Source organism: Pogona vitticeps, chromosome 5 (assembly GCF_051106095.1).
Source record: "Pogona vitticeps strain Pit_001003342236 chromosome 5, PviZW2.1, whole genome shotgun sequence".
NCBI lineage: Eukaryota > Metazoa > Chordata > Lepidosauria > Squamata > Agamidae > Pogona > Pogona vitticeps.
The window spans coordinates 173,684,932-173,793,801 of record NC_135787.1 but is presented as its reverse complement, the minus strand read 5'-3'; the positions used below and the strand labels follow the sequence as shown (position 1 = coordinate 173,793,801).

At 42.9% G+C, this 108,870-nt stretch overlaps 2 protein-coding genes and 1 long non-coding RNA gene across 6 annotated transcripts; 1 reads left to right on the top strand and 2 right to left on the bottom strand.

Annotated features, from left to right (window-relative positions):
• Window positions 1-5,470: 5,470 nt before the first annotated feature.
• LOC110082681 (protein mono-ADP-ribosyltransferase PARP12) lies at window positions 5,471-19,612 on the top strand. 4 transcript variants are annotated; one of them, XM_072999980.2, is made up of 8 exons: window positions 5,471-6,302; window positions 9,997-10,196; window positions 11,765-11,885; window positions 13,260-13,356; window positions 15,361-15,442; window positions 16,680-16,799; window positions 18,153-18,300; window positions 19,161-19,612. In XM_072999980.2, the coding sequence occupies exons 2-8, from the start codon at window positions 10,101-10,103 to the stop codon at window positions 19,439-19,441; spliced, it is 945 nt and encodes a 314-aa protein (XP_072856081.2). In that variant the 5' UTR covers window positions 5,471-6,302; window positions 9,997-10,100; the 3' UTR covers window positions 19,442-19,612. The 4 variants fall into 4 exon arrangements, with proteins under 4 accessions (XP_072856081.2, XP_020656085.3, XP_020656084.3 ...); XM_020800426.3 differs by having other exon boundaries at window positions 16,680-16,810; window positions 18,149-18,294; XM_020800425.3 differs by having other exon boundaries at window positions 16,680-16,810; window positions 18,149-18,300.
• A 5,392-nt stretch (window positions 19,613-25,004) lies between these two features.
• Window positions 25,005-94,257, bottom strand: AKR1D1 (aldo-keto reductase family 1 member D1). Its single transcript, XM_020800512.3, has 10 exons — window positions 93,917-94,257; window positions 93,060-93,637; window positions 51,876-52,043; window positions 44,471-44,587; window positions 41,483-41,560; window positions 38,342-38,464; window positions 34,660-34,769; window positions 33,011-33,176; window positions 30,033-30,115; window positions 25,005-26,063 (listed from the first exon to the last, which is right to left on the bottom strand). Exons 2-10 carry the CDS (start codon window positions 93,153-93,155, stop codon window positions 26,021-26,023), a joined length of 984 nt encoding a protein of 327 aa, XP_020656171.2. The 5' UTR covers window positions 93,156-93,637; window positions 93,917-94,257; the 3' UTR covers window positions 25,005-26,020.
• A 3,095-nt stretch (window positions 94,258-97,352) lies between these two features.
• On the bottom strand, window positions 97,353-107,085 carry LOC140707294 (uncharacterized). The gene is made up of 3 exons (XR_012087235.2): window positions 106,949-107,085; window positions 104,204-104,321; window positions 97,353-98,741 (listed from the first exon to the last, which is right to left on the bottom strand). It is a non-coding gene; the product is annotated as an uncharacterized LOC140707294 (long non-coding RNA).
• Between the last annotated feature and the right edge of the window lie 1,785 nt (window positions 107,086-108,870).

Genomic DNA, 108,870 nt, shown 5'->3' with positions numbered 1-108,870 from the left:
TATATATAAGCAGAGCTGAAGATGATAAGGATGGCTATCAAGTTGATGCTGGATTCTGGCAACCTTCCCTGGGGTTTCTAGGTGTAAAGTACACAGAAGTAGTTCACCAGTTCCTCATCTGGTGGTGGTCAGTGGCCTTGCAGCTTGTCCAAGGCCACACAAGTGGCAGGGCACACTTCATGTGCCACACATGTTCCAGGTGATCTTCATTGCTTTCTCTTTCCATGGGCACAGTGAGTGATTGGCACTCCCTCCCCCTGTCTCTTCAACCAGATGCTTCAACCCACTGAACTATACAGTTATATATAGAACCAGGATGTTTTTATGACTAATTCCCAGAATCCCCCATGGCTAGTAGCCATATCCTGGGGATTTTGTCAGAGGTGAATGGAAACAAGACAATGTTTTCAAGCTCTGCTTATGAGTGAAACTCATTAAACTTACTCCTGGCAGTTATGCATGAGATCACTGCTGTGGAATTTTAAATTTCTGGTCAGATTCCTTTTGCTATGCAGTAGAAATACAAAGACTTACAAAGGAGAATAGCCACAAGCTCCTCAGAGTTCATTCCTTTCTCATTAACTGACACTTAGTTTCAGTAACTCACTCTGAGACATTTGTAGGAGAAAGAATAAAAAGTGTTACTTACAATTGCTTGACTCGTACATACTGTTTTCTTTACTGTACATATACTGACAACAAACCAAACAGATCAACAGCAAGCAAACAACTGCCTCCAACCAAGGAAAAAGATGGAACTGGGGGAAAATCCAGAAAAAAGACTGATTAAAGAAAATATGTTTAGGAAAAAATAAATCAAATTGCAAACAGAACAGTTTGAGAATAAACTGCAGCAGGAAAAATAACAAAGCTATCTAGCTTATACTAATTTTCACAGGAATGTCATGGTAATAATAATAGACAAACTCTTGAGCATGTAATTCTTTTTTTTTAAAATTAACTCAGTTTATTTGGTTTCAAACAGTATAAGTAATATATATATAAAAAAGAGGAAAGGGGAAAAAACATAAAACAAAAAACAGGCTAAAAAGAAAAAAATGAAAATAAAAATAAAATATTTGAGGTACAGTGTTAACCAGACACTATATTTGCTATTATTATATTCTTTTTTCTTTTTTTCTTTATCGATCTGTTTATCATCAGCATATATATATATATAAAATTATATATAAAATTATCCATATATATATTTCAACTTTCTTTATCACTTTCTTTATCACTTTTATGAGTCATTTTACATATTCTATATTTTATGTATTTGCCTGGAGCCACACATAAAATATTTATATATTTATTTATTTATTTAATTTATACCCCGCCGATCTGGCCCACCGGACCACTCTAGGCGGCTTCCAAATATAAAATCAAATAATAAAACATAGACAAATACATAATAATCAAACAAGAACAGCAGTAAAGATAAAAAGGAAACGTAAGAAAAAAAATCAAGAGTTGGCTGGAGGGAAGGCCTGAATAAACAGCCATGTTTTTAATTGGGTTTTAAAGGTGCCCAGCGTGGGGGCCGTGCGAATCGCCGGAGGGAGATTGTTCCAGAGGCGAGGAGCCACCGCCGAGAAGGCCCGGTTTCGTGTCTTCTCCTTCCGGGCCTCTCTCGGCGTCAGGCTCCTCAGCCTCACCTCCTGACTCGCGCGGGTGATCCGGGTAGACCTTGGTGGGAGGAGGCGTTCCGCCAAATATCGAGGTCCTAATCCGTTTAGGGCCTTATAAGTAAGCATTAAAACTTTGAAGTTGACACGGAAACAGATGGGCAGCCAATGCAATGCGGCCAGCATGGGAGAGATGTGTTGATATTTTCTCACTCCTGTAAGGAGCCTGGCCGCCGCATTCTGCACCACCTGAAGTTTCCGTGTCAGCCTCAAAGGCAGCCCCACGTAGAGCGCGTTACAGTAATCTAATCTTGAGATTACGAGCACATGCACCAAGGTAGTGAGCGCCCCCATGTCGAGATAGGGTCGCAGCCGGGCAATCCGCCAAAGATGGAAAAATGCGGTGTGGACTACCGACGCCACCTGAGTTTCCATGGTGAGCGTCGGGTCCAAATATATGCCGAGGCTGCGGACCCCACTCTTCGCGGCCAAGGTGGTCCCCCCAAATGTGAGAGAGCCACCCAAGCCACCTACCACGGGGGCACCCACCCTCAGAACTTCCGTCTTATCCGGATTCAGCCTCAGTCCGTTCTCCTGCATCCATTGCAGTACGGCCCCCAGGCAACGCTGAAGGGAAAGGACAGCATCACCTGCAGTTGGTGAAAAGGAGATGTAGAGCTGGGTGTCATCGGCATATTGATGACACGAAGCCCCACATCCCCTAATGACCCCACCCAGCGGCCTCATATAGATGTTAAACAGCATTGGGGAGATAATCGACCCCTGTGGAACCCCACAATTGAGACTCCACGGGGCCAAGATGCTCTCCCCAAGCTGAACTCTCTGGGGACGGTCCCCCAAGAAGGAACGGAGCCAGGCAAGTGCCGAGCCACCAATTCCCAACTCAGAGAGCCTCCCCAGGAGGATACCGTGGTCGACGGTATCAAAGGCCACCGAGATGTCGAGGAGGACCAGCAGGGAGATTTTGCCCCTGTCGGCCTCCCTCAACAGGTCATCGTACAGGGCGACCAATGCCGTCTCAGTACCGTGGTGCAGCCTGAAGCCCGACTGAAATGGATCCAGGGCATCCGTTTCGTCCAGGTGAGCCTGGAGCTGACCACCCTCTCAACCACTTTGCTCATGAAAGAAACATTGGCGACGGGCCTAAAATTGCCAATTTCGTCCGCCGCCAAACTAGGTTTCTTTCTTATGGGCCTAATGAGTGTCTCCTTGAGGACGGATGGAAATCTACCCTCAAGGAAAGACTTATTTATAATTACAGTGGCCCATTCTGTTGTTATCGGCCTGGCTGCTTTGATTAACCAGGCCGGGCAAGGGTCCAAGGAGGAGGAGGTGGCTCGGCAGCGGTCAAGCACCCTGGAGACGGAATCAGGCGTTACAGGCTGAAAAGAATCGAAAGTCACTGGGTAAGACGGAGTGCTGGACATCTCTGCTTGACTCACTGTTTTTAAAAACGGAGAGAGCTCCCGGCGGATGGCCTCCACTTTAGATTTTAAAAAGGCTGCAAACCGGTCAGGGGAAAAACTAGGGGGAGGCCTATCACCTGAACCAGTTCCAGATAGGTCGCGCACTATACGGAATAACTCCGCCTGCTGGTTGGACGCTTCGCTTATCCGGTTAGCGAAGAATGATCTACATGCAGCCTTTACCTTAGTCAGGTAAAGGTTAGTTGCGACCCTGACAGCTGTCCAATTGTAATCCGTCGGGTTCTTCCTCCACCTACGCTCTAGCCTTCTCCTATGTCTCCTATTTCTCATTTTGTGTTTGTTTTGTGTTTTGTTCTAGAAGTCTGAGAATTTATCTATATCTACCATGCTCATTATTTTTTCCATCAATTCTTCTTTTGTTGGAATCTCAAAGTCTTCCCAATATTTGGCATAGAGAATTCTGGATGCTGTTAGTATCATAATTACTAAATAGCTATTTTCCCTCATCTATAACATCTAGTGTAATACTAAGTAAAAATAATTCTCAAGGCATGTAATTCTCAAGGGTTTATGAATCTGCTAACATTCCAAAACACAAAGCCCATCTTTCCCTTGCTCTGCTCCGCTTATTTACGTTGACCCTCAGTGAAGACACCCATCAGCCAATCCCAACCCAGTTTTCTCAGAACCTTCTGGGACAGTGGTTCCCAGCCTTGGGGTAACCCAGGTGTTCTTGGACTGCAATTCCCAGAAGTCTTCACCACCAGCTGTGCTGGATGGAATTTCTGGGAGTTGCAGTCTAAGAAAACCTGGGCTACCCAAAGTTGGGAACCACTGCTCTAGAATGCAAGCAGTCTTGCATGGCTCCAAGAAAGAGAGCGGTTGAAGCTAATTAGCCGTTTGGATCTGGTCAAAGTGACCCTGGCCAGTTTCATCTTGAGATATGGCGGGTGCACTCCTCACAGCTGGCACCAATCCCCTCAGCTGTGCCTCCAAACTCAAGAGGGAAAGAGTGTTTTAGACCTTAGTATTTGCATTTCTTCACAGGAACAATTACCTCCCACTCCTTCACTAATGGTTCTTTAACTTATTCTTTAGATGGCAGGGTTGGGACTAACGAGGCTGGTCTTCCTGCTTTAAATCATCTCTCCCTCCCCACCCAGTTCCATGGCCCCCAACGGCGGGAATCTCCCAAAGGCAGGAATCTCCAAGGATTCCTGAAAGCTGAGGGGCTCCAATAAGTTTTTCATTGCCCCGAGATGGCTGCAGCGTGGCTTGCAGCTGATGACATCATCCTTGCTGCACAGGCCAGGTCCACCAGGAAGATCTCAGCCAGTGGATGACTTCTCCTTTTTTTGGAAGGAAAGTGACTCTGAAAAAACCAAGGGCCAAAGGAAATCATTATGTAGGGTGTCGTAGTATGTTAGGCCTTGAGCGTTGCATTACAGAGCATGGTCCTGTATTTGAAGGCCTCCTCTGTTCAAAGGGCTGTCCACTCCACATCCAATTTAAAGATAACAACCCACAGATGCTGGAGACCATGTCTATGTCGCTGTGCCCAGTAGGGAGAGAATGAGAGAGAATGATCAAGATCACTTCTCAAGGTGGAGATCAGGGGTCTTGAACTTGTCCATTCACTTTTGTACCTGGACATCAGACTCAGAGGCCACAGAAGTCTCTGGCCCAGTCTTCCCCACTATGGTGAGATGAACTGTATAGAGGTGTCCAGAACTGTGTTTATGGACTAAAGCTCCCAGAATTCCTCAAAAAGGACAGCTTTGCACATCTCCAAATTATATCCCCTTCTCTTTTGGCATTCTGTGTTCATTGCACATGCTCTGTCCTCATGAGGCTGTTTTTCGGAACCTCTCCTTAATTTTTCCACAAAGCTCGAGGTGGGGAATCTTCTATACACCCTTGGATTTCCTCAAGTTTCCTCAAGCTTGCAGGAAGGAACTGCTGTTTTGACTCTCTAAAGCTCAGAACTGGAGAAGTGAGTCTTTGTAGGTGCACTTGCTTATACCAGGATGTTTTACTGTTGTCATCATAGTGGCTTCTTTTGGGCCAGAGACTGTGGATTGGGGAGGGTATTAGAGTAGCCTCCCACAAACGTCATGGCCTCCAGAGGTATCAGACTACAACTTCCATGCTCTCACAACAGACTGTGCTGCTTTTAGTCTAATTCACAGATCTGTGGGGGCCAACAGTGATCTGTTGGAGAACACTGCTGTGTAGAATTCTCTGTTAAACAGCATGGTGCTGGCCCTGCCATTAGTCAGAGTGAGGCAACTATCTCAGACACTAGATGCCAGGGGGCTGCTGTGTCCTGCCCTTGCCAATGATCATACATAGGTATCAGGGCAGGGAGGTGCTTCCCCATAGTTTGGCTACCAGCTACTCTACTTGCTGCTCCCAGGTGTGGTAGGGGACCCTTCCTTATTGCCAAAGCTGAAGCAATTTCCATTAGCAAGTCCAATTGTCTTCTGTGCATTGGCTGGAAGGGACACCATTGTGTTTACCTCAGGTGTCAAAATGTCTCAGGATGGCCTCGATTATTGTTTTTCCTCCAGCTCTGAACTACAGTTTCCCGGACACTCCTTTCCAAGGAAGGAGTGTTGATACATTTTTAAATCTGAAGTGTCAATATGGAAGTAAAGAAAATGCAACTGAAAGAAATAGCAGTCCTCCCTCGTGGGACTAACTCATATATTCAGGTTGGCCAAGTTCAGGGAAAGGTGTTGGAAAGAGTTAACATGTGTAGCTTTGACTCAGAGACAGGTGACTCCCAAGTTAATTGCTCAGCCAGAACAGACCCAAGGTTGGAAGGTGGGGCTTTTGTCAGCTGGGGTCCAGCACTTAGATACAGAGGAGTTCAGGGGGAAGTCAAGGTCTGAGTGGTTTGTTTTCTTTCCCCCCCTGACATTTCCAACTCTAGGAAAGGAAAACGTAGGTTTTGGGCTGCCTGCATCGCGAAAACATCTGTTGGGGCTTACACCTGCTAGCAAAGGTTCACACATTCAATAACTAGTTTGGTCTCTTTTTGTATTTCTTTTTAACCAGTACTTTTAATCACTCCCTGTCTCAGATATTTACTCAGCTGGGTAGGCTGTTGGACTTTGAATGCTGTTTGACAGTAAAGAGGATTCTTTTACATGAGTGAAATCATTTCTCCCGTGTTGCTTTTGTATGTGAATTATGACAGGACTTCTCTAGAGACCACTAAAAGGTAAGTGAAGAAATGAAAGCCCCACCATGAGCTTTGTTTACGTTATGGGGCTTTGCTAAGGAAATGAATTTGGGGGGAAATATAGGGTTGAGTGGGGTTTCTCGTTTTTTTGTTTTTCAGTCATGTGTTATTGAGACAGTTGTGCCCTTAGGGTCCAAACAGGATAACCTCCTAGTTTTTCAGAGGTTAGTGTCAAGTGTGCAAGAGGTAGGGATGAGAAAATCTGTCAGGTTCACTTTCTCCTACTTTCCATTCCCCAGTCCTCAAGTTTTTTTCCATTCCTGAAAATGAAGACAATCATGAATGTTGATTTAAGTGTTTCTGCCAGTTAAGCATGGCGGCTAGGTGTGCCACCTGTTTTCAGTTTGGAATAAAGATTGTGTAATGGCAGCTGACATCACAAAAGAGTGTATGGTTCTTCAGAGTGCAGAAATGGAGTAATTTCTCTTTGAGGGGGCAAGAAAGTATGTGGGTGAGGGGAGAGAAGTGCTACCAGAAGAGACGAAGTGGGTTTTTAAACAAAGGCAATCCTCTTCTCAGGCTTTCAGGTGGTACCTTTTCTGCTGGAACCCATGAAGGGAAACAAACAGATTTCCACAATTTGGGGATATTTTAATATACAGTCACTATAGAAAGCAAGAAGATTCTGACTGAGGTTCTAGTCCATGACTAGCTTTTAATTTGAGGCCTTTCTCTGTCTGACTACATGTGTTTGCTGTCCTGTGGCCCCTTTAAGATGTTTCTTTGCTCTCTATCAGGTGTTCACAACTTCTAGTCTTCCCAATTTGTTGGATTACAACTCCCGTCAAGCTTCACCATTGTTTTTCGTGGATAGAGCTAATAGGAGGCGTAATCCTGAAATGTCTGAAGGACCACAAGTGGTCTATTTGTGCTCTCTAGCATCCTTAAATTCTTTTCAGATAATCTCTGCTGCTCCAAGTGAGACCCGTGACAAAATCTTGCACTGTGGAGTGCTGTTTGTTCAAGATTCCAGCCACATACTTCCATTTAGTGAGTCCCCTTCCCCCTTTCATGAAGTCATCAACATTCTGTGCCCATTTAATATAGCAAGACTTCTTAGGGCTCTTCCGGAGTTTCCCACTTCAAGAGTTTTTGTCCTGATGGTTGTTGTGGTTTTTTTCAGGCTCTTTGGCCGTGTTCTGAAGGTTGTTCTTCCTGATGTTTCGCCAGTCTCTGTGGCCGGCATCTTCAGAGGACTGGAGTAGGAACTCTGTTCATGCTCTGGTGCTGTTTGTTGGATAGTTGAGTATTTATAGCTGTGGGAACACCTTTTGTCTTTTCAGGAGATAGGGTGATGATGGCGATCAGCCTGTTTTTGTTGTGGATGTATTGTGATAAGGGGGGAGAGATTATCTGTCGCTGTGATTGATGGGTGTCTTTAGCTGATCTTTTTTGTGCAATGATCCCTGGTCCTTGTGGCTGGGTTTTTGTCCTATTTGGTTTTTGTTTGTTTGTTTGTTCCTATTCTGCAGACTCTGGAGTTCCTATTAATAGCTCCCTGTTATGTGTGAGTGGACCCATTCCGGCTGCACACACAATGGAATGCTGAATCTTAACTGGGAAATGGAGGGAATGAGAGAGAAAGAGAGAGCGAGAGACCTATATTCATATATTGTCTGAAGAAAAATCTTGTTCAGTATTCATTCTTAGTTTTCTTGTTGTTGAGAGGAAAGTAGGGAATGAGGTAGTTTACAAAGGGGGGCTGCTTCCAATGTTTGAGAAGCACTGCGGAAAGTAAGAATTTCATAGAAACAGAAACTGCTTGAAAAAGAGGCAAAGTCTACACACATTTGCAACAGATTAAAGGTCTTAATCCAAAACTGGATAGCTCATTTTCCTAAAATAGGTGTAATTTCCTGGGTGTCCTGTATTTATTAGAACTTTGTAGTATGGTATAGTTCACTGGGTTAGAACACCAGGGACTAGGAGCTCAAAACCCCACTGTGTCTCTTTGGAGAGGGGCCAGGTGGGATTCTCCAGACTACATGTTGGTGGTGGGGGCCTCATGGTTGCAGAGTTCTACCAGATGGAGAGGATTGGTAAACCATTTTTGAATATGTTATATCTAGAAGATCCTAGGAGGGTTGCCTTAAGTTGGCATTGGCTTGAGGACAAATTACTGTTGTTATAAATATGTACATAATGAGAACTTTTAAAAATGCAATTAAAAAGCAATTGATGTTTGCTCAGTGTCCTATCAAATCCCTAGGTTGAATCCAGATGAAGTCATACTTGAAGCAGACCCATAAAAATAAACGAGACTACAGTTAGTCATGATTGGCTTGTGTCCTATTGATGTCAACAGATCTTTTCCAAAATTGACTCTGTCTTCTACTGATCCCTGGTGTCATGAATCTGATTGCTTGGTTTTGGCTGTACCAAATCCTATTGTTCCACCTGGCACTGCCTTGATGAAATTGGACTTGTAATGAAGGGGATATGTCCCAGTTCTCATCCTCCTGCCTGGAGTCCAATTAATTTTCATCTTAAATAAGATGAAAATTAATTGGACTCAATCATTTTTGTGGTATTTTCTGACCCCATGAGAATTCGAGTGTATTAAATGTTATCAAGAGGGTTCAGGTTGGGGCTAATGTTACAGATTAATCTACACATCTTGCATTTTCTGAACCCAATAGGAATTCTAGTGTCTTCCCTGAATGGGGGCGGTCTTCTGATAATCACAGCTTGTCATATCTGCTTCTTGTAATCATGTTTCACTGAAAAATGGCATGGAGCATTTTTTTAAAAAATTCAGTACATTTCATTGGCTACAACAGTGAAAAGTAGCCCAAAGGCAAAAAGCAATAGATTTGTTAGAACAATTTCTGTCTGCTAAAAAGAAGAAGAAAAGAACTATAGGGCAAGTGGCTGAAACTTGCAGGCGGTGTTTGCAGCTCTTCAGGAGATAATGTCATAAAATACCTTCCTATTTCTGCATGAATTCTGCAACACAGTGTGATACTGGGAAACTCCATAGTTAGCCTGCAAAAATGTTGTTATTCTGTGTCTTCTGATCTATGCAATGCTTCTTTCCCAAGATATTCCCTCACCTAAACTGGAGGGGGAGACCCATGCTTTTTGGACTCCAAAAAGCAGCAAGAGATTGAAGAAACAATAATCTGACATCTTAGAGATCTCTCAGTTGTGATGGCCTCTCAGTGAAGAAGTTATGACCTTCCAGATCAATGGTTCCCAACCTTGGGTCCCCACATGTTCTTGGACCAAAACTCATAGAAGCATTCTCCAACAGCTGTGCTGGACAGGATTTCTAGAAGTTTTAATCCAAGAACATCTGGGGACCCAAGGTTGGAAAGCTCTGCTCCAGATGTTGCTGAATTGTCCTAGTTCCAAACATACTAGTTGAAGATAATTAGTGGGGGTAGAATGGGAAGGTAAAGTCATCAGTGGCCTTCCAGTACTTTAGAACAGTGGTGGACAACAGTTGTCCTCCAACACATGCAACTTCTATCTTCCTTCATCACTGGCAAGGCTGACTAGGACCGATGGGAGCTGCAAAGCAACAACATCTGGAGGACCATAAGTTGTTCATCCCCAGACGAGAGAGTACGGGTTGAGATGAAGAAAGAGTATAAATGGGTGTGTAAGACAGTTGTCTAAGTAAGAGAATTGCTTAGTTAGAGGAGAATCAATGTCTAATTTGTCACTTCAGGTTGACTCATTGTTTCCTGGGTTCTCCTCCGCCAAACACTTTCTGAAGTTCAAGAAATCTTCCAAAGATGACTGGGGCTAGAATGGACATCTGACCATCGCTCTATGTCCGTGGTCATGCTCTTGGACTCCATTGTCAGAGTAGAGTTTGTCTGGTATTGGTTGGATGAAAAAGGAAAGTGGATTGAATATGGCAAAAAGGTAAGCGATCCTTGCTGTTATTCAATCATCAGCTGTGAGCGGTCAAAACCACAATACAATCAACAAAAGCTGAACTACCTGATGCATTATATAAACAGCACACAGCTAAATTTGTCTTTGTTTGTGTCTTCAAAGTAAGCATATGTAGGTCTGATCTAGGCAAGAGAAGTTCAATTTCCCCCCATGTCCATTACCCCCAACCCATGAAATTCATCTTGCCATGGGAAGACCAAAAAGCAGGGGGGATGTTCTTTGCTATCGGGTTGGTGGAATCGTTTTTGCCTTATGCATTGGAGGAAGGGTTTAAGTGAGAAAAGGAAGGTTTAAACTTTTTCTATCCATGTGTGGAGGGCTTGATGGGTGTAGTCATAGATAGTTTTTAGAGATGGACATGACTTAAGTTGTGCCACATTGCACGACCTGCATTGCATGGCACCACAGCTGGTGTGCATTCCCTCTGCCAACCCTTGACTGGCTGCCCAACTCACAAGCCTTTGTGCACCATCCAGGTCAACTTCCTTCACCAGCTGCCCATTGTAGGCAGCAGCCTAAACTTCCCTTCCTCACTTCTTCTGGCAGCTGACCACTGAATGGCTGCACAGGGTGAATCCCTGCCCCGCCTCCCCATCTGAGTGGTTGGCTGCTGGAGGAGGTGGGAAAGGGCAGCCCAAGCTCCTGCCTGGACTGAGCAGTGGAGAAGGAGGACAACCTGGGAGGTGTTCAGAGGCTTGTGAGTGGGATAACCAGCTTGGGGAGGGGGAGGGAATGTGAAGCAGCTGTGGTCATACAATGCAGCATGACTTAAGTCATGCCCATCTCTAGCAGCATTATTCTACAACAAGTAGAACAACAGGAGATGTTTAGGAGTCTTTTCCTATTTGTTTTCTATCTTTTCAAGTGTAAGCATATGAGCAGGGCTAAATCTGCCCTGGTCCTTGTTTCCAGTCCCCTAGTAATCCTTGCTGCCCTCCTCTGAACTTGTTAGCCACAAGTTTTGTTAATCACAAAACAAAGAATGCTAAATGCAAGATATGCAAGTGGTGAAAAACGTGTTGTGAGAAACAGACAAAAACAAAAGGGGAGGCAATGCATTTTGTCTAGTTTGACCCCCTTTTAAAAATAAAACGTATGTAAGCCTGTTACCTGCCTCCAGGACCTGCTCCTTTTACTATGTGAGAAGCAGAGCGAAGGACAAGCCCAAAGCCACCTTTGATTCAGGTGGACAGGTAGCATTCTTGTTAGCAAAAACTTCCAAACAAGCTGCAGTACTCAGAACTACATGGGGCTCGTCAGCTAGGAAGGTAAAACACTGACCTGCTGAGGGAGAGAAAGGTGGAGAAAGGAAGGGAAGATGAGAAAGGTGGAAAGGCTGGTAGGCCAGCCCACTTGCAAACAGAGATGGAACAGACAGAAGAGCAGAGCTACATTGATAGATTTTGTCTGTTGTAAAAACTATGATTCTAGAAGAAATTAAAAGACATGGGTAGCTGTTCTGAAACTCTGCAGAAGCCAAAATACCAGACACACCCCTTTTATTGTTGTCCTCCCTCCCCATGGCATTTCTGCAGAACTCACAGCATGTTGCTGCTATGATATCCTCCTCAGAGTTGGAGGCTGCTTTCCTGGCTGACCAAAAAGGCATCGTATTCTTCCACGCTGGCACTCAGCTGTATGAACTAAACTTCCAAGGTAATTTTTGTTATTCCTCCAAAGGGATTGACAATAAAGAACAACTCTTCATCAACAGTCTGCCTGCCACCCACATCAGGAAGCAAAAAGCGTTACAAAATAGGCCAATGGGAAGCTTTTACTTTAAAGACTAGAGTAGCCCTGGAAGACTTCAATCATTCCCAGGCTTTTACACGCTTCAGAAACTAGCCTTAAATCCAACAGCAGCATTAAAATGCCTCAAATCATATCTTGAAGAGAACGGCACAAAAAGCAATGACTGGGGAGTGTCATTTACAACTCTCTGTGTGAAACGTAATCCATGAAAACCAGTTTTGTAGTTATTTTCTTACCCACTATGGAAACCAGCTTTGTCAAGAGTAAATATTTGGCCCTTATTTCCTTCGTTTGAGAACAAGCTAGTGGGCAAAATGAAAACTATGGGTTTTTAAAAGGAGGCCTTGACCCTATGTAGATCTGTATGGTGTGAGGGATGGAGCCATCAGTGGAACTCCATCATCTGCAGGATCAGTATCCACTGGTTCGCTTATCTACTGTCTGAAAAAATTAAAAAGTATTAAAAGAAAAATGCTAGAAACATATATATTTCTAAAGATGAAGTTAGTAGAACTGGCCACTAGAAGGTACCACTAACCAAGCTATGTATAGCATTCACTATTAAACTACTATTTGCTTTTATGTGTTGGTGACACATTTGGCATATCTCAGATATTTCTGATGCTTGTTTCTATGGCTATTTTACAAGTATATGAATAAAATTAGGAGAACTGTTCTATTAAAAGCAGAACAGATTGCATGAACACTCTGTAATTTTCCGTGGTGTTCTGTATCTGAATTTCCAGCATCCCCAAAGCCAGGATAATAACTGGTCAATAGGCTGTGTGATTATTGGAGTTAAAAAGGTAAAGGTTCTCCTTGACATTTTAGTCAGTCGTGTTCGACTCTAGGGGGCAGTGCTCATCCCCGTTTCCAAGCCATATAGCCAGCGTTTGTCCGCAGACAGTTTCTGTTGTCACGTGGCCAGCACAGCTATACACGGAATGCTGTTCACCTTCCCACCCAGGTGGTACCTATTTATCTACTCGTATTTACATGCTTTCGAACTGCTAGGTTGGCGAGGAGCTGGGACAGGCAACGGGAGCTCACTCCGTCGCGTGGACTCGATCTTACGACTGCTGGTCTTCTAACCCTGCAGCACACAAAGGCTTCCGCGGTTTAGGCCACAGCGCCACCACGTCCCACACTGGAGTTAAAAATGTTCAAAAAAGCAATTGGTCCATTCTCTGCTCTGTGTCTAAGTTGAGGTGATGCCTAATTTGTTGCCAACTGATGTTGATGAACCATTTAACCCTGAGCGTTGCTGTTTTCCTCTAGAGATGGTTCAGAGAAATGTCTACTACCAGACGAAAAGAAGAGTCTGCAGGTGGCCCAGACTTGTGTTCTTTGGAGGTAGCCAGCAAAATGACAAGTGGTATTGGACATTTTTTCTGCTCTAAATGTTCTTGTGCTGTTCTGACCCTGGTTTGGTTATCTGCAGTATTATTGTGGGTAGGTGGCCATTGAGTGGTCAACTGCTGGAGGAGGTGTGGGTATCTATATGTAGGCATATAGATATCTTCTTTAATTTTGTTATTTTTGTACTTGGTTTTATTTTTTGTTTTAAGGAGCCTTGAGTACTCTATACTGAAACCAAAAGGTGGAAAGAATTTGTGTTAAAGTGAACAGAGGAACCCAAACCCAAATCCATGTATGCACATGATGTATGGAAAAGAAATGGACCATTTTGCTACTATTCAGGGAACTACGTATATTGTTTCCATAGCAAGCCTGAATGCAGAGGCTGCATTGGCACAGGCACACAGCACTGGCCATGCTGATGAGTGGATGGTGGGATCTGTAGTATAAAAGGAGAAATTTCAAATGTTGCATTTGTAGGGATATTCCAGTCCTTTCTTTGAGCTAGTATGTCTGGAGGCATCTTTTTATATTCCAAATCTTAAGATAGTTGTATTTTTCAAAGTTTTCCTCTTGTACAAGGATTCAGGGCTCAGAGAAGGTTCTGGAGACAAGATCTACAAGGCTCTAAAACAAAATACAGGGAAAGGTACAAACAGAGAGTAGCACTGCAAGGATGCAGACAAATTAGAACAGGTTCAGAGGAGAGCAACAAGGATGATCAGGGGACTGGAAACCAAGCCCTATAAGGAAATACTAAAAGAACTTCACATGTTTAGCCTTGAGAAATGAAAACTGAGGTGAGATATGATAACACTTTTCAAATATTTGAAAGGCTGTCATACAGAGGAAGGGCAAGATCTGTTCTCGATCATCCCAGAGTGCAGGACACGCAACAATGGGTTCAAGTTACAGGAAGTCAGATTTTGGTTGAATATCAGGAAAAACTTCCTAACTGATAGAGCAGTACAGCAATGGAACCAATTACCTCGAGAGGTGGTGAGTGCTCCAACACTGGAGGCCTTCGAGAGAAATTTAGACAACCACCTGGCAAATATCCTTTGATTTGTATTCCTGCACTGAGTAGGGCATTGGACTGAAGGGCCTTATAGGCCCCTTCCAACATTGTAATTCTATGATTCTAAGATTTGCCTTCCTGTGCACGTGTTGACATTTATCACATGTGTTGACATAAATCAAAGCGAGAAGAGTTTAATTCTTGTTCCAAGGGAAGGAGAAGCTCCCGTCTTGCCAACTGCTCTGTTTGTCAACTTAAACCTCAACCACAGCTCCTTGTTGAGGATTTCCTTGGCCCCCGATCAGAACCAAATAAAACATAAGGTTTCCACTTGCATTGGAGAAACATTGTCCTGCCCCTTCCTCTCTTACACCTACCTGAAATACAGAAGAAACAAAACACAGGTTCAGCACTGGACTGTGGAGATTAAGCTGCTCACCCATGCCATTTAAATCTGAGAACCATACAGTGTATTAGAGATAACCCATCATTAGAAGGTGGAGTTTTTCAAGTGCTGATTGTGAATGATTGTTATGGTAGGAGGCTTTCTCATCTCCATTATTTCCAAATTATCTTTGTTTTGTAATTAGAGGAGATATCATAATAATTTTCTTCTTCAAATCTGATTTTTCAGACAAAAAATGCAGACTAAGATGATTTCCAGTCTAAGTTTCTAATATTATTTAAAATATTTTAACCTGCCTTTCTCCTTAAAAAAAGGCTTACAACAATTAGCATCTCAGAGTGATCTTTGAGATGACTTGATAGGATGGAAAGAACTAACATATATGATAGAATTAAATGGTTACCTTTTACATAAGCAGCTTGTGGTCTAAAACTCTGGGGTGAGGTACCTTTATCCTCTTAGACCACAGGCTGCTCCAGCTTCTTCACAACCTTGATTGGAATCAACATATTCTTTAGTAAACTTCGGGTGTTTTGAGAATAAGCTTTGTACGTATGAGCCACTGGGTTACTGTGGTTTTTGTCTTCTGTTTTCAGCAGACCCTTTGAATCTTCTTTCCCCTTCCATGAGTTTCCTTCAAACTGGGACCAAACAGCATTGCCTGATATAGGCTATAAGGTATTCGGTGTTCCCTTTCAGCTTAACATGTGCAAAGGAGCTGCTTCCCCTGGCAACTCAAATTCATGTTCCCAAACACAAGCGGAAAGGTTGCCATTCAACTACTGGTGCAGGCAGAGGAGCAGGAACCTGGTAGTGAGAACCAAAGGGTTTCCATTGATGGGAGATGGCTTCAGCGCAGGTGGAGGAAATCCCGCTGGGAGTCCGATTGAACACTACTTAGAGCCCATTATCGGGCCTATTTCGTGGCAATACGGCTGGCGAAATGGCAATATAACCCCTCCATAGTAGTGAGCACCATTCTCAATCAGCATGCAGAATTGAATTTCCTACAGTAGTGCCACTAGACCTGGACACACTCATTAGTTGCCTGGACAGGCCCGATTCTGGGTTCCTGGGTGTGTTGGAATACGTAGTATCTGGCTGTGGAGCTAGAGATTGGTAGTCAATTCTCCACTGTGCCTCCTGTGAGTAGAACCAGCCTGTGTAGCCTTGGGCAAGCTCAACAGTCCCAGGGTGCCTCCAGAAGAAAGGAATGGAAAACCACTTCTGATTATTCTCTACCTGGAAAACCTTGAAGGAGGTTGCCAGAAGTCAGAATTGATTTGACAGCACATGATGATGATAATGATATGCTGCCTGGTTGCTTCCAGCTAAAAGCAGGCATGGATGAGGGTTCAAGGCATTTGAAATGTTCAAGGAGTGCTTTGTCATTGCTACCACCCATGAGCTTCCTTGGCATGGTAGGGGTTTGAATCGAGGTCTCCTGAATCCTAGTCTAACACTCTATCCACTACACTACACTGGCTGTCTGTGCAGGAATGACGTTTTGGCAGTCCCCAATGTGCAGGGAAATGTAAAGTAAATAACACAAGAATAAACCCATTGAATCAATAGGGATTTGGTGAATCAACTCCTCCATAAACTATTGAATCAATTTATTGAAATGGTCCTACTCTAACTGCAACTTACAATGCTAATTGATTCCATGGGCCTACTTTAGAGTAATTTACTCTACTAAGCAACAGGATTTGGCCCATTCTGTTATGCTGCTGACTTGTCCTTTTAAAAAAAACACCCTATTCTCTTCCTGGTTTGTTTTGTTTTATATGGATTTCATTGTAATTCCACTTCCAATTCTGTTTTAGTCAGAAAAGTGGCATATCAATGAAAGAAAATAAAAGATAACCATAGACTGAAAACCAAGCATTCACAACAGCTCTTGATTCATGTCTAGTTGGTGAAGGTCTCAGAGTCTGCTGAGGATCATCATGAAATCAAGGAGGTATTTGAGTTGACGATGGAAGGTTATGTGATCAGTACTATCCAAAGGATTCAGAACCCATCTCTCTGGCAAGTTTTTCAATGGTTTGTGTTTGGTTTTTAACTTTCTCTCTTGGGGATGGGAAGAGTGGTATTAGAACTGAGTCCTGTTAGAAGTGCCTGGAGCACATGCACTCTCTCTCATTTTCTCCACTTTTGACTGCTATTGAAGTTGGGAATTAGTGAAATAACTGGACCAGATTTTCAAGGCTGAAGACCCAGGACTCTTTCATTGACGGGGATGATGACATCCCCTGCCACCCACCCAGCCTTCCCCCTGAGCTTACCTGCAATTTTCACAGTAAAGAAAAAGGAAGATGGATTATCTTAGTACCTATGTCCTGTTGTGAATTATCCTTGCTGTAATGCAAAGTATTTAGAGAATAGCTGTGTCTTGAAAGAACAAGTTATATGTTACCCATCAATAGAAGAGGGAGTTGCATAAGTAAGTGTAAATTATATGTGGCTATCATAGCAGGTGGTTTTCTCACCTCCTGTCATTTCAAATAGCTTGCTTAGTTTTTAGTTCTACAAAAAATGTAAAAGCTTGTACATAAGTCAAAGGGGAGGGTGGGTCATACCTTTATTAAAAAATTACAAACAGAAGCTAGCTTTTGATCCATACAGATCTTCATCAGGTGATGTGTGGTGCAGAAGAAATATAAAAATTCTAAAAATCTTCGTCGCACATCCAGGTCAGAATTCCTTGCCTGCCCTAGAGCATGTTTTTAAAGTGGAGACTGTAGCCTCAGCTCAAAAGGTGATGATTTCTGATTGCTCGTCTAGTGGTGTGAATTGGAACGCTTGGGAGAGACGAATGGCCAAAAATGTTGGAGCTTTCTTCTTGCACCATGAGTAGCTCTGTGGTGTCCAGCCTGAGGAACATCTGTATGGATTGGAAGCTAGCTTCTTTTGTAATTTTTAGTGGTCTAATAAACAGATCACCCATCCTCATTTCTTCTTAGTTTTGTGACTAGTCTTCAAGCCATAAACATGCTGTTCCCTTACCGGTTGGATTTCACAGACACAAATGACCATCTCAGTCTCATCTTTCAAGTCTTCCAGACCAAAAGCTTTCTGAACTCCATGTGTAATGGGTTGAGCATGAGACCCTCTGCATGCAAAGCTGTTGCCCTAGTTGATTTTGGCCCAAACTAGAAAAAGTTGTATGGATCCTTGCCTTGAGCAGAGGGTTGGACTTGATGTATTTATAGGCTCCTTCCAACTCAGTTAGTCTATGATTCTATGAAAGCAGGCCAGCAGGTGTCTAAATAGACTATGTCCTGGATCCTTGTCCAAAAGCTGGAAAAGGATGGTGAAGTAAATTATCTCACTTTCATTGAGTCTGAACTTCTTTTTTTATGGTGTTGCTTCTGTTTATAGGCAGAGAGACCAGATGAAAAAGTTGAATGGAGGGAAAGAGGTGGCTGAAAGGCTCTTGTTCCATGGCACAAGCACATCCCATCTGCATGAGATCTGTGAGCAGAACTTTGATTGGCGAATCTGCGGAACTCATGGAACGCTATATGGTAAAGGTATGGGGATGTGTGTGTGCAGAATGATGTACAAGTTGTGATGCACTCTTTATCTTGTACAGTGGGCATGACAGCATTAAGTCACTCCTGCATGTTGCAGAAAACACAAATATTTGGGGTTTCAAATAACTTAAGCACAATCTTGTACGAAACTGTTCATGTTGCTTGTGTGTTCCTAACCCAAAAAGAGGTCCCCATTGGGATTTAATCTTGTAAACACCAATCAAGCCCCAGAAGACACTTTCCTACCAAACTCTGGCAATGAAACTGACCTTTCAAAACGGGCAAAGGAGTGAGTGAGCAGAAGTGTTGTGTGCTCACAAATGGTTTCTGACTCATGGCATCCCTAACTGGGGTTTCAGTTAGAGATGAGAGATGTTAAAGGTGTTCCTGTGAGATGTTTATCATTCCCCCCCCCGCATCTCATGGTGCCTTGTGGTGCAGTGGTTAAACTGATGTACTGCAGACAAAACTCTGTTCATGACCTTGGTTCATTCCCAGGTAGCCGGCTCAAGGTTCACTCAGTCTTCCATCCTTCTGAGGTCAGTAAATTGAGTGCCCAGCTTGCTTGGGGGAGGAAGGGCAATATGTAGCCTGCATAATTAAATTGTAAACTGCTCAGAGAATGCTTTAAGAGCTATAGGGGAGGTATATAAAGAGCACACTTTGCTTTGGCTTTGAGCTTCCACAGCGAAGCAGAGATTTGAAACCCTGTGTCCTGGTCGAACTCTCTGTCCCAATGTGACATGCTGGCTCGACATATGAAAGGAACAAATAAGGTATAGGCCAAATTCATATTAGCTGTCTTAATCCCCCTTCCTTCATTATTTCAAAGGTCTTACTAACCTCTTTTCTTTTAGGAAGCTATTTTGCAAGGGACGCCAGTTACTCCCATGCATATTGCCACTCGAACACCCGCACCAAGACCATGATTGTAGCTCGAGTTTTGGTTGGAGATTATGTTCCAGGAAAAGCTACTTACCTTCGACCTCCTTGTAGACCTAACCAGGGAAACCGCTTTTATGACAGCTGTGTGGACAATACTCTGAACCCTTCCATTTTCGTCATCTTTGAGAAACATCAGATTTACCCAGCATATATAATTGAATATGAACCTGTGTCCTATTGCGTGATCATGTGAAGGCAACAATCTTCCCTGGTTTTTTTTTTTTCATATCTTTTTAAAATGATACTTGAAATATTTGTTATTTAAAAGACTGCTGTGACTGTTTTTATACATTTGGAACTTATAGACATGAAATACTACAGAGTGGACAGCCCAAATCCTTACTGGATAGCAGTTATTGTTTTATCATCTGTTTCAGCTGAAATTCACTGCATTCCCCCCTCCCCCCAAAATAAACTTTACAATAAATACCTCGTTTAGCTTTCATTATTCAGTCGTATACATGAAATCTTGAGCAATGTCTGTGAGTATGCATGCTTGCGTTGGAGCAGTTTTCTGATGGAATATATAGTCATCATGACGAACAGCCATTGATAGAATTATTCTCCATCAGCTTCTATAGTTCCCCCTGAAGAGCCTGGGGTAGCGTTGGAATTCAGTTGCTTGCAGTATTCTTAACTATAAGATCAGCTGTTGGCTGCATAGTTGCACGTACAGTATAACGGTTACTCAGTGGTAGGCAAATAGATATAGTTAAATTGGTATAGAACATTGCAAGGCTGACCAGCTTCCAGGTGTTTGAAGCCCACAATGGAATCTCCCACCACATGAAACTTGGTAGCTACTGCCAAGATTTTTGCCACTGTAACTTCCACAATTTGGCAGCAATAGCGGGAGCTGTCTATGGTGCTGAAAAGTGCCATTGCCAGTTTAATTCCTCGGCTTTTGTAGCAACTGCAGAGTTGTCTATGATGCTGGAGGGTGCCAGTGAGCCCACCTGTACCTTAGAGCCCTGTAGACGAGCAGGTCACAGGGTATCCTACCCTTCCCATAAGGCAAGAAGGAAGTGTTCTTTTTTTGGTGGCATGACAGGAAGAACAAATTGGGATTGGTAGGAGCTACAAAACCTGGGTGCACATTACCCACCCTCTCATATAGTCTGAATGAATAGGAAAGAGTCCCCTTGCTGCTGCACAGTGAGTGTTCATCTGGCCAGAATCTGAATGCGAGACTTCCTCAGCATAGTGAGGAGGGGGGAAAACATTTTTTAAAAAACTTTCAGATTCTGAAAGCCATAGTTCAATGGGGGGAGGGGGGAGGAACTCTTCCTCATCACTACAACTGGGAAATTCATATGTGCTCCCTTTAATCAATGGCTAGAAAGGTACATGCACTTGTAATCTCAAGATTAGACCACTGTAATGCGCTCTACGTGGGGCTCCCTTTGAGGCTGCTGCGGAAACTACAGGTGGTGCAGAATGCAGCAGCCAGACTTCTTAGTGGTGTGAAAAAATACCAACATATTTCACCCACTCTGGCCGCATTGCATTGGCTGCCCATACGATTCCGCATCGACTTCAAAGTGCTGTCGCTTACGTACAAAGCCCTAAACGGTTTAGGGCCTCGATATCTGGCGGAACGCCTACTCCCACCAAGTTCTACCCGTGTCACTTGTGCGAGCCAGGAGGTGAGGTTGAGGAGCCTAACGCTGAGGGAGGCCCGGAAGGAGAAGACAAGAAATCGGGCCTTCTCGGTGGTGGCTCCTCGCCTCTGGAACAATCTCCCTCCTGAGATTCGCGGGTCTCCCTCGCTGGGTATCTTTAAGAAACAATTGAAGACATGGATGTTTGGGCAGGCCTTTCCATCATATTCCTCTTGACCTCCTTCTTCCCTCTTTACTGTTTCTGTTTTGCACTCTATGTAATGTATTGTAGTGTTTTTATTAATTAGAATTGCTTATTTATATTGTTACTGTATTTTATTGTTGTTAGCCGCCCAGAGTGGTCCTCACCCACCAGATAGGCGGGGTATAAATTAATTAATTAATTAATTAATTAATTAACAACAACAACAACAACAACAACAACAACAACAACAACAACCTACCAAGACTAAATTAAATTAAAACTGATATTAAAAACTCACTAAATATTCAAGCTCCTGCTATATCAGCCCCAACCGCCCTTCTGAAATACAGGGGGAAATAGTGTAATGGTCAAATTTTAAGCGCAGATGTCCATTTTGGCAACCCATATAGATGTGGTTCCAGGGAAGGTCTGTGGCTGTTTTGATTGCATCAACAAACCCATTTGGGCAGTTTTCATTGACACTAGAAGCAGGTGCTTTATGCAGCTTTAGATTTTTAATTAGCTCTTCAAGGACAAATCACCCACACTGACTTGCACTCAACCTGCTATGAGGGTTGCCTCTAAACTCACAGGAGGACAGGGAAGCTCGAAGCTAGTAGCAAATGGACTTTACCATCCCTGCTTAAATAAGAGTTATGGGGCTTTGTCCGGAAAGCCTTGGGACCAGTATGCCGCTGTGGATAATCATACTGGCCTATCCTATCAGCTGTCTGTTGGATCACAGGATATTCTCAGTCCAGAAGGAATCGTGCTGAAGTCCACTGATCTAAACAAAACGGAATGGTGTGACTCATTTTCTCTTGGTTGGCTCCAGCATATCTGTCAAAAGCAGTCTTTACAACAGTTGAAACATGTCATGTAAGTGTTTAAGTAGTTTTAAAACGTAATTTATGTTACTAAGCTAGCATAGCTATTGAAGGAGTTATTTGGAGCATGTATGTGCTGGCTTGTGACGTCTTGGACGAAGTCACCAAAACAATAGCAATTTCCAACTCTATAAATTGCAACACTGACAACACGTAATTGGTCTAGACTTTTTCATGTTTCTAAAATACTATCAAGCTTTACCGAATTATGTCCAGGATATTTTTGGAATTGAGGGAAGTTAACAGACTTCATTCAGTTTGTACACTTCTAGAGAGACATATTTTTTTTTCCAAATAAAAGCATCCAAGCACATCTTTATTTTTTTAAAGTACAACACTAATTTTAAGCAGTTCACTGTGCTATGCCACAATTAACACATGCACGTATTCCCCTGCCTGCCCTTGTAGTTAATGGCTAAGATGCAAACAATGAGTATTTCTACCTTGCTTTGAAAATGTTCCTTTAAGTGAAGCTCCAGCAATACCTTTGCAAGGCTGGTCGAATGGAAGACAAAACCAAGGCCTCTGAGTAGAACTGATGCCCTTTTTGTATTGATAAATATGGAATAGGCCACAAGACTTGTGAACTGTTCTGCATGTCATCAAGAGCCATTAAATGTAGGTCTACTGGAAAGAGCATTGCAGACAACTGCAGCTGTCTCCTGTACCACTCTATCAGGTCAACGTTTTGACATCTGTTTCACTCACCTATTTTTCAGCTATACAGAGTATGAAATTGGTCCTCAAAAAGGGTCTGAGTTTTTCACTTCAAGGGGCCAGCCCCGTGATCTATTTACAGCACTGTTTTGAAATGTGCTTTGAAAAGTTTGCAGCATTGTAATCTGTGCTTCTGTTGTGTATTTTCTATGGCTACCTGACATGTAGCTTATTATTTGAGTTTTCCTTGATGCCAGCGACAACATTTAAAACATGAATAAATCTGTAAACGGTACAGCAACAGGCATTGCAAATGCATTGGGAGCAGAAGGCACTGTTGGAGTTTTGATGGCACTGACCAGAATGTGCATCAACTGGAATCTGGGCCATTTAATTTATTAATTTATTAATTTATTTATTTTGGGACCACTATTCCTAAAATCACTGGCCAGGCTGACTGGGGAGATGGTAGGGGTGATAGTCCAGAAAAGTAGCATTTCCAAACTCTTACAAAAATCTGTCAGGGTTTGAATGTAAAAGTGTCAAAGCAAACCAGCTTGTTGGAGGCTTAGACTGTGGTCCTGGGAAATATGCAGCAGCCATTAATTAATTTCTTCAATTTATACACTGCCCATCTGGCCTGCAGCCACATTAAGTCTAGCTATGTTTGCCATAGCTGGCTTTACTGGTCATCTCTCTTAGAAGAATGAATGGCTGACAAGCTATCTGCACTTGGCTTCCTTTTGGCTTAAACATTTTTGATCCAATTTTAGTTTCCATTCAGATTTTGCCTCTTGCACCTCACTGTAAGTTTGCATTTGAATGCCTGTATTTCTGAATGCCAACAGCTAGAAGGTCATTGTACTGAAGTGAATCCCAGGCAAATGGAAAATTCTTCCCAGACCACCCTATAATTTCCAACAGTGGTTTCAGCATTTGAAAAAAAACATGAAATAAAATCCAGGGTTCTAAAAAGAAACTAACATCTTCCATTGCTTTAAATGGGACTTAGTCACAGCCAACTTTGGCTGGATGGTGCTGAAACAGAATTCAAGAATTCACTGTTCTCTGAATGTTTTTGGAGTTTGAATGTTAAAAGCTAAATAGCAGGGCTTTTTGTAATATCAAGAGGGCATGACATACCAAGTCCCTTTGATTTTAGTGGACCTGGATTAAAACCTATGCCCAAGTTAAAAAGGAATGCATAGAATCCATACACCTGGGTGTGGGATTGTGAGCGGTACTTTCTACAAGAGGAGTAGGTAAAGTATAGACCTCTGGAATTTGCTGGACTGCAACACCCAGCAGCCCTCACTAGCACCACCGATGGTAAGGAATGTGTTTGAGATGGACACCTGAATAGGGCCAAGGTTTCTCCTCCACCCCACCCCCCCGGTACCTGGCATGCTGCGCTGTTATGTCCTAAGCCAAGAGATCCTGCTGTAGAACCTGGAATATGCCATTTAAAAAAAGGGCTACCAGAGTGTCAGAGGAAGAGGGGAAAGGTCACCAAAGCAGTACCAGTGCTCATCAAGGTCACTGGATGGGAGAGTTATGGCAGCCGAGCTTATTTCCTAAGCCAAACTGGTTTAGAATCAAGTCAAACTATTTCCCAGCTTGGGGACCTGAGATAGGTTGTGGCAGTTATTTTGAAGCCAACCTGACATGAGCTGGGTTGATATTGTCCATTTTTAGATCTGTGGGCAGAAACATATTGAGGCATATAGAGCGGATGTCCGTGTCGATTGTAACAGTTCACTAGGCTAGGATGCTAGAAGGATTTGCGTAACTCCACTCTTAATGCCCATTGCATTGAGGAGGACACTAAATAATAAGTAATCAGTTGCACGTGGCAAGAAATAACTCCAGGATTACCATATGCTACAGTGGTAATCTTACACAACCAATTGTTGAAGTTATTCTAAAGCAAAACTTTGTGGTACAATGGTTAAACTGCAGGACTTCAGTGAAGACTCACAACATGAGGCTCAGGTAGCAGACGTGAGGTTGACTCAACCTTCTATCCTTCCAAGCTTGGTAAACTGAGTACACAGCTCATGATGGGGGTGGGTGAGTAATATATAGCCTGCATAATTAAATTGTTAACCGCCCAGAGACATCTTTAAGCACTATGGAGTGGTATATAAGCAGCACACTGCTTTTGCTTTGCTTTGCAGTGGTTTCCAACCTTGGGTAACCCAGGTGTTCTTGGACTGCAACGTGCAGAAGCCTTCACCACTACCTGTGCTGGACTGGGGTTTCTGGGAGTTGTAGTCCAAGAACACCTGGGTTGCCCAAGGTTGGGAATCACTTTTCTAAAGCCAGGGTGTGGGAACTTATTTTATCCTGAGACCAAATTCAATTTCAGAGAAGTTTTTAGTGGTGGGCAGGGAGAAATACAAAATAATGGGACCGAACATAGCAATATATATTATGCTGAAGTTCTCACTGCTATTACTAAGCAGTAGGAGTGGCTTTCTTAACCTTTAAGAATGGGGAAAGTCTCAAAGGAAAGCAAGGAAACCACACCATGATGGTACCATGAGGGAGGAGTCTAGGGCCAGATTGAAGCCCCTGGAAGGGTAGATTCTTCTGGAAGGTCTGAGGTTCCCCATTTTTATTCTAAAATGGACAAGAGAGACAGCATTCTCTGTCTCGAACAGCCTAAATTTGGCACAGGTACCAAGGAAGCATAACATGAGGGAACATTCTGAACTAGAAAAAAAAATCTGCTGCCAAAATCCATATCCAGATTTCCTTTGAAATTTTGCCATCCTCAATTATTTGTTTCTTGATTTTGCATCCAAGTGTTGAGGTTCATCAGCAGTTTAACAAAAAAATAATAAAAATAAAATATATTTTTAAAAAACCATGTTTGTTATGGATGGCAAGTTTTGGGTAGGGCAATGACAGATCCTCTGCTCTCAGCATAAAAATCAGCTTGGATCTCATCTATTCCAAAATTTAAATCACAGGCCAAAATCCTGTTGGTAGTGGGCAGCATAAAACTGGACATCGTGCCAGCAGTGAGTGTGATCTTCCTCCCTACCTGTTGTATGTCTGGACATGCCCAGGGTATGCAGTTGGTTGCACATCCAGTTGTGAGCCCAAGCACATGACAGACAGCTGTCAAAACATGATAACTACTTATTGTGGTTGCCCTTATATAACACGATATTTTGTAAAAGGATTTTGGTCGCTATCTTCAGAATTCAGCTGTATTTAAAGACAATTAAAAATGCATTTCTGAAATTGGCCTTGTTTTCCACATTCAGTGTGAAACACATTTGAGATCTGGGGCAAGGCTGGGGTCATATAACCTACAGAAAGATTATAATGTTGCTGCTGATACTAGATACCGTATTAAAAGATAACAAATAATAACTACTAAGATTGAATACTGTCTTAGATAACCCTTATCTTCAGTATTCCTCGTGGAAGGGGTATTCAGGATGGTCCTTCCACCTGTAAGGAATCAGAATTCACAATTAATATTGATAATTAATACAAGAAGTAACACATACCTACACATGTTGACAATGTACTAAATTCTGTTTGTACAAATTGTTAATTGAAATGAATGAGAGTTGTGCAGGGTGTGGACAACAGGTTATGGGGGAAGAAAGACAAAATCAAAAGCTTAGGTGAGTTACCATAGAAACCGTTGAGGTCTGCAGTCAAGATGTCAGGGGCATCTGTACTACACAACTATAAAAGTTTGATACCACTGTAATTGCCATCTCCCTCTCCTCCAGAATCCTGGAATGAATACTTTGGTGAGAGGCTTAGAATTCTGTGATGCGGTTCATGGGAATACACCAGAGCTAGGTAGCAAAGAATTCTAAAGCATCTCAGCAAACTACAGATCCCAGGATTTCATAGGAGCCACCGCAATTGGAAATGGCATTAAAATTCATAAGCTCGTATGTGAAGTGCAGATGCACCTTCCGTCTCAGACATTTGGTTTTATCTGCTGAATGGATTAGTTCACTGGTAGGTGTGGCTGGTATCGCATTACACAAAGCAATGCATCCTGGGACAGAAGAAACAATGGTCATTCATTTATAAAAATATAAATGCCATCACCCAAAGCTTTGAGCCCCATATTTGGGATTTTTCCATCTCTCCTCTTATTTTCCTGTTTTCGGTACCACACCTCTGAAGATATAAGTGCCAAGTCGTCAAGTTCTTCAGAACTGTTCCAGTTCAGTTTGCAAGTGCATGGATTTGACTTCAGTTTCTTGAGCAGGCAAAGAAGACTGAGCTTTTCCACCTTTATTTTTTTATCTCCTCCTTTGGCTGTAGTTTTTGCTGTCTCTTCTTCCACCCCCCACTGGATGGCCAGGCATCCAATTTATAGCTGGCTGCTCTTTCTAATTAAACTGCTGGGTCTCAACCTAGATCTTGGATGCCTTTTTGGTTACATAAGGGTATTAATGACCCAAGTAGCTTCCAGGGGCTAAGGAAACAAAGTTGTTTAAAAGGAACATTGGCATCTATTTGTGCAATTGCTTTCAAGTTCATTTCACGGGAGACCTGACAACAGCAATATTAGTGTGAATTCCTGGGAAAATTTAGCCTCATGTAATTTGGTGTGTTCCTAATTCTTTATGGTGAGTGAATATAAATTTTTCCACATCTCCCAGAAATAATTAAGGATATTTTCAAGGTTCAACAGAAGTGTCACACTGAAGTGTCACATTACTACAGTGCCACAATTGGGTGGGTGTGTTTGACTTATTTAAGTTAATTCTGCACCATGTCTTTTGTATGAGATTGATGCTTTACAGCAGTGGCTCTTAACCTTTGTTAATCCTGACGTTTTGGAGTTCAAGTTCCAGAAGCCACAAGCAGCATGGCTGATGGGAAGGGATTATGGGAGCTGAAGTTGTTCAAAGGGGTGAACAACTTCTTTATCGTATATGGCACACATAATAAAGGGAATGTACCAACCACATTTTGCTGCCTGAGATAAAAGTCTCCCCATTCATTCAGCTGGACTGGCCCTTGAATATTAATTCAACCTTGACTGTGAGATGCTCTCCTCCATTCCACAACAGGTGAGTGGATTGTTTTATGGGAATGCAGAACAGCTCAGGTAGCACAGTTTTGTCCTCTAACAGGAGGTGGTGACCAGGACACGTGAGAAATGACTCAGCATTGGTCACTTGAGGTGGTTGGCTCACTCTGTCTCATAACAGGACAGTTTCTTCAACAATCACTGCAAGTGAAGATAAACCAATAGGAACAGAGCTACCTATTCCTCATTGCCTGATGAATGGGTTATAGCTAAACTGGACAATGTGTAATCCATAGACCATCTGGTGCATCCTTCCAGCTATTTTTATGCACACCCGAGGCCCAGGGAAGACCCAGATGCTTTCCTAAGACAAAATGTATTTTTTAAAAAGGAACATTTTTGTCAAAATTCTTGCTCTTAGGAGTGGCCATTTTTGCATTGATAATGTATTGGGGTTCCACAGTACTAAATAATCAATAATGTATTGGGGCTCCCAACACTAAACAAAAACATGAAGTAGAAGAAATAATGCCACCCCAACTCACAACCATACAGACACTTGACCACTTCTGATTTTCATTTTCTTTCGGTCTTTCAGGGCTTTGGTGGCCCTTGGGGAGAAAGTGCTGAGGGCAAACATTGAGCCTCCTGTCTGATCAAAGGTGGCTACCCTTGGCAGCTGAAATGAGACAAATGAGTGGTCAGGTGATGTTTCTAGGGTTGTGGCAGAGAAAGAACAGAACTGACAGGTATTTGAAGTTGTCTACGAAAGATCATCGATTATTTAACTTATATGCAGAATACATCATGCGAAAGGCCAGACTGGATGAATCCCAAGCCGGAATTAAGATTGCCGCAAGAAATATCAACAACCTCAGATATGCAGATGATACCACTGACGGCAGAAAGTGAGGAGGAATTAAAGAACCTCTTAATGAGGGTGAAAGAGGAGACTGCAAAAACTGGTCTGAAGCTCAACATTAAAAAAAACTAAGATCATGGCCACTGGTCCCATCACCTCCTGGGAAATAGAAGGGGAAGATATGGAGGCAGTGACAGATTTTACTTTCTTGGGCTCCATGAACACTGCAAATGGGGACAGCAGCCCCAAAATTAAAAGACACCTGATTCTTGGGAGGAAAGTGATGACAAACCTCAACAGCATCTTAAAAAGCAGAGACATCACCTTGCCGACAAAGGTCTACATAGTCAAAGCTATGGTTTTTCCAGTAGCGATGAATGGAAGTGAGAGCTGGACCATAAAGAAGGCTGACCACCGAAGAAGTGATGCTTTTGAATTGTGGTGCTGGAGGAAACTCTTGAAAGTTCTCTGGACTGCAAGGAGATCAAACCTATCCATTTTGAAGGAAATCAACCCTGAGTGCTCACTGGAAGGACAGATCCTGAAGCTGAGGCGCCAATATTTTGGCCATCTCATGGGAAGAGAACACTCACTGGAAAAGACCCTGATGTTGGGAAAGTGTGAGGGCAAGAGGAGAAGGGGACAACAGAGGACGAGATGGTTGGACAGTGTCATCAAAGCTACCAACACGAATTTGACCCAACTCTGGGAGGCAGTGGAAGACAGGAGGGCCTGGTGTGCTCTGGTCCATGGGGTCACGAAGAGTCGGGCATGATTTAATGACTAAACAACAACAAATGAAAGATCAGGGATTATGTTACATTTCTACAGTAGTTGCAACTACTCTTAGTCTTCCTTTTTCACGTCTTGTCAGAAGGATAGTAATGAAAAAAACTTGATTCGACATAAATTAATGCATTTTATACCAGTGGAAACGGATGACCCCAGTGTCACAAAGACAGTGAATCTCTTCCAGGTTAAGCCCAGACATTGGGGGAGTTTCCAAAGATGGTGTACCTCACCCCCAAAATTCATTCAGCATCTTCAGTAGCTCCTTTGCAGTGCTGCAGACTAAAAGTTTGAGCAGATTCACTGCCCCCTCAATATTAGCCATTAGCAAAGATGCACAGATTTGTGTTTTTGGACTACAGCTCCTGGAGTTCTGGGACCTGTAGTCCAAAAAGCCACAAATTTGCATACCTCTAGTCATCCATCTCTGCTGTTCTTTAGCCAAGCTGGTGCCCCCCAATTACTCCATGGTGTGAAGCATCAAGTTGAGTCTAAAGCTGACAGAGGCCCATCCTTCTTTCTTGGGTGGGTCTTTTGTATCTTCAGTTCTGAACATCAGGTAAGACTCTAACACCTGGTTTGGAAAAGTTCTTTTTCTGGACTGCAACTCCCACCGTCTCTCACCTCGCACAGCCGGGGTCAATGGCAGATGGGTAGTAAGTAGGAATTGTCATTATAAAAAAATAAGGCAGTAGAGCAGCAAATGTATTGTTAAAAATCATTCACCCACACACCCCATGTCTAGGATTATGTTGGTACTTACATTAATAACTCCACGTAGCGAATATTTTTATTCAGCGCTTCAATTGATTTCATTTCTTTGTCAGTGAGGGCAAAATCAAAGATCTTGGCAAGAAAGAACAAAGAATTAATTTTTTTTTTAAAAAGCTGTAATTTAAGACCTAGTAACATAAGGGATTGCTATAAAGGCACCTTAGTTTTTTTGTGTGTGTTTTTTTTTTTTTTTTTGTTATCTGAATCCAATCTGATGATGAATGGAAGCCAATGAGAACCTTTATTGTCGCCATTTACTTAGAAAAAAGACAGAGAAGCAGCTTACAATGAGAGGATGGCTGAAATCTGGTTGCACTATGTAAAAGCCATACATTTGGGAGTGAACTGCCTTAAGAAATCTCCGTAGGTATTGTCTGTTGCACACTGAGCCATGCATCTTGGTGTGCAATAGATAACGTCTACGGTGATTTCTTAGCTTGAGGCAATCCACCTCCAAAGCTTACACCTTCCATTTAATAGCACAACAGCATTTCAGCCAGTATGTGGTAAGAAGGGGCTGCATAACTCAGTGGGTCCCAGTTTCATCCCCAGCATCATCAAGCACGGCTGGCAAATCTCCTCCCTGAAATCTCCAACAGTTGTCTCCAGTCATTGTCAGCAACACTGGACTGCTGAGAATGAAATTTGAAAAATGGGATGTCTTCTTTGCGCTCCTATGTTGTCTCCTCCAGATATGGTTGGAATATAGCTCCTGCCATCTTTCTACATTATATGCCATGATGGGGCTGATGAGAGTTGCAACCCAACAGCTGAAAGATCACACATTTCACCATTCTTGTTTTAAGATGCTCATAGAAATTATTCCATTGCATGCTACTCTGTGAAACAGGTTAAAGGGGAAAGGCTGTGACTGGCCCAGCTTCACTCAGCCTCTTGCTCAATAAAGATCTAACAATCAGACCTAGAGATGGGCACGAAATGGTTCATCCCAGTTCATATAGGGGGCAGCACAGGTGGAGCTGCTCTCCTCCTCTGGCTCAGCCACTCGCCAGGACCAACTTCCATGATCTCCAACTGATCTCCTGGTCCCATCAACAGCTCAGGATTCTCTGCCTTGCCCTCTTGGCTGATCTCCCACTTAGCCAAAAGGGCAGGGCAGAGAAATCTGTGTTCTTGCTTGTGACTGGGAGATTTAGCATATGAAGTGGGAAAAGCAAGCAAGCCAGCTGGGTCTGGGGAGTGGCTTGATCAGCAGGGGAGGGGAGCAGCAGCACCAATAGTGCCACCTTGACAAACTGGGACGAACTGGTTTGTGCCCATCTCTACTCATTGCAATGGTAAAAATGGCTTTATCCTGGTTTAAGGGAGGAACCTCTACTGTCCCTACCAGGAGACATCTTTTTGGACTTCAGTACCCAGAATTCTCCAAGAATTTTTCAAACTCTAGCCCACAAACGCTGGTCTTCATGCCCCCATCTTCTCAAGAAGGGTTTTTGTGTTATTTATGTGCACCATTGGCTTCATGGAGTCAAATTTCTTTGGGAGGTGCCCCCTACGGAACCTAATTGCCAGGAAACTCCCAGGGAAGCCACTGCAAGAAGACACTCGTACTGAGGAGGTTTAAATGCAAAGCAGATGCTCTATTAATGAGCTATGGCCGACACCCACTTTTGTCAACACATCACACCAACTTGGTATTCTTTTAGGGCCCCATGTGAGCTTTGATCTATTTCAGGCATCCCAAGGATTAATCTGAGAGGATCTCTGCATTGTTGAGGCTGGTTCTGGGATTCTAGGGGTTTTTAAATCCCCCCCCCCCAAAAGTAATTTTTCCAAGTCCTGGTCAAACTAAAAGTATTGTCAACACAAATATAAGTGGTAAAAAGAAGTAGGTCCAGTACTGGGTTGGCCTAAACACAGGACCTGGTTCTAAAGAGGCTGAAGGCACAAGCCCTACCTAGGCATTATACCTGAAACCACGGAGGGCTAAATGGATAGTAGGATCATACACTTCTCATTCACAACCCCCTTTTAGCTCTCTGTGGTTTCAACTACAGTAGGAGCCCTTATCCGTGGGATCAGTATCTGCTGATTCATTTATCTATGGTCTGAAAATACTGTATTAAAATATTAAAAGAAAAGTCCTAGAAATATTTATTTCTAAAGGTGAAGTTACCAGAACTGGCCACTAGAGGGAGGCAGAGACCATGATACATATAGTGTTGGCTAGAGTAATATACAGTGGTGCCTCGCTTAATGATTGCTTCATTAAATGACGAAACCACTATACGATGACTGTTTTGTGATTGCTTTTGTGATCACAAAACGATGTTTTAAGAGGCAAAATTCGCTTTGCGACGATTGCTTCCCTGCATCGGGAACAGATTTTTCGCATTACGACGATTTTAAAACAACTGATCGGCGGCTTCAAAATGGACACCAGCTGTGCAAATTGGCTCCCCGTTGTGTTTTTGGATGGATTCCTCACTATACAGGCACCGAAAATGGCTGCCCCTATGGAGGATCTTCGCTGGACGGTGAGTTTTCAGCCCACTGGAATGCATTGAACGGGTTTTCAATGCGTTTCAGTGGGATTTTTTTATTTCGCTTAACGAGGATTTCGCTGTACAGCAATTTTGCTGGAACGGATAATCCTTGTTAAGCGAGGCACCACTGTATTCCCAAGATCTCATTACCAGAACTGGACACTAGAGGGAACCAGAGACCATACTATGTATAATGTCCACTATAATCCACATTTTTCAGCATCTGCGGGGGTGGTGGCTTGAACTGATCCCCACAGATACAGGGATCCTACTGTATAACACCTGACTCAGGATCTGGGTTCATACAGTGAGGTCTTCACTGTTTCTCACAGACAGAAAGCTTATATAACCAAGAACTTGTGTAACTGAGACCAGCGCATGTTGTTACTTTCTCCATGGAGGCAAGGGGAAAGAATGGTTGATGTATTGTAATATAGCTCGTGCAGGTTTGAACCTTTACCTGAAAGTTTTCTCTAATCCGCTCTGGGTTGAAGCTCTTGGGAATGACCACCACCCCTCGTTGGATGCTGAAGCGGAGTGCCACCTGAGCTGCCGTCTTGTTGTATTTTTCTCCAATGGAATTCAGTACAGGGTCATCCAGCAGAGGAGGGGAAGACACGTTGACCCTTGTGGTAAGGGGGTGAGTGGGGAAATGGGACAAATAAATTTTCTTCTATGCAGAATTTAAAGGCAAATTGCCTAGAATGGAAAAGTATGGAAGCAAGACCAACGCTATTATTAGGTTTTGCAAACCTTTGTGCTAAATGTATCCATTGTGAAGATGGGTGCATAGTATTTGGGGGTGCTTCATGCATTGATCAAACTGGGTCCTGCTATTGAGGCATGTTATATTAGGGTACCAGGGGACTTTACCAGCATGCTCACAGTCTGGGAAAAGTTATTTTTTTAAAATCATTTCTCAGAATTGTAATTTCCTAAGTTCTGGTGTGGTATCTCATATAACAACAATGTGCATCCAAACTCAGCACAAAAAGAAGTATCATATTTAAATCATGTCTGAAACGTTCTGGTCCGGCTATTAGGGCCCCAGGCAACTTCATCTGCCTAAGGCTATAACGTTCACCAGATCAATTGATTAAAAACCTTTGACTTGATTAAGAATATGCACCTCATTAAATCATACACTGGGATTTAAAATCACAGTTAATTCTATCTTTAATTCACAATCTTAAAAGGTTGGCCATAGGCACAGTCTCCTAAGAGGCACTTCTCTCTCTCTCTCTCTCTCTCTCTCTCTCTCTCTCTCACACACACACACACACACACACACACACACAAGGGGAGGAGGGAAAGAGAGAGAGAGAGAGAGCTTGTCTAAGGGGAAATAGCTCTTCTACAATGTTGCATACCAAGGATAGCATGCCTCTCCCAAGTACTATGTTTTTTCATATTCAAATAAATATTAATAGGAAAAGAACATAAATATTCATAAGGAAGATTTTTAGTGGATGGGGTCCGAATGTGATTCTGGGCCTGATTTGGACAGATGTCTGGAGGGCTCTGGGGAGACCAAGAAACCACTACTTCATCTGCCTTTGCTCTATGTCCTGAATGCAGAATTTGATGTCAAGATCATTTCAGTGTTAGCAATTGTTTGGGCACACCTCATTCTTTCAGTCTTTAATTTGCTATTTTTGTTTCCTTAAACCAGTCAAGATTTAATCACCCTCTACTTCATCCATAGCCACGTCATCAAGGAAACTCACAGTACCTGGTGAAACTCTGACAATGGAAGTGCTTAAGAACCCAAAGCCCCTTGAGCTTATTCCAGCAAACAGGAAGTGAGAGAGATTTTTTAAAAAAACTCTTCATGGTCTTTTTCACCTGAGGGAATTCATGTATGCCAGCTGCAGGCATATTAAGCTGGAGAGAATATCAAGATCTACAGGCCTTCCTGCCTCCCCCTCTCCCCCGCAATTAACCTCAGCATTTTCAGGAGTGGTCACAATAAATTTCTGAGGATCAGATCTCCTCCCCTCCAAGAGTGGGTCCTTTTTTTCCCCTCTTCCAAAGTAATCTATGGCCCTTTAAATGGTTGTCCAGGGACCTGTAAGATTCAACTCAGTTTTCCTGAATGCAAAAGCTTACCAGCTTTCATCTCTTGATGTTCCAAGAGGGCTGTACCCAACAAGAACAATGTCATGCTGTCTGCAGAATTCCAGAAGTTTGGGTTGGGTAAAATATGGGTGGCATTCAATCTACAGAGACAAAGTGGAAAGGACAGGATTAAGAACAAAATAAACCACAAGGAAAGTTGGGTTTCATACAGAAAGCTAAAGAGACTGTATCTTTCCTCCAGCAAGAATAAAAGCAACTGGGGTTATACTTTGCAGTAGACAAAGCAGCAGATGGAAAATGTTCCTCGGCCTAAGGTTTCAAGTTCAGATTGAAGTTTCCATGGCTACAATTTGCAGAAATACATCAACAGACACACCTGCAGTAACCAGGGGAAAGCCTCCTCTGAGTTTCAATGCCTACAGGCGAAGCATCCATTTTTCCTCACATCAAGGAGAAGGTGCTCCCTTCCACCTTCAGGAGGCCAAGACATAGGCCACCAAAACATAGCCCTGATATATCACTGGATGGACAAAATACAAGTTTATCTACAAAGAGGTGAGCCGCATCATTTTATAAAGATCAGGTTAAAATGCAACCGCATGTTTCTGATTTCCCACATGCTGACTTGGGCAGCCCATATAGAATATCAGGATGAAAACTCCCCCACAACTGTTCACATTTAGTGAGTCAATGATCAACCTTTTCCCATGTCCAGATCTTTCATTGATGACAATTGCTGGCATTACTCTGCTTTCATTCTGTGAACCAGTGAGGACAATACCCTTTGTGTGCAAAATGAAGAAACGGACCCTCAACTCAAAGATGACAGGCATGTCCATTCTGATCATATCCAAGGATCAATCCACACAACCAGTTTGACTCACTCACAGTATGGCCCCATGACTAGTACTCATTGGAACACATGGCAAAACTATCTTCCCTTATCTTCAATATGGACACCATTCTCCTGAAAAGCCATGATAGATCTAGAACAATTTGGATGGGCTGAAGGCTTGGGGAAAAAAAGGAAGAGAAACCTCATTTCTTCCAGACCTGCAAAAAACTTTGCTGATTTGTTATTATTATAATCAGCAGAGGTCAAGGTTTCATTAATACAGTGCCTGTTTTGTGGAGCTAGCCCGGTTTTATCACAGGACTGATGGAGGGAATGTGACATTTATTACAAAGTTAATCCCAGTGGAAACAGAAGTCCCAGTCCATGTTAACCCCACTTTGTTCAAACTGGAGATTCTGAGGCAAGTGAGGAAAAAGGCTTCAAATGTATTAGTCCGTGTATTTCGGGGAAGACCGTTTTGCCACATATTCTAACGAGCTCCAGCATTTCAGATACAAATTTATGCTGATGGAACACACTGATCTTTTCTGGTTGCCAAGAAAACTAGGTTCCAGCATTCTCACAGTAGGTTTTGTCTAAAAAAATGCTTAGCAGTTTATTGTCCCCCAGATCATTCTTTCATAATCAGGTCTGCAATTAATTTTTGATGACACAGCTTCCTGAGTTTCTGAGCATCTCGTCACTAATCAAGAAATGGGGCCAAACATGGACAATAAAAATTATGAGTGTAAGAAGAGTAAGGATCAGACCAAAGGCCTATCTAACATTTTGTTCAAAATTACCAGCTACCTGTCCATGGGGAGCCCACCAGCTGGATATTAATTCAACAGCAACTGTTTCAGCAAGTGATATATCGTGGTATACAAGGACCCTAACAGGGCTTTCAAGAAAAGTGAGATATTTAAGTGAGTTTCCATAGCCGAGTGGGGATTCAAACTCAACTCTTCTGAATCCTAATCTGTCCCTATATCTACTCCACCACACTGGGTATCCCAATAAGGAGACTAAACCATCACAATAGTTTGTCTATTATGGTGGGATGCAATGCGACCATCAGTGAAGAAACAATTATCTATAACAGAGTCAAATGAGGATGTATTCTGCCCCCTTTTCAATTTAGTTTTTGTAACAATGACAAAATGCAGGCTTATGGTTGTTGTGGGTTTTTCGGGCTTCTTGGCCGTGTTCTGAAGGTGGTTTTTCCTAATGTTTTGCCAGTCTCTGTGCTGTCCTCTGAAGATGCCGGCCACAGAGACTGGCGAAACGTTAGGAAGAACAACCTTCAGAACACGGCCAAGAAGCCCGAAAAACCCACAACAACCATTAGATCCCGGCCGTGAAAGCCTTCATGAATACATTAAAATGCAGGCTCTTGCCAGTATTACTTTGCATGCACCAACAATAGGTGATAGGAAACTGCAGTATTGCTTTAGGGTCTCCAGATGTTCTTGGACTAAGATTTTCAGAAGCCTTCACCATAAGCTGTGCTGCTCAGGATTTCTGGGGATCATCATCCAAAAACATATAGGAACCCAAAGTTGGGAACCACTGCTTTAGGCTGATGACATAGACTGGCCTCACATGGATGCTAATAGAATTTGGCCAGAGTCCCTTAAGATTAGCTGTTCAAAAGCAAAGGTCATGGACTTTAGTAGACAGGTACAAGGCACACCAGGAGGTGAAATGGGCAGATAACCAGTGAAAATCATTCATATACCGAGGACTTTGTTTCAGTGCTAATTTAATGTGAAAGGCCCAGACAAAGAGATATTGTCTTTTTGCCACTGAAGCACTACAGCAAATTCAGAAATTTTATTATACCAAAGGAGGACAATTAGCAGGTCCCATTTTGAAAATACATACACTTACAGAATCACAGAATTATAGACTAAGGAAGTTGGAAGGGGCCTATAAGGCCATTGAGTCCAACTCATGCTCAGTGCAGGAATAAAATAAAAGGATATCTGCGAGATGGTTGCCTAAATTTCTCTTGAATGCCTCCAGCACCTTAATCTCCACAGTTCAGTGCTGAACCTGTGTTTTGTTTCTTCTCTATTTCAGGCAGGTGTAAGAGAGGAAGGGGCAGGACAACGTCCCTCCAATACAAGTGGAAACCTTATGTTCTAATTGGTTCAGATCGGAGGCCAAGGAAATCCTCAACAAGGAGCTGTGGTTGAGGTTTAAGTTGACAAACAGAGCAGTTGGCAAGACAGGAGCTTCTCCTTCCCTTGGAACAAGAATTAAACTCTTATCGCTTTGATTTATGTCAACACATGTGATAAATGTCAACACATGTGCACAGGAAGGCAAATCCTAGAATCATAGAATTACGATGTTGGAAGGGGCCTATAAGGCCCTTCAGTCCAATGTCCTGCTCAGTGCAGGAATACAAATCAAAGGATATTTGCCAGGTGGTTGTCTAAATTTCTCTCGAAGGCCTCCAGTGTTGGAGCACTCACTACCTCTCGAGGTAATTGGTTCCATTGCTGTACTGCTCTATCAGTTAGGAAGTTTTTCCTGATATTCAAGCAAAATCTGACTTCCTGTAACTTGAACCCATTGTTGCATGTCCTGCACTCTGGGATGATCGAGGACAGATCTTGCCCTTCCTCTGTATGACAGCCTTTCAAATATTTGAACAGTGTTATCATATCTCCCCTCAGTTTTCTTTTTTCAAGGCTAAATATCCCAAGTATGAAGGAAAGACTGAAATGAGTTCTCTCCGTCTTTCCTTGGTATGAATAGTAAAACAAAGAGAGATGGGCTTAGGGTTGTGCTGCAAGAAAAGCACAGTCCCATCACTTACACACCAAATCTATGCACACTCCTAATCTGTTGATGCTTTCTCATCATTACCTGGTTGCTGACAGGCTTGTACTTCAGGTCTGGTTTGTTCAGAATCATTTCCAGCTGCCTACGATTGAAATTGGACACACCAATGGATTTTGTCAGTCCTGCCTCTTTACATGCTTCCAGAGCCTGCCAAAATGGAGAAGAAAAAAATGAGAGGCCTGCAATTGATGTACAGCTGTTTCCTTAAATGAGATTAACGAAATGGGCTGAAAAGTGAAGCTGATGCTTAGGGGAAAAGCCAGGTGCAGAAAGATGAGAAAGCTAGGACAGTTCAGAACAGACTTGGCTGAAGAAGTGGTCTTTGAGTGCGACCTTAAAGGAGGTGAAGGAGACACGCAGATGTCGTTGTTCCCTGTAGATGGAAGAGTGCAGCTGAAACAAATAAAAGGAAGTGGAAGAGGAAGACATTAATGGAAGAAACAATATTAGAAAAGAATGGCAGGAAGACTGGGGGAAATATACTGGCTCTAAACAAGGGGCGCACATCTCCTGGGGATCCCATGTGCCAACCCCTGGACTCTGGAGCCATATCTACTCCTACCCCACCAACATTTTTTTCTCCTTTCAAGTATTACTGAACATCCCTCATGTTGTCTAGTGTCCAGAAAGATATGTTTCTTTTTCTGGGTGTCCAATGACTGTTGGGGGGCCCAAAGGATTGCAAAATTCAAACCCCTTCACTCTCTACAGGGCACAAAACACCTTTTTGAGCCAAGAAATCTTTTTTAAAGGCTTCAGCGATACTGAGGGGTGGGATGGTCTCATGGCTGTAGGGTCCGTATATGGCCCTTTGAAAGGGTGCGAAGGCCAAGGAGATGTGCTGCAAATTGTTCAGCTTTCGAAACAGTAATCATATGTTCTTTTCTAAACTTTATTTTTGCATGGCTATATAAATCAGTTTGTTTGCTCTCCTGCTTAATGGAAAAGTAACGATTTTAATGGAAACCTTAATGCAATCCCAAACTCTGAATCTGAAATAATTTCCAGCGCCGGAGGTCCTGCTGATCCAGGCTACTGTTCAGGGATCCTGACAAACTGCTTGCCAGCTATGGCAGAGATGGAGAACGTGCGATCTTCCATGTTCTAGTATTCCGATAATCTTTTCTTTTGGTGCTGATGGAACTGCAGTCTACAACGTATGTGACATGATCTATTCCCCTGTCTCGGTTTACAGTCTTCTAATTTTAGTTGAGTTGAGTAGAATCAAGTAGAAGCAACTTGATGGGGCACATCACAGCATTTTCAGCCTGTTGACTATTTGCTTACTACTGACTTATTTCCAGATCTTGGAAAGGTTCCCTCTCTGGATAAAAACTCTCACAGCCCCACCATCCACGTTGGCTGGGGGGGGGGGGTGTGAAGGATGTCTGAAGTTATAATCCAAAGGTTATAATCCAAAAATCCAAGGGTTATAATCCAAGGGTTATAATCCAAAAATGGGACAGTTTCTAGATCTGGTTTTAAATCAGAGTAAATACCTAGTTTACTCTGGTTTCAACAGGCTGAAAATGTTCTTCTAATGTGCCATTAAGTTATGATGGCCCTAAAATTTAGTGACCTTCAAAAGGACCTGTCATCTGAAGATAATGCTAAGTGAATCCATCTCATGTTAGATCTTCTGCTTTTCCTACTATTTTTCCATTTTTCCTCCCACGAAGGTTACCTCAATTAAAAGTTGAAAATATCCACTCCTTTTTTTCCACGTTAAAATATGTCCATACCTTGCAGAGATGATGGCAAGTCTTGGGACCAGAATCCAAACCCTCAGGTCTAAGTCTCAAGTCACTAGCCCCACCCTGGGACTTGGGACTCGGGACTTGGATCTGAACACTTGGACTGAGCATACGCCACCCAGCTGATAGGTTGGCGCAGGCACAAAGACAGTGGGCCTCCCTACCTGCCGCCACCACTGCCACCCTCCACCGCCACCTGCCACCACTCACCACCACCATTTTCAGAGGCAACAGGCCTGGCTTCCCTTCTAGGAGAAAACTGCTACCTCTGCTGATGCATGCGTCACCCACCTGATAGGCTGGCTCATGTACAGATGATGGGACCAGCTCTAAAAGGGAGGTTGGCCTACTGTTTCTGTGCATGTGCGCACATGCACAAACAATGGGCCAACATCCTTTCTTGGAACCAGCCCCTGCCTCCCAGGTGGATGCACCAGCCTACTAGTTCGGTGGTGCATGCATGGGTGGAGGTAGCGGCCAACTCCTGTAAAGGAAGCTGGGCCTGCTGGCTCTGAAGATGGTGGTGGTGGGTGGCGGCGGCAGCAGGAGGTATGGAGGCCCATAGAGACTCAACAATATGACTCAGGCAAATGGGTTTGCGTCATGAGTCGAGTCACAAGTCCCCTCTGAGTCTCCCAAGTTGCTTCCGAGTCATGGCACAAGTGCGACTTATGTTGGACTCAACTGCAAGTCTTGACTCACAAGTCCCCCCATCCCTGCTACCTTGACCTCTAAGCAATAGTTGTTGCAAGCCAGCTAAATGTGCACCTTCTGACTAATATTTGGTCAATTAGTATGTACATATATAGAACTGGTCTGTCAGTACAGTGCACACAAAATTCTTTGCCACCAAGTTGTGTGATAACAGCCAGTGTTTTGTTTTAAACAAAGGCTTGGACAACTCCACAGTGGGCACTTCTCTCAATAATAATTTCTCAGTGAGCCATAATATCCAGAAACTCCATCTGCAGAGGCAATATCTCTGACTATTGATATGGGAGGTGGCAATGGCTATCTTTGTTGTGCTGGGCTTCACATGAGAAAATTTAGGGAGTGGTTTTAGCAGTGCCATCCCGGGAGTGAATTTCCATGGCTGAGGAGGATTCAAACCTACGTCTTCCAAATCCTAGTTCATCATTCTGTCCACTGCATCACACCGGACATCTTCATGATATTATGATCTTCATGACACTTACTGTGTTGTTTCCATACAATCATGATGTTTCAATATGTGGAGCATTTTAAAATGGTAGACTGTATCAGGAATACACCCCCCCTTTTGAACAAGGTGGCGGTAGTACTGAAGCAGAGGCAAATGGAGGAGAACTTTCATTAGATTAAAATTATTTTGAGCCCATCTTGGTCAACGTTAAAACATGACAATCATGTTGGAAGTTTCAAAACTACTCACCTCCCAAGTGGCACATAAATCTGTTTCATGGTATAGCCATTTCCCATTCTCATCCAGAGGGTAAATAACATCTCCAGGCTGGAAAAAAGAAAAAGGGAGAAGGGGGGAAGCACAGGGAGATAAATCCACAATACATCAGTATTCTCTTTTCACCCCCAGTGGCATTGGGAGTGTGCAGAAGCCAGTAGTAAATGGATAAATCCCTAGATAGAATGCTGGCTGGGAGATTAATTTAAGCAAGGCTTTACTTTGCTTGGCCAATTGAAAAACTCAAAGGAAATTCAAGACTATTGTTGCTGTCATGAAAAAGTTGATATGTTGCATTTTAGGGCATTTTTATTTTATATGCCTGCAGATATCTGGTGGACAGAACTTGACAATAACTTCGCAGTTATTCCTAACATTTATCCAACTCCATTCCTCCTGTATTTCTAATTTAGGGCCTGATAAACTGCAAAGTTTTGGTCAAACTGTCTCTCTCCCTGTATGTTTGATCAGAAATAAAGCAGGCAGGAATAGCATCGCAAAGAGAGGTCTAAAACAGATTATCATGTTCTGATGTCAGTACCCTTCAGCATGACCAATACCTCAAATGAATGATGTGGGGATAGGGGAGGAGAGGAGGAACAGGAAATTCCAAACACTGGGAACTATTTTTCAATCTCCACATAAAAGAGTTCCATATTTTGACTTTATTTTGACAGTCACCGAATCTGAAGTCAATTAACGATGCCAAACATGAAGCCAGATGCCCTCTACATAATGAAAAGAAGGGAAGGAGGCCCACTTCGCCATCTTGGATTAGGTTTGTTCTTGTTTTTAAGAATGTACACTAGCCATAGTTCGGCTGGTATTGCAAAGAAGTTATGAATGGCCCCATCAAAGCATGCCAGGCTGCACAATTGCCTGTGCTATGTGGACTGTGTTGTAACTGACGCCATCATCATCTTTTGGAGTAACAAAACGTTGTCACCAGCAAGCCTCTATAGATGGTTGTGTATCCTACTTGACAGGTTAAACTGCTCTTCTGCAGCCAAAACTGTACTCACAACCTGGGTTCAATCCCAGGTAGTGGCTCAAGGTTGACTTAGCCTTCTATCCTTCCGAGGTCGGTAAAATGAGTACCCAGTTTGCTGGGGAGGCAATGTGTAGCCTGCATAATTAACTTGTAAACCTCCCAGAGAGTGCTTGAAGTGCTATGGGGTGGTATATAAGCAGCACGCTTTGCTTTTTTGCTTTTGCTCTGTTTGAAGGGTTGTCAAATTCAGAGGAGTTGTCGGCAAAAGCCTGCTCAGTTTATTTTAAAGATGAGCAATCCATATGCTTTTTGGTTGCCCACCAACTAAAAAGCAGTTGGACAGCAGACAAAGCCGGTGCACAAGTGTTGGACCGGGTGATCCGCCTTTTCATGAGGATCAGGTGTATATGCATTTGTATGTTTATATAAATTATAGTAATAAAATAATCAAATAATGCCGACCCTATGAATGAGTGATCTCTAAAATGCCCTGTCCTTGAAAGCCCCTCCCAGCTCCTAAAGACTCAAGCCTACAGCTTCCTTTAGGGCACTGGTTCTTAACCTTGGGTTACTCAGGAGTTTTGGACTGCAACTCCCAGAAGCCTTCACCACCAGCTGTCCTGACTGGGGTTTCTGGGAGTTGCAGTTCAAAAGCATCCGAGTAACAAAGGTTAAGAACCACTGCTTTAGGGAGCCAGCCTGTCTCATACTTGGTTTTCTTTTTCCCCTGCTGTCTTCCACCTTCAAGAGGTTTAGCATCTTTTCTAGAGAATCCTGCCCTCTCATGATGCGCCCAAAGTAGGACAGCCTCTGCTTCAAAATTTTTGCCTCCAGAGATCGCCTAGGCTGGATTTGATCTAGGACCCATTTGTTTGTCTTTCTGACAGTCCAAAGGTTTCCATTTCTATCAGCAAATAAATGGCCTGCTTTACACTTCCCACTCCTTTTTTTGTTGGCCAAGAGATTCCGGAAGTTGTAGTCTAAAAATGTAAGCTTTCCAAGCCCTGGTTGCAATAAAGAATGTTGATTTGTGCCTGGGAGATGTCATTTTTAAGCTTTAGCCCCATTTTTCAGTCTTATATTATTCTATCACGCTGATTTACAAATCACTTTGGGAAGTTTGGATATGGGCTGTAACATAAGCTCAATTCTCCTTGAGCTCAAGCAGTGAATGGAAACTGTGCCAAGCACAATATTATTGGTAGATGTATGAGTAAGCAGTTTGTATTGCCATATTTTATCAACAACTATTGCTCATTACAGTAACATCTGAAAACACTCTTCACCTGATCCCTTCCAGTGCTATGATTCTATGTCACAGTGAAGCAAGGCATACCTCCTTGCTCTCTCTGTGTGCTTGTAGTGGAGGTGGGAAGATAGTTACTGATGGTTGTTCAGGAACACCCTTGGTAAAGGTAAAGGTAAAGGTTCCCCTGGACAATTTTTGTCCAGTCGTGTTTGACTCTAGGGGACAGTGCTCATCCCCGTTTCCAAGCCATAGAGCCAGCTTTTTTGTCCGAAGACAATCTTCCGTGGTCACATGGCCAGTGCGACTTAGACACGGAACGCTGTTACCTTCCCACCGAGGTGGTCCCTATTAATCTACTCGCATTTGCATGCTTTCGAAGCGCTAGGTTGGCGGGAGCTGGGGCAAGTGATGGGTGCTCACTCCGTCACGTGGATTCGATCTTACGACTGCTTGGTCTTCTGACCCTGCAGCACAGGCTTCTGCGGTTTACCACCACGTCCCATGCAAATCTCTTAGCCCAGCTCATCTAGCAAGCCATTGCAATCAACACCAACAACATTTGATTTATAGCCGTTCTGAGACTCAAGTCAAACAGCAGTCTTCTGTATGTACAGAAGAGGCTGAAGGAGGAGAACATAATCTGTAAATGTCAACGGATTGCTCAAAGTTTTCATTGCTCCCATTGACAGACACTAGGAGGAGCTCTCACATAACTCTTTACCTTAAAAGCCATCGGTAGCTCAATAATGTAGAGATCGACATAGTCCAGCTGTAAGGTCTTTAAGGTCTTCTCCAGAGTTGGCTTCACTAGTTCTGGTGGGTGGCACGTGTTCCACAACTAAGGGGAGAAACAGATGAAATATAAATAAAGTTGCATCTTCCCCACAGAGCTCTTCCAGATTGAATTTGAAATGTATAACATGGCCTTTTGAGCATATCCACATGAACGGAGACAGCCACACTCACATAAAATACTAAAAATGGAAGACTATAAAGTAGCAAGTTTTTTAAAACAAAAACCCTACAGCTACGTTTTCATTATCCATGGTAGTTTTCCCAGAATTGTATGTACAGAGTTATTCTTGCAGTATAATTAAGGCTGCAAGCCCCCCAAACATCTCCTCAAATTCAATAGAACATGGTTTGAAAAAAGGATTCCATTCTGAGAGCTAAACTGCTATTGGAGTAGTATAATTGCCCCAGAGCTTAGAAATACTGTCATTGTTGCTGTGGTTGTTCTTGTTGGCACTGGATTGTTGTTGTTGTTGTTGTTTAGTCGTTTAGTCGTGTCCGACTCTTCGTGACCCCAGAGCACGCCAGGCCCTCCTGTCTTCCACTGCCTGCCTCCCTAAATCCACATAATGGTCCAGTGTAGACAAAACATGACTTTTCCAAGCTTCAAAATATGTACTTAAGTGACATCTTTATTAGGCCAACCCAAACAATGGCTTACTAGAAGCATCAATATGGTTTATGGAATTTGTTCTGTGACAACATGGCTATATCCCTGCTATTTTTCCCTTCCATTTTCAGATACCTCCTTATCATTTCTACTTTCCAAGAATAACTGCATGCTTAACACAGGTAGTCAGAGATATTTTTAAAAATCTTCTTTATCGATTACTTTTCCTTTATGTTGGGCTTTTTCTCTCATGAGTTTAAAACCATGTACGTGGTGCTCCTCCTTCTCACCTTATCCCCACAACAGTTCTTTACCCTCACAACAACAGTCCTTGCTGACTAAGGAATTCTGCGGCTTGAAGTCCAGAAACACAATTCTGCACAACTCTGCTAATCATTAACTCTCCACCTGCTGACAGTTCTTGGTTTGACTCCCAAACTGCCTGGTTTGTGAAAAGGACAAAGGGGTGCTCCAGTCCTCTTAACATTTGTGAGAGACCCCCTTAAAATTTCTTTAGAGTGGGAATTATGGATTAAAAATATGGTTAGAAAGTTACTTTAAAAAGAATGATATAATGACGTGCTGAAGTAATTCATAACTGACCAGTGGGAGGTTGATATTCCATGCCCTAAAGCATCCTCCTACCACTACTGAGCTATGGATGACATCACCCCATATATTCATTCAACATTGTTGTCCTAAGTCTGCCTGTCAGCTCCCACTGACTTAATGCTGTAAAGTACCATTGAATACAAGATTTTTGAACTGCCCAGAGGAATAGGCTAAAATTGTGGGCTGAAATCTGATGTTAATCCCAATTAGAGTGGACAATTAAATGAATGGAAACTTGGTCAATTAAAAACTCTTGAGAAAAAAAGAAGAAACTGTAGGAATAGCCAAACAACTAGCACAAAATCAATGGCAACCGATGGATGGGGTGGGAAAATAACATCTAGCATTTGTGCATGCAGAACTACATAATGCTTTGTCTTTGAGCAACATGCCAACATACAGATACAGGTGCTTTCAGCCAGGAACTGATTTACAACCATGCATAGTCGTTCTGTGGGGCCAGCCCTATCCTTAGGTAGAGGGGCATTGTTGCCTCAATCAGCAGATTCTGGATGTCATAAAAGAGGAGGCAACTGTTAGCCAATCTGCTTGTAATTATCATATTTGTACTGCTAGACACAGGGAAAGATTTTCTAGCACTTGGGTGCCAAAATAACTTGGTTGGCTTTGGATACTGCAAACATAGTGCCAGGTATGTGGTACATGGTATCAGGCAGCAAAATGTCTTAGGTGGCATTGCGGCCCAACAGACCCAAACAGAGGTCATCTGAATAGCTCAGAAGAACCCTCAACACTTTCTGTACATTATACAAAACAACCTAACAGTAAATGTATTTTGAAGCTGTCTAGGTTGTTTTGCTTGTTTGATAGAGGATTGGAGGCAGGATGCTACTCCTAAAAAACTATTTTTCCATGGTCTGGAACAAATATTGACAATTTTGTCTTTTCAAGAAACAAGTAACTCCATCTTTCATGAGGAACTGACCGTCACTTGCAATTCTTTGCAAGTGGAATCAACATAATGTTTTGAACCTGATGAATGATCCCGGACGCCATTGTTCAAGACCTTTTCCTCATGTGGAGTTAACATTTCATTTTTCTTTCTTTCTTTTTAAATTTTTTTAAATTTTCCAACAAAGGATTTAAAAAGATAGGTATACAATACAATGCGCATTTAAACAGTAAGCATAAAGTGTAAGAATCTCTAACCGTCGAACAATAAACAAAGATAATCTAAATGCAAAAAATGTCTAAGGCTCAACATAAAAGCAATCTTATATATTGGAATATTTTTCCTGGTGAGATCCTATCCATGACATCTCACTTTTTATCCATTTTCTGTTCCTTTACTGCGGGACTTTCACTTTCCACCAATTATAAAATAAAATCCAGCTTAAAATAAAAACATGATTCTTCTTGTCCCTTAGTTTAGCCTCTTAGTTAATCCATTTCTGCACTTTCTAATATTTTTTTAATGATCATATCATCAGAACAGATGTAAGAGGAAGGTATCTAATATACTGAAAGACTCCTCTCATCCGGGACATCAGCTCTTTGAACTATTGCCATCGAGAAGGAGATTCAGGGTATTGAAAGCAAGGACAAGCAGATTCAAGAACAGCTTTTACCCAAGTGCAGTATTGAGTTTAAATGCGAGGTCATAAGTTTTTGGTGGAATTTTAATTGCTGGGAGAAACGGGGTATCTATATTTGTATGGTGAGTGTTGTGTATATTTTTAACTTTTTTTTGTAGTGGTGTTGTCCAGTTTTACCTTGGGGAAGAGCACCTCATTTCGTTGCACCCACTTGTGAGTGCAATGACAAATAAATTTCTTATCTTATCTTATCTTATCTTATTTGGTGGATTTTCATCTTTCCAGACCTGTGCCCATATTAAACTAGCTGCTGTCAAAACATGCAGTATTTAATAAGAGCTTTGCACATCTACAGTATTTGGTAGTAGTCCTAACAAAAATATTTCTAGTTCAAATTCTATTTCCTGTTTTGACATTTGCTTAATCCACATGCGGATTTTAGCCCAATAATTTTTTGCTCTATCACGTCCACCATACATGATAATAACTTCCTTCATGATTTTTTACATTTCCAACACTTGTTTGACATATTTGGGAACATTTTTGCAAGTCTAAATGGTGACAAATGCCATCTATAAAACATTTTATATAAATTTTCTTTGTGGGAAGTTGCTAATGTTAACTTAAATTTTTTTGTCCAAAGTTTTTGCTATTTTTCTAATTCCATATTATCGCCACAGCTTTTAGACCATTTTAACATTGTATCTTTAACGTCTTCATCTTGTGCATCCCATTGCAGATGTTGTTTTACAATTTTTGAATTTGTTTTACTTCTATAGTAAGTAATATTTTGTCAAATGTTGTATATTCTGTATAGAAACCTTGTGCCTTCTTATCCTGGGTATAAATTGATTATATTTGCATTTGAGGCCACCATGAAAAGATTAGTTAACATTTCTTAATCATTGCTGTCTAACAGCCAAATGCCTCCTCTTTTCTTTCTCTTTTTTAAAAGTCAAACTTTAGACACAAGAAATTAGCCATTTCCTGAAGGCTACAATAACTACAGACATTTCCGGCACAGATCAATGAACAGCTTCAAAAATGGAGCCTTTTGACAGAATCTGGGTTTTATTTTCCCTGTACAGCCAATAGTTTAAAGTGACAGAGTCAAGGTTAATTTGAACCACATTTATACCCCCCCCAGTCTGCTCTTTCACAAGCCCTTGTAATTATTAGGGAGATTCCACACACACACTCAACAGCACATTGTCCTCCCCCTCGATAGGCAGTTAATTTATCATCACATGTGTTCATGAATGTATATAGGTATGATAATAATAATATGCTGTCAATTCAGTTCTGACACATGGTGACCTTTTTCAGGGGTTTCCAGCTAGAGAATACTCAGAAGTAGTTTACTGTTCTGAGAACATCTTGGGATTGTGCAACGTGCCCACGGTCACATGGGGTGGCTCTTCTGAGATGCTCAGTGGTGATCTGAAGTCCCCGCTTTTGACTCCTCAGCCAGATACTTAACTCGCTGAGTGATCAAATAAATTCTTTCATGCATTGCATATGCTGCCTTTCTCCTCATAAGGAGACTCAAGATGACTTACAATCAACTAAAACCATACAATAATTGCTATTAAAAACATTATAGGAAATACACTAAAACACACTTAAAGATTTAACATTAGAAAACACAATTAAATGCACATCTGTAGCAATATAAAATAACTGAAAACCGTTTTAATTTTTTAAAAACATTCATAAAATTTGGTTTTTAAAAAAACCCACTATTGCATAAAAGCCTCCCAGAAAACATAGGTCTTTGCCTGATGACAGAACGACAAGAGGGGTCATCCTAGCTTCTTGAGGGGCAATGCATTCCAATGCCTGGGAGCAGCCACTGAGACGGCCCTCTCTTGCACCCTCACAAAATGAGTCTGTGAGGATGATGGGGCTGAGAGAAGAGTCTCCCTAGAAGATCTTGAAAGCCAAGGAGGCAGATATCAGGTGATACATTCATACCAGAGTCTGGAAAAGTTATGTTTCAGATTAAAATTTCCAGACACCATGTTTTCTACAACCCCTTTTAAAGTATAAAACTCAAATTAAAGGGAAATCTCTGGCCTATGGGACTGAAGTGCTAGCAGTTCCAATCTGATCTGAAAAGACCCAGTGGTAGGACTGCAGGATGCCATTCCTGACTTTTCAGGCTACAACCTGAGACCATGGATCAGGAGAAATTGTGAATAAAATATGCACAGATGCTACTACGAGGTAAATTTTGCTGGATAGCTCAGTGGGTAAGGAATCTGGCTGTGGAGCCACAGGCTGGCAGTTTGATTTTCCACTTTGCCTCCAACAAGTCGAGCCTGGGTGTCCCTGGGCACCGTCCCAGGTTGCCCCCAGAAGAAGGGAATGGTAAACCACTTCTTTGTACTCTACTTAGAAACCCCCCAAAAAGGGTCACTATATATCAGAATTGACTTGACCCCATGCAACAACAACAACAACAGTAATATCAGTACAAGCAGAGAAAAAATTCCTAAGGCAGTGAAAATGGAGAAAATTTTGAAAACAACAGAAACAAAGGCTCAATATAAGAAACAACAATTTGAAAATAAATTAAACAACTGAAAAAATAAACCACTACATGAACAACACCTGAGAAATACTGATAGAAAGCATGATCATAATTCAACATGGGCATGGCTAAAACTGGGGACCTTTAAGAAAGAAACCAAAGGCTTGATCCAAACCAATGTGATGAAAGCTAAGATCCAAGGAATTAGTGCTAACAGCAAATGTTGACTCTGCCAAGAAAAAGATGAAACTGTGTCACACCTCATCTGTGAATGTCCAAAGGATATACAAACTTATTCCAAAGTTAAACATGACAGAGTGGCAAAGTTAGTGCATTGGTCATTATGTAAAATAATAATAATAACTTGCCAAACTCCAAACACCCCTGGGAACATCAGGTAGAGAAGGTGAAGTCAAGATCTTGTGGAATTTCTGGATCCAAACTGATAGACAACTTTAACATAACACACCAAACATGATAGTAATAGAATAAAGAAATGTCTGGATCACTGACTTTGCAATTCCAAGGGATGCCAGAGTTAAAAATAAAGAATTTGAAAAACTAACAAGGTACAGAGATCTGGCAATCGAAACATCTCGCCTCTGGAAGAAACACACTTCAGTGGTCCCTGTAGTCATTGGGGCTTTGGGAGCAATATCAAGAAATTTCACACAGTACTATTAGCAGTTGCACATCTCAGAAATCACACCATCAGAACTACAAAAAATGGCAATATTAGGAACAGCATACACACTGTGCTAATATTTAACAGATACTTATGTTTTGGTTAAAACTTGTATCTATTATACAATACCAGTCAATGCTTTTATAATTTGATTGTGCCTTGAGTTTAATAATAATAATAATAATAATAATAATAATAATAATAATAATAATAATAATAATAATAATAATAATAATAATAATAATAATAATAATAATAATAATAATAATAATAATAATAATAATAATAATAATAATACCTTATTTTTCCTTGTATAAAATGACATTCTTTATTTAAATAATTAGACAAAAAAATTAGGGTTGTTTTATACATGGAAGGCAGCCGTGAAAGGGTGGCACGCTTGCACCCATTTGATCCTGAAGCAGCCATGAAAGGGCTTCAGGATCAAAGAGGTGCGATCATGCAAATTTTCAAATTTGGGGTTTAGAAAAGGGGGGGTCGTCTTATCCATTGGGTCATCTTATAAATGGAAAATATGGTAACAACAACAAAAACAATAATCCAAGTGTGTCGCTTATTTTTCCCAATTTCCTTGGGAACCTGCAGAACTGCCCAAGAGAGTTTGGCTTCAACAAAGAAATGCTTATGACAAGATTCTGCAGAATATTTACAGTGAGCTCTGTGCCATGTAAAGGGCAGCCTTGGAGCAGTTACTTTCCCTACTGTCTGCAAATAATTCTTGGACCTCCAACTAAGTCCCAGTGAGCCCAATACATTTTATTGCCTGAGACAGAACAGAACAGGATACCCCCCACTTCCCTCACATCAAAGTGTTCCCATTATCTAACACCAACCAAGAGACCTTGAGGCATAAAATGTTCTCCTCCCTGATACATTCTGGCCACCCTTGGTAGTGAATATACCATTAACAATAAAAAGCAAAAGCAAAGCGTGCTGCTTATATACCGCCCCATAGCGCTTCAAGCACTCTCTGGGTGGTTTACAAGTTAATTATGCAGGCTACACATTCCCCCCCCCCCCCCAGCAAGCTAGGTACTCATTTTACCGACCTCAGAAGGATAGAAGGCTTAGTCAACCTTGAGCCGGCTACCTGGGATTTGAACCTCAGGTCATGAGCACAGTTTTGGCCGCAGTACAGCAGTTTAATCACTACGCCAAGAGACTCTTTAGTAGCTAATGAACAATTTACTATTTTTCATGGCCTCTAGAATTTGCCACCTGAGGCAGCAGCTGCCTCCTTCTACCCCATGTAAGACTGGCCTTGTGAAGGACGACAGTCTTATACTCCCACAAATATAATTCATTAGGGTGTCTCACTTTGCCACAGTAGAATATGTCTTCACGCTTGACCTTGCCTTCTGCAATTTTCTCCCGGATGGCCTGTCCCACTTCATGTTCGTTGTGATACACAAAAGCCCCGTCAATATGGCGGTAACCTACGTCAATGGCTATTTTCACAGATTCCGCACAAGCGCCTTTTGGGGTCTGCAATTAGAAGAGGGAGGGAAAGATCGAGAGAGATATGCCAGCTTTAGTTTCTTATTCATAATCCACACACAGCAGATTTTCATAGAGATACCTCCAAAGAGTTTTTGTCAAAAAAGGAAAGAAAAAAAAATTCAATATGTTTACCTTTAAATAGCAATTCTCTTCAGACCAAAAACAGAAATACAGAATGAGTATATCAGAATGCCGCAGAAAAAGCATGACCCAGTGATAAGGGTACAAGTGCTACCTATTAAAAAGGCCACTTAGACATAGCCTACAAAGAACAGTACCATCAAAAAGAAGCTAGAGATTTGTACATTACAGTATTTGCATTTGTTAAATGTATTTAGCCAGCATGGTATAGAGGTAAAGAGTGCTGAAAAATAGGCAGCCAGAATCCCATTACATATTTACACTGATGTTAACTCCATCACCATACATTTTTATGGCAACCAGTAAGCTATCACAAGAAATAAGTGTAGGAATTTGCTATCACATATCGAATCACATGACTGGTGTTTGATGGCAAATGCCTATGCTGATTCCTTGATTTGTAGCAATTTGCCAATGGAAGTTATGCTAATGGAAGCATAACTAACAGAATTCTGGCCAAGCTAATTTGTTTGTTCCCATCCTCCATTTTCCACCAATGAGCAAAAGGTGGCCTACAAGGCTACTATCCATGATGTAGTTTTCAGGATTAAGTACAGAAAGGCTGAGAAAGCAGGATGGGCTGGTGATAACCGCGCTTTGTGTGCAAGTAAGGATTTCAACTCAGGTCTTCTGAGTCCTGGCCCAACATTCTCACTACCGGTGGCTTGATGAACAATTAGAAATAATTATTATAATTTAAACAGAAAAACAGTAGATCTCATCACAAGGAAGGAGAAGACTATGTCCTGGGGGTCCAGCCAGTATATCCTTGTTTTGAAGCAAAATTGCCACTCAATAGCCATTTTGATGAATTTGTAAGGGGAGAGGGTAGGCATTAGGAAGGGCCAATGACTGACTCCTTTCCACTGGCCATGCTCCCTAAAAGTTTCAAATTCAATTGTACTCTGTTCTATACTTGCTATCTGGATAACTCAGTGGTTTAGGCCTCTGGCTGTGGAGCCAAAGGTTGGGAGTTTGATTCCCCACTGTGCCTCCTGTGAGCAGAGCCGGCCTGTGTGGCCTTGGGCAAGCTGCACAGTCCCAGGGCGCCCCCAGAAGAAAGGAATGGTAAATCCATTTCTGAGTATCCTCTACCTGGAAACCCCCCCAAAAAAGGGTCACTGTAAGTCACAATTGACTTGATGGTACGTGATTATTATTATTATTTATTTATTTTCTATAATTATTAAATGTTAATAATTATACATGTATATACATGTTCGTAATTACACATGCATAAAATTAAAGCCTCTTGTTTAAATCTCTTTCTGAGCTAAAGTTGTCTAATAGCAACAAACACAACTTGTTCTAATTAAATGTAAAATCTCAAACTCTCATTCCTGGGAGATGAAGGGTTACCTGTTCTTACAGTTATGTTCAAAGTGGCTGTAAAATATACTACTCCATTTGATGATTTCATTTGTATACACTGGGGATACAAGAGCAATTGTCTTTTACTAATGAAAGTGAATCACAAAGAAACTGAAGCTGTGATGTGAAGCACAAAAAGGAAGAAGCTGATTTAGCTGCTTGGCCTCAGCATTCACATGATATCATAGCATGGCAAAATGTCAATACAGAATACTTGGAGGAAAGAGAAAAACTGTGGCTCCTACATGCAGACAGAATCAATTAAGCTGCTCAGAAATGCAATCTGTTCTCTGTTACGCCCGTTCAAGGTGGCTTTTTAAAAGCATCAGGCAAATGTGTTTTATACTGATCATATTCCCAGCATGGAAGAACATAGGAAGCTGTCTCGTAGTGAGTCAATGCTGACAGTACTATGGTAGATAACTAGTATCTCAGGAGTCTTTCCTAGCCGTACTTGAAATCCTAGCATTTTTCTGGTCGTCTCCCATCTAAATTCTAATCAGCCCTGATTCTGCTTAGCTTCAAAAGAGATGTATGTGTTCAGAGTGCTACAGTGATTCATATAATAGAAAATCAAGGTGTGGTAGTTGAAACCAGGCTTACTGTGCTATGCAAACCTGACTCTGTTAACAGGCAACAGTTTGCTGGCCAACGACAAGTCATAATTTGCATCCACTGTTTGTTGTTGGCTTGTTTAAATCATGGCTTGTTGTGATGGACTAATATAAAACAATATTTATCCCTGGCTTGTTCCCACAGTGAAAAGGTTGAAGAGATATTAAAGCTTTTAAAAGTTATGGTTTTTAAGTGCAGCTCCCAAAATCACCAGCAATGGGTGCCAATAAATAATTCTGGGAGGTGACTGTAAAAGTAGTAGAGCAGAGACAAAATTGTGCCACGCAGGTTTAAGCAAGAAACCATGCCTAACACAGACCATGTCCTAACATAAAGGCAGATAAACTGATTATTTGTTATCTGTTCTTTTTAACTGCAGAAGGCAAAAGACAAGTCACCCCTGGAAGCACCTATTATGCATATAGAGTCACCAGAAGTGTCATCTACCTTTTGCCCAACGGTAAAGGTAAAGGTAAAGGTAAAGGTAAAGGTTCCCCTTGACATTTAGTCCAGTCGTGTTCGACTCTAGGGGGCGGTGCTCATCCCCGTTTCCAAGCCATAGAGCCAGCATTTTGTCCGAAGACAATCTTCCGTGGTCACATGGCCAGTGCGACTTAGACACGGAACGCTGTTACCTTCCCACCGAGGTGGTCCCTATTTATCTACTTGCATTTGCATGCTTTCAAACCGCTAGGTTGGCGGGATTTTGCCCAACAGGAGCCCCCAAACAATGATGGACCAGGCATCTTGCATGTCACACAACTTTCCAAGAACCATTGCTTAGAAGTTGTCCTATTCAATGATCATAAGGAAAAGAAAGATGTCGATAAGTGTAGATAGACAAAATCCTCTCTTATACAGAGGCATTAAGAGTGCAGGAGTTCCACCTTTTTCTGCATCTGGCTATCAAATCCCCTTCTAGGGAGGCCATGTGAAAAAGAAGAGAGGGCTCCAGCAGCTTTAGCTATTGTTTGGATGAATGCATGCATGCATGTGGACAAGTGCAGTTTGCCTGACAAAGCTATACCTGTTGGGATTCCCTCTTCCATGGATAGCTCAGTGGTTTAGGTCTCTGGCTGCAGAGCCAGCGCTTGGGAATTCGATTCCTCTCTGTGACTCTTTGACAAAGGCTCGACTCCATGATCCATAAGGTTCCTTCCACCTCTGCAGTTCTAAAACGCTGCTGCTGCTGCTGATACAGAAGCCCTGTCTTCCTTTTTCATTTGGCGACCCTATTACCCATCCTACTCTGCTTCCTTCGTTTAGCAACCTAATTTATCAGGACGTCTGATCGGTATTGCCGTTGGCCTCATTTTGGTGCCAAGCTAAAACTTGGCTGTTCCCTGAAACTTTTGGAGTCCAGTAATCATGGCTTGTTCTGGTCTGTTGGACTGTGGGTTTCATTTTCTGTTTATTGCGTATGTTTGCTGACTCTTTTGTTCTAATTGTGGCGGGTTGTTCTAAATGATTTCTATTGTTTTATAACTGTTTTAAAGTTGCTTTTATTGACTGTGCGTTCTCTAAGATCTTGAGATTCAGAGTAATATGGAGATACTTTAGTAATTAAGTAAAACAGATTTTATTCTGAAAAGGGGGCAGGGAGTCTACACAACTTTTCCTCTTTTGGACGTTATTAAATAATACATTCCAGTCTACCACAGATGACCCAGGGAGCTGATTATTGCTTCCAATCTGCTGAATTGTAAACAGAGATATAAAATATGTGAGAATATTGAATCCATAATTGGGGGGGAGGGTGGAGCATAATTTTCCATTTTTCCCCAGGGAGATGTGAAATGTATACATCACTTACTTACATATCTAATTTAAACCTACTTTACTGTTTGAGTAACAAAAATGCCTCATTCACATTGCACTGTCCAACATGTTTATTGAATTTCAAGAAACCACAACTGAAGGTATTATTTGGACAGAAACTGTTTGTTTTCTACTGTTACTGTCTCCCCCAAACTAGAACAAAGGTCACGAGAAGCTAGATTCAGTATCCAAGCGATGAAGCCCCTTCTTTCCACCTACTACTGCTCCTTTCATAGAGGTGGTAGCCCTCATTTGATGGAGAAATCCAGCTTGGAGTTGAACATGGCATACCTGTCATGCAGAGGAATTATTGCTCTCTAATTCTGTAGGCTCCATGCAAAACTTTGCACTGTGCAGCTCTTGGCATTAAGGGTGAGGAAAACCTTGATTTTAGACACATTCCCCTCATTCCAAAAGTGAAAGAATTTGATACCAGTTTTTTCTTACACTGTCCAGTGTAGATTTTTTCCCCATGGGAAAATTAAATCTATCCTTCAGGATTTTTTTCATTCCCTTCCCTGAAATTTCACCGTATATGTGCTGGCCACATTGATTTACACACCCAGGCACTCATGTGCATGCCCCACAAACCCAAAACAAAAGTATGAGGAGATAGAACTGCTGGATAGATCAGTGGTTTAGGTCAGTGGTTCTTAACCTTTGTTACTCGGATGCTTTTGAACTGCAACTCCCAGAAACCCCAGTCAGCACAGCTGGTGGTGAAGGCTTCTGGGAGTTGCAGTCCAAAACTCTTGAGTAACTCAAGGTTAAGAACCAGTGGTTTAGGTAACTGGCTGTGGAGCCAGAGGTTGGGAGTTCAGTTCCCCACTGTGCCTCCTTGACAGGGGCTGGGCTTGATGAGCCGTAGGGTCCCTTCCAGCTCTGTAGTTCTAGGATGTTGAGGATGATTACATAAAAAGATTCCTATGAGATGCTACCATCTGCACATTCGCTTTGTAGAAATCATTTTTTTCAGCACCAGTTCATGCCTCTAGTTCCTAATTTTTAAAAATTGCCTCAGAGGAAGTGCCAGGCCACCAGCCGAGGTCTCGGGGTAAGGTATTTCTCTGCTCTCCCTGCTGTTCCTAGGGAAATACATCTCAGGGAAAGCAGTGACAGAGGAGGAAATGGGATCTCAGTGGGTGCAGTGAGTTTAGCATCTGAATGCTTGCTTCCTCCCTTCTCTCAACCATGGCTCACAGGCTGGATTCTGGCCCCAAAATGTAAAGAAATGGAGAGCTGCTGATGTGGAAGTCCTCTAACTGTGTGTACACACTGCTCTGTAGTGGACTCTGCAGAACTGGGTTCAGGTCCTCCTCCTTAGAACTGTGATCTAGGGTTGTTTTTGTTACATCCATATCTTACTTTTCTTCAATGGCTTGAGACAGTGTGCAGAGTCCTCCTCCTACCCACTGTATTCTAAACAATCCTGTGAGGTAATTCATGCTGGAAATATGTGACTGGCCCAAGGCCATGCCACTAATTTTGTGACAGAGTGGGGATTTTGCCCTGTTTTCTCCCAACCAACAGATGGTTAACTGGACTTCTCTAAGAGCCTGCTTTTATTTCCCCTTCCGATTTGGGGGCAGAACACCAGACGTAAGAGTGAGAAAAAGAATCTGGGAAATTTGCAAAAAGAAATTTAAAAAAATAAATAAAACAAATTGCAATGAAAGTACCCTGAAGTCTTCTCAGATAGCATGGGCCGTGTTGACTGGCAATTTTTAAAAGCCAACCTCAAAGACACAAATTATATAAGAGATCATTTTTAGAATTTCCATCTGGCAAGAAAAAAAAGAAAGAAAGAAAAGAAATGTATAACAGTTTCCTAGAAAATATCAAACCACCAGAACACATCCAGCTTCTAAGTAAAAAACAATACGTACTGCTGGCAGCCTCTTGTAAAAAAAAAATGTAGGTGTCAACCTGGAAGCAGTAACAGATTGGGAAACATCAGATAAAGGAGAACTTATTGTTGTGCACGGTATCTGGTCATGCTGATTTATGAAGTGCTTTTCTAAGAAATACAGTGGTTTGCTGTGCTTTCTAACCTGGTTTCTTGTCTGCAGGGCAGGAGGGAAGCTGAAGCCCCTTTATAAGGTAGGGAACCTATCAGCTTACCTTTTCTTGAATTAATTTCTTGCATTTATATCATGCCTGTATTCCAAGCTGCTTAGGGAAATGTTTATGTTTCTCCCAGCAGCATTATGTTCACAAAATCACTGCTAGAAGAGCAGAACTGGACCGTAGTTACCCAGTGTGCTTTGCTTGTTGGAGCCTCCTGGCGCAGTGGTTAAACCGCTGTACTGCAGCTAAAACTGTGCTCACGACCTGGGATTCAAATCCCAGGTAGCCGGCTCAAAATTGACTCAGCCTTCTATCCTTCCGAGGTCGGTAAAATGAGTACCCAGCTCGCGGGGGGGGGGGGCAATGTGTAGCCTGCATAATTAAATTGTAAACCGCCCAGAGAGTGCTTGAAGCACTATGGGGCGGTATATAAGCAGCACCCTTTGCTTTTGCTTTTTGCTTTGACTGCGAATGTGAAGCTGGGTTCCCCTTGTCCATATTCAGGGGAAACACAGCACAATGGCTGGTTGGACCACTGAGGCACATAGCTGTATGGTTGTCTTCTCTGACTGGTTAGCAGTTCTGCAAGTTCTCATGGTCCCTTTGCCTACACAAAGTCCTAATGACAGAGAATACAATGAAATTATAATCCTTGGTAGGATGGCCACTTCTGAATTATCTGGGTAGAGGACAGAGGTTGGAAACATTGCTGGGGGGAGGACACTATGACTCTCAAAATGTCCCAGCCAGGATAGTTAGTAGCCATGACAGTTGAGGCATCCTGGAAGTTGTAGACCCAAAAATAACTTTTACAAGCTGTGAGATGAGATTGTCGAGATCAGAGACAGATCCTGGAAAGAGGCAGGGATGGAAAGATGAAACGGAGCCCAGCAGTTTTGGACAGCATGGAGAAATAAAATGTATTCTTTTATGGTTTATTTGAAAAACAATGCAGGGTGGTGGAAGAGACACGGAATAACAGCTTTGCCATGTTTTTCTGGAAACAAAAACAGAACAAGACACTCTGGGTATTCTTGTTTGCTTTATAAATACTCGTAGAGCAGTCTGACCAACTCTAGGAAAGATTATAATGGCTCTTGGGGTTAGTGGGGTAGGATGGAGGCTGGAATAAGGGACAAATGATTCCTTTGCTGAGTTGGCAGCTCCATCCGTGTAGATTTCGAACCCTGTCTCTTGATTGTACTCATAAGATCAACTTAGTTTGCATAACCACCGATTCAGCCCTGACATATTCCAGATCTGTGGTTTTGTACGATTTGGCCAAGGCGACATGAGAAGGAGTGAATCTGGGTTGTTGTTTTTGGCAATGTTTCCTCGGGGTTATTTTACCAGGGCTAGTACAAAAACGGTGAAGTTAGCAATTCTGAGGACTCTCTGTACCTTTTCAGAGAAGATATACAGTACTAGTTTCAGTGAGAGGTTATTTGGCTTGCTAGCCAACGTAACCTCCCTTTCATGAGCCAGAAGAGAATTGATATGTAAGCCTTGCAGGGATTGGCTGGGCTGGGCTGGGAGAGACATTTAAAGCTTTACTAGCATGTCATATTTACAGCAAAGCTGGATCCAGCCCCCCCCCCCCAAAAAAAAAAGACTGGGCAGAGGATTTTCTCTCTCTCTTATACTGAATCTTTTTAGCATGTATACATTATTGAAACAGCAACATCTACATTGGCTTGGGCATGTCGTGAGAATGGCTGATAGTCGGATTCCAAAAGATCTCCTGTATGGAGAATTAGTGCAGGGAAAGTGCCCCAGAGGGAGACCACGGCTGTGATACAAGGATATCTGCAAGTGGTATCTGAAGGCCTTAGGAATGGACCTCAACAGATGGGAAACTCTGACATCTGAGTTTCCTGGAGGCAGGCGATGAAGCATGGCCTCTCCCAATTTGAAGAGACCCTTGTTCACCGGGCCGAGGCAAAGAGGCAGTCCCGGAAGCAGCAAAATCAGCGAGGTGGACTGGGGACAGATGGTATTTGTCTTCAGTGTGGAAGGGATGGTCACTCTCGAATTGGCCTTCTCAACCACACTAGACAGTGTTCCAAGTCCTCCATTCAGAGCGCATTACCATTGTCTCTTGAGACTGAAGGATACCTAATCTATCTAAAAATCTAATTTATGCTGAATCACACTGTCGGTCTATTGGGCCCAACATGACTGACACTGAATGGCAATGTCTTCTTAGGATTTTGGATCGGAGTTTCTTTCCTACCTGGGGATGCCATAAATCTCCCCTGGGACTTTCCATATTCTAAACATGTGGTGTTTCTGCCCCGTATTACAGCATACTGTCATCCTCTACAACAGAGGTATTTGGAGAAGGACACCCAAGAAATCCAGAGGCATCAAGAAAAATTGCCCCATTGCTTGACATCAAGGTGGGCAGAGTACAGGCCACCTGGTACTGTTGGAGTATGACTCCTGGTATTCTGCACCACTGGCTACATAAGTAAGGGTTGGTGGGAGTTAGGGTGGAACACCTGGAGGGAAGTCTGCAGTTTGTCCACCCTTGATTATGGGAAGCCAGTGAGGGAGGTGATTTCTCAGAGCACAGAGCGCAGACCATCATGGCCCCACCAAATCTAACCACTGCTATCATAGCAGACATGGCAGAATACTGTTGATGTTTCTGTGAGGACTTCGTCACTTGTTGTGGCTTCTTGTGGCTAAATGATGAGGTGCTGGGGCGCATCTCAGTTGTGCAATCAAGTGCATAACCAGGAACCTGACTGAGATGCACTCTGGCATCCTGTCTATTAGTTACACAAGCTTTATGAGAATACCAAAAGGCTTTTCAAGGTCTGCCCGTGATGTAACAAGACATTTGAGTTTCCTTCCTTTGGCAATACCTCTTCCCTCTGGATGGAGAGGAAATCAAACAACTGAGTAGATTAGTTTTGCCATGGCCATTCTTCTTCCCCATATAAACACTTTCTAGGATATAAATAGGGGAGTTTGGCCTGGACTCCCTCGGCCTTGAAGGACTGGGCCCTCGCTGCTTCTGGCTGCCTCACCCCATCCTCAGCATCAGGCGCCTGGCTTGGAGGGGAGAAGGGGCTTTGGAAGGGTGGTGGTGGTGGCTTGCTTGCTTGTTTGTTTGTTTGTTTATTTGTTTATTTATATCCCGCCTATTTGTTCTTGCAACCACTCTAGGCAGCTTCCAAACAGATTAAAAACAACATACCGGTATAAGTGCAACGAAAAAGAGAATGTTTATTATTATTATTATTATTATTATTATTATTATTATTATTATTATTATTATTATTATTATTATTATTATTATTATTATTATTATTATTATTATTATTATTATTTGCCATCAGGTTATATAGAGACCCACAGTGGATCTGAGAGAACAGGAAGGGGGGATGGCATTGGAGGGGGCAGCCATTGAGGTGGGTAGGGGAAGGAATGGCGGTAGGGGTAGAACATGCCCACATAGGAGAAGAGAGGTTAGATATTTTGCATCTATCCTACTCCTACTCCCAACCAGATAGTATCAGGTGACCATATCAGCAAACCCTTGAGCCACACGGTGCTGTTGATGAACATCAGGTCAGTACAAAATAACACTGCCCTCATCCATGATGTTTACGGTGGTTCTGCTCCTTCCTGGCTGACCGTTTCCAGAGGGTGGTGCTGGGGACAGTTGCTCTGTCCCATGGTGTTTATGTCATGGAGTTCCTCAGGGCTTGATACTGTCCCCCATGCTGTTTAGCATCTACATGGAACCATTGGGAGAGGTCATCAGGAGGTTTGGGCTGAGGAGTCAGCAATATACTGATGACACTCAGCTCTACCTCTTGTTTTCCACCAATCCAGGTGAGGCGGTTTCTGTGCTGAACTCGTGTCTGGACCTGATAATGGAGTGGATGAGGGTTGATAAACTGAAACTCAATCCAGACAAGACGGAAGTGCTGTTAGTGGGTGCTTCGCCAGAAAGGTTGGAGGGCCATTTCTCTGCCCTGAACGGGGTTACACTCCCCCTAAGGGACAGGGTCCACAGCCTGGGGGTGCTCCTGGACCCCAGTCTAACTCTGGAAGCCCAGGTGGACTCGGTGACCAGGGGCGCCTTCCTTCAGCTACAGAAATTATACCAGCTACAGCCCTACCTTGACAAGTGGCGTCTCATGAAAGTTACACACGCACTGGTAACATCTCGTATAGATTACTGCAATACACTCTATGTGGGACTGTCCGGTGACTGCAACTGGTCCAGAATTGAGCTGCATGGCTGGTGAGTGATGGGACCGCTAGGGGACATATCAAGCCGATTGTGTTTAAATTACATTGGCTACCAGTTGCAGCCCGGGCCCAATTCAAACTGCTTGTTTTGACATATAAAGCCCTAAATGGCTTGGGCCCTGGATACCTGAAGGACCGCCTCCTTCCATATGAACCTACCTGGCAGTTAAGATCTAGCCAGGGGGCCCTTTTGAAAGAGCCATCCCTCAAGGGGGTAAGAGGGATGGCTTGTCAACAAAGGGCCTTTTCGGCAGCTGCCCCCAGACTATGGAACGCCATCCCAATTGAGATTCGTCTGGCGCCGACACTGATGACATTTCGGCGCCAGGTCAAAACCTTACTGTTCCGGAAGGCTTTTAATTCAAATTATATCAACTGTGGGTCCTGATGGCAATTTTTAGAGTATATATTTTAATTATATTTAATTGTTGTATCTTTTTATTGTATTTTAATTGTTGTAAGCCGCCCAGAGAGCTTTGGGTAGAGTGGGCGGCATATAAGTTAAATCAATAAAATAAATTAAAAATAATAATTTTAGTAAGCTTGCTGGATAGCTGTGTGGCTTAGATATCTGGATGCAGAGCCAGAGGCTGGGGGTTCAATTCCCCACTGTGCTTCCAGGGAGAGAAGAGCCAGCCTGTGTGGCTTTGGGCAATTTCCAGAATCCCAGGGTGCCCCCAGGGAGAAGGGAATGGTAAACCAAAGTACTCTCTACCTGGAAAACCCCAGAAAGGGTTGCCATAGGTCAGAATTGACTTGACAGCACATGATTATTATTATTGGGATGTAAAAATACCTCCAAGACTATCGCCTCCACCTCCAGCCACACCATGAATTCTAGTATGAGCAACAGAACACAGCTTGTTACAGTATTTTGCTGCCTGAGGTAAAAGAAAAAATGGCACACACACCATGCAAACTGGACTAGACATTGAAGTTTTTGTTATAGAACCAGTAACTGGATAGCCACCCGCCACCTCTGAAGACAGCAGGTTAGTCTGAGGTGAAACATGATAGGGTTTATAGCATTCACCATCAGGGTAGGATAGTGATTCTAATTTCACAGAAGTGTTAAATCTGCTCTCAGGTTTTATGCTGAACTTTACAGAAGTCATCCGAGTTGTTGAACTTTATCCCCAAATAGGTTTGGTGCCTTTGGTAGCTCCTGTAGGTTAGTATCCTGTTGCCGAAATGTGTAGTAGTAGGGAAGCAGCATTGTGTACCTCCACAACTCCAGCAAGATATGAGCCGTCAAATTCAGGGTAAAAACCCAGAGAGGTCCAGAGGCCTCACATAACCATAGTCATTAGACTCCCCTGCATCCATTCCACTCTGTTGTTGAAGACAGAGAAACAGGAGGGGATCAAGAAAAATGGGGTTGGAGGCTCTATCATCTGCTACCTAGAGCAGCTTCCTCACTATACTTAAGGGTAGGACTGGCCCTGTCAGAAAAAAGAGAGATGCAACAGTTTTCACATATATTGAAGGATTATGCCACAGAAATCTTCATCTTTATCAGTAGGACTAGCAGACTCTTTCAGTTTTGCTGAAGTAAACAAGCAAGCAAACAAAGATAAAGTTTTTGAGGGGAAAGCTGATGATGGGAGAGGGGAGCTACAAAACCTTTCCATGAGGACTCAACATACTCTGTATGCGTGGAACCGTGACTCATTGGCAGGGGGGAATTTGTGGGGGTGGAACCGCATGTCCTGAAGGAAACCATCTATGGAGTCAACATTTTTGCTGTAGGTTCCACTGATTTAAACAGAAAGAGAATTTCAAAGTCTCTTGTCTTGGAGTTCACCTCACCCCTGAATCCTAAAATTATTTGTAACCACACCCAGACAGACATTCTGCTTTGTAGTGGTGAGACCTATGGGTGCAAATTATGTTTGCATTTCCCCTCTACCATTCACCCACCCTACAGAGAAATTCCTGCAGACCCTGTTAAAATGTATAAGGTTTTAGATGATTATATGCAATGCAATGTATAAATGTAAAACTGGCGGTGTGTTGTCCCATTTTTTGTTTCTGTCTTTTGCTTCCACAACCCCTAAAGAAGGCCATAAATTCAGGCTGAAACACGTTGGACAATCTTAAATTGAAATAAATCGAGATTTATTTTTGTACATCTTGAGGTTGCAGTTTCTCCTTCAGAATCAGATCCGTTGGATGCACCAGTTCCTTTTGTTCCTAGACACTGCTGATTGTCACATTGGGTGAGTCAGGTAGAATGCTTCAGATCTTCGGCTTTTAACAATCATCTTTTGTCTTAATGGCAACTTGATCTATCAGACCAGAATGGCAATGGAACCAATTACCTCAAGAGGTGGTGAGTGATCCAACACTGGAAGCATTCAAGAGAAATTTGGGTTGGACTCAATGGCCTTCTAGGCCCCTTCCAACTTCGTGATTCTATGATTATGAGATGAGGATATTGGTTGTCTTTGTGCTGTAAGAGCCACAGCTGCCAATATCTGTGTATCAAGTTACCATTTAAAAAACTGACCTTTTCCTAGCCTTTCCCCCTGCTTTCTGTAGGTCAGATCCCATTCTATCATAGACAGCAAAGAGTCCTGGGGCACCTCTAAAACCGACAGGATTTATATGTTGGGAGCTTTTGCAAAACCACAGCCCACTGCCGGAGGCTGTTGTTTTGTTGCAACACATTTACAAAGCTACTTCTTTGAACCGAAATTGGGGCTGTAGTCCAAAAAAGTGATTTTTCCAAGCTGCTGCTACTAGTCATGTTGGCTCAAAAATAATCCCTGTGGTTAAGAGTTCAGCATGCTACCGAATACTGTGTTTGGGGGAAGATGAAGTGGAGGATTGCCTTTGCGGCTTGCTGATGGGCGCACTGCTGTGTCTGGTCGCCCACTTGGGCAAACAAGATGTTCAACTAGATGATTGTGAGGTCCAATCCAACAGAGCTCATCTCATAATCTGAGCATTCACTGTGCCCAACAATAGCAGCTCCATCATATTACAGCTTTCTATGAACAGCTGTTGCATTATAGATATGCATGCAAGACAAGTCATGTGTCTGTATGTGTATGCATGCATTTTTAGTGCACTTGTTGAAAAACAGTCCTGATGGCTTTGCGTTTGGGTAAGAAGTGGTTAACTGCTGAAGAAAGGAGTCCGTTTGTGGGATTTTCCCTTGCGTGGTGTCATTCTGTGAACGGTGGTGAGCAGAAGAGAGTATCCTGTAGACTTTCTTGACTGCTGCCATTGGTGTTGTCAACATTCAGGCTGCCTTTTGTTAGGTAAAGCTTGGCATCCTTTTTCCGGCTGGCAGTACAGGCACAATATTGTGCAGTGATATTGGGCCATTTCCTGGCGTTTGGAATCATGGGTACAGAAGTACAATATCCCACATTCATAAACCAGAGGAGTTTTTGTTTGTTTTTTGAAGAATTTCTAAGATGTCCCCAATTGTGCAGTTTGAAATGGGCAGTTTTTGTACTTGATCTGGTTTCTCGTCCTATTTTGTGCAGTGGGATTCTTAAAAAGTTACGGTTCTTTTATAGCATTTTCTTCACCCCATAATCCTGTTCTTTCCAATCTGTCAGCTCATAGCTTATTACCAAGTTCTCTTTCATGAGAGAGGTCCTTTGGTGTTTTGATTCCTAACACTTCACCTGAAGCCATACGCCTTTGACTACACAGCCAAACAGCTGGGACTGATTACCACAAAATGAGGGCTCCGTGCCATCAAAACTTCCTGAAATTATAGTTAGACTTTCATCTCACTTTATTTCTTATACTTTCAAGCCTTTGATCTCCTTCACCAACAGTAGTCAAGAGAATTTTTTTTAAAAAAAAAAATGTCTCTGTTGCTAAATTTGATGAACTTGGGTTAGAAATATGGAGGAATGAGAGTAAATAAAGATTGAAATAGAAACAGTGATTTAGATTTTGGGGGCTGGCTTGTTTTTTGGGGGGGATGGGTTGGCACAGCTGAAACACACACTTTTAATATAAGAACAGAACAAAGGAACTATGACCCACAGAATAAGTTGTACTTAACCTTTTGAGAATCAGAAGAAAGATATGGAGCTTCTCCTCAGAAATATGCACATATACATACACACAAAGTCTTTTGTGTCTGGTTCACAGACTCTCTGAAGCCCATCTGTTGGTCCCCCCACCAATATGCCCATATTTTGAAGTGGGGGAATGTGGTATGTTCTGAATTTCTTTGTTCAGGCTATAGTTTCAACCATAACCTTGTTGTAAATAAATAAAAACATCTTCTTTGGGGAAATATAAGTAATAAAATTGTTTGTAGAGACCACAGGATGGCCAAGGACATAAGCCCAGCAAGGATGCAACATGTGAAAGGGATAATCAAAATATAAAACAGCGGTGCCATCTTGGCCCTTACATCTGTACATCCAACACCGATAAAGGAAAGGAAAAACTTGGACCCACAGAACTATATAATCTTTTCCCATATCCTGGAATCCTGAAAAAATACAGTAGCTGTAGGGGAAAATTCATCTAACAACAAGAGGTTATTTTTCAAGACATGATCTTACAAACTCCCCTAGCCAGCATGGTGGGCTTATAGGGCCTGTAGCCCCCAAAGTAACATTCTCCATCTCTGTCGACAATGTCCTTGACCCTCCTTGTCTCATCATCCACGGAAATTAGAAAGAAGTGGGGCTAAATCCAGTGCTGCTTGGAATCCTCCTGCTGAAGCCAAGGAAGTCTCCCAGTAGGCCCACAGGCAAGAGGGCAGGTCCTACCAAAAAACAGTTTGCCCACAACATCCACAGCAGGCCTCCACAAAAAGGAGGGATCTATGGCTTTCCAGAGTCAGGAAGGGGAGTTTAGAGACAGAAGGGGTGACCTGTGTTTTTCTCTCTCTAGTAAGTGTAGTCAGTGGTATATCAGCACAGTCTGTTGCAGAACAGCATAAAATAAGGAAAGCACATCTCCATTTCTGGGAGAGTTGCCACATTAATGTGCTGCGGGTGGGGGGGAGAAGTGTCTTGCGGCATTTTAATTGACTACTGAGTTTTGTTTGGCAGAAGCTTTCATGAACTACAATCTGATATAAGTGGGATGCAACAGTCCATGAAACCCTATTGCCAAACAAAACTTGTTAGTCATTAAGATGCCACAAAATATTGAGTTATTTTGACATTGCTGATCACTGCTCCGCAACCCAGTGGGTCTATTTCAAAATTTTAAAACATTATTTTAAAAAATTAGAGTCAGATTACAAATAGATTTCAGGGAAGCTGACAGAAAGCAAGCAGGTAAGTAGACATTAGTCTGGACATAAATATATTCTAAGCAGTACCTCGTGTCCCTGTGATCAGACTTCACCTGCAAAACATGGATTATTCAATTGGGTCAATGGGAAAAGGGGGAAACTTCCATTCTGCCATCCAGAACTCAGAACTCTCTGCATCTAGAGAAGGTTAGAGCTGATGGCACCAATCTCAAGCAAAACAGTGGAAGAGGCTTTATCTGTTTCAATAGACGTTTGATTGATTCCAGCCCTGGAAGACAACCCATCTAGGAGAAGGAAAACTCTGACTTCAGACCTCCACTACTTTGTGGCTATATCCACTGATGGAAAAGGTTTCAGGAGTCAACCTCGAGGCAAAATCCGGAGCCCCAGAGGCAGTTCGTGTTGTTCTGGCAACTCCTGCAATGTCGCTGGAACCAGTTGTATTGGCTCTTGCCTTTCCATTGGACTATTTCAGTGATGTGGAGAGGGGGGTGGAAAGGAAATGAAGAGCATACTGGGAATGGTGTTGCTCAGTTGATCAAAGAGCCTACAGAGCCAAATCAACTAGAATATCAGAAAAAAACTTCCTAACTGTTAGAGCAGTATGACAGGGAAACCAGTTACCTCGGGAGTTGGCGAGTGCTCAAACACTAGAGGCATTCAAGAAACTCTTAGATAATCACCTGGCAGATATGCTTTGATTGTATTCTTGCATTGAGCAGGAGGTTGGACTTGATGGCCTTGTAGGCCCCTTCCAACTTCACTTTTCTATGATTCTGTGATTCTGTGATTCTTCCCCAAACTGCAGTCCTCCATATGTACCGAACTCCATCCACTACCATCCCCAGGTACCCACCCCTAAAAACACTAGAAAAGGTTGCCATAAACCTGAATTGACTTGAAGGCACACAGTTATTTTTGTGAACTTCTGTTCAGGCCATCCTGGGATCCTTTTCACATGGATGATTGTTTTAAAGGCCCCCCCCTCTCTTACACACACACAATCTCTCTCTCTCTCTCTCTCTCTCTCTCTCTCTCTCACACACACACACACACACACACACACACACACACACACACACACACACACACACACACACACACACACACACACACACACACACACTTCTCTTCTCTCTGTGCCTTCAAATCAATTCTGACTTGGTGATCCTTCCCAGGATTTTCTTAGGTACCGAATACACAGAAGTAGTTTTACTATTCCCTTCTGGCACTGTGCAGCCTGCCCAAGGCCACACAGGCTAGCTCTATCGCGGAAGGCATGGTGGGGAATCAAACTCCCAACCTCTAGCTCCACGGCCTGATACCTAAACCACTGAGCAATCTAGCCAGTTTATGAAAGTGTAAATCTAACTGATCAGCCATGTTCAAATATGGTAGATGGCTTCCTCTCTTTTCCTCAGTACTTCTTTTAAAATAATTTTTCTTCATTCTTAAATTGCAATATATATATATATATCCCAAGACAAAACACAAATAAAAAAAAAAATTAACACCCCCCCCCATTTTAAAAATATCTAAAAAATGAAAAATGATCAAATATGCAAATAGGTACCCTTACAATAGTTCTGAAATCCAACATCTATGAGGAAATGAAAAGTATCTCTTAACTAGCATGAATACAGCGGCAACTTGATAGCCTGGAAAGAAGAGGCTAAAACTGTATTTGCTCCATCCCGTTAAAAACCCAGTTAAATATTGTCAGATTATCTAGATCAGATCAAGATTAAATAAAGTGGATGGTACAAACTGTTCTGGTCAGTTTCATGACATCCCTCCAGGAGGGGAGGAACATCTCGTTCATATTTAGGGATAAAGTGTTCCCTGTCGTAGTTTATAACCTATCCATGCTCTAACCATTATACAACACTGGCTCTTGTACTGAACAATGAACTGCATGCCCATCCACACCTATCATTAGATTCAACTACAATGAACTGTGACATCATCCATAACATTAATCCTTGTTAGACTTACACAAGATTGCGTCTTAACCCAATCTAAATGTTTGAGATGAAATCTTCTGGAAGTATGAGTTCTCCCAAACAGAGATGTGTATGTGTGTATATGTTTTCTTTATAGCCATAGTCTAACAATGTGTCTTTGAAACAGGGATGGGCATAATCCCCTCCAACCTATTCTATGCCATTAGAAAGAGTACACATATAGGGACTGATCCACACTTTGCCCTTTTGGTGACACTCTTATCTCAGTGGCTTCCAAACCTGGGTCCCCAGATGTTCTTGGACTACAACTCCCAGAAATCCTGGCTAGCATACCTAGTGGTGAAAGCTTCTGGGAGTTTCAGTCCAGGAACATCTGGGGACCCAAGGTTGGGAACCACTGTTCTATCTCAACCCTTGCCTGGGCCACAGATCATATTTCTGCATTTCCAGTTCTCCATCATCCTTTGTCAGAAGAAAGGTGGCCTATAAATAAGACTAACATTAAATAAATAAATCATTATCTAATTCCTGCAGTCAGACAAACACAAATAGGAAGATCAGGGCATAGACTGGATGATGCAGACAGAACAAAGAAGGACATTGGTGATTGTCTGCAGAAAAGATTGCCCGGTTTTTGCTTTTATTTCCCCACTTTTGTTTCCTGGAGAAAGCCCTAATAATCTTCCTTAAAGGTGGGGGCAAGGGAGAAATTTTAAAGGGGCAATAGGCACACTTGTCTTTGATTAATTTCTACATGAGCAATGGTAGGTGACTGCTCTTTTGCACTTTTGATCCCTTCTCTTTCCCCTCACCATCCCAGATATGAAATTAATGGTGCCACAGCCACAAGGCTTGGGTGATTTAATCAATACCTTTGTAGCAGGAAATTCAAGCAAGATCATTTCTATGTTCAAGAGCATGTGCTCCTTCATCTTCCTTATTTTCTTTCCCCCCCCCACTTCTAATAGTGACTTGTGAATGCCAGATTCAACATGAGGGATCAATGGGGGTGTTGCCCTTTGGGTGACCAGAGGCTCTTTGCTCTGCCCTATGGTTATCCATGAAGTGCACAAATGCCTCCAATTTGGTTCATATTTACACATTGGTCCAAAGATGGTGTGCATGCCTAATTTGATCTCGTGGAATGCATCCAAATTTAAATATGCAATTTTTTTCAATAGGTGATAGGGAAATGTTATTTTGAGCGGCAAGAAAACTGACCAAAGAACTGAAATCCTCAAGAAGAGCTACCAGTTAAAATTAAGGGGAACCAAAGATTCCTCTTCACTCCAGTGAACACGAAATCTTTTTGGGAACTCCATGTTCATGATGTACATTCTGGGAAACAAAGAATCTCCATGTGACAAAAAATGAACAATAACCAATGAGGCATAAATAAGTGTTCTGGTACTCGATGTTCAAGCTTTCAGATGACTAGGCAGATAAGGAAAGAGAGAAGCATCTCCCCTTCCTCTCTTACTTAGATGTGTCTTCTCAACAAACTATCAAATTACCTTACAGAGCTTACAACTCTTTAGCACTCATAGCATTATTAGAAACAAATGTCTGTACAACAATTAAAACCTGTTCTCTCCAAAAGAAGGCTTATTGCTAAACCTTTCTTTGAACCTAGCAGTTCAAAAGCATGCAAATGCGAGTAGATAAATAGGGACCACATCGATGGGAAGGTAAAATGGTGTTCCATAGTCACACTGGCCACGTGGCAATGGGAACAGTCTTTGGATAAGCGGTTGCTCTATGGCTTGAAAACGGGATGAGCACCGGCCACCTAGAGTTGGACATGACTGGACTAAAAATGTCAAGGGGAACCTTTACCTTTACCTTTACAGATACCAATGGAGGGGGGGGTGTCAGGCCCCTCACATGACATGTAATCAGCTATATAAAAGTAGACCTCCCTTCATAGGAACACACATCCTTGATGTCTAGGGTTAATGTCTCTATGTAAAGAGACATGTTTTCTTCTGACTATCACTCATCACAGATTGGCCAATGCATCGCCAGCGTCAAGGAGGGGTAGGGTGCACTCAGTGCATCTACAGAGCCCTGTTAAGCAGTCACTACCTACTGGCACTGAATGACTTATTAGGCATTTATTTATATTTTCTTGTGTGGCTAGTGGTGAAGTATCCAGCATGGATTGCTTGAGCATATATAGTGTCATGAAGTGCTCATTGCATGAGGAATTCAGCAGTTCTGCAGTCCAGAACTGCTGATGGTTTTTATCTCCTTTCCAAATGTCATTATGGGGTCATGTGTTATCAAAGGACAGGTATGTGAGAACTGCTTGTTCCCTAGTCTTAAAGCAGTTCAGGACAAACCTCATAGCATAGCAAAGTTTCTCTTACTTGCCATCATGAGAACCACTGCCAGAAAGAAAGACAGTCACCAGTGGCAAATGTCGCCACTGAATGGACAGAAAAACAGATGAGAACAAGGGAAACTCAGATTCAAATGCTCGTGCAGACATGGACCCCATTGAGAGACACCGGGCAAGGTACTCACTCTCAGCCTAAATCTACTTCATACGATTGTTGGGCAACTAAATGGGGGCAGGCATTACCTTGTGTTATTTAGGGAAAAATGGAATAAAAATATATTTTAGAAAAAGAGTCATCATTATTTTTCTTAAGAGTGAAAAATGCCATTCATTCAGCACAATGGTTGTTAGCACATGCGAGTGGAAGGAATGTGCACTTGTGACTTCTGGTAGTTTGTGGCTTTAGCTGTGGAGAGGAAGAAGAGGCTTACCAGGAGCATGTAATGGGGTGTGCAAGCCACTAGGAGTGTCACATGAAATAAAAAAGCAAAAGCAAAGCACAATCGTACCCCTGCACCATCAAAAACCATAAAAGTTACAATCAGGAACTGTACTAAAAGGAGGGGGGAAAGTAGCTAATCCTCACTTTTAACTTTAGAACATTGAAGGAAATATGGAATCATGGCTCAATGCTCCCTACCAATGCAATCAGGTAAACCCATTATAGGATCTCTGCCAGCAAAAGAAGACCAACATTTTTTTCTGCAGGAAGCATGGTGTCCAGAGGCAAAGAGGACAAGATTCATACACCATGAAGAGTTGTGTCAAAGAAGGAATCTGAGCAACAGGTGAAGCTTGAATGCAGAGCCTAGTCTGTGCCTGAAAGGAGTGGACCAGCTTTAAAAGGGGTCGAGATGGACCACTCTAACCCAAAATGTGCCATAAACCAAACAGAACCAAAAGTGATCCAAAGAGAGAGCTATTCTTCTCGTGCAGACGTGCCCTGACAGGTGATCATCCAACCTCTATTTAAACATCTTCAATGCTGGAAAATCCACTACCCTAAGAAGCAATTTCTCCAAAGGTGTGGTTTCCAAACCCTTTATCATGTTGGTCAACCTCCCTTTGGACACATTCCACCTTATTGAGAGTTTTCTTCAACTGTAGTGACCAGAACTGGACACAATATTCCAGACAAAGTCTGACCAGTGCAGAATAGAGTAGTACTATTGTCTCTCTGCGTTAGGACACTACTGCTGACACAACTGAGTTATCACATTAGCTTGTTTTGCTTCTGCATTGGCTCATGTTATGCTTGTGGTCTACTAAGATATCCTAGATCTCTTTTATTTGTACTACTGTCAAGCCAACTGTCCCCATCCTGTATTTGTGAATGTGATTTATTCTTGCCTAAATATAGAACTTTCCATTTCTCCTTGTAATTTCTTTTGTTTGTTTTTGCCTGTTTCCTAAGGTCTTCCTGAATTCTGATTTTATCTTCTGATGTATTAGAGGTATTAGTCACAAGAATATCACAAGGAGCGTTATTAAATCCTAGCTGAAATCAAGGTATACTACATCTACAGCATTCCCTTCATCAACTATGCTTGTGACTCTATCACACACACACACAAACAAAGAGTAAGATTAGTGTGCATAACTTGCTTCTAAGAAATGCATGCTTGGTCTTATAAATCACAATGTTCTTCTCTAAGTGCTCCTAAATGAATGTTTGATCATCTGCTCTAGAACCTTTCTTGGTATTGATGTCATATTGACCAGTTTATAGTCATCTAGATCTTCTTTCTTCCCTTTTTTGAAGAAAGGAATGGCATTTACTCTTCTCTGGTCTTTAAGGAACTCATCTATTCTCCAATTTTCAAAAATTATAGTCAGAAGACCTGCTACTACATCTGTATATTCATTCAATACTATTGGATGCAGCCATGGAGACTTGAACATGTTTAGAACTGTTGCAGGATTTAAATCTCTGTACTTAACATGAGTATCACTCAGTGAGTTAAGTATCTGGATGTAGAGCCAGAGGCTAGGAGCTCCTTGGGGAAGCTGCACAGTCTCAGGACATCCACAGAAGAAGGGAATGGAACACCACTTCTGAAAACTCTCTATCTAGAAAACTCCAGAAAGGGTAGCCATAAGTCAGAACTGACTTGACAGCATGCACAATGATCAGAGCTGTGAAGATTCTCAGTTATCTAGGTGAGGTTATCTGGAAGTTGAGTCACGGCAACTGAAACATTTCGCTACTCATCCAAGGAGCTCCTTCAGTCTAAGGAGAGTTGGTAGGAGACCCCTAATACAGTGGTGCCTCGCTTAATGGGTGCCCCGTTTAACGACGAATCCGCATAGTGACAGATTTTTTGCGATCATTTTTGCGATCACATTGCGATGTTTCTAATGGGAAAAATCGCTTTGCGATGATCAGTTAGCTGTTTTGCTTACCGATTTTCGCATAACAATGATTTCCCAACAGCTGATCAGCAGTTCCAAAATGGCTGCCAGGTTAAAAAAACGGCAGCCTGCTGTGTTTTCGCCCGGATTCCTTGCTTACTGGGCAGCGAAAATGGTGGCCGTATGGAGGATTTTCTCATAAAGGTGAGTTTTTTGCCCATAGGAACGCATTAAATGGGTTTTAATGCATTCCTATGGGCTTTTTTATTTTGCATAGCGACGAATCCGTATAGCGACGATTCTGGCTGCACGGATTATTGTCGCTATGCGGGGCACCACTGTATATCCTTCACGTTGGTTTCATTATCCTCTGCTCTGAATAGGCTCCTTAAATAGACAGGGGATGAGTTAAAATCCCACGTCTGCAGCCATTGTCATGTGTTGTTAACAGTCGTTAGCGGTGGTCTTTCTGGTAAGTGTGGCCCTGATCTTTCTGGGGATGGGTGGCCCATTTTTTCTTCAGCACAGGAGCGGCAATGGCTCAGGACTACAATCAGCTGTGTTCCTTTGTTTGAAGGACAAAGGACACTCATTTGATGAGCAAGATGTACTCATTTTGGATCGAGAAGATAGGTGGTTTGAGAGAGGGGTCAGGGAGGCCATATACAAGAAAGTGCATATAGAAAATCCCTCACTCAACAGAGGTGGAGGCCTTAGATATACTCTGCCTCCTATTTGTCCTGCTTGCCTTTTCATCCATCCCCAGAAAGATCAGGACCACACCTACCAGAAAGACCACCGCTAACAACTGTTAACGAACCATGACAATGGGTGGAGAAGAATTGCAGAAGTGGGATTTTCAGTCACCCCCCCACTCCTTTCTCCATCTAAGACAGCGGTCAGAGAACAGGGATAAATTACCCCAAATGGGATAAAAATGAAAATTCTGGGGGTAATGAGGACACGACCCTAATCTCCTTAACTACTCCTCCTCCTCCTCCTCCTCCAATTCTTCCTCTTCTGCCCAGAGGGGGGATCCCTGGCAGCCCGATTGCCCCCCCTTCTCACCCCCTTCTCCGGCCTGGCTGCAACCACGCCACAGCGGATGGCGGCCGGTGATGGGCCCTGCTGCCGATGTAGGGCAGCCGAGGAAGCAGCAATGGGGCCGGCCATGGCGGAGGGTGAGGCCAGGGCAAGTGGCTGGACGCTCCGGCCAGGAGCAGCCTCTCCTTCCAGCACCTGGAGAGGTGGATCGTGGCGGAAGAGGGCGAGCGTGGCCACGACGTCGGCCCAGGCCAGGCTCAGCGTCCCGCTGCCGAGATGCCGCCCCTGCCACCCCATTCCCCATCCCTGTCCCTAGAGGAGCCTCTCGGGTGACAGTGGTGCTCGCCCTCCGTACGGCTGCTATCACGGCACTTTGACGGCGAGGCTCACAGAAGCCCTGACGCTGAGGCCTGACGCAGCTGCCCTAGCAAGCAGCTGCTGGTGCTGGTGCCAGGAGGTGGCGTCGGGCATCCCCGGCAGGCGAGCCACCTGCTGCTCTTCAACAGCCACCCAGGAGCTGCCCACCAGTGGAGAAGGGGAGCCACCCCCATGGAGGAGGTGGCAGCAGCGGCCTAGGTGTGGGCAGTGAGTTTACAGCAGTGGCGCCGCTGAACTGGCCGTGCGTGACCGAGAGACGCGTAACCGAGATCCTTCTTTTCAAATCAAGGGGGTAATGTCGGCGTATATAATTTTTTTTTTGGGGGGGGAGATAAAAGGTAAAAAAGTTCCCTGACTCTGATCTAATGAGACTATTCAGAGCAGGGGGAACCGAAACCAACATGGAGGATATATCAGGGGTCTCCTACCAGCTCTCCGAGACTGAAGAAGCTACTTGGATGAGTGGCGAAACGTTTATAAGAAAGAAGTCCAGTTGCCATGACTCAACTTCCAGACAATGACCAGATGCAAAATTGATTTCCTTTAAGCAGTGGATTAGGCCTCTCTCTATTCATGATTCAGACAGGACACTCCCAGCCAGCCAACATAATATTGCATTCTTTTTGTTTAAGCCCCTGGCAATTTACATGTCACTCAACCATACTTTCATGCTGCCATTTTAAACTCCATCATGGAATCCCTGCTGATACCTTTTAGACCAGACACCTGGGAACAAAAGTTTTAAAGCTTCTGGCGCAATCCCTACACTGCCAATATTTATTATTTCACACAATACCTCGGGAATTCTTAATCTCTTAAGACAGGATAACATCCTCAGATCTCTAAAATAGCAACTTACGCAAAAAGCTAGCAGGGCTGCTAGCTTTTACATAAGTTGCTATTTATGCAAACGCTATATAAGCTGGCAGGGATCCTGTGCCTTTAATAGCTGTTTAACATGCAGAAATTTTGCAGACACTGATTTTTCCCATCACGGTTCCTTCTGCATGCCAGAGATCGCTTCACCTGCTGGATTTCTGCATGCTTACATAATTTCGAGAAGTTCTGTTTTGATCAAAGCTGTTTCGAAAGAACAGCAAAATAAGCCAAACTTAAATTAAAGGGGTTACTTAACTGCCTAGAGTTGAAAGGCTGCCACAAAGAACATGAGCAGTTGCTCCTACTTTTAATTGTAGTAAATGTATATCAGAATTGCCATCTCCCTTCAGCCTTGGCAGGAGCTTGGAGTCTTTCTTTATGTGACAAGACAGGCAGAAATACAACAGAGGCAGCTTATCTACTGTCAGCAGGGAGAGGCAGGAGGAGCTGGGGGGGGGGGAAGAGATGTACTGTTTAATTTCTGCCCACCATTCCTGTGTTACAGGTACAAATGGGGTTTCTATTGGCAGTGGTGGGAGAAAACAGCAAAAATGCTGACAGATAAAAAGTTTGAGAAAGTTAGTTTTTGGAAGGCAGCTCCCAGAATTCTCAGCTGGCTGGGGGTTTATGGGAGTTATGTTCCAAAAAAAAAAGAGTAACTGTCCAAGGTTCTGGGGAGAGAGGCATTAAATGCTGTGTAGATACTCCAGAATGCAAGAGAGGGCTGGGATTGGCTCTTTTAAAGAAATAGGTTTAAGGTAGATGAAAAATGTCCTTTTTAGGTTTTCAAGGAGAAGGGTAGATAAACACCTGTCAATAATGTTTTACTTAGATTAAAGGCATCATCTGTTCAAGGGGCTTAGTTTAGGTTGCAGGAAGATCTCTTCCCCTGCTTTCATGCTACTAGTCCTGTTCAAGAATGAAAAAGGTGGACTTGGATTTCCATTAGATAGCCTGAGTGCCATACGCAATGTAAATGCGTAAAATTCTTCAGAATGGCTTTCCACTCTCAAACATCATATTTGATGTTTTCTCAATAATACGTGCTAAAAGAGAGGCTTCCTTTCTTAAAGTCTCGTTATTCTTATTATTCTTCCACCAGTATTTATTCCTCCACTTGAATAGATAGAGATAAAATAACCCCCTTGTTGGATATCTTTGCCAGCTGGAAACTATTCTGTTTCTCTATATTCTGGCCTAAGAGTAGCATCTTTTCCAAAGTGTAAGCTACATACCAGGACAATCACATGTAATGGCACACCCGTTTCTTTTAGAACAATCCATTGATTTCTTTGTGACCTCTACAATCAAATTCTTTACTGTACCCCATAAAGTATGAAGTGATTTTCTTTTATTCATAATGTGCTGTTTAATTACCTTTTTTCTGAATCAAACTTGAACATCTGGCATTCTTTGCTTCATAAACAATAAAATATTCATTGAAAAACCACTTTCCTTACATGGGAAATTAATTCAATGATCGTCTACGTTGGCTTGGGCAAGTCATGAGAATGGCTGATGGTCGGATTCCAAAAGATCTCCTGTATGGAGAATTAGTGCAGGGAAATCACCCCAGAGGGAGACCACAGCTGCGATACAAGGATATCTGCAAGTGGGATCTGAAGGCCTTAGGAATGGACCTCAACAGACGAGAAAGCTTGACATCTGAGTGTTCAGCCTGGAGGCAGGCAGTGCAGCACGGCCTCTCCCAATTTGAAGAGACACTTGTTCACCAGACCGAGGCAAAGAGGCAGTCCCGAAACCAGCAAAATCAGGGAGCTGGACAGGGGACAGATTGTATTTGTCTTCGGTGTGGAAGGGATTGTCACTCTCGAATTGACCTTCTCAGCCACACTAGACGCTGTTCCAAAACCTCTATTCAAAGCATGTTACTATAGTCGCTTGGGACTGAAAAATGCTTACAACAATCAATGATCCTATTATTGCTTTGGGACTGGAATGTATATTGAATGTTTCCAGTTCTGTGGGTCATTGTTTTGTTTTCCATATTTGTTGCCTTGTTCTTGTTAAGATTTTAATAGAGTCAGTTTCTGTAGCTTGAAATAGCTCTATTAAGCTCTATTAATATCCTATCTACTCCTGGTGCTTTATTTCTTCCCATTGCTTTGAGAGCAGCTTTTCCTTCACTTTTTAAAACTACAGGTGGTTCATAAAATGATTCTTCTTTAAAGGAATCTGTCTTCTCTTTTGTCACTTTTATACAGTTCATTATATTGTTTCCATTTTTAAAACAATGACCAGTAACAATTTTTAGGCATTAAAACCTCCCCTACCCCCATCCTGAGGACCCCAAGGGTTTTCTCATGTCAAAAACAATCCCAAAGGAAAAACAGGAGACTTTTAATTAGAGTCATAGAACCACAGAATAACTGAGTTGGAAGGAGCCTATAGGAGCCCATTGAGTAATACCCCCTGCACAAGGTAGGAATCCAATCAAAGCAGATCTGACAGGTGGTTGTCCAATTTTCTCTTGAATGCCTCCAGCACTGGAGCACTCACCACCTCCCAAGGTAATTTGTTCCACTGTTGTTCTGTTCTAACAGTTACGAAGTTTTTCCTGATATTCAGCCTAAATCTAGCTTCTTGTAGTTTGAACCAATTATTATATGTCCTACAGTCTGAGATTATTAAGAACAAATCCTGCCCCTCTTCTTTATGACTATCTTTCAAGTGACTGAGAGGTGATATTATAGCACTTTTCAGATACAGTGGGGTCTCTACTTAAGAACGTCCCTACTTAAGAACAATCCAACTTAAAAACAGCTCCATTTGCTAAATTTTGCTTCTACTTGAGAACAGAAATCCAAGATAAGAACAGGAAAAAAACCTTTCCTGCTCTTTTTTTAACCTTAGGTCATCTTAGGTTAAAAAAAATTTCTCCCCCTAGTGGTAGAGTACGTATTAACCAGCTTTGCATTAGTTCCTATGGGAACTAATGCTTCAATGTACGAACGCACCTCTACATAACAAAAAAACAACCAGAACGGATTAATTGATTTTCAGTCCATTCCTATGGGAAATTTTGCTTCAACGTAAGAACGTTTCAACTTAAGAACACCATTCTAAAACGGATTAAGTTCTTAAGTAGAGGTTCCACTGTCTTTTCTATGGACGGAAAAGAGCAGATACGGATTAAATGGTTTTCAATGCATTCCTATGGGAAATGCAGATTCAACATAAAAACTTTTCAACTTGAGAACCACCTTCCAATACGGATTAAGTTCTTAAGTAGAGACCCCACTATACTTGAAAGAAAGTGCTATCATATGACCTCTCAGTCTTCTTTTTTCAAAGCTAAACATGACCAGTTCTTTCAATCTTTCCACAATGAGCTTGATTTCCAGTCCTCTGATCATCCTTGTTGCCCTCCTCTGAACTTGTTTCAATTTGTCAGCATCCTTCCTGAAGGTATGATATTCAGAAGTGGACCTAGTACTCTACATGAGGGTTTAGTACTTAATAGGAGACTGTTTCTGGTAATGTGTTCTAAAATAGCAATTGCCTTTTTTGCAGCAAGACTGCACTGTTAGCTCATATTCAACTTTTGATCTACAACAATTCCAGGATCCTTCTCACTTGGACTATTACTAAGCCAAATATCACTCATCTTGTAACTGTGCATTTGGTTTTTTAACCCTAGATGTGGGATTTTGCACTTACCCCTGTTAAATTTCATTCTAGTTTTTTTTCAGCCCAGTGCTCAAGATATTTTTGAAGTTTGCTCCTGTATTAACTATTCCGCCCAATTTTGAGTCATCCACAAATTTGATAAGTATTCCCTGCACCCCCTCATTCAAGTCATTAATAAAAAAGTTGACGAGCATTGGCCCCAGGATTGAGCTTTGTGGCATCCCATTTGTTGCCTCCTCCCAGTTTGAGAAAAAGCCATTAATAAACACTCTCTGAGTACAATTCTGTAGCCAACTGTGTATCCACCTGACAGTTGTTCTATCTACACCTAGCTTGCTAATTAGGATATCATGGGACACTTTATCAAAGGCTTTGCTGAAGTCAAGATATATTATGTCTACAGCATTCCCACAGTCTACCAGGGAAGTTACCCAATCAAAAAATGAGATAAGATTAGGCTGACAGGATTTGTTCTTGAATGAACTATGAAAGTCTGTGGATGGAAGTATCAACAGCCCTACACACATAAAACTGTGCAAAGAAGATTCCAGCCAATATCTGAAAACAACCACGCACTAGAGATATTGAAAAAACACACACAATTATCTCCGTTTTCATCAAAAACAAGTTGTCTGCACCAGAGCTTGAAAAGAATTGGTTGTTAAGTAGTTACTTTTTCATTAAATAAAAGTGTAACAAAATAATATTTTATAATTAATGTAGCAAGTAGTTTCAAAATCACTTTTTATATAGTATCCCTTTAGTGGGCACACCATTCTGAGTGGTTCACAAATTAAAAACCCAACGCCCCACAAGCCACTATGTTGTACGTGCAATATCACAAATGGCCACTAGAGGGAAGCAGCAACATTTGCTTTGCTTTGTACTGGCTGCCAGTAACACAACCTATGAATAAACTGTGAATCAACACAGTTTGTTTTTGTTTGTTTTTTTTTGAAAACAGCAATGGCAGTGATAATGATCATCTGTCTGCTGCCAAGTAATGAGCAACACCATGAGTTTCAGGTGAGCAAAATGAATGTGCTCAGGTCTAGACAGAGTGAGACAACCTGTTGAAAATTTTCCAGTTTGTGTAAGAGAGCTTCACAACAAATTCTTCCTGTCCTGCATTTTGGCCAAAATGTTTCAGCGCAAGGAGTTGGGAAAAGTCCCTTTTGCCTTTGTGAAGCTACGCAGACACACACAGAGGAATCTCTGAAGGGTTGGGTGATTAATCAAAAGACAAAAACTGAGCTATTACATTTGACAGTTCGCGCAACAAAGCAACCTTTTCCACTAGGATGCATTTTGTGCAGAAGTACCGGAAACAGGCAGGGAAGTGTGTAAAATCTCAACAGATGCCTTTGCAGCAAGAAGGAAAATGTCGGTGTGTTTCTTAGTTTACTGGAAGAGGACAAAAACATCAGTCCAGATTTACATCCCTACAACAGCTTGTGGTCTGAGGATGATGATGCTCTTTTTCTGGAAGCCTCAGAACGCATCATTCATTGATGTTTGTAGGGGATTCGGGCCATTTTTTTTCCTTTGGTTTACGACCTTTCCCCTCCCCCTTCTTCATGTCCTTTCCCCCCTCAACAGGAACCCTTTTCAGAGGGCGAGGTGAAGATGTGCTCCACAATAGCAAGGGACAGAAACCCTCAGTCTAGATCAGTGGCTCCCAGTCTTTTTTGAGGCAAAACTAGGCTTGTTTTGGTGGCCCCTTCCTGGCAAGAAAACCATGCAGAACCACCAATCCGGAATCCAAGTTCCAGTGGACCAAAGGAAAGAAAACAGTCCAAAGAGAGTAAAATGTAAGATTACATCAATAAACAACAGAAACAACAGTAAAGGAGCTCACTTTTTAACCTCTGTTCTCACTACATTTCACTTTTTGTTCAGTTATGTGGATAGCTCAGTGGTTTATGTATCTGGCTGCAGAGCCAGAGGTTGGGAGTCCGATTCCCCTCTGTGTCTCCTGCAAAGTAGAGACAGCTTGTATGGCCTTGGGCAAGCTGCACAGTCTGAGTATTCTCCACCTAGAAAACCATGAAAAGGGTCACCATGTATCAGAATTGACTTGATGGCACATCATGATGATGGTGGTGGTGGGCTTTTGATCACAGATTTTGCTGATCTCTTGGTGTTAGAACAGGATGAGTAACTTCCAGAAGTCCATGGGTCCACATCCCCATCTCTGGAGCTTGCAGGATCGTACAGTGGTGCCTCGCTAGATGATGATAATCCGTTCCACTGAAATCACTGTTTAGAGAAATCATTGTCTAGCGAAAAGCATTTCCCCATTGGAATGCATTGAAACCTGTTTAATGCATTCCAATGGGGAAGAATCGTCGTTGTCTAGCGAAGATCGGCCATAGGAAAGCTGCTTTGCGAACTGCCGATCAGCTGTTTAAATTGTGTCTTGCGAAGCTTAGGTCCCGAAAACACCTGTTTTGCGAGTGCGGAGGAAGCTGTCAAAATTGTTGACTACTGAAAATTGGTTTGCGAAGCAGGGACCAAACATTGTCCAGTGAAATTCCCCCATAGCGATTGCAAAAAGTCAATGTCTAGTGAAAAAACTGTCATGTGGGGTAACTGTCTAGCAAGGCACCACTGTATCTGCTACAATGTTCCTAACCTCCCAAATATTTTTCTCTACTTTTTACCTCTTGTGTAAATTTTCATCTTTTTCTTTAAAAAGAAAGGGTCAAGGTGGGTTCCCTTCAAAACATAGTAAATGGCCACCATGCCTGTTAGAGAGTACAATGAGACTTTTTTTAAGCATTCAATTTAAACATACGTAAAAACATGTAAGTCTCATGGGAGCTGGTGAGCCATTACTGAAAAAGTTGACCTTGAATTCTATGGTACTGGATAATTACCAGTCAGTCTCCAATGTTTCATTGCTGGGCATGGTGTAGGAGAAGGTGGTGGCTTCTCAGCTCAAAGAGTTCCTGGATCAGACAGACTGTCCACTCTAGAACCATTTTAGTCTGGCTTTAAGCCTGGCTATGAGACCCAAACTGCCTTGGTGAATGGCCTGTACTGGGAACTAGGTAGGGAGAGAGTGATTCTGTTGATTCTGCTGGACCTCCTAGCGATACTATCGACCATGGTATCCTTCTGAGACGTTTATCTGGGATGTAATTTGGAGGCTCTGATCTACAATGGCTCCTGTCCTTCCTGGAGGGGAGAACTCAGAAGGTGGCACTGAGGTCTCTTGTTCAAGGTCCCAGCTATTCACCTCTGATGTCCTTTGAGGTTCTGTTTTGTCCCTCGTGCTATTTAACCTATACATGAAACCACTAGGAGGGGTAGTCTGGGGTTTTGTGGTTCGGTGTCACCAGTATATGGATGACACCCAACTCTTATCTCTTCTTTCCATCTAATTCCAAGGAAAAGGTTTTGATTCTAAATCAGTGCCTGGTGTCATTAATGGATAGGATAAAGGTAAACTGAAGCTTAATCCAGGCAATACAGAGGTGTTCAACCAAAAGGCAGATCAAGGAACAGGGTTTCAGACTGTTTCTGCCTGTCATAAAGTTGTACGAGCATTAGATTGGCCAAATCAATAGTCGGCAATATAAGCATCTTTCAATCCGATCAAGAGCTTCTCCTTTATTCCACCATCTCAGCCAAGATCCAGTTGCTGCTCCCATCAACTCATTGGACAAAGTAAGGCTCCCAGAAGTCCTGACCTTCTGTCTGAAGCTACAGTCCAATAGGATTAAGAGAAATGCACTGTGCCCACTATAGGGGAAGCTGCTCTGTAAATACTAACACAACAGTGGATTTAGACTCAAGTCTGAAGAACAAGGATACGTAGGGTGGTGTCACCAAATGCAAAGGAAGAGAGGGCACTTGTATATTTAATGGTTGTAGAGCAAAAGGACTTTCGACCCCTTCCAACATTCACAACAATGAAAGACAATGGAGCCCTTACTCTTTTGCAGTGGCCGCCTTAAGAGAAGCATTCTCATTGTTATTCCTTCCTACCCAGAGAGGTGTGCAAATATCTAGAGCTCAATATCTTCCAGATGTATAATATTTTTTCTTGTTTGGAGCCAGAATTCAACAGCTAGGGTTTCTAATTGGGATTTTAAATGCACTTTTTGGAAACATCTAAGACTTTCATCCTGCCTTTTAATACAAATACCCTCAAGGTAGCTTATAACAATAAAGGACAAGCTAAATAACAATAAATCCAAGAGGCTTAAGAACAGCAGGGGAGGAAACAGCATTGAAAAGCATCCCATAGCTATTAAACACGGGGCTCTGCTCAGCTAATGAAACTCAAGCTGCCATCCTGTACACACTCAGCTTGGAGCAAGTCATTGAAGTACATGGGGTTTACTTCTGAGTAGACATGCAGAATTGTGCTGTTAAATTCCAAGCCTATGCTCATTTATCTAGAAGTAAATCCCATTGAATAAAATTGGGCTAACTTCCAAGAATACACACACTATGTTGTGCTGCTGGCCAAATTAAGTGGAATTCATGCATTGAATCTAGACGTCTACTTTGTGCAGGCAGATCCACTGAAATTAACAATATGTAAAGCCGGCAATGACTTGTCACATTTATTTCAGTGGAGCAGACTACTGATGGGAGCTGCAAGCGAAAAACCATTACCCCCTCTGCTCCATGCAGAAAGCATTATTTTGTCCAGTAGTGTGATATCCTTGATATTACATGTTATATTCTGAAAGTGACTTATAGCCACTCTAACAGGTCTTTCAAGGCAAGATGTTTTAAAGAGTGGTTTTATCAGTTCCACACACATGCCAAGAGTGCTTCCATGGCCAAGCAAGGATTTGAAAACAGGTCTCAAGTCCTAGTCCATCACTTTATTCACCAGGGATGTTGGCAAGTCTTTGCATCCAAGTCCTAAGTCCAAGTCCCTATTAAAAATCAGATTTCCCCACCAGAAAAAAGAGAGGGGTAGGTGGGTTCTGAGACCCAAATTGATTCCGAGTCATTAAAAAAAACTGAGTTGAATCTGAATAGAGTCATTGGTGCAACTTAAGTCTGACTTGACAGTGAGTTCCATGACTCAAGTGCCCATCCTTGCTATCCACTACACAACACTGTGTGAGGACAAGATAGTGAATGAGCCATCCCCTCAAGAGCCTAGCACTAAACAAACAAGGGAAACACCGAAAACAGGAAGGGAAATAAGAACAGAACAGGGGAGAGAATAAGAGACAGAGATGCGTGCAGAGGCTCGCGCTGGAGAGGGAAAAGATGACAGTCGCGTGGAGAAGTTAGAGGAGGCTTGAGGGAGAGAAAGTCGCGAGAGAGGAGAGCGGTTTATTCCGTTAGAGGGAACCAAGGCAGGAGAAAGGCGAAAGGCAGGAGAAGTTAGGGAGAGGATTGATGTGTTCCTCATTACCTAAGAAGGAGATGAATCCCAAGAAACAGAGAAAATAACTGTATTCCAAGAGAAAGTGACAGAGAGAGCTGATAAGGGTATACAAGTATTCTCTGTGCCGAGGAAGAGATTTCATCTAAAGAAAGAGCAAGATCTATCATACCCGGCCTGAGTCCAGAAGAATGGACTGTCTTGGTGTATCCCAAGGGACGAGGTCCGGAACGGCAAGTACATCAAATAGACCCGGACGCAATGAAAGAGAAGCCGATAGAAGGAGAGTGGGCTCACCATCCCTGTTGTGGGACCCTGTGTGCTGTGCGCAGCGGGTACCTGAGGCCCCCAACAGATCAGGAGAAGGCAGCAAAAACATACTATTGAAAAATTTGAATAACGAAAAAGTCTGTTGTGGTTCTGGGAGAGTTCCCCTCCCCAAATATCATTATGCAGTTTAAATGATTCAAATAAGGAGGAAGCAACCAGTTATGTTAATAAAAATTCCTTTATTAATAATTCCGACTTGTCATTTATGTTACCTGAAGAGGAACAGCTAAGGGTTAATAACGAACCTTCTCACACACTGGGTATTCCAATCCTTAACATTATTGATCTGAAAATTAGAAAGTAAGCTGTGACTGCATATAGCTTCTCAAGTATGGTATGCATACTTTCTTGCTGGGAAATGGGAGAAGGGGATACTCCTGGAACATATGGGAAATGAGACTTCTCATTCTCTCAGTTGCTCCCACCTCCAGACCTTTAAGGGAATGCCCAAGAATGGCCTCTCTCCTTTTCTTCTTTAAAAAAACCCCAAAATTGAAAAAAGAGATTGCGGCAAGCTGCATAAACAAGAAATACAAAGTAAAAAGGTTAACTATACAGCTTCTAAAACTAGAGAACAGGAACCAAAACTAAATTCTATACATACATACATACATACATACATACATACATACATACATACATACATACATACATACATACATACATACATACATACATACATACATACTTACTTACTTACTTACTTACTTACTTACTTACTTACTTACTTACTTACTTACTTACTTACTGGGGCTGCTGGGGGGGGGGGGGACAATATGTAGCCTACATAATTAAACTGTAAACTGCCCAGAGAGATTCTGGAAGTCAAGTCATGGCAATTGGACTTCTTTCTTATTAGGTTGAAACGTTTCACTACTCATCCAAGTAGCTTCTTCAGTCTCAGAGAGTTGGTAGGAGACCCCTGATCTATCCTCCACCTTGGTTTCACTCCCCCCCCCCCTTCTGAATAGGCTCAGATAGACAAAGGAGGGGGGTGAGTGAAAATCCCACTTCTTCTCCACCCATTGTCATGGGTCATGAACAGTTGTTAGCAGTGGTCTTTCTGGTGGGTGTGGTCCTGATCTTTCTGGGGATGGATGAAAGGGCAGCAGGACAAATAAGAGACAGACTGAATCTAAGGTCTCCACCTCTGTTGAGCGAGGAATTTTCTATATGAATATGTATGGCCTCTCTGACCCTTATTCAAACCACCCATCTTCTTGGTCCAAAAAAGTACATCTTGATCATCAAATGAGTGTTCAATGAAGGGACACTGCTGATTGTGGTTCTGAGCTGTTGCCCCTCTTGTGCTTGGCCATTCTCCAGTTTAGTGGCTGCTTGGTTTCTCCCATGTCGAGCTCTGAAACGTTTCTACCTAATAAGAAAGAAGCCCAGTTGTCATGACTCCACCTCCAGAGAACCTCACCTGGATGACTGAGAATCTCCACGTATATATTGCCCAGAGAGAGCTTTAACTGCTATGTTATTTGAGTGTCCCTTGCATAAAAAAAAGGGGGCACAGTGCAGAAGTATACTTGAAAGAGAAATAGCTGAGATAAGGTTTATAAAGTTGTTGGAAACCCACTCAAAAGGATTAAATGTCATTGTGAAATCTTACATTGATTTCCACTGTATGCCACTTGTGTCAACGGTGCTTGTTATCTTGTAGAGTGATAACTGAAAATATTCACACCTTGATAATCCTCTTCCTTTACCAACAAACCATTGTCACTTTGTTATCTATATTCCCATCTGGTCACAGGGCCATGTATCAATATAGCTCTTATTCCTCAGTGATTTAAGTCTCTGGCTGCTGAGCCAGAGATTGGAGGTTTGATTCCCCATTGTGTCTCCCTGACAGGGGCTGGACTTAATGATCCATAGGGTGCCTTCCAATTGTGCAGTTCTAAGATGATGATGATGATATAGTCTCACTCTAATCTCCGAGGAAGTGGATGTGATCCACAAAAGCTCACAAGGTGCCATCATAGTTTTGAGTCCTGGGTTTTTGTTGTTGTTGTTTGTTATTGCTGCTGCTTTGTTTTGTATTTAATCTGACATTCTTGCATAACAAGACCAGACTTGACAAAGATCTGCAGCAGGAGGAGGTGAGTGAATGGATTTCACCTACTACACACCGTAGATGTTCTTTTGGAAAATATACTTGTGACAACAAAATACATAATGCAGCCTTCCCAAATCTACGTACATTGCAAGTGTGTTGCACTACAATTTCCACTGGCCATTAAGCATTGTGGGAACTACAATCTAGTATTGTACCTCTAGTACCCAAACCAGATTTGGGAAAATAAAAAAGCAAAGTGTGCTGCTTATACACCACTCGATAGTGCTTAGAGCACTCTCTGGACTGTTTACAATTTGATTATGCAGGCTACACGTTGCCCCCATGCCCAGGAAGCTGGATACTCATTTTACCAACCTCAGAATGATGGAAGGCTAAGTCAACATTGAGCCAGCCATCACAGCCCATTGGGATTGAACTCAAGTCACGAGCAGAGTTTTGACTGCAGTATTGCAGTTTAACCACTGCACTACAACTGAACATCTGCTATTGTTTTCCACCATGAACCCAGACACTCCCTACTCATTCTCTGTACTCCTTTAGTTGATCAATGAAGCCACCCCAAGTACAGAGCTGGTAATGTTTTTACTACAACTCCCACTATCTTCAGCCAGCATGAGCAGACCAGTGTCCTCCTTTTTTTTTTTTAAATAAAGGGGGGGACATGTATTTAGTTTTGATGATGTAATTGGCCACTTGACTCAACAGAGAGCAGACCTCAATTTGAAAGCATTCTCAGTTTGACATGAGGTCCAGTCAAGTCTAGGGTTAAATGCAAATAACCATTCAAAAAGATGACAGTGGCAGAACGGACAAATGCACAGGTCACCTGGTCACTGTCTTTCCCCTGTGTTGAAAAATATGTCATTTCTATTTAAATTGAAGTCATTTCCCCAACTCTGCATGCATACATATACCTTAGCCCACAAAACTATTAAGCAAATCTTTTTCATCTCTTTTATTATCTTTTTAAGAGAATGATAACTAAGTGAGCAGTCTTCTCTCATTAGAATTGCCAGGGTGAGAAGCAGAGGCATCATGGCGTGATGATGATCTTAAGAATCGGAAGTGCCCCCCCAACTCCACCACTGGCATGCGTTCTTCATCAAATCCCTCCAAGAGAATGAAGCCTGAGGAGCGCACTTTTAGGTAAAGACTACAAGACTACGCAGACAATAACATTGCACGGATCACTTAGATTAAAAAAATAAATAAAACAAAACTGCACCCAACATGGGCGTGTTGGCCTGAGGCATCTTGGAAATGTGGTCCAAAAAAGCAACTCTTCCAAGCTGCATTATAAGAACAAGACGTTTTTGAATACTCCCTTCTAAAATCAACACTGAGCCCTGTGGCGTTTTTTTAAAAGCCCAGTCTTTAAGATGCCACAGGGACTTTTTCATTGTTTTCTTTACCACTACATTTTCCCAGGAATGAAAAACCAGCACAGCAAAGAACTACTGATGGGCTACATTTAAACACTGATTATTCCTAGTAGCAGCAGCATCAATAAGAGCGGGTGCAGCAATGGAACCAGTTGCCTGGAGAGGTGGCGAGCGCTCCAACCCTGGAGGCATTCCAGAGAAATTTAGACATTCACCTGGCAGATGCCCTTTGATTTGGCTTCCTGCTTTGAGCAGGGGGGGTGGACTCAATGGCCTTACTGTCCCCTTCCTGCTTTATGATTCCATGAAACAATGGTGGTAGTAATACTGATTGCAGACAGGTTTATGTAATCAGAACCCAGAAGCGTTGCTCTTCAGACGACCACTTCAACCGTGTGGCCATGGGCTGGGGGTTCTGGGCGTTGTAGTCCAAAAGGCAACTCTTCCCCCCACCTTTAATTTTTTTTCCATTTCATAAATACGTGTCTTGGCATTTAAGACCTTTAATCAAGGCGTGCGAGCCTTCCACCCTGGGGTCTGGAGCGATGCTGCCCGGGCGGAACTCTTGCTAAGCAAACACAGGGGGGAAGAGGAGTCTCGTACGGTCCGCATCAGGCATGCTTGGCTTGACTTGAAGAAGGCGGCATGAAAAGGAAGATCAGCCCGGGTGCCCAGCCGCATTCCGCCCCGGGGGCCCACGCAGATGGCTTTGCCGGCGGGGAGGGGGAGCTCCTTGCCTGACTGCTACGGACTACAACTCCCACCGTCCTCTAGCCTTGGAGCTACCAGCCCGGGGATTCTGGGAGTTGTAGTCCAATCGGGGCGGGGGGCGGCATCTCGGCTTTTGGCATCCCCTGCCCAGGCGCCGGAGGGTCCAAGCGCAGGGCGACCGCCTTTTAGACGCGCTCAGCGCCGCGGGGCTGGCAGGCGGGCAGAGGAGGCGAGTTCCAGTCTCTTGCCATCCCCAGGCCGGATCCAAGGGCTCTTCGCTCTGCAGGACCGCCGCAGCTGGGAAGTGGAGCAATCGCAGCTGGAAGCCCAAGTTTCTAGGAACTGAGGCGAGGGTGCCAAGCCGCCGCGAGGAGGGGCCAAGCGCCAGATCCGATTTCCTTCCCCAACGGGTGACCTCAGAAAGAGATGTTTAGCGGTATTCGTGGTTTCCTTATGCCTGTTACGAGGCAGGCGGCGGGAAAGGTTGTTCGGGGACATTCAAGTCACCGATCGTGGACGATTTCAGATCGGAAGCGAGGCAGGAGGAGGAGGAACGATCCTGCTCAGCACTTAACAAAACTCGGCGGAGTTAACGATTTTTGGAATATGGCTCCTATAGGTTGCTTGGCCGTCGGTCTCGGACCTCGTCCAGGACCCCAAATACTCATGCTTTGGAGGACTGAAGCACCGCGGGGCATTGGCAAGATCCATGAATCATCCCACCCCCTAGGCAGAAGCTTTCCCCACCACCCCGAAGGCGACGGTGCCCGGCAGACTGACGGGACGCATCCAGCCCTCCGTCATCAGGCGCTCAGCCGTGAGGGAAGAAGAGATGTACACAGAGAGGAGCTAACCTCCTATTTTTCAACCATGCAGATCTTAAATCATCTTACTGTTCGGACAACAGTCCTCAGCGGACGAGGCGGGGGGGGGGGAAACCTTTCCAAAGTTGCGCCACCTGCGCAGGATGGGACCTACCTAGCAAACAGAAACCCCATCTTTAGGGACGAATTCTGAAGCTGTACAAACTTGCCCATCCTGACTCAGGCTATGTTATCTGTGGGATTTTGGCTAGGGCTTGGCCAATTTTTTATTTATTTATTTATTTATTTATTTATTTATTTATTTATTTATTTATTTTGTGGGGGAGAGAGGAACTACACTGAGAAACACACACGCACCGGCCAGCATGAGGATCCCGGGTTCCAAAAAAGATAAATAAAATAAAAATTTAAAAAATCGACTTCTCATCAAGCGTCAAGGCGGGCGAATCTTTGGCCCGCCGGATCCCACGGACTACAACTCCCATCTTCCTTTAGCCTTGGCCCTGCAGGCTAGGGGTTCTGGGAGTTGTCGTCCACGAAGCTGGGCTACAGGGTTCGCCATCCCTCACCCGGAGGCTCTAGAGGGGCTATTCAGCGCCGGGAAAGACAAATACACAAGTGAGATCCTGCAAACAATGGCACAGCCTGCCTTTTCCCCAGGAGCTGATAAGAAGCAAAGAAGGGCATTCTGGGAGAGGAACCCGCTCACACCAAAGGAGAAGCCCTTCCCCCTTAGACCCTGTCCCAGGCCTCCTATTGTCCCAGTATTACAGGTCTCCTTTTTAACCCCCTTTCCGTTATTTGACAAGTCAAAGAATAGGATAGCAAGATCAGAACCTGAATCATGAAAACCTTTCCTAACTCGGACCCCTTCCCAATCCGCAGGACTACCATTCCCATTATGCCACCCTACCTGCCCGGAAATGATGTTAGCCCGTCTGAACGGGAGCCAAGCCGGTGAAAGGCTAGGGAGCCATAAAAACCTCTCCCGACCTCAGCACTGTTCGGAAGCTACGAGGCTGCAGGACAAGGGGCCGGATCCAGCCCAAGCCGGGCACTTGCTAAATGGCCCCCGTTGCTTAAGTCGAGGTGGGAGAAGAGTGGCCTTCGCCTCCCTAGTTCTTCCCTAGGGCGCCTAGGAGTGTGTGTGTGTGTGTGTGTGTGTGTGTGTGTGTGTGTGTGTGTGTGTGTGTGTGTGTGTGTGTGTGTGTGTGTGTGTGTGTGTGAAAATCCCCAAATGCAAAGTTGTGCAAATACTTTTTACTACTGATCTACCAAGCAATTTTCTCCAAAGTTCTTCGTTGGGGGCCAAAGAATGAAGAATGAAAGAACTGGGGGTGGAGAAGGAGGGGGGGTCGCACGAAAAATCCCCACCCGACCCATGCTTGCGGCTCATTCCTGCCTCCGTTTACTCAGGAGTAAGCCCCAGCCACCAGGGGGCAGGACTTGGGCAGGTTCTCCCAGCCCCGATCCCTATCGTGGGAAAAGGAGGTCATTCCCACGTAGGTGGGTATCACATGAGGACACCTCGGGCTCCTTTTGCTCTTCGACATACATCGACAGCCCCGCAAGCCTTCCAGGAAGCGAGGCTGTTGAACTCCAGGGGATCGTTGCCCCCGAGGTCCCCGGAAGAGATCATCCCATGAAAAGCATAGGCTGAAGTTTTGACTGGTTGATAAATCACTGCACTGGGCTTTCTTTGCCCAGAGCTGGCAAATATTGCAAACACGGGTGTTAGGTGGAAACGGATTTTAATCCACGAAACCTTCCACTAAAATTAAATTAGACATGCTATAATAGGTTCCCCTGTTTTCTTTTGCTAAATATTGGAAAGGTAAAATTTAAATTTATTATAAAGGCTCAACCTTCCTTCCTTTTCTTTTCTCTTTTCTTTCCTTCCTTCCTTCCTTTTCCCTTCCTTTCTTTTCTTTCCTTCTTTCTTTTCTTCCTCTCTCTCCTTCTCGCTTTCCTGCACCGAATTGAGTGGGGCTTCTATTTCTGAACCTTGGATGGACTCGCGCACGCCAAGAATCTAAAGTCCTACCAAAAGCCGTTGCGAAATTGTATTCATTAAAAAAAATAAAATCTGACCCAAGTCCACAGGATCGACTCTGGAGAGAAAGGCAGACGAAACAAGAGAGGGAGAAAGTGCGGGCAGCTCAGCTCTTTCTTACCTTTGCGGGATCCGCGTAAGTTCCCAGCCCGATCACAGGAATGCTGTTCCCATCGTTCAGCATCAAACGGTGGCTTTCGGCGGTGAGATTGAGCATTCTTGATGCGGATTTTTTTTAAAGGGGGAGGGAAAAAAAAAACACCCGGTGAGGATGGGGGGTTTTGGTCACCCACCCACCGGCCGACGCACTTCTTCTTTCTGATACACGGGATTCTTCGGGGAAGAATGGCCTTTTGTGTGATCCAACGTGCTCCGGGGGGAGGACGGCCTCTCCGATCGATAGAGGGCGCAGGCGAGCAGGGAACGGCGCCTTCCCATCTGCCGCCGCTGGATCGCGTGTGCCGTCGGCGATCGGTTCGCCATCTGTTAAATACGAGCCGCGGTCGCGTTGGCATTTCACCAGAGGGAAGCGATTGGTACTCTGGCCGTGGCCGGAGGGCATCACCTTTGGCTCGCTCTCTCCCGCTCTTTTTCTTCCGTCGGATGGCTTGATGGAGCTCCGCAAGAGAGGGGCAAGACGGGGCATCCGAACTCTACTTGGTGACGGAGGGAGCGGGGAGAAGAGATCTCGCTGGAAACCTATAAAATACAAGGCAACCTTTGTATTGTATCGCTATTTTACGACGACGCGCCCTCCCCCTCCCGACTGATGGGCCATCGTTCCTTAATTATAGTGGAACCCCCCCCCCAAGAGAGCCCAGCTGAGAAAAGAGTCTTGTGGAGGAGGGAAGTCACTGAAACGAACTCCAGAAGTTACCCACGCTTGGGGTTCAAGATGACAAAAATGTGTCTCAAGAGAGGTGTGCAATGGAGGAGATATCCCTCCGTATTGCTCGAGTTGTCACATTGAGAACTCACCTTTATTTCAGTGAACTAGTGGCTCTGGCTTTCTTCCACTTTCTTTTCACAACGTCTTCTCCGACTCCTCCTTACTTAGCCTCTCCTCCACCGCACTTTAGAGCAGCCTAGGGAGGTAGGACAGGCTGGGATGCCCCTACACAGACACAGAAAGAGAAATGGGGGGATCTAGTAAGGTGACGAGATCACCCCATGAATTCCAGGGGTCCTTGGGGTTGGAATCTGGAATCCCCTAAGTTCTTGTCCAGCCCTCACAACGAGCTGGGTCTGTGGGCTGCCCCTACTTCTTCCTTTGTTCTTTCCATCTAAAAATCTCTCAGGGAGGAAAAGATGGGATCACTCAGGATATGCCGCCCTGAAATTATGCAGGGGGTACCCCTTCCTCACACTAGGAGCAATGAGGTCCACAATGTGTTTTTGTACCCTTGGAAGCATGCCCTGTTTGCACAGATCACAAACACCCCAAACATGTGTTCATTTGTGGAGCAGGGATCAATTTGTGGCTGAGGTTGCAGTCCTGCAAACTACTGATGGGGGTATCCATTCAAGCTGGGATGGCTCTGGTGCTTAGAAGATCATGGGTGCAATGAATGCACTCCAGGTTTGGGCTGGAACTTGATAGGAGCCAAGGTGATGGCCACTACAAGGTGTGGAGACAGGGCTCAGACAGCTCAGACAGCTCCTGTGATGTTTGCACAATGTCCTGGATTCATTGGCCCCGGTCACCTACCTCCACTGCCTTCAGATGTTGCTGCCCTATAACTTTCAACATACCTCACCACTTATTATACTGGCTCAGACAGATGGGTGTATGTGTGCAGTCCAACAGATTTAATAACATCAATCATTATGTGCTGTCAGGTCCATTCTGATTTATGGTGACTCTTCTCCAGGATTTTCTGGGTGTGGAGTATTCAGAAATAGTTTACCATGCCCATCTCCTGGGGGCATTCTAGGATCAATTAGCTTGCCCAAAGGCAAATTCTGGGAAGTAGGTCCCACTGAAAGGCTAGCTGGGTAACTCATGCTTTGAACCAAGAGCACATAACAATGTACAGTACTCGTTCACAATGCAAGTTTCAAGTTTCTGTGCATATTGAATTCTTGATCTTAAGGAAGCTACTCTTGGGATCTTTATTTTGACTTCCGTCCTGAGACATTGATCCTACTGTTTGTTCAATAAAATTCCAAGGGGCTTGTATCTCCCAACAGACTCCACGCTTCTGCTTCAGATCTTTACTGCTCTCCTCTCTTGTGGTCAGCCAATTCTTGCTTTTACTGATTGATATGAGTGTGGTTTTCTTAAGATACGTTCTAGATCATGTTCATTTCCCATTTATTTTATTGAATGACTTTTGGAGACCATCTAAATTGTCAGCTAGTAATACTGTATTGTTATTGTTGATAGTCAGTACATCAATGATGATACTATCATTTGAAGCAGCAGGAGTTGCTCTGATGATGTTCTCAAGTGACAAATTGAAAAACACCGAGGAGGGGTGGACATCACATCCAGAGTAGACCTTTGGTCTAGATGGGTGGGATAGATAGATAGATAGATAGATAGATAGATAGATAGATAGATAGATAGATAGATAGATAGATAGATAGATCGATCGATAGATAGATAGATAGATCGATCGATAGATCGATCGATCGATCGATCGATCGATCGATCGATAGATGTGCCTCACCTTGTATTTCTGTCCTCTGATCATCAAATGCCATTGCAGCTTTCTGTTGCCAGAACATGTTGCCAGTTACAAGAATATTTCGTGAACCAAGACCTTTGTTTATCAGTAAATCTCCCAGCTTGCTGTATAGGATTTGTCAAAAGCACTTTATCTACTAGTTACATTTATAGCCTGCCTTTTTTTAAAAAGGATCCCGAAGCAGCATATTTCTATCTCCATGTTGTCCTCACAACAAGACTGTCAACGAGAGCAGGCTGAGAGAGTGTGACTGGCGCAACTAACATCTGAACTGCTATCTCAAAGTGGCTCTCAATGAATGAAAAGTCTACCTTGACAGGAAAGTCCATGTCCTTTTTCTGGCATGGGTGCTTTGAAGAAAGAATTGACTAACATAGCTGGCTCTCTTTTGGCCTGCTCCTGCTCCTGGAGCAGAAGTCTGGTCTGCCGAAAACAGCAGCAGAAGCTTTTCACAGCATAAAAAGTAATCTTGTCACCAGTTAACATCTTCATACGGTGCAGCTGGAGAGTTGGCAGCTCTGTCTAATAGGCTGGAAAGTTTCCTGGGTCATATAACTGATCTGTCTAGGCTGTATTGTTTACACTGATTGGCAGCAGTTCCCTCCGGTTTCAGACAAGAGTATTATCCAGTCCTACCTGATGTGGCTGGGATTAAACTCGGAGACGTTTTGAATGCAAAGCATATGTTCTAACAAAAAAAAGAAAAACTGCCTGTGCCTTTCATTTACTTTCTATAAAACCCCGGAACGGGCTGTAGCAATCTGAGGAGGTGACCTTTCTCTCTGTATTATTGCTTATATGCATCAGACCATGAGAAAGGCAGACGAAGAGTGATTCCGTGTATGTTTCTGAGAAACAAAGAAAAGAGGTAACATTCCAAACAATATGAATAAATAATATCAATTCACTTTTTTAAAAAAAAAATTAAGAGTCTTTCCACTGAGGAACTTTCAAGATGATGCACAGTGTAAGACATAACATAAAATCCTGTATGCAGTGATAATTCATGTGCTGGGCAGGACTTCAAAGATCCATGTTGAAGTCCTAAAGACGCCAAGAAATTCACTGGGCCAACCAGCCTGTCCTTCCAGCAGTGCTGGCTTGCTGTGATATCAATGGTCCATTACAGCCACCCCAGTCTCTGGCTATCTCTGTCCACTCTTGCCTGCCTCTCTTTCCAGCTGAAATGGAGGCCTGAGACCGTGCCTGCGTGTCCACTCGTTCTGCGTATACAGGTAAATGTGTGCACACTCACTTACTTTGCGTATGTCTGTGTCTGGGAATACTCCCATTTTCCCTCTGGTTCTGCCAATCATCACTGGTTCCACCCACCTCAGCCTATTGTGCAGTCTGACCTCACCAGAGGACCGCTATTCCTCCCAGACGTCAGTGAATATTTCTGCCAGAGACAACTGTCTCACTGCTCCATGTGGGCCCACCTTTGTGGGGAAGATAAAGAGGGCAACTACATTGGCTATTTAACCCACAGTTTACATCAGATTGGGTACAGATAAAATCACATTTAAAAACTTATAACTACACAATGTAAAGCTCCATATCTGGGGAGTTGTCTCTTTTTGCTCAGATGGCAAGATGGCTTTATTTTATTCCAACTGAGCTAGCATTCAAGTAAGTGTCTGTTGTCTTCAAACAGTGGTTCTTCCTCCTTTTTATGCTTTCAAGTTTGTGTTGACTTCGAGCCATCCAGACGGGCATAGAGCTCGGTATATGGACCACTGTTTTTTATGATTTTGGTTGGAACCAAATGACAGTGTCCGCACACATTTCTCCTTAGATCAATCCATCTTGCCCCTTTATGAGCTGTCGTGCGCTTTTCTGCCACAGTGCTAGGGCAGCCATTTTATCTGGTACAATTCAATGTGGTCCTAATTAGCTCATTGTGTAGCCTGTGCAGACAGTGAGATTGCACCCAAATGGAGCTGTGGGCAACATTACCTGAAGGGACAATCCTGTGAAGTGATAGGTAGGTTCTGGTATTAAAAAGGAGGATGGGGGCGGGAAACACTTTTTAATATTTTTTAAATAGAGTAGACGTTGTCTAGAGGGGCAGGGTAAAAATCGAATTAATTAATTAATTAAATAAATAAATAAATAAATAAATAAATAAATAAATAAATAAATAAATAAATAAATAAATAAATAAATAAATAAATAAATAAATAAATGTTTCCCTAATTGAGGCAGTGCAATTTTAATACCACGCTAGATTGATGCATTCCTCTTTTGATATGCCACTTACTTCAATTAACGAAAAGGAAAAATGAGGAAAGCTACTGCAGCCGGCTGAAGGACAGCAGCTAGAAAATGTCACCTCTGTGGGCTCCACCGTCACAAGGCAGCACAAACCCAGGAGAGCCCGGACTGAGGAGAAAGGCAGGGAAAGGGCAGTTGCCTCCGTTCTGTCTCCCCAACCTTCACTTCGAGGTTTTCTGCTTGTGCCAATACCACCACTATGAACTTGCCCCATCACTGCTGTTCTCTGTGAGTCAACCAGGCACACTTACACAAGAGTAAACCAGCAATCCAAAAGATTTGTGTGGACTCTTCTCACAGAAGAATAAGCATCAGTGTGAATGAAAGGATGTCACCCAAATAGACCATACTAAAGATAAGAACCTGTTAAATGCAAAACAGTCTACAGTACTCCAGATTTCTCTGTTTGGACAGGCCCTCTCTAAGATAAGCAATATTTATTTATTTAATTAATTAATTTAGATGCCGCCCACACCACCCAAAGGTCTCTGGGAGGCTTACAACATTTAAAATACAATAAAAATACAGAACAATTAAAATACAATTAAAATATATATAAAAATTGCCATCAGGACCCACAGTTGATGTTATTTCAATTAAAAGCCTTCTGGAACAGGAAGGTTTTGACCTGGCGCCAAAATATCATCAGCATCGGCGCCAGATGACTCTCGGTCGGGAGAGCATTCCATAGTCTGGGGGCAGCTGCCGAAAAGGCCCTTTGTCTACAAGCTGTCCCTCTTACCTCCTTGAGGGATGGCTCTTTCAAAAGGGCCCCCTGGCTAGAGCTTAACTGTCAGGTAGGTTCATATGGAAGGAGGCCGGGTAGGTTTATATGTCACCTTGGAGGAAAAAAAAGAGAAAGAAAGACATGTTTCTAGTGGAAATCGCAAGTTTACACCTTGCCGTATCAAAGGCAGGTTCTGCTGCTGGAACTCCCTGCAAATATTTGACAGCTTTCTTTGCCTCGGCCCTAGTGATTCCATTCTCAGAAACCAGCAGGGACCGGACTTGAAAAACTGTGGATTAAAGCAGCTCAAAATGTATTTTCATTGCTGTATAGCCATACCACTTGGGGAAGAAGAGGTTCACAAACTTTGCCTTGTGTTCATTGGTGAGAAGGTTGGATGGAAAAGTAACCAGGAAATAATTTGAAGAAACAAGTCAAAGCCATTAAAACTTGCCTGTCTGTAAAGATGCTGCAAGACTGCTCTTTGTTTCTGCTGTGACAGATTTATGCGGCTAACCCCCTCCCAGAAACAAGATTAGATTAGGCATCCTTCACTCTTGAGAGACTATGGTAGCGTGCTCTGTATGGAGGACTTGGAATAGCATCTAGTGTGACTGAGAATGCCAGTTCAAGAATGACAATCCCTTCCACACAAATAATAAATAAAGACATAATGACAGAGCATCAAATGTTGAAGCCAAACCAATAATCAAGCCCTATATGACTCAGGTCCAGGCTATTTGAAGGATTATATCACCCTGCATGAGCCTTCATGGCTTTTATAATCTTCTGGGAAGGCCCTTCTCTCTATTTCACCACCTTCCCAAGTTTATTTAGTGGGGACACAAGAGAGGACCTTCTCCGTGGCTGCCCCCAGGCTTTGAAATTCCCTTCCCTGAGAATCCACATTGGGCCCTTCCCTCTTGCCCTCCAGATGTCTGGCAAAGACCTTCCTCTTCAGGCAGGTGGTGTTTTTGTTTTTTAAATTTACAGATTTTTAAATGTTTTTAAACAGCTTTTAATCTTGGTTTTTAATCTTGATATAGGTTGGATTTTTTTTTAAAAAAGGACCTTTATACAGTATTTTAAACCTGTGTTTGATTTATCATTTGTTTTATCTGGGCCCCATATGGGGAGAAAGTGCCATAAAGATACATACATATATACATACTACACACACAGAGAGAGAGAGAGAGAGAGAGAGAGATTGCAGCACAGTCAGGAACATGATTCCCTTCTAACTGTTCACAAATCGAGTCTGCTGTAGGGAAGAGGCCTGAAAAAGCAGCCCCCTTGGAGAATAACCGTCTACTCCCAATGTTGCTGTATTTTCCTTATAAGATAGCATGGCTACCAAGGGAATAACTGTATTTCTCATTTTTAGGAGCTAACCTGACAGAAGAGAAAGGTTGCTTCCAATAGCTACAGGCCCCCAAGAAAGAGCCCAACATGCAAGGATTTAAAAAAATAACATGGGGGAATTCAAACACACTCCAATTTCACAGATAAAGGGGTTACTGAGGGGCGTGCAAATAAGGCATTGCAAAACTCTTTCCTCTTGAGATCAGTTTTCCAAGCACTGCACTGAGGGTCACTGCTCCATGGCGGTGTGTGTGTGTGTGTGTGTGTGTGTGTGTGTGTGTGTGTGTGTGTGTGTGTGTGTGTGTGTGTGTGTGTGTGTGTGTGTATGAAGAGTTTAGCCAATCATGTGTCCTTTGTTACCCCCATTTAAATGTATGCACATTTTAAATTGCCTATTGTCTGCACTGAGACTGAGCTAAATAAGCCCAGCTGTGGAGCAAATAAATCTGTCAAGCTGATTTAAAGATTGCCTCATGACACAACCCCACACAGCTGGCATATTCAATGCAATGGGAGTAAGTCTGCCTGCCTTCGGTGTCAAAGTTCTGTAGTTAAAGGTTTTTCCTTCCTTTGTTCTCTTCTGCTATTCGAATGAGGAACAGCAAAACTGAATATGCTTGTTGTGGGTTTTCCAGGCTGTTTGACCGTGTTCCTAAGGTTTTTCTTCTTAATGTTTCACCAGTCTCTGTGGCCGGCATCTTCAGAGGACAAGAGTCAGAACTCTGTCTGTGCTCTGTTGCAATTATAGCTGTGGGATCAGCTTTTGTCCTTTTCAGGAGATTGGGTGATTATGGTGATCAGGGTGTTTTTGTTGTGGGTGTATTGTTGTGAAAAGGGGGAGAGATGATCTGTCACTGTGATTGACGGATGTCATTAGCTGGTCTTTTGTGTGCAGTGATCACTGGTCCTTGTGACTGGGTAGAGTTTGTTGACCTTTTGTAGGCTGTATTTTTCAGTGCTGGGAGCCAGGCTTTGTTGAACTTTAAACTTTTTTATTTTTTGTTGAAGCTCTGCTGGTGTTTGTGGATTTCTATGGCTTCCCTGTGCAGTCTAAAATACAGATTGCTGGTGTTGTCCAGTACTTCAGTATTTTGAAATAAAATTTCATGTCCAGCTTGTTTTAGAGCATGTTCAGCTACTGCAGATTTTTCCAGTTGTTTTAGTCTGCAGTGTCTCTCATGTTCTTTGATTCTGGTATGAATGCGGTGTTTTGTGGTTCCAATATATACCTGTCCACAACTGCAAGGTATCCGGTATACTCCTGCAGTGGTGAGGGGGTCCCTTTTGTCCTTTGCTGACCGCAACATTTGTTGTATTTTTGTGGTGGGTCTGTAGGTTGTGTTTTTTCAAAAGTTTCCCCATGCAGTCCATGACCTTTTTGATGTATGGCAGAAATACTTTATTTGTGCGTGGCTGTTTTTCCTCTTCAGTTTGGTGTTGTTTTCTTGGTTTGATGGCTCTTTTGATTTCATTCTTGGAACAGCCATTCACCTGTAGGGCCCAATTCAGATGGCTGAGTTTGGTGTTGAGAAATTGAGCTTCACAGTTCCGATTTACCAGTGTTTTGATTATGCCTCTTTTCTGTCGTGGGTGGTGGTTGGAGTTTTTGTGTAGGTACTCGTCTGTGTGGGTGGGTTTTCTGTAGACCTTGTGTCCCAATAGGAGGTCAGTTTTGCGTATGACCATGACATCTAAGAATGGGAGTTGACCGTCTATTTCTTTTTCCATGGTGAATTGAATATTTGGGTGGATTGTGTTTAGATGGTTTACAAATTCTTCCAGTTTTTCTCCCCTGTGGTTCCAAATTGCGAAGGTGTCATCTACGTATCGGAACCAGACTGTGGGTGTGAAGGGTGCCGAAGCTAGGGCCTGTTTTTCAAAATGTTCTGTGTAGAAGTTGGCTATAATCAGGCTGAAGGGGCTCCCCATAGCCACTCCATCTGTCTGTTCATAGAACTCGTTATCCCACTGAAAGTAGCTAGTCGTTAGGCAGTGTTGGTCTTGGTGGGAGAGCTTCTGTCTTGCAGGTTCATTGAAGGGCGTTGGGGTGCAGGGAGGAACTCCTGATATTTTATTTATTTATTTATTTATTCATTCATTCATTCGATTTATACCCCGCCCCCCCTAGACAGTGTCTACTCAGGGTGGCTTACAAAATCATAAAATATCATTAAATAACAATAAAAACATCACAATAAAAATAAACAACACTCATAATCATAAAAACATTTGAACAATAATATAGCGTGATCAAGATGGGGAATAAAAAACAGAAAGATAGTATTCAAGAATTGACAGGAGGGAAAGCCTGCCTGAAGAGCCAAGTTTTTAAATGGCTCTTAAAAACACCCAGCGAGGGAGCCAAGCGGATCTCTGTTGGAAGGCTATTCCACAGTCGAGGGGCCACTGCCGAGAAGGCCCGGTTTCTTGTTCTTTCTTTCTGGGCCTCTCTCGGCGTTAGGCCCCTCACCCAGCCCTCCTGGCTATGCTGAGTAATTTGGGTAGATCTGGGTGGGAGAAGGCAATCTGCCAAATACCGAGGTCCCAAACCGTTTAGGGCTTTATGTGTCATCATTAACACTTTGAAGTCGATGTGGAAGCAGATGGGCAGCCATTGTAGGGCAGCCAGAGTGGGAGAGATATGCTGGTGTTTTCTCACCCCACTAAGAAGTCTGGCTGCCGCGTTCTGCACCATTTGAAGCTTCTGCATCGATATCAAAGGTAGCCCCACGCAGAGCGCATTACAGTGGTCTAATCACAAGATTACGAGCACGTGGACCCCCCATCAAGGCAGGGTCGCAGCTGGGCGATCTGCCACAGATGAAAATAGTCGGAACAGGCCACGGACGCCACCTGAGTTTCCATGGTGAGCGCCGGGTCCAGATGTATCCCCAAGCTGCACACTTCACTCCATGTGGTGAGAGTCACCCTCCCAAAAGAGAGGGAGTCTCCCAAACTGCCAATGGGGGGGGGCGCCCAACCTCAAGACCTCTGTCTTGTCCGGGTTCAGCCTCAACCCATTCAGCTGCATCCATTGCAGTACAGCCTCCAGGCAGCACTGAAGGGACAGAACGGCATCCACTGAAGTAAGTGAAAAGGAGATGTAAAGCTGGGTGTCATCAGCATACTGATGGCACGAAGCCCCACACGCCCTGATGACCCCAGCCAGCGGTCTCATATAGATACTAAACAGCATTGGGGAGATAATCGACCCCTGTGGAACCCCACAGTTGAGACTCCACGGGGCCGAGACACTCTCCCCAAGCTGTACTCTCTGGGGACAGTCCTCCAAGAAGGAACGGAGCCAGGCATGTTTGTTTTGTAATTTTGTTGATTGGGTTCCGTTTCAGTTTTTTGTAGGTGGTGGGGTCTAGAAGTTCCCTGATTTTGTCCTTGTATTCTTCTGTTTGCATGATTACTGTGGCGTTGCCTTTGTCTGCTGGCAGAATGATGATGTCTGGATCTGAGTTTAGGGACTTGATAGCATTTCTCTCCTTTCTTGTTATGCTGCTTTTTTGGGGGGTTTGCTTTTCATAGGATCTGTTAGGAAGAAAAACCTTAAGAAGATGGCCAAAGAGTCTGGAAAACCTACAACAACCATTGGATTCTGGCTGTGAAAGCCTTTGAGAAAACTGAATATCTCCCCTCAATCCTATACTGTGATTTTCTAGTGGGTTACAAGTGCAAAACCAGATGTTTTTGTGTCACATTTACTGTGTCACTGACATTGAGGGAGCTTATTGGGTACCACAAAAACAACACAGTCTTTTTCACTCACAACCAATGTCAAAGTTTTGTAGTACTTTTGTAGGATTTTTGTAGCACCGACCCCAGGGTTTTGCAGCACCCTCTGCAACTGTGTAACTGATGTACTCAGTGTGAGGTTCTCCTGAGATCTCCCTAGTTCAAAATGCCCTTTTCAATGCACCTTTTCGTGGAAGAAATCTCCCTTTTTGTGCTTCCACCTGCTCTGCTCCTCTTGTCTGTAAATTCACTGTGCTCCGCAGGTTGTAAGTTATGTTGGTAGGTATATCTCTACTAGGGATGTGGTGGTGCTGTGGGTTAAACTGCAGAAGCCTCTGTGCTGCAAGATCACAAGACCAGCAGTCGTAAGATCAAATCCACGTGACCGAGTGAGGTCCCGTCGCTTGTCCCAGCTCTTGCCAACCTAGCAGTTTGAAAGCATGCAAATGCGAGTAGATAAATAGGTACCATCATGGTGGGAAGGTAACAGCGTTCCGTGTCTAGTTGCACTGGACACATGACCACAGAAACTGTCTTTGGACAAACACTGGCTCTACGGCTTGGAAACGATGATGAGCACCGCATCCTAGAACCAGACATGACTGGAATAAATGTCAAGGGGAACCTTTAACCTTTTAATATCTCTACTACTACTACAGAATCTAGCCCAAAAGGCTTACTCTTGAGTTTTCCTATTGGACTTTTAAGCAGGTAAGTACTTGATTTGTACTTTGAAAAGGAGAAAAATCTATATGTCATATTACATTTATTCAAAAACAAAACAAAACAAATTCTGGGCCACTCAGAGGACAGCTCTCAGAGGTGGATGTTGCTGCAGTCCCTAAACATCATGCCTCAGTCACCAGCATCACCCTGACAACACCCATAGAACACACACAAACACCTTCATTTTGCAGAATACAGTGGTGCCCCGCTAGACGATGACCTCGCAAAACGATGAATCTGCATGACAATGATGTTTTGCGATCGCTATAGCGCTTCACAAAACAGTGTTTCCTATGAGCGATTTTCGCTGGACGATGTTTCGTTCCATGCTTCACAAGAGGGTTTTTTGTGTTTTTTTGGACCAATGCTTCACATGATGATTTTGACAGTTGAATAGCGCTTCGCAAAATGGCTTCCCTATGGGTGATTTTCGCAAAACGACGATTTTTCCCCTTTGGAACACATTAAACGGATTTCAATGCATTCCAATGGGGAATCGCATTTCACAAGACGATGTTTTCACAAGACAGCGATTTCAATGGAATGGATTAACATCGTCTTGCGAGGCACCACTGTAAAACAATTCACATGGAGAAAAGGCCTTTTGACTCATTCAAATGGAGCTCCCCCAGAAACAAAGAAGAAAACTCTGTGTAGGGAACCAAAAGGGAGCAGACTGAATCAGATTGCAACAAATCCTAACATGTTTGACTATGTCATTGTAGCCTCAATGATCTTGGGCCAGTGTCTTTCAACATGATCATTCTTTCATAGCGTTGTTCTTAGGACCAAATGTAGAACCATGAGCACTGCTTTAACTCAATGGGACATGAATATGAATAATAAATAAATAGGAACAAAATGGGGGAGGATTTCTATGACATTTCATATTTTCTCTGCAACCTATACTTGAACCCCCAAGAAAGTTTACACCTGTTCATGAGTAATCAGGTCTTTTTCACCAGATTACTGAGACCTTTGGGTAGTGTGGGCGGCATATAAATTAATTAATTAAATAAATAAATAAATAAATAAATAAATAAATAAATATGTCCAAACTCCCTTAAAAGTACAAACATAGAAAAATATGACATATAGAAATCTTCCCCTATTAATAAACTTCCATCCAAACTGGAAGTTAGTAACAAGTTAGTAACAAATGTATAGATTATTTACAACCTCAAGTTTGATACAGGAGTTAATCTGTGATTATTAAAAAGTATAAGGTGACAAGTGGCATTTTTCTTTCATTTTAAAAAAGCTTTCCATGTGACACCAGAACATGCAAACACCAGTTTAAAATTAACCTCATTGTTTAAATATCCCTCTCTTAACTTCAATGTAACCAGATTAGATTTGTTAGCATATAAATATTTAATTTAACATTTGAACCCTTTCCTACTAGCTTCCTTATTTCCAAGCTTAATTGAGGGAGTGGCAGAACAGAGCTCATTAAGAGGGGTGGGGTGGAGGGGTTTGGAGCCTGTGGGTTTAAGCATCCTTCAGTCTTGAGAGACTGGTAACGTGCTCTGAATGGAGGACATGGAACAGCGTTTAGTGTGGCTGAGAAGGCCAATTCGAGAGTGACAATCCCTTCCACACCGAAGACAAAATCAGTCTGTCCTCGGTCCAGCTCCCTGATTTTGCTGGTTTCAGGACTGCCTCTTTGCCTTGACCTGCTGGACAAGTGTCTCTTCAAAATGGGAGAGGCCATGACGCACTGCCTGCCTCCAGGCTGAATGCTCAGATATCAAGGTTTCCCATCTGTTGAGGTCCATTTCTAAGGCCTTCAGATCCCGCTTGCAGATATCCTTGTCTCGCAGCTGTGGTCTCCCTCTGGGGCGATTTCCCTGCACTAATTCTCCATACAGGAGATCTTTTGGAATCCGACCATCAGCCATTCTCATGACACGCCCAAGCCTGTAGGTAATGGGAGTTGTTATGCCACACCTATGAAAGCCTCTAGCTGGGGAAAGCTGACTTTTAATGTGCCAGAAGAATGGCTATTTGGGGTTGAGGGCATGATGCTACATTTTGTTTTAGATGCTGGTTCTAAGTTATCTGGAATACAACTGAATGCTTCAGCATTTAGCTAAGCTGTTGATGCATGCAAAGATGCAATCACACAAAACTATAAACAAAACATTACCTGATACTAAACAGAGATAAGCTTAAAATGAGTTGAGAAACATAACTATTTCTGTCTTCATCAGTAACACTAAGCTGGTGGGAATTCAAAACAGGAACTCTGAGCTGGCTGATTGTTTAAAGTCTATAGGGAACAGACTAAACTCTCAGGAAAGGGCATCTGCTATATAATTGAAATATCACACAAACATGATCACTACTATTACCTCTGTCTACCAGTGAGAGAGAGAAAAAGAGTTATGGTAGAATAACTTTTTCTGACCATCCTACTGGGAGCTTATAACAGGTTAGACGGGTAGTTTGGATTAAAAAAAACAGAAATATCATCACTTCACTCACCCACCCAGCATGACTGCCTGGATCCAGTCTCTCATTTCCTCCCCACTTTTAAAAAGCTGGATGGTTTGAACGTAAATCTCACCCAGTGTCTATTTTGGATCTGTTCTTTCTGTAGAACTGAACACACACTAGTGTCCCAGTGGGATGAAGGGAAGAAAGACTCGTTCCCTCTTAAATTGTTAGGAGGTACACCTTTGGACATTCTGTTTATTTTGGACTACTAACCCTGACCTTGCTGTGCTGTTAGATAATAATTCCCTACGATCAAAGGGAAATGTACTTTCAAGTGTGTTTGAATTAGAACCCATTAAGGAAAAAATCTTCATATGCACGAAGGTGTTTCACTTATTTTTACATGAGCAAGCTTGAGAGAGATGTTATTTCAATTAACTTTTTTTCAAAGTATGCAAATACGTACTGTATTAAGAAACATCCACTTTCTTTTAAAAGACACTCCTAAACTAGATAGTACAATGATGCTGAATGAGTTTGAGCAGCAATAAAGCCTAGCTAGATCAGAGCTTGGAAATGTTACCTTTTGGACTACAACTCCCAGAATTCCCTGGACAGCATAGACACTGGGGCTAGTGAGAACTGTAGTCCAAAAATGTAGAGACCTTTCTTTTCCACCTCTGAGCCAGATTTACTGTGATCTTAGAGTGTGGGGGAGGAGAGTTGGTGGCACATTTTTAGCAAAATAAACACAGGGATGTAAAATACACCCTTGTCTGACATATTTAGCATAAGAGAAACCATAATTTTGATCCATATTCTGTTCTAACAGCAACTTCTTGTCCAGAGAATAGGTTATGTATTGGAACAATCAAATGCTGAAGCACATACATACATGTCTTTTAGAATATTCCATAGCTTCTCATCATCCACACAACAAAAGCAATCTTTAATCTGTTACCTATAAAGCACAGACTTGCTTTCTCCTGAAATTATTTGATACCCTTCAGTAGCTAATATATCTTTGCAATTTTCACTGAGTCATGTGGCTTAATATGAATTGGTAAATATCTACATGAACTCCTTAACTTGTGCCAATTCATCAACACGATTTCTGCCAACTGTATTACAGCAGTGGCTGCAGGTAAGAGGATTTTGGCCAATGACCAACAAACCTATCAAGGTATCACTTTTTAGTCATCTCCCTCTTTGCAGAATGGGGCATGGGCCACCTTGAGTGGGTCTAGGAGTCCGTTTCTGGCTCCAAAATCGCCCAGGGTCTTCATGCTCCACAATAAATAGGATGAAACTGGACAAATTCAAAAGTGCATTTTTAGTTTTGAAAATTGGGCATCTGGGAATGATAAAAGTAAAATGTTCTCTTTTTATACTGCCCACACTGCTTAAAGCATTCTCTGGGTGGTTTACAATTTAATTATGCAGGCTACACACTGTTCCCCCACACCAGTAAGCTGGGTACTCATTTTACCAACCCTGGAAGGATGGAAGATTGAGTCAACTTTGAGCTGGCTATCTGGATCCATTGGGATCAAAGTCAACTTGTGAGCACAGCCTTGACCAGTTGGATATTGGGGAAATACGGCACTTTAACCACTGCACCATGAAGCTGGGACACTTCGTTATGTATTTAAAAAGTGACGCACCTCTGCCAGGTTTCCAAAAGTGGAAATTCACCAAAAATTTTTGTTATTTTCTCTGTCTACAGAGGAATTTGCTGGGCATGGAGTTCAAAAACAGCCTTGGAAGGCAGCATGGAGTCCTGGGTGGTGCATGTCATCCAACTGTGCTGTTGACAAATGCTTGCAGATTTCTCCATAGCCTTGGCCGAGGCACATGGCCTCCAATGTTTGGTTAGGGAATCAAAACAGCAACATGTTGTTTTTTCTTATGAGACAGGTAATCAAATTTTGATTGCCCCATTCAGTTAATAAGTGAATTGCAGCCAAATT

Coding starts and splice junctions, on each gene's coding strand:
- LOC110082681 (XM_020800425.3), top strand. CDS start 10,101: ATGTCCGTGGTCATGCTCTTGGACTCCATTGTCAGAGTAGAGTTTGTC. Junction 11,886..13,259: donor GTATGAACTAAACTTCCAAG/GTAATTTTTGTT, acceptor GTTTTCCTCTAG/AGATGGTTCAGAGAAATGTC. Junction 13,357..15,360: donor AGCCAGCAAAATGACAAGTG/GTATTGGACATT, acceptor TTCTGTTTTCAG/CAGACCCTTTGAATCTTCTT.
- AKR1D1 (XM_020800512.3), bottom strand. CDS start 93,155: ATGCTCAATCTCACCGCCGAAAGCCACCGTTTGATGCTGAACGATGGG. Junction 52,044..93,059: donor CTTACGCGGATCCCGCAAAG/GTAAGAAAGAGC, acceptor TTCTAATTGCAG/ACCCCAAAAGGCGCTTGTGC. Junction 41,561..44,470: donor AGCTACCGATGGCTTTTAAG/GTAAAGAGTTAT, acceptor TCTTTTTTCCAG/CCTGGAGATGTTATTTACCC.